Source organism: Peromyscus eremicus, chromosome 14 (assembly GCF_949786415.1).
Source record: "Peromyscus eremicus chromosome 14, PerEre_H2_v1, whole genome shotgun sequence".
NCBI classification, from domain to species: Eukaryota; Metazoa; Chordata; class Mammalia; order Rodentia; family Cricetidae; genus Peromyscus; species Peromyscus eremicus.
The window spans coordinates 68,927,710-69,056,709 of record NC_081430.1 but is presented as its reverse complement, the minus strand read 5'-3'; the positions used below and the strand labels follow the sequence as shown (position 1 = coordinate 69,056,709).

At 45.2% G+C, this 129,000-nt stretch overlaps 1 protein-coding gene across 4 annotated transcripts; it reads right to left on the bottom strand.

Annotated features, from left to right (window-relative positions):
* Nucleotides 1-21,256: 21,256 nt before the first annotated feature.
* On the bottom strand, nucleotides 21,257-89,563 carry Frmd6 (FERM domain containing 6). Of its 4 annotated transcripts, none has more exons than XM_059280028.1 (14): nucleotides 89,453-89,563; nucleotides 55,750-56,013; nucleotides 48,612-48,702; nucleotides 43,470-43,573; nucleotides 42,426-42,502; nucleotides 39,007-39,193; nucleotides 35,624-35,779; nucleotides 32,326-32,391; nucleotides 31,457-31,525; nucleotides 28,886-29,060; nucleotides 25,858-26,193; nucleotides 24,960-25,091; nucleotides 24,311-24,402; nucleotides 21,257-21,879 (listed from the first exon to the last, which is right to left on the bottom strand). In XM_059280028.1, the coding sequence occupies exons 2-14, from the start codon at nucleotides 55,846-55,848 to the stop codon at nucleotides 21,595-21,597; spliced, it is 1,869 nt and encodes a 622-aa protein (XP_059136011.1). In that variant the 5' UTR covers nucleotides 55,849-56,013; nucleotides 89,453-89,563; the 3' UTR covers nucleotides 21,257-21,594. The 4 variants fall into 4 exon arrangements, with proteins under 4 accessions (XP_059136011.1, XP_059136010.1, XP_059136009.1 ...); XM_059280027.1 differs by lacking the exon at nucleotides 89,453-89,563 and adding an exon at nucleotides 74,946-75,135; XM_059280026.1 differs by lacking the exon at nucleotides 89,453-89,563 and adding an exon at nucleotides 56,860-56,941.
* Nucleotides 89,564-129,000: the final 39,437 nt, after the last annotated feature.

Genomic DNA, 129,000 nt, shown 5'->3' with positions numbered 1-129,000 from the left:
AATTCAAATGAAGTTATGATTAAGATAAAGCCTAGTCTACCAACTACTAACTAATGTTGGTATGCTAGGTTGGGTGTTATCTCTATGACTGTAGGAAAAGGAATGTCCTGATAATCCCCAGAATATCTTTCATAACCTGCTGTACATGCCTATGCCTCTGAATTGAGCAGGGACAAGGTCTTTTCTGTTAAGTCTGCACAATGCTCAACTTTGGAAATTGTACTGCTAGTAAACATATTTACCTGCATCTCTGATCAGTGATCCTCCTGAAGGTAAATTTTTGGAAGTAATTGCATGAAATAGGAATTTGTGATGGGGAAGAGAATTTCAAGATGAGTGGAGAACCCTGGTGTGATGGCACATGCCTTTAATCCCAGCACTCAGGAGGCAGAGGCAGGCAGACCTGGGCATAAGTCCCTTGACTCTTTGGAAAGCCTCTTCTTACTTTGAGCAAACTACATGCTCCAGATGCTTTTAGTGATGTGCCGGGGTTTGTTATGATTTCTGCAGAATCGTGAGAACTAATAGTTGCTGGAGAGATGGAGAGATGGCTCAGAGGTTAAGAGCACCGACTGCTCTTCCAGAGGTCCTGAGTTCAATTCCCAGCACCCACATGGTGGCTCACAACCATCTGTAATGAGGTCTGGCACCCTCTTCTGTGTACATAATAAATAAATAAATCTTAAAAAAAAAAAAAAAAAAGAGTTGCTGGAGCTGCTCTCATGAGTTGGGCCACATATTGTCTTCATTGTTCCTCTGCTGGTCTAGCCTGGACCACACATTCAGTCTTCCTTGTTTCTCCCTGCTGGTCTGGCCTGGACCACACATTCAATCTTCCTAGTTTCTCCTTTATTGGTCTGGCCTGGACCACACATTCAGTCTTCCTTGTTTCTCCTTTATTGGTCTGGCCTGGACCACACATTCAATCTTCCTAGTTTCTCCTTTATTGGTCTGGCCTGGACCACACATTCAGTCTTCCTTGTTTCTCCTCTGCTGGTCTGGCCTTCTTTCCTCCCAGGTCTAGCAACTGTTCCAACTATGTGGTGAAGTCATTTCTAAGAGAGCTGGGACAGCTAGGCCAGCACATACATTCTAGTGATCACAGGCTACCGGGATGACATGGACATTAATTTTTGGAGTGGTTCCCAGCATGAGGCTGCCCATCGTCACTGCAGCCAGCAACTGGGGCCACAAGCTATTCCAAGTCCTCAGCTATCAAGTGGAGGCGGGCCAGAGCCAGGGGCAGTCTGGTCCTCACACTCACATCAGGGAGGGCAATCACATGATGAAGCTGAAAACAAACGCTGAAAATGTGACTGTTCACCCTACCTGCCCAAACTGGTCAGGAAGAGCCATCCCATCACCCCTCTGCAGGCTTCCTGCCACTAGGTCTTATGTCCTTCCAGGACATTACATGCAGATTCCCTGTGATACAAAAGTGCCACTTTCCGGAGTGTGTAAATTGGAATCTGTTGTTTACATGAACTTACCAAGTTAATTCTGCTGGTAAAATAAATTCTAATTAAAGGCCTGTTTGGAAATAAAGGAGAGTGATTGCACCCAGCTACATTCACTATCGTGAATGATCTCATTTTTATTTTATTTTATTTATTGTGTGGAAGGCAAGGCATTCAGTTAACTCCCCCAACAGGTTCATTTCCTAGAAAACTAATAAAGTCAAGCTAAGTGTATGTAGCTGTAAGCATTGCTGCTTAGAGCCACTCAGTGTCTCTAGCTCTGTCTAGAGTCCCCTTTCTCTTGGGATTTATCAGGAGCAGACATTCTTTGGATCCCTAAAGGTTGTAGACTTGTCTTAGAGAACGACTCAGTTCAAAGTTATAGCATGCCATCCGTCTCCCTCAGATGAGGACATTTGCCAGAAGAACAGGGTTGCTTTTCCTCAATTTTTTTTTTTTTTTAAATTTAACAAAAGTGATAGACTTGATCTGTGAGAGTCAAATTGAGAATTTTCCCGTTGGTCTGCAGAACCTAGTCTTATCAGGCTTGGGAATGGGAAATTCACCTCTGCTGAAGGCAGTGATGGTGATAATTTTAAAAAAAATTTCTTTTAACGATTTTATTTTATGGACATTGGCGTTTTGCCTGCATGTGTGTCTGTGTGAGGGTGCCAGACCCCCTGGAACTAGAGCTACAGATAGGTGTGAGCTGCCATGTGGGTGCTGGGAATTGAACCCAGGTCCTCTAGGGAGAACAGCCAGTACTCTTAACCGCTAAGTCATCTCTCCAGCCCCTGGTGGTAATAATTTTAAAAGTGAGTTGGACCATGTTGCACTCACGTCAGACTTCTAATGGGAAGAAGCTGAGGTTTGGGGCTCTGAGGCCTTGCATACTAGTGTGCCATTTAGTCAAGTTAGAGCAACAGGAACTAAATTTAAAATGTCCTGCCTTGGGGCTGGAGAGATGGCTCAGTGCTTAAGAGTGTTTGCTGAACAAACGTAAGGACCTGAGTTGGGGTCCCTGCACCCAGTTTTCAAAAACAGTTGGTTTGGCTGTGCATCCACCTGTAATCAGTGCTGGGGCTATGGGTGTGTGTGGGATGCAGAGACCTGAGGATGGGTGTGATTTGCTGGCCACCAGCCTAGCTCCAGGTTCAGTGAGAAACCCTGTCTCAAAGAAATAAGGTAAAGAATGACAGAGCAGGGCACTGTTAACCTGATAACCTGTTTTGGTGCTCTCGAGAGCGCGCGCGCGCGCGCGCGCACACACACACACACACACACACACACACACACACACAGTGAGAGAGAGAGAGAGAGAGGGAATAAATTGCGAAATGCAAGTTTGAAGAAGAATAAGAATGAAAGAGGTACCTGATGTCAAGACTTCTTAGGGTTTCTTTTGCTGTGAAGAGACACTATGACCACAGCAACTCTTAAAAAGGAAAACATTTAATTGGAGCTGGCTTTCAGTTAAGTCATAGTGGGAAGCCTGGCGACATGCCGGCAGACATGGTGCTGGAGAAGGAGCTGAGAGTTCTACATCTTGATCCGAAGGCAGCAAGAAGAGATTGAGACACACTGGGCCTGGCTTGAGTTTCTGAGACCTCAAAGCCCACCCCCAGTGACACACTTCTTCCTCCAACAAGGCCAAATCTAGTCCTACAAGACCACACGTCCCAATAGGACCATTCCCTGTGACCAAGCATTCAAATGCGAGTCCACGGGGCCATTCCTATTCAAACCACCCCAGCTTACAAAGCTGTAGTAAGGAGACGGTAACAACATAATGATAAACACTCGGAACCGTGGAACAGCAGATGACAGAGACATCAATGCATACACCTGGGCAGCAAAGGTGCAGGAGAAATCCCATGGAGAAAGGGTGGTTTAAATAAATAGCACTGGAAAAATTAGATGTTCATTTGCAAATAAAGAAACAAGGACTGTATTTCATAAAAAATAATGAGAATGAATTGTAGGCCTAAAAACAAAATCCAAACCACAAAACCTCAAGAACGCAGAGAAAATCGTCTGTGGCTTTGGGCTAGGTGAAGGTCTCTTAGAGATGATACTATAAATAGTATTTAATTAAAATGTAAAAGACCCATCCAAAGGCACTAAGGAAATGAAAATGCATTGGAAAGAGTGACAAGAAGCATTTGGAAAGCCCCGTATGTGATAAAGCATCCAATATGAAAAAAAGGATTCTTAAAAACAGAAGAAAAAAAAAAAGCCCTCATAAAAGTCAGTGTGTTAACTTTCTGCAGCTATAGTGAAAGAGCTGGGCTCTTTAACTTAACACAGAGAAAAGATTTCTTCAGATCAGTTCAGCAAGTTCTGGGCCATGACTGACTGGCCCTCTTGCTTGGGCCTGTGGGAAGCAGAGCATCATAGTGGTGTTATGGCAAAACAGAGCCCTTATCTCCTAGTCAGAAATCGAAAAGAGAAAGGGAGTAGGGTCCCATGAATCCTTCAAAAGTACCCTGCTAAGGGTCTAAGGTCCTCGTAACAGACCTCAACACACCACCATCCGATATAGCGCCACCTGGGGACCACATCTTGTTTAGCACATGGATTTCTGCAGAACTTTTGAGATCCCAGCAGTCAACTAAGGAAACGCTCGAGTCTTAAAATGAGAGTGACATTTGAGTAGACCTCATTAAAGAAAATCCGAGTAGACATCACTAAAGAAATTACATGGAGGCCGGAGAGATGGCTCAATGGTCAAGAGTCCTGACTGCTCTTCCTCAGCACCTATACAGAGGATCACAGCCTCTGTAACTCAAGTCCCAGGAGACCTGACACCCTCTTCTGACCTCCAGGGTACCGCACACACATGGTGCACAGGTACACATGTGGACAAAACACCCATATACACAAAATAATTATATATATATTTATTTATTTTATGTTTGAGTGCTCTATCTGCATGTATGCCTTTATGCCAGAAAAGGGCATCAGATCCCACTATAGATGGTTGTGAGCCACTTTGTGGCTGCTGGGAATTGAACTCAGGACCTCTGGAAGAGCAGTCCGTGCTGCCGTCTCTCCAGTCCCCAGTAATTTTTTTTAAAAGACATGAGAGGGGCTGGAAAGATGGCTCAGCGGTTAAGGGCACTGACTGCTTTCCCAAATGACCAGGGTTCAAATCCCAGCTCCCACGTGGCAGCTAACAACTGTCTGTAACTCCAAGATCTGACACCCTCACACAGATTTACATGCAGGCAAAACAATGCACATAAAATAAAAGTAAATACATTTGAAAAAGAAAAAAAGAGCAAGCTTTTACCACAAAGAAGCAACGCTTAGATCCATCACAGAGACTTTTACATCAATGTTCTCAGAAGTGTCATTCATAAAAGCTCCCAAATAAAAATGCAGCTATCCTTTGGCATCCTCAAGGGATTGGCTCCAGGGCTCCAAGATCTCCTGCAGACACCAAAATCTGTAGATGCTCAAGTCCCCTGTTCAAAGCAGCCTAGAACTACCATACAATCATACAGTCAATGTGCATCCAGCTGTGTGATTTAAAGCATCACTCAACCTAACACAATGGGAATGCTGGGTAGATAGCGGTTCAGCCGTGTTGCCAATGGAGTAGCACAGGGAAATACCTGCACATGCTCAATGTATACACATTGAATTTGAGATTACGGCGGGTGGAGGGCTCACTGAAACCCAAATGTCCATCAACAAGAAATGGTGGTGTACGCACAGAAAGAAATGTTCCTTGATAATGAAGAGGACGGTACTCACACACATGGCAATGTGAATATCCAAATAATTAGAACGAAGGAAGCCAGTCAGAACTGAGAATCTGCTGTATGCTTCTATTCGCCTAACTGTATAAAATGGAAGCGGTGCTGGAAGCAGATCAGTGGGTGGCTGGGAGGAGCTGTATGGAGATCTCAAAGGAGCCTTAGGAAATGGACAGGATGACAGATGTGTTCATCATCTTGGTTGTGGTGATGGTTTCGGACAGAGGTTTATACAATCAAACCCACTCAGTTTTGTACTTGAAATATGTGCAGTCTGTCGCATGTCAAGGATGCTTCCATGACGTCGCTTAAGGGAAAGGCTTGTGTTAGAGGTGTATCTATGTGACCAGAAGCAATGTTCTTGAGCTCTTCACGTGGGAGCTCCTTTGGGGGTCAAAAGAGGGCAAGAAAACACATACCTCACTAGGTGCTGTAAGCTCTGAGCACGGCGCTGTCTGCATCCATGGTGAACACAGCATCTTGTCTCTTCTGTAACAGATTTACTTTTCCTCTTATTTCCTCAGCAAAATGCTTGTGTTCTCTCTCCGTGTGTTCAACCTTCAGAAACAAAAGGATATGTTTTGTTTTTGTTTTTGTTTTTGAAGCCAAAAACTCATATGGAAACAAGGGAGAGCTCATAGAATGCGCAGGCGGCCCCGTGAATAATGCCTGCTCATTGCTGAGCACTCCTGTGGCCTGCCTCGCCGCCCACCAAGGGATGCAAACATTTAAACCATGCAGCTTACGTGTGGATCCCCAACCCCCGTATTCACCATGATAAAAACTATAAAAAGAAAATAAGTTTTGAAACATAAAGACCACATACTTTAGAGTCAGGCCGAGGGTCAGGTCCTGGCTCATCACTTGCTACCTTGGGCAGCCTCCTTTAATTTTGCCAGGTGTGATGGCTAATCTTGGTTGTCGACTTGACGACACCTGTGATCAACTAAAGCCCAAGATGCTAGGTACTCTTGTGAGGGATGCTCTTAGTCAGATTATTTGATGCAGGAAGATCTACCTTAAGTCTAGGCCACACCTTCTGGTGGCATCCTAGATAGAAAGACATGGAAGGAGGAGGCTTTTTTTTTTTTTTTTAAAGAATTTATTTATTTTTATTTTATTTATTTGTTTTGCCTGCACATATGTCTGTGTGAGGGTATCAGATCTTGGAGTTACAGACAGTTGTGAGCTGCCATGTGGGTGCTGGGAATTGAACCCGGGTCCTCCAGAAGAGCAGTCGGTGCTCTTAACCGCTGAGCCATCTCTGCAGCCCCGAGGCTTTGGTTTTTGCCTGCTGACCTTCATTCTTGCTGGCGAGTGTCTATCCTGCTGCTGTGGCTGGTATTAAACCCAGCTTCACCAGGATTCCAGTGCAGACTGAAGAACCGCAACTCTTCAGGAATCTTCCAGACTCCAGCCTCAGATGAGGACTGCTGAAACATCCAGCCTCATAATCTAAACAACTACTGGATTCTCGGCCTTTCTGACGCGAGACAGCCATTGTTGGACCACCTGGACCACATCCTCTAAGCCAGTCTAGTGGATCCCATTTTATTTTATTTATTTTTCTATCTATGTATCTATTTATTTATTTATTTATGTTTTCCGAGACAGGGTTTCTCTGTATAGCTTTGCGCCTTTCCTGGAACTCACTTTGTAGTCCAGGCTGGCCTTGAACTCACAGAGATCCGCCTGGCTCTGCCTCCCGAGTGCTGGGACTAAAGGCGTGCACCACCACTGCTTGGCTCCCATTTTAATAATTACATAATATACAGAGAAGATGCAGGGGATATACTTAGCAAAGGCTTTCTTAGCCTATGGCCATACTTGCACTTACCCCTGGACCCAGATGGAGACCCCTGTCTGTCACCCTCTGATATTAGCCTACCTGTGTACCATGTGGCAGAGGGGCAGTTAAATACCAGGTGTCTTGGCTTCCAGTCTGGTGTTCCTGCCACGGGGCAAGGGTGTTATTTTTATTAGACTACTTCAAATCGGAATCCATATCTACTGATAAAACCATACTAGTTAAGAGACCAAGTAAAACTCCTTTGGACCCACCTCAGTGCTGTTAACATTAATGACCGTTTTAGCCCCCAGTGAGACACTGGTGCACTTTGTGCTGGACCAGATTTCTTCCAGATCTCTGTGCTGGGTAGCCCTGGGGCTGGACTGGAGGTTGTTAATAGCCATTGAAGTGGAGGCTATCAACCACAAGATGGCGCTCGGTTCTCGTCTTTCAGAAGTGCAAAGTTGGCCAAACTGGAAGCTAAAACACCATTTTTCAACTCAGATGAAACTCAGTACTTATTTCTCAAAAATTGCCCCCTCCCTTCTGAAATAGTAAGGATATGCCAGAGAACACCAAGAAAGCTCTGCTTGGGATGAGACCTGAAGGGTGGAGGGAGATGGAGTGTGCAGGCCTTGTAGAGTGTCTTGAAAGAGGCACAGCCTGCCTGTCTACCTTGAGGTCTTTGTTCCCACACAGGCAAATCTCCTAACTCCAACAGGGGCCACAGGGAGACTCTCTTCCCTGGATCAGGCAACAGCCGAGCCCTCATGAGGCTTTAAAATTCTCAAATTCCTTGCCAGAAGTGATGGCTCACATCTGTAATTCTAGAACATTGAGGATCACTGTGGTTTTGAGGTCACTACGGGTTATGCAGTAAGACTCTGTCTCAACAAAACAAAACAACAACAAACCTCTTCCTTGTCTATCATAAAGATTAGAATATATTCCTTATTCCTTCCTCTGTATCAAAAGCATATGTTTACATTTTTCTCCGTGTTCTTTGCTTTAGCATGTGCATACACATACACCACCTATCACCTGTGGCCTTGTCAGTCCTGGGGATAGGAGTGGACTTTAATCTACATCCTTTCTCAGACACATCTAGGCCTACGCAGAAGTGACTCTGCCAGGCCTCAGAGCCAAGGCATGAGCAGACCCAAAAGAAGCTGCCTGCCATCAGATTAAGGCTCCGGAAAACCCTTCCCACATCCTATGCTTGGAAGCCGCTTATCTGCCAATCAAGGAGGTGAGGGAGATGTTCTATAAGCCAGTCCCTTGCCTTGCTCACTGTTCTGAAACAGGCTGGAACCAGAAATCTGTATGCCATGCCATCTCTGCCTGTGGTTTTGTTCATCATTCCTGAACAGCTAGTGCTGTGTGCTCACCCACCCAGGGCTGTCTCCAAGCTGAGCCTTTGACCGGGGACATGCCAAAGAAGGAAACCACAGAATGTGAGGTTACTGGAACATCTGAACATGCACAATTGCATTTGGTCACAATAACGCCCTGGCTGGGGTGAAAGAGAAGTCTCACTGTCCTGTGCAGAGTGAATATAAGGGGAGCTGGTCCGCCCTCCCCGGGTGCATGTAGTGTTGTGCTCCTTCTGGTCTCTTCTGAGAGCTGGTTTCTTTATTTCATCCTATTTGTTGTGCTTTCGTCTTCTCCAGTGCTGAGCAAAAGCATCTTGCATTGTGATGCAGCTAAGCTGTCTGTTCAGGATAATCCTTGCTTGTTGTCCTTAGGCGATAAAACATAATCCACAACACCCTGGTACACCAGCAGCTTTAGCGGATGGAGTTGGAGGAACATTAACATCAAGTAGGCAAAATCCATCCTAAGATTAGCCCCACTCCGTAAAAAACAAAATGTAACTTAGGATGAATACAAGGTTTCTTCTATAATTGAATGGTACTGTATTCACTTACCCAAATCCATCATATACCTGCTGTTCTACATACCTGATCCAGAAGCTGGATGGGGTATGTGTGTACTTGGTACAGCCGGTTTCCAAGAGGGCTCAGAAGGATGGATGGGTGTGTCACTGCTCTGGGCTGCACCTCTGGGAGGTAGGATTAGTACTTCCATTAGCAAACCTTCTCAGAGCCTACGCTGTGACTTGCGAAGAGACCATCAAAGAATAGCAAATAAATGGGTTAGTCGGGATCGGAGTTTAGGACAGGTGCTATTGAAAACCTCTACAGGGTAGGGCCACAATAGAAGCTAACATTAGAACTGGTGGGCAGGAGAGAACGGTCAGAGCAGAGTCACGAGCTAAGACCAGGAGAGATGGATCAGAGGAAGTGTCCCAAGGGGAGACTTTTTTGTCATCTACCCTACTCACCTGGCTCCCTGACATGTGGCTCTGGAACTTCCACTTGTTGCTAAGCTCAGTATTAATTGGGTCCCTTCCTATGCCAGGCCTACCACTAACTATGTCTTTAGGATGTCACTGCAAATGGGGTGATGGTGGTGGTGGAGGTGGGGTGTGTGTGTGTGTGTGGGGGGGTTTGTTCCTGTATCTGTGTGTACAACTTGCTGCATTTTTAAATAAAGAAGACTCTGTTAATCTCCACCATCTAATAAATGCACCACTTCACCTTCCCTGGTGATTTCCATGCCTCCTTTTTCACACCATCGCTCTCTGGAGATGACTGGGATGAAAGATAGCAACTACCTAAGAGGAGAACCCCGCCCCTGGGCGTCTGGGCGTCCCGCCACACCAATTGCACCAGTTCATCACAGGTGGAGGCTGTTGGGCGGATTTCAACCTTCATCCCAGACCCTGTGCGCAGAAAGTTCCCTTTGTGTCTGAACTTAGGGACAGAGGGAGAGAAGAGAGAACTCAGGTAGAGAGGGCTGCCTGGAGCCGTAGCCAGGTTGGGTGCATCTGGCAGGCTTCCGAGAGGGGTCAAAGGACGGCTGGGCGTATCACGGTCCTCGGCAACACTCCTGGAGGTTCTGATGGGCATTTACAAAAGCTCCCAAGCAGCCTCAGGGTCTCCTTTGTTGACGAGCCCTTGAAGTAGGGTGGACTGGCCCACAAACTTGTGGTGAGCATCCCTTCCCTCAACTCCAGGCACCCCCACCCTCTGTGTCCCCAGCTCCTCCCTCTGAATACAGGGTCTCAGGTTCCACTTTTTGTCCTTAGCCCCCCCAGAGGCTTGAAGCTGAAACTGGAGGCAAAGCGAGCCCCAGTGCCAGGTGGAACAGTCAACTTGGGTCCTTTCAACAGGGGCGTCGGGTTACCAGACACCCATCTGCTGGAAGAAACTGGAGCCAGATGGTTCTCAGGGGCATCAGTGCCACGCTTCCTTGCCTGCCCAGAAAAGGGGAGCCGCCTCACCTTCTGGCACCTTCCTACCAACAACTCCCATGTGGCCCCCCCAAAGGCCTTCTCATTAATATCCCAACACCTCGCAGAAGAGCCCGAGTTCACTGTCAGGAAGAGTCGACCTCCGGAGGAGCGGCAGCCGCTACACACCCACTTCTTATCTTTTCTACATAAACACAGCAACACTTCCCAGACAGAAGCCATGTCACCACCTCATAGCTGCCATCGCCTCTTTGTGGCTTTCGCTAAGAGCAGTTCAGTGCTTAGTGACTGAAATAATTGTGATCTCCCTGAAAGGAAAAACTTAGCCGGCCAGCGGTGGCGCACGCCTTTAATCTTAGCCCTTGGGAGGCAGAGGCGGGTGGATCTTGATTTTAAGGCTAGCCTGGTCTACAGAGTGAGTTCCAGGACAGCCAGGGCTACTTAAAGAAACCCTGTTTCAATCAATCAATCAATCAATCAATCAATCAATCAATCAGGAAAAATAAAAAATTGTATCGGAGTGGTACATTAGTATAGTTTAAAGGTCAAAGACTCTACTAGGCAGCATCTCCACACACCAATGCTTTCAACTCACAAGGCAGTTTCAGAAGAAAAGGATTTAATCCATATTTTTAAAATAACATTTTTATAATATCTGCCTTCTGCTTTTTCATGCTTCTTCATTCATTCCCTTTGGCCTGTTAGCAGCTTTCTAACAGGAAAGGTGAGACTCTCCCACTGCCCTATGCACAGGTTCTCCCCACAGGCACAGCTCCCTCCTCCAGGACTAACACTCTGCTTCTGTTAGTAGTGTTGGCTTTGGGAGCAGGCAGTGTTCTCTGTGAGCCCCGCAGTCTGGGACAGTGTCCTAAGTTACTGCTCCTTTGTTTGCTGGTCTGAGTTTGTATCACCCACAGAACTACAAACCTCCCGTATCATTCTTTAAGAACCAAACACACTGAGACTTTCCAGGGTTTTTGGAAATTGCCTGGTGAACTTGTAATGTCTTCATGACTTGTTTTCTGAGTGTTCCTTCCTGATTTTTTTTGTTTTTTATTTTCTAGTTTGGACAAGCCTATCTTCATTCAGAGTCATTTCTTGTAAGCCTTCTCTCTCCATATTGCTGGTGTGCACCAGCTGGCTTTCCAGCTGCAGGTCCTGGATGTCTGTTGGCACCCTCTTATTTTATTTTTTCTTTTCCTCGTGCCCTCTTTGCCTTCTGCTACTGCTTTCTGGGGGACTCCCTTTCTCTCCCAGCTCTTCACTCGGAACATCCATTTAACTCTGTTCTGTGGAACTCTCTCACTTCACTGTGTGGCAGCTCTCTCCACTATTCTGCATGCAACACACTCTACCTCTGACAATATTCTCTAAAAGCTATTCACTCCCTGATTTTCTACTTTTAATTTTTAAAACTTACATTTATTTAACGAAGGTGTGTGTGTGTGTGTGTGTGTGTGTGTGTGTGTACATGTGAAGGGCAGAGAACAACATGTGAGAGTCAGTTTCTCCTTCTATTATGCAGGTTCTGGGGTTTAGACTTGGGTCACCAGGCTTGGCAGTAAGCACCTTTGCCTGCTAAATTACCCCTCCAGCCTAGGATCTGTTGTTCTAAAACACTAATTTCCTGAGAAGAACGTGCAGTTTAGAAGAACCCAGCAGCGGTTTTCTTTTCAGGTCTTTACCTCGCCTCTTCAGAGTTACTCATGACCATTTGTCATGCGTTAACATGCAAACACACCCATAACCACGTGACTTTTCCCATACCGTGCTGGTACACAGGATTTGTTTTCACTCACTAAAAGGTGTTGGGGAGGCAGGAGAGCTGTTCATATCACAGCAGCCAGGATGCACACGAAGAAGGCATGTCTTCACTTGTGCCTTCAGCCCAGGGGATGGTGCACCCCACATCAGGTCCAGTTCTTTGCCCACTAGTTAATCTTCTCTGAAATGTCCTCACAGATACACCTTACTAATCTAGGCAATTTTTCAATTTATTCAGGCTGACAATCAAGATTGTCCATCATAGACAGCCTGGGAGCCAAAACCAGCCTGCTACCTATATAGTTTTGTTTTGTTTTGGTGTGTGTGTGTGTGTGTGTGTGTGTGTGTGTGTGTGTGTGTGTCTTTATTTGGAACAGACCCATGATCCTTTGCTTCTGTGTTGTCTAGGGCTGTGCTGACGCTGGAATTGCAGGGGTATGAAGTTCTAACATACTTCACATGATTGACAAAACCTAAAACGTTAATTTCTTGGCCTTTTATAGAAAACAATTTCTAGTTCTTTTGATAGTATATTTTCCTGGTCTTTGTGTTATTATGGCCAGACACCTTCTTTCCATACATGCTTATAAACTTCATAATACATTGCTTTTGTTTTTGTTTCAAATAGCCAATTATTTTGAAACGTGTAGCAGGAATCTTAAAATGTCTTATTAATAAGATCAAACCTGAAGCCAGGTATTAGGGTGAATGCTGGAAGGTCAGAGAAGCAGAACAAACCACAGCCACCTCACCTTGCCAATTCCTCAGCTGATCCTGTTTCCTCAGGCTGGAAGCTTCTGTGTCCTCATCCACAATGAATCTCAGCTGAACTGTTTGTTGCTCAAAAGCCTAAAAGCTTAACCAGCCTAGTTCCTGGTTTTCACGCCTTATATACCTTTCTGCTTTCTGCCATCACTTCCTGGGATTAAAGGCGTGAGTCACCATGCCTGGCTGTTTCCAGTGTGGCCTTGAACTCACAGAGATCCAGAGGGATTTCTGCCTCTGGAATGCTAGGATTAAAGGCGTGAGTGCCACCATTTTCTGGCCTCTGTATCTAGTGGCTGTTCTGTCCTCTGACCCCAGGTAAGTTTATTAGGGTGTACAATATTTTGGGGAACACAATACCACCACAGTAAAGGGTTTCAAACAGTCAAATTATTAAATGTCTAAACTGTTTAAAAAATAACATTACTATTTGTAGGTTTCTTCATTCTTTGTACAGATCCAGTTTTTCACGAATAAAACTTTATCATATATGCCTATAACCTTATTACATTTTTTTTCCCTTAAAGATTTTCACAAACACTTCTTATACAGGTCTACTGGTGTTGAATTCTTTTAGCATTTAACGCCATGAAAATACTTTCCGTTCGTCTTCACTTTTGAAAGAGATTTTTGCTGGGTATAAAATTCTAAGTTGTCACGCCTCCCTCTCGATACTTAGAAAGGCTTGGTTTAGAATGGTTAGGCAAGACCACACAGCAGCCTTCAGTCCTGAGTTCCCTCTCAGTGTTACTACTCGTCTCCCTGAGCTTTGTCATCCCAGCTGGCAGGGATGCAGACTGCTCCTGGCCCTGTCTAAGCACCAAGGTTGTGTTCATTCTCCTTTCTGTGCATTCTTTTTCAGTCCTAAGTGTGTTCCTTGTCAGTGTGCACTACGGTTTCAGTTCTGTCTTCCCCCTCAGTACTCAGCCCTGTTAGCTCTGGCTGCTTCAGTCTACCCATCTCCTCACCTTTCCTTTCTCCTTCAAGCGGACACTGGGCTTCACTGGGTGCCCTCCATCCTGTTGTGGCCTGGAAGCTCTCGGCAGTGATCTGGGTAATGAAAATGCCTGTTTCCCATCTCTGTGACTTTTTACTGTACTGCCAATTGTCAAATATCTAAAACATAGTTTACACACACACACACACACACACACACACACACACACACACACACACACAATTATTTAAGGTTAGATGGGAAAGCCAGTCTGCATTACTCCATCATGGCTGAAATGATTTATTTTAGTTGGAACTGATGGAAATAACACACATTATTGCAGCTTTACATTTTAGGAACACAGTGTATCAACTCCTTTCGGCCTTCTATTAAATCCTCCCCGTGCATTTACCTTACCCATTGTGTTCATGTCTTTCCTTACTGCTGTGATGAAATGTGACACGGACAGCTTAGGAGAGGTTTATTTGGGCTCACAACTCTGGGGGATACAATCCATCCTGACCCAAATGACAGTGGGACCAGGTGCTGCCTGTAGCAGCTGAGGACCGCTTGTTTACTTTTGACAGATGAGGAAGTCTTAAGACATGCATTTGGAGTCAATGGACGGACAAGTGTGAGTGCTGAAAAGTTCCCTGGGTCTGCAGGATGGTGACACCTGCATTCAAGGTATGTCTTTCCCTTCAGCTAACCATCTCCAGAAAAGTCCTCAGAGGCACATCACAAGGTGTGGCTCACTAATGCCCAGGGTTTTTAATTCATCCAATTAAGCTAAAAAGTAATCATCACACCCATTCATATTGATGTTACATTTGAAAGCTTTCACGTAAGTTTAATTTTTCTGGAGAGCTTCCCCTACCCTGAGACAATTCAGGGATAGAATCTTAAGGCTCTGGGCAGCTCCTAACCCTCCCTTTCACCTCTGTGGATCAGACAGTAGTATTTTCTAGACCATTCTTCCGCGATGCCAGAAGATCTCCAAGTGCTGCCCTGGACTTGGGGTGGGTTCTGGAAACAGTGAACATTCTTCAACTCCAAGATGGACAGGGTTTGAAGAGCTTCGTCCAGCCTGGCTTACCTGATGCCCTTTCTACATGTGTTATGGTTGGGTATGGAGGAACTGTGAGAAGTAAAACTTGAGATGTCACTCTTGCCCTGCAGGGTCTGCTGTCATCTTGGCATCTGCTCATGGGGTCGCTCCACCTGCCCTCTTTGACAGATGGTTACTAATGCACAAGGTACAAAACAAAACAAAACAGAAAATCTCTAATAACATCCCTGGAAGAAACAGGCAGTTGCAGGCTAGTAAGGGAAGTGGGGAATGCGTGTTCTAAATGTCAGACAATCAATTTAGAAGCAAACTTGGAACACAGTTCCGTTCCCCGTTGAGAGCTGGCTGTTCCAACAAAATCAACCTCTTGCAGTAATGACAGCAGAGCATGGAGGAGACCTGGGCTGATTACAGTCGACATCAGATGGGTAAACACCCACCCTATGTAATGAGTTATTAATTATAGCTCTGCCAAGTGTAGAGCATTCGATTTATCTCATGAGAGTATTTTAACTTTGTCACCTACAATGGCTCAGGGCATTTGAGCCGGACTTTTCAGAAGTCACGCTCCTCTGTTGACTCTACATGCTTGTCTTAAGAATCAAAGGACTAGGTGGAGTAGCTTACTTTCATTAGCCACTGCTTGGGGATCAACCTACATAAAGCATCTGAGAAATGATGGAGCAAATAAAACAGCAACAGGGCATTTGAGAACATCTGGCAGCACTCCCTGGTCCCCACCCTTACACTCAGTTAACAGCATGTGACCCCCCCCCCCCCCCCCCCCCCCCCGTGAGGGTGGATGTACTCAGATGTCCTGACACAGCGAGCCCATTGCCTCATCTGAACTTCAGTCCCTCTAGCAGTTGTATTAACAAAGGAATGTTATTCTCACAAAATGCAATCTACGTGGATGCTCTGGAGACTTAGCCCATCCCAAGCAAGACTCATGGTAGTTTAGGGACAGTAGCCTGGCTGGTCCATTATTGCTCAGGTTCAGCTCTCCCACAACAAGCTCCACTCTTGTGTTTATTAGTTTTACCTGCAGAATCACCCTGGATGAAGTGGCCAGATGCCCCAGGCCAGCCCTGGGTCATGGCTGGTTTATGCTCTACAGGTCTTTGCAATGAGCGGCTGAAGCTGAGGAGTGGGGAAAGGGTAGCCACTGGGACTATTTTCAACAAGTGAAGTATTCACGCAGCATACACATCACTAACAATACAGAGTAGTAGATAACTGTCATCTCCCCAGGACCTTTGCCAAGTGCACAGTCGCCTGCTGTCTCCTGTATTTAGTGGGAGAGAAGACGAGTATCTAACAGCCCTTTGATTCCGCTACCTCATTGCCACATCCTGTTCAGACTCTCACCATCCTTTCTAGTCTTGCTTCCCATCCCTAACCATTTGCAAGTACCACCCCACTGTTTACTTCAAACCAATACACATTTTCTCCCTTCTACACTACCCTTCAGTGACTCCTTCCACCGAGAAAACAAAACAAAACCCCAGTGTCTCCTCTCTGCACTCAAGACCTTTCATGGCTAGGTAGAAGAGTAATTACTCAAGCCAACAAGTCTCCGGAGGTCCGTCCTTACAGGGACCCAGAGGACCACTGCTGTGTGACTTTTAAGCCTTTATTTGGCTAGCCCCACCCTCCCAGAAAGTCCCTATTCAAGCATAGTCCTTCCCAAAAAAGCCTCTCCTCTCCCACTCCTCATGCCCAAGCCTTCACTGCCTTTGTGCCAAGACAATACCCATGTAAGCCTGGTATAAGCCTGACATATTGGGTACTAAAAAAACAATCAATTGGCAAATATCACTTTTACTCCCAGAATGTTTCTTCTCTGTGTCTGTTTTCTCTAAGGTCATTGGTTAGTTTGGCATGTACAATAGGAAAGGTTTTGTATAGAGTTGGGTTTAAAACTGGTTCATGGGGCTGGACAGACGGCTCAGCAGTTCAGAGCGTTTGCTGCTCTTGATTGGAGTTCAGCACCTGGTACCCATGTGGCAATACTGCCTATCTGTAACACCAGCTCCAGGGGACTGACATCTTCCTCTGGCCTTTGCTGGCTTTAGGCATGCACATGGTACTCATACATATATGTAGACAAAATTACTCAAACATTCAAATTAAAAAAACATTTGAAATGCCACTGTACCGTTCACTAGCTTTAGGATCTTGGGCAAGATTGATTGTTTCCTCAGTGGTGAAATGAGGGTGACTAATTGCTAGAATGGTTTGAGGAGCAGACAAGATGGATATAGCACTGGATAAATAACAAGTGGCCTGATTTTTTCCCCCTCCACTTCAATTTATGTAGGAAGTTTTCCTGTCCTGACCGCCTGCTTCCAAATCACTGACAGAGCCTTAATATCAATTATAAATGCTCGGCCAATAGCTCAGGCTTGTTGCTAACTAGCTCTTACAACTTAACCCCTTTCTATAAATCTATGTGTGGCACCAAGGCTCGTAGCTTTTTACCTCTATTCCATTTTGTGAGTCCAGCTCTGCTGGTGACCCTGACTCTGCCCTTCCTCATCCCATATTTTGAGTTTGATTTTCCCGCCTAACTTTAAAGTCAGCTTGTTTATTAAACCAATCATAGTGACATATATTCACACAATGTACAGAAGGATTATTCCACAGAAAACTTACTTCAGTTTCCTGGGTTCTCTGCAACATTCATGAATAACACCCCCCCTAGAATCTTCTGGTTTTAACTAGGCCTGATGATACAGGCCTATAACTCATCCAATAGGCTAAGACAGGAGGATCATGAGTTTAAGGCCAGCCTTAGCAACTTAGTGAGATCCTGCCCAGAAAAAAATAAAAATAAAAAGACTAGGGAGGCGGTTCAGTGGACAAAGCACCTGCTTTGCAAACCCGAGGACTGGAGTTTGGATTCCCAGAAGCCACATAAATGCTGGGCAGGTATGGCGGTCACCTGTAACCCCAGCACTTGGGAGGCACAGGCAGGGACTAGGCTGTCTGGCTAGCTCGCTTGACCAACTGAGGTTAGTGAATTCCACTTTCAGCAAGAGGCCTGCCTCAATAAAGTGGAGAGAGATGAAGGAAGACAGTCAACATTAACTCTGGGCCTACACATGTAATTGTGCACACACACAGACACATCACATGTAAGCAAAAAGAACCTGGTATGTAGATGAGTGCTTGCTAGCATGCTTGGGGCCCTAACTCCAAACCTCAGTGTTACACACACATACACACTTCCCCCACCCACCCCACCTCTTGTTTGGGATTCTAGGCTTCTCAATGGCTCTATTCCGTAAGAGTTAAATGCCTGTTTGAAGTTCTGAAAACTTGTGTCTCACCCTACTCACCAGGGCATCTTATTCCCTTATTTAATTTCTCAGACAGTCCTTTGAATTATTACTGTCACTTTGTAGCCAAGAAAACCGGAGCAGAGGGGTATGGTCTTGTCTTTGATGGTGAGCTAGGCTTTGCAGAGATCATCTCTAGATGCAACTCTTGGCTTCTTCCCTTTATGCCTCGGGGCCTTTACCATTCAGCCTTGTGAATGCAACCACTTAAAAACAACTGATAATTTTAAACATTTATGTTAAAGTTGTTGCTTTAATTAAAAAAAAATTTTTAAAGTAGCCCTTTTAGAGCCAGGGAGACGGCTTAGTGGATAAAGGTACTTCCTGCTGAGTTCCCAGAACCCACAGGATGGAAGAATCAATCCCTGAGAGTTGTCATCTGACCATTGTGCCCACATGTGACCACAATATATAATATATAAACTAGTCCTTTTAGCCTCTGATGAAACAGCAGTGTGTGGCTTTGCCACAGCTATCTGAAAAAGCCCTTGACACCTTGGTTCCTCCTAGCTGGCAAGAATCACCGCCTCACGGACATGAGGATTACCATGAGCAGTCCTAATCTGGGTGACACAGGCCTGGCACACGACAGAATCTGGCGACATCTCTGACCATCATCAGTACAAGGTTGCCTTAAACATCCTCTATTACGGGACAGGAGAACACAAAGAAAATACACAGGCACTTCTTCCCAGTTCTTGCTTAACTGAGAAGTCTAATAAGAAAAGACACCTGAAAGGCCAAAAGTTAACTTTATTGACTGCTGATCTTACCATGAAACACCTATAAGAAATAATTACAAAATAATGCAAGTTTTTTTTTGTTTTGTTTTAAACATACTTTCAATATCAACCCATCATGACGATCCTTTCACAGAAAGGATTATTTACAGCTTACTTAGATATAAAGCTCACTGTTGCGAACACAAACGCAGATGATGTGGGAAGGTGACATACACCAAACTGGTGTATTACCAGCAACGGACATGTTAACAAATGCAGCATAGTAACAGCTGTACACTTTTCTTTTCCTTTATTCTTAAAAACAATTTCCCCAATACAAAAATGTCAATTATTCAAAGTGGATTTTCACAAACATATCTGTGTACGATTCTACCATGGATCAGAAAGTGAAAAATGTGCCCTAGCACGTTTCATCTTTGAAAAAAATCCGTAAGGCTATTCCCAAATCCAACCAAAGGAGAGTGAATGAAAAGCAACTCCACAGGCAAAACCCTGGAGACTGGATTCTGGAGCAGAGAGGGGAAAGGTATAGAGCACGACCTGCTCAATGAAGCGACCTCTTTATCTTTGTATCTCCAAGCGACACTGAGGGCTGTGGGAACACACAGCATGGCAATCTGGGCTCTTGAGGGTACAAACTCCACCAGGGTCTGGCCCCTAAGGGTCTATAAAAAAAATGGTGAGATTATGTAATGATTCGTAAGCAAAAGAAGTCATGAGGTCATCCCTTCAACGTTCATCCTTCCGCAAGGAGACTGAGATACATTCTGGTATCAGAAACTTTGGTTCTTCTAAAAGCATTAGGCAAAAGCAAAACAATGTCATGATCACAGAACTTTTTTTTCTTCTCTTGAAAGGGTCAGGTGAGAGTTGGTGGGTAAGATTCTGTTGAAGCTGTGTCTGCACGGGAGGGCAGCTGGGGGGGGCAGGACTGTGCCCCCCCCAGTTCTGTAACACTGACTCCCATCCACAGGGAACACTGCTCATGTTCTGCCGTACCCTAAATCTATTTCTTCGTTACTTGAAAACATAATTTTGTACAAAAATATGAGTTTCTTTAGAAAATAATACAGTTTTTTTTTAATAAAACCTGGCAGATAGCAAAAATGGAGTATCAAAATATGGTAAACAAATGCTGTAAAATACTAACTAAATCATTAAAAACATCCCCTAGAAAGACATTGTGCTATGAGGTCCTCTCCTGAAGTGGGAGCAACATTTTCACTGCATATCAAGTTGATAAACTCATTCTCCTGGCTTGGTTTCATTACACATTGTAACAGCAGCAGGGCAGTAACTTGTCTTAAAAATGGCCCATCCACAATCACTATTATCCTCTGTATACTTTTATTTCAAAATTAATAAAAAGACACTCTTGGATCAGTGGGCTCTAATCCTACTGTGCATTATTTCTACCTGGTAAGCTTTACAAGAAAGGACAATTTCACCTGGGCCCCACCCCCAAGAGACTGATTTAAATTGGCCTGGGGTAGGACCCAGGCTCGTTTTAAAAGCTCCCCAGTCTTAGTATGCAATCGGGGTTGAGGATCTCGGCCAAAGGCACACAAGGAAAGTCGCTCTGAACTCTACATTTATCAGCTGATTGTCTGGCTATTCTTTCAACAACGTGTCCTCAACATTAAACAAGGAATTTGATGTGTGTAAGACATACAGGGAAGTCCAGATGAAGGGTCATTAAGCTTTAAACACATATACACACATAGTCCCATGTATCTATATATGTATAACATATACATACAGTTAGGGTATCTTTTTAGAGCAGAAACTAGCAGTACCATCTGTTTGCCAGCATTAAAAAACAACCAAGAAAACACCAGCAAACAAACTTTTTCTAAGACATTTCCATTGTTTTGAACATATACCAGCTTTGTAAACTCCACAAAACGCACCATGTCATGAACACCAGTGAATGCCAGAGCTTCCTGGAAGAACAGAACAGCGGCTGTGGCATTCATGGTCCGGGTGTGGAGGAGTCCCGGTGCACGTCTCCTGGACTCCGAGTAGCGCTTCCGTTACGTACTCATCTTTGGCTAGAACCACAGGCTCCCATCACTGCAGCAGTGTTCATTCTTGGCCAACCTCTGTGAGGCAGCAATGGCTATGTACTGAGAATGGCTCTCCATGAAAGAAGAGAGAGCGAGCTTCCCTCCGTCCTCCCTCCATGCGTAAGCGCTCCATGCGGGAGTGGCGGGGGGGAAACAAAACAAAACAAAACAAAACAAAACAAAACAAAAAACCAAAAAAAAAAAAAAACAAAAAACACCCTCACAAGCAAACAGATAAGCCGGACATCTTTCACGTGATAAACATGATTTGAACTAGAAAACAAGAGATGAACACACACACCACAACCTTAACAGTCTGGAAGCTGGGTAAGCTCTAAAGCATACTTCCTTCCAAAGGGTCAATAAACATCGGGCACTTGTCTCCCTTTTACAGTCTGGGTATCTTCTACCTCTGCATAATACTTAAAGTGCATCGTCCCAAGGCTTTTGTTTCCATCACGGATATTATAAAGAAAGAGCTAAGTTTGGGGGTGAAAAAATATGGCACAAATAGTATGTAAAGAACCCCGGACTCCACAGCCCCCAGCAGACAGCAGCTGCCCGCAGGGCCGCCTACGGGTGGGACTTACACTACGAACTCTGGGACCTCGTCGTGAGTGAGGTCCAGAGAGAAGTACTTGCTGGTTCTTTTGACTGGAAAAGCATCTTGAATGTTGACGCACTGCTGAGCCAAGCAGCTGTTGCAGTAGAGGCCATCCTCGTCCAGTTCATGGCCACACCCAAAGGTATAGCTCTGAGCAGTGTCCTGACACAGGCCTGCGATGCGCAGGAAGTCTTTCTGGTACAGTCTGATGTCGTCAAGGCTCAGGCTATGTCGGTCGGTGGAAGTCTTTGGTTTTCGACATATAGTCTGCAAGATAAGGGAAGGGGGAGAAAATGAAATAATTCGGACGACCTGGGAAAGTAATGTCTTTGGCCGGCCGAGAGGGTTGCTGCAAAAATCATAAAATGCTAAGTAGTCCTTACGTGTTAGAAAGTGCTTTCCAACCCGTGGCTTCTGGGGGAAGTACCTTTCACTGAGTATTTCAGTGTGCCTGTTCTGCCTAAACACTCAGCTGGTACATGCCATGTAGTGTTCCTCCCCAGTACGTAGAGCCAACACAAAGACAGGCGGGCAACTACTCCTAGCATGTGAGAAATCCAGCAATTACTGCCAAAGGAGGCTATAAAGATAAAAACGCTGCTTTTCTTTCTTTCTTTTTTCCATCAGGATAGGGCAGTTCAACTTGCTAACACCTTTCCTGCTTGGGCCCTATTAATATTTTAATAAGAAATGGAAAAGTAATTATCACTCAAGAAACACATCTTGAAGAAGCAAGTTTTAAAGAGTCCAGAATATAAAGTGCTCTTGCTGCCGAAGGCTGGGAGGAAACTGGGGCTGCAGAGATGGCTTAGCCTTTAAGAGCACTGGCTGCTCTCCCAGAAAACCTGGGTTCGGTTCCCAGGGCCCACAGCAGTGGCTCACGACCACTTGTAAACTCCGGTCCCTGGGGATCTAACACTCTCTTATGGCCTCCACAGGTAACTGCATGCCTGTGCACATACATGCACACATTCATGCACACAATTAAAAAATAATTTTTGAAATGCAGAGTGAAAAGCAGCAGTCCTGGCCACTCAGAGAGGTTCTGTCCTTCCAAGTGCTACCAGTAGGTGGCAGGCTTTTTGAATTCATTATCCCAAGTGGTCCTGGTGGAAAATCGAGACATTGAAGATAAACAACACAAATGGGAGATGCTTACTGGGTAAGAGAAACTCCATAGTCTAAGTGTGCTGTCTGGCACCACAACAACACCTTGTTGGAAAAAGACACCACTTTACTAGACACAAACCTTCCAGGAGCACGTGTTGCTAAAAAGTGGAATGGCCCCTTAAACTTCCCAGGTCTCAAAAGGACCTCAGACACGGAATTATTTGGCTATTACCACAAACTCTCAAGGCACACAAATGTCCCAGAGCTGTAGGTTTGGCATTTGCTGCTCAGCAGTGATACCTGTGGTGTCCAGGGACATCTGTGTACAGTGTTCGCAGCATGTACGGGGTGACAGAGCTTGGGCTCCAACTTTCCTCGCTATACATACCGTTTAATATTGGAAATTTTAGAAAAATGTTTAATAAATGTCATTTTCATAGTATGGCTTCTTTTACAGAAGTACCAAAAATGGGTACCCCCCCCCAAAAAAAAAAACCCCAACAACGTGAGGGTAAAAAGTCCAAAGTGAGCCACAATGCCAGAGAAAGAAAGAAAAGAAGGGGAAAAGGAGTGTATATGTATATAGTAAGTCTATATACATGTTTAAAGAGTTGCACCAGTGGCCACAGCCGGCAGATAGTGTAACTCGCATACTTTGGAAATTCAGTGAAACTGCCCTGCCATTTACCACACTCAACAACGATCTTCCCACCTGCTGAGGTGGCCAGTCAACCCTGACACACACACAAACACACACACACCCTCTTAGGTGCACACAGTTGACCAGAAGCCTGATGACCAGAGGCTCCCACTACAACAGAGTACACAATTATCCAAGTAAACCCCAAATATAAGTGGAACTAGCAAGCGCGATGAAAATATTCAAAAAACAGTGAGGCTGTATGTAACTGGTCGTTTCCTTCTGGTTGTTCTTTGCTCATCTGTATGAAGTGCAGTCCCGTGTAAGCATGTGCGGTGGTCTGAATAGGAATGGCCCCCACAGACTCGTGCATTTGAATGCTTGGCCCATAGGAAGTGGCACCATTAGGAGGTGTGGCTTTGTTGGAGGAAGTGTGTCACCGTGGAGGTGGGGTCTGAGGTCTTATATGCTCAGGCTATGCCCAGTGTGGTCCACAGCTCACTTCCTGCTGCTTGCAGACCAAGGTGAACTCTCAGCTCCCTCTCCAGCACCATGTCTGCCTGCACACCACCATGCTTCCTGCCATGATGATAATGGACTAAACCTCTGGACTGTAAGCCAGCCCCAGTTAAATGTTTTATAGGAGTTGCCGTGGGGGGCTGGAGAGATGGCTCAGAGGTTAAGAACACTGGCTGTTCTTCCAGAGGTCCTGAGTTCAATTCCCAGCACCCATATGGTGGCTCACAACCATCTGTAATGAGATCTGGCTCCCTCTTCTGGCCTGCAGGGATACATGCAAACAGAATACTGTATACATAATAAAAAAATAAATCTTAAAAAAAAAAAAAGAGTTGCCGTGGTCATGGTGTCTCTTCGCAGCACTAGAAACCCTAACTAGACAGGGTCTGTAACTCCAGTTGCTAATACAAAGGTTTCAGTGCCCCGTACCTGCGGAAGGGAGTCGGTGCTCTGGCCACGCAGCTTGACAACCGTTTCTGAAGAGCTGGAGGTGGAAGAACTGATTTCTTTCACAATTAGCCCTGAGGTAAAACAGAAAAAAACAATGGGCCTCCTCCACATTTTCTGACAAGGCCAACTGTGATCATTACTGAGGACTTTCATGGAGACTCCTCTGGCTCACAGCTGGTGGCACCCACTCTTTGGTCGGAAGTAGAGGGCAGGGAGTAAGGGTCGGCTAGGTGGGGAGGTCCAGGAGTAAGCTGTTTATAACATTAGAGGGAGGCCTTAGGTGTAAAGAGGCCTCTTTACCTTGTCTCCATGTCTCCCTTATCCTCTCCACACACCGTAGTGTGGAGCACCAACATAATCTCCTAGCTTTGGCTCTATGTGGACATCAGGTGTGACAGGTGTGAGGGTGTTGGCCTCTGAAATCAGATGGGCTGGGGCTGGAACCTGCCCACATAATTAACTGGCTGTGTATCCCGGCCAGTTCTTACACAGAAGGCACTTGGCCCTGTGATCAAGTGACCTGAAGTGGCTTTTCTCCCTGGTTGACCAGGCGTCCCCACCACCCTCCTATTCTCAGAGGCACATGCTTGTGGGCTTCTGGAGGAAACAGTTTGCCGCGAGAGCTCACCGGAGTGCCCGTTCAGCTTCCGTGACAGGAGCATGTCCTCTGTGATGTAGATACACACGTCGGGGCTGACTTCCAGCGACTCTTCTGTCATTGGCTCCAGGTCTCTGGGGTCATCGACCAACATCTCTATTTCTGACACAGAAGTAGGGAAGAAGACATTTAATGACCCCAAGGAAGAAGAAGCCACACTACACTGTGAAGGCAGCCAGGTAAATATGCACATTTGAGAATAAACGCAATTCTGCAGTAGGAAAGTCTAGGGACATTCTCAGGATGATGTGTTCCTTTTGAAGGATCGCTGTTACTGCCTAAACTCTGGTGCCATGATTTGCTGTCAATTACTCCACTTTTCAGGGAAGAGGAGAAGCCGCCATGACCTGGGGCTAACCCACGCTGATGGGTCGGTCATTAGCACCCATCAATAGTTTTGTTTTATTTTTTCCCATCAAACTCCCGATGCTACAGATCTCATGTGAAATAGAAACACACTCAAAAGAAGCAGCCAAATGCTAAATCCGGCTGACACAGGCTGGGATCTGAGGTTTTCTCTCAACAGAGAGTCATTTCTTAGCGGCCAGGTTCTGTGTTTCTTTTATACTCCCTATAGTCCTGGTGACCCAGGGGACACTCAAGGAAACACTGTGGGAGTTCATGGTATGTACTGGACGCATTCTTTTTTTTTGAAGGAGGAAGAACACAAGACCCAAGGGCCACAGGACTTCTGTCCCCTCTACGTCATACAATCTGCCAACCCCGAGGCTGCAAAGGTCCTTGACAGACACAGGCAACTCAATCAGGTCACTGGGGAGGTTCAAGACTTCTCTATCACCATTATTAGCCACTAACCAGATACCAATTCTACAGGACCAACATGGAAAAGCTGCCCGACAGACGTTACCATCATCCTGCGAGTCCTCTTCCAGGCGCTCTTTGCCACCGCTCTCCACCCCCGAGGTGTGCGAGCTGCCATGGCTGGTCATGGAGCTGCAGGTCTTCAGCTTGCGGTGCATGGCGCTGCCTGAACAGCTGTCTTCGGGGCCTGGGTCCCGGGGCTTAGTGTCGGCTTCGATGCCCGAGGTGTGCGAGCTGCTGTGGCTGGCAGTGGAGTGACGGGACAGGCGCTTATGCTTCACGCTGCCCGCGCTGCTCCCGCTGGCGCGAGAGCGCTTTTCCAGCTGGTCCATGTCAAGGTCCAGGTTGTCGCTGATGTAGGATTCCCGGTACTGCTTCTTCTCTGTGGGGGAGAACATAGGTCAGCGGCATACTCAACCAAGGCAGAAGAGCAGGAGAGGGTCAGGCTGAGATCAACAGCGGTCTCTCTCAATCTAGCGACTGAGGGATTCTGGGAACTGGAGCTTGATGTAGGAACACTACACAAGGAATACACATGGGTGTAGCAATCCCTTGGGAGGACTTTATTTATTTATTTATTTTGTTTTTTCAAGACAGGGTTTCTCTGTGTGGTTTTGTGCCTTTCCTGGATCTCGCTCAGTAGACCAGGCTGGCCTCGAACTCACAGAGATCCGCCTGGCTCTGCCTCCCGAGTGCTGGGATTAAAGGCGTGTGCCACCACTGCCTGGCCATTGGGAGGACTTTAAAATGGCCAGTTATGAAGCTCCAAACACCAGAGAAGTGGGCTCTGCGGAGTGTCATGGCAGGCCACTTACTTCCTGTGTGCATACTGCTACCATTCCCCAGTGAAACAAGTTCAGTGACTGAGAACACCTGACACCTGGTAGAGCAGTGTGATGTTGCCACGACAGCCACTGTGGGATTTTGCAAAGCTGGCAGATAACAGCATGTTACATATCAAAATCTGGTCCTCCACAAGTGATCCTAGAAACATTCAACGAATAGTTACTAAATATGCTAACTGCTGTTCATTTTGTGTGTCCATTTGCTCAATGCGATCTCCTGTTACCTTCAGTGATCAACAAGACAGAGATACTCAGACCATTTCCTTCAAAGATTCTAAAACCTAGCTTCTCAAGTAATTCAAGACTGGCTTTCTCTCCAGCTCGGCCAAAAAGTGAGGCGTTATCTACCATGGTCATCACTAATGGTTTGGTGCCACACCCAGGCGGTCTCTGATTGGACAGACTGGTGGTGTTGGTTGATGCGGTCAAAGACAGACACTGGGAAGTCAGACTTTAGGAAGTTCTCTTAGCAAACACTAAGTTAAACATACATGGAGTTACAGAGCCACCTCTGAACTAAGGGCTGGTGCTCACAGCAGAATTCTTCTGTTTCAGGTGAGAAAAATGTAAAAGAAACAGTCTAGCTTCCTTGTCTTAATACTGATGAGAGAGAAACACAGCAGAGCAATGTGAAGGACAGAGTACATTTGGGGAACATTAAATTGATAGAATTTTGGACCAGCAGACTAATTGGGATCTCAGGGGGCCTGTTAATGGACATGCTTGCCTTGCTTCTTGGCTAAGTGGAAACACTTGCAGCCCTTCTGTCTGCACAAAGCCCTGACCTGCACCCCCACCCGCTCTCCGGAGGAAATGGGTGGCAGGAGAAAGAAAGGAGGCCTGGGGATGCAGCTCATGGCCCCTTGCCTCCTCCTCATCACGAGAGTCCACAGCCAGATCATCAGAAACCAAGACTTCTTTCTACAGAGTAAGCCTGGAGAACAGAAGTTTTTGGACTATATTTTGAAATATAATCTGGAACCCAAGAATCTGTTCTAGTAACTGTAGGAGATGCTTTTTTTGTTTGTTTGTGTTTTCAAGACAGGGTTTCTCTGTGTAGCAGCTCTGGCTGTCCTGGAACTCACTCTGTAGACTAGGCTGGCCTCTGCCTCCCAAGTGCTGGGATCAAAGGTGTGGACCACCACTACCTTGCTTGATGATGCTTTTAATGACACAAGGCAAACTTTCCTCCTCTCAACCCCATGGAAGTATTCTCGAGAGCATTTCTATAAAAATGGTGAAACAGCAGCATCTTCAAAAGGTATGAAGAAATGAAATTGGAGAATACCCCTTCTTTTATGCTTAACTAAATGCCAAAAAGGGGCTTTTCTGGTTAAAATGATGGAGCCCTTACATGTGGATTAGCGAATCTGCATCAGAGCTAGCTCACTGAAACTCGGTGTGAGGATTTCTTCGGGTCTGAAGGACCTCCAGGTAGGAAAAACAGACAAACAAACAAAAGGGCATCTTTTTTGTAAGAATAATACCCCCATCATTTATTTAAACTCAACCAAATAAAAGATGCAAAATACACCTTTATCACTTCTCCACCCCCTATCATGCTCTGAATGCCCCCTCTCAGACTCAGGTTGAAATTCCGATTGCTGTGACACTGACGACAATCAGGATGAGAAGAGGGTATTTACTAAGCAGAGGAGCCCAGGGCCCATAACTGACAACAAAGACAGAAGCTGTAAACTGAGGTCTGCCACCAGAGGCCCCGACACTGCCTCCTTCCTCACACAGCTCGCCCTCTCCTCGGGAACAGTGCTAGGATCTCAAACACACTGTTCGGGTCCACTGCATCTCCACAAAGCCACCACAGGGCTGTGAGCAAAGTCCGTGGGCAGAAAAGGCCTTCTCCATTTTTACTATTATGGTGTCATCCTGAGGGTCTCCCTGCTGTCAATCAGAGGAGCTGTGACTTATCTTCACTGTCACGTGGGCCTAAGGAAAGCATCACGCTGGCCTGGGGCACTCAGCACTCTGATGCAGAAGGGTTCCACCCTAGTCTTTTGCAAGCTTTTCAAGCGAGAGGCCAAACAGACGAGGCTGGGGCGCTGTCTCAGTCAGAGGGCCTCCTGGACTGAGACATGAACAGAACTGAGCTCAGAATTTCCAGTCTCTGTCTCTAAAGATCCCATTCTGAAGGTGTTTAAAAATTCCTGTTCCTGGCAGGGAGAGGAAGAGGCCAGCGGGGGACCCACAACATCCCCCGACCCGTCCCACCTTCGTTCTCCTCCACCTTCCGGAGGTGGCGCAGGACAGGCTGCAGGTTCATGTACAGGCGGTGGCTGTTGCTCAAGAGCTGCAGGAGATGCCGGGAGCGTGTGGGACACCCTGTGTAATAGACCAGCTTCCTGGCGGAGGGAAGGCCATCTGGCAGAATCTCAAACTTCTTGCCCTGGGGAGGGAAAGTGCAAATTGAATCATGGCAGAAAAAAAAAAAAATCTCCAAACTGCCAAAGTCCCCCTCATTTTTAAACTAAGATTCTCTGAGGGACAAATCATTGTTTTCCTTCCCCCTTCGGAGCTGTCGAAGGACAGAGAGTACCAAACTCAGGGAGGGCTGCGTTCATGTTCTTTGGCCCAGCACAAGAGACCCCTTCAGATGCGACCCCAACACTTTAATGTAGCAAATGAAGCAGGTGGAGCTGGAGCAAAGCATCGGGGGACTGTGTGGTAGAATATTATTTTAAGGTGTATTACTTTTGTTCATGTTGCATTTGTTTAACTCTATGAAGTTGTGTTACTGTGCCTGCCTAAAACACCTGATGGTCTAATAAAGAGCTGAACGGCCAATAGCAAGGCAGGAGAAAGGATAGGCGGGGCTGGCAGGTAGAGAGAATAAATAGAAGGAGAAATCTGGGAGAAGAAGGAGTAAGAGAACAAGGAGAGGAGAATATCAGGGTCCAGGCACCCAGCTATACAGCCAGCCATGGAGTAAGAGCGAAAGTAAGGTTACCAAAGTAAGAAAAGGTAAAAGCTCAGAGGCAAAAGGCAGATGGGATAATTTAAGGAAAGCTGCTAGAAACAAGCCAAGCTAAGGCCGGGCATTCATAATTAAGAATAAGCCTCCGTGTGTGATTTATGTGGGAGCTGGGTGGCAGGCCACCAAAGAGACAAAGAGTAAGAAAACAACCACCAACAGGACTCTAACTCACACAGAGATTGTGTTGTTTTTAAACCACTGGCTCTTGAATGACCCCAGTGCTGGGACAGCAATAACTGACACCCAGCGAGCACCACACATGCAACAATTCATGAAACCCTCACAAGATATCTGTAGTGAAGAGCACAGGCTACTCCCATCTCAGAAGGAAGCCAAGGCAGAGAGAAACTGAGTGTCTCTTGCTCAAGATCCCAACGGTAGGCAGGGCTAGGAAACTTTTGAAATGGATTCCTGGTGTCCATGCTGAATCAAAAACGTCTTGGGGAAGGGTGGTGTGGTGAGAGTTTCAGGAAGTCTACAGTTCCCTAAAGGGTCTTCATTTCATCAATGCATTTTATCACTACTGATTCTGGCCATGAAGGAGGCAAATGGGGTTATGATTTTCAAACAGTTCTGGAAAAGGGCCAGACCACGAGAGCACCAGGGGAGTGGGCAGAGCAAGCTCCACTTAACGTGAGTGAGGCCAGGGCAGACAGTGCTCAAGGAATTAAGGCAATGCAGAGTCAGACTGGCAGGGCTGCAAGGCTCCAAAGGCAAGATGGCCCTCTATCGTCTAGGCCTTCTGGTCTACCCAACTTTAGCTACAGCTTTTCTGGTCGACTTTTCTCAATTGCTTCAGAACTCAGTAGAATTATGGATTGTAGTGACCTCCACAGAGACACACACAATAGTAACTGTAATCCTTGGAAGGCTGCCGCACAGTGAACATGGCTGGCAGAGTAGAGACATGTCGAAGAGTCAAGAATTTGTTCTCACAGAACTTATATCATCTCAGAGCTTTCCCCATTGCTTATGGCGGACTACCGAAAACGAGGAGCAGAACTGTGAAATCGTCTGGCATTAATGGAAACACCTTTGTAAATTTCACTTTGCATTCTTCACTGGAACTAGGTAACTTCCTAGGCCAACAGTCAGCCTACGTGCTGAGTCACTTACTCCGTATGCCAACAACGCCTCTGCTGTGGATTTTTAAACGTAATCCTATTTGGTGGGTTCACCTTGTGTTTTTCCCTTCACTTTCCCCTGCAATCCAAGTTACTTACAGCAGTGGCAGACACTGGACACACATTCAGTTCTGTGATTTTAATTTGCTTCTGACCTAAATAACTCTGGCTATGAGAATACTTAAGAAAGCAAATTGTTGTCAGCTTTTTTACTTTTTAAAAAACTTTTAAACATTTTTTTTTTCAGAGCTGAGTTTCGAACCCAGGGCCTTGTGCTTGCTAGGCAAGCACTCTACCACTGAGCTAAATCCCCAACCCTCAAACACTTTTTTTTTTTCTTTTGTGTATGTTGTGAGGGGTACGAGCCATTGTGTGTGTCGGGGCGGAGGAGAACAACAACCTGTACGATCTGGTCCCCTCCATCCACCTTGTGGGTCCCAGGGATTCAACTCAGGTTGTTAAACTTCGCTACAGCCCTCTGTGCTGAGGCACTTCGCCCAGCCCTAGCTTTGATTTAACAAGAAAACAAACAACCATCCTTGACCCCACTAAAAAACCCCCCAAGATTCCTTTTGCTCTTAGTCACAATATTTTTCAAAACAACCCCCCCAAATTCTCAAAAACAACCTGTAAGGCTTCTTTTGCTCCTCCTCACCCCTCTTTTCTTAGTTACTTTACACTTACCACAAACACCAGCTTCCCAACATTTGTCCAGGGGAAATCAAACAGCAATTGTTTCTCTTCTTCTAGATTCTGTAGGAAGAATTTCGGCACAGAAGGAGTTAAGAGGAAATACAACATATATCCTAAAACTGTCTTCTAACTTCATAGTAAACTATGATTCAGTAATTAAAAATCTGAAAGGGTCCTCAACCCTCTCTGGAGGAGGGCCGACGGTAATTAAGATGATCAACAAAACCCCGCAGCTCCCGTGGCCGGCATCCGCCGGCTCTCCAAAGGTAACTTTCCCTTTGGTCTAACCCTGCATTTAAACAGGAAGTCTAAAAGACTCACAGACACTCGGCAACCAAGGGACTGAGAGTTCCATAGTTGGATATTCTGCCTGGATCAAAGATAAGACATCTTTCTATCTTCTTCGAAGGGAGCTACTTCCTCCCAGTCCCGATGTAAGCCTAAAGGGCAACACTGTTCCACCTGTGGAAGGGAGACAGTCCCCACCTACTTATAGGACATCGTGTGTCAGAAAACTGTAAAGGACACGAAGCACTGGGTAGGAGCTTTCTATGGTGGGAGAGAGGAACACTGATAATCCATGAGATCCAAGGAGCCAAATTTGGGTAGTGAGGCTCGGGAGTGCCTGACTGGACTGATCTTCCGCCCTGCACTTTCTGTTAAGGGGGACTGACCACTGTCAAGGCAGGAGGGGCCTCTCCATCCATGGCTGACATCACCCACCTCTGTGCCGACGGACAGGAAACGAGGCTGAGCCCACGGCAGGGTCACACAGGCAGGGTCACACAGGCATTCTCTGTAGTAAGACCTGCTCAACACCATTTGATACCCCCCCCCCCCCGTCCCCCCCATTTACAAACCTGGAAAATCTGTATTCCCCGCATGGTCAGTCCCAGGGTCAGCGAAGCTTCAACTTCCCTTTTATCCTGAAGGAATACAATTCTATGAAAAACCATTTTTCCTTGTATAATAGACCACTGAGCCATTAAGAAACAAAAAAAACACATTTCAGAATTAGGTTTTTTCTTTTTGTTTTCTTAATTTAAAATAACTGCTCAAATCTTTCCACATCCTTGGTTTCCTGCAAGGCTTCAGAATATCGTGAGCATTTATTAAACCAATTACTCTCTTTATTTCTGACTCCTTAGGTTTCCAGGCTTTAGTGTTCAGCACTGTATACACAACTTCCACTGCTGAGACTATTCTAAATGCTCATGGCACTAAGAACTCCAGCAGCAGCAAGGCATTTCTTACTGCCTTCCCACCCATTGACCATTTCCCCTTCTCTTTGTGCTTACGTACTGTGTGGATGTTGGCCTGTGAATCAAATGGTCTAGTTATAGTCTAAGACACATTGACAGGTTGGCAGACTTCAAATCAGGGAACTCTCCTGCCTCCCTACCTATCCCTGATGCCAAAAGGAGAGACGAGTGACCAAATATTTAAGGCTCTCCTGAAGAAGCTTTATGTTGTTAATTTGCAAATACTTGCTGACAGGATACACATTCCACTTATGTGTGTACGTATCTAAACTGTAAAACAAGCCATTTTAACTATAAGGAAAAGAATGCTACAATTAAAAATGTGCTCAGATTGGGCAAATCTTTAAGGACTTATGTGTAATGAGTAGGCACGACACTTTGAAATTTACTATTAAACATTTTCTTTACAAGATATCTCAAAACAATAAGTGAGTATTATCGAATCTTTATTACGTTTAAAAGCAGCGGTTTTAGATTTCTTTCATGTGCATGGGTATTTTGCCTGGGTGTATGTATGTGTACCCCATGTACACCCAGGGCTGGCAGAGCTGAAAGAGACTGCTGGATGCCCCGGAACTGAAGATAGGGATGGTTGTAACCACTACGTGGGTGGTCGGCACCTAACCCAGGTCCTCTGAAAGAGCAACGAGTGCTCCAAACCACTGAGCCATCTCTCCAGCCCCCTAGGTCTTCACTAAGTTTAAGGCCAGTTTTTTCAGAACACAGGGAGAAGTATTAGAAAACACGCTCTTTCCTGGAATAGAGAAGAAGCTGGCCTGTTACTAGCTTGGGTGATTTCTTTCCAGCTAATCCGTTTTCATGTCAATAAAGGCACACGCGGTGTCAGGTTCACACGCCTGCCCCATCAGCACACCAGCTCAGGTCAGTTTCTCCCCAGGCTCTGCCACGCTTTCTGAATAAGGCTGGGTCCAAAACAGCACTGCTGTGCATGCGGAGTGTATGGAGAAAACAGGCACACAGAGGCACACACTCTCCTTCAGAGAGTTCTCTGGTCTGCCTTTTCCCTTTTTATAAGCCGCCCCTACTGAAGCGGACTGAATGGATGCCATGTGAATTCCCCAAACAGGAGGTGACCATCAGGTAGCGGTATCTCCTCCACTCACTTCAGTGACAGCTCTCTATTAAATGTCCTTTTTAAAACAGACAAGGCATTTTCTATGTAACACAGAACCATATCAACTTTAGTGAAAGACTAAGTCCTTCTCAGGCTTCTTTAAACTGGCCAGCTTCCCCAGCAAATAAGACAAAAAACAGCGGTCACCTTCTGAACACTTGCTAATGTCATAGGTGTCCTGCTATTTCAGGCCTGTTACTGCATGGACCCCTCCGGCCTTCACAGGACACGGCGTCATTCTTAGTCAACAGATAGCCCGTGACCAGTGCAGCTGCCCAGGATCCCCAGGGCCTCTAACAGATCTCATTCCAAGGCCACAGTCTGTCCAAAATACCATTTATATTTCTAATGCACTTCAAAGTATGAACGGATTGTCTCAAATGCCACTTCGTGGAATTTTCTCACGTGAAGTGAGGTGTCACACAGATATCTTAGGAAAAAGAAGTCAACCCTTTAGGAATTTAGACAGATCTTGGGGAACTCCATATGCCCTCCTAGGATGGTGAGGTATTAACTGTGAGAGCCAGAGCAAGGCAGGGAGAGTATTCTGAGTTCTGCAGTATGTTGAGTTTTGCGATCGGCTGGGAAGACTACCCAGCAATATGACTACACACACACACACACACACACACACACACACACACACACACACACACACACACACAGGTACAGTTATACTAATCCCATCACAAAGGGTGTGGTAGGGACAGTAAACACATCAACGGAATAGCTCACTGAACACCCTGCTGGACACGTGACAGGCACCGTTTCAAGCGTGGTTCACTCATCAATTCCTTTACACTGCAGTCCTCCAAGGTAGGTAAGTTCTAGCACCCTTTAAGCTATGGGACAGCTGAAGCACAGAGATGTCAAATGCTGACCTAGGGTCACACAGTAAAGAGCCGAACTGGGTCAATCTCATAGTGAAGGCCGACGGATCACATTTTAATAACTTCATTCCACTGGGTTTGTAAAAACACCTTGAGTGCTCAGGAGAACCCAATTCTGGTCAAGCAATAGCACTTGTAAGGACAGGGAAGATGGGGGGGGGGCGTGGAGCAGGAAAGAGAAGGCAAGAAGATGCTGAAGGACAGCGTGAGTGTGTGCGGAGTACCCCCTCCCCAGTGCTCTGTGAATGTGTGGCTCATTTCAGGCCAGAAAAATGGGGCTAGGGATACACAGGCTGCAGGAGAGAATTAAGGGGCGCCTGCGTGTGAGCAGTGCTGGACTTACACACACACACACACACACACACACACACACCCCGTCATCGAGAAGCATGGGCTGGATTCACGTTCTGTCACTTGGTTTTGTGACCCTGATGAATTATTTAACGTCCTCGAGTTTCCTTCCTGGCCTATAAAATGAGCGCTTCCTACAGAGTGGTGGGGATCTGAAGAATAAACCAGGAATACAGCGCTGTCTGCACTGGGTCCTGTGGGGACATTCCTGTAACTCAGGGAGCACATGGAGGGCGAGCGAGGGTGGAGTGAGGGAGGAATACTAAAAGCATACCCACCAAACGGGTGGGTGGCAAGGGCTACTCTCCAAAGCCGAAAAAGAACTACAGCGTAAGTACGAAGAGCCAAAGCCACGACCTGTAGCCATTTGTTACCGACGGTTACCAACGGTTAAGGGATCCTCCATCCTACTTCAGGCCAGGTCACGATGGCCTCCAGGCCTGAGCCCTGGAAACCAAGGGGAGCTGAAATCTCGCTCGGGAAGGAGCAGAGCCAGGGGCTGGGCCGAGGACCTTCCTACCTTGTACAGTCTGTAGTAATGGATGGCCACGTCATCCAGTCGGACGGCCTCTTTGATGTACTTCAGATGCGCCTCGGAGGCCGTCAGTGCAAACTGGTCTTTGTGCATGTTTGGAATGTGCTTCAGGATGTACTCCTTCCCCCTCTTGGAAACAACCTGTTGGAACACCACCCCCAGAGGACAAGAGGGTGAGATGCTAAAATAGGCCACATAAACTGGCTCGTTTCCATCAGAAATTCTAATTTTATTCTACTTTCAACTCTCTCGTTGTGCTACTGGGTGGAACGGGCTAACATTATAAGCTACAAGTCCATTTGGTAGAAGAAAAATCCCAATGGGAAAAACAGACTCTCTTGGTTTTAAAAATCACCGAAGTGGGGGAAAACCCTACACAAACTGGTGTAACTTCACACGGTTCATGGACTGTACTCCCCAAATGACGGGCACCATAAAAAAACACGTGTGTCGGAACACGGCAGCCTCTGGCTCCCACTGGCTCCTCAGTCACACACATAGAACACGAGACCATAAACGTTCGTCTGGGGAAGGTAAAGGATCAGGCAGGATTCTTTGGAACACTTGGTTTTCACACCAGAGGCCAGGCACTCTACTTGAAAATGTACAAGGACACGGCTTCAACGCAGCGTTCACTGTGACTTGTTGAGGCTTACACTCAGATGGTGTCCACCCGAGCTTTCAGGTGACAAAGACACACAGTCCCCAGCAGCTGCAGGCTAAGAGGTGCTGAGAATGCCCTCTCTGGTTTCACAAGGAGTTGAAACCATGAAAAGATGGCGGCACCTTGAGCAAAGGGAAGGGTCTCAAGTAGAGTGAAAACACCGTGAGTCTTCAGCTGGGACATGGCTTCTCAGACACGGCATTTGTTTCTTACTTTGGATATTTCAGAAAGAATTTATGAAATCCCAGCACTCGGGAGGCAGAGGCGGGTGGATCTGAGGCCAGCCTGGTCTACAGAGAGTCGCAGGACAGCCAGAACTACACAGAGAAACCATCTCCGAACAAAACAAAGAAAATTATGCATGGGAAATGACAGGGCCATTATCAAGTTTCGCTGGAGTTACAGCCTCTGCTCTGTCTGTATGGAGATCATCTCCGTCAGCACACCAAGCTTGTCTTTACCAGGCCCCGAACACATGGAGACACTATGTGTAAGGACCTTCAAGTGGATGATCTGGATGACTTCGAGGACAGGAGAACTGGTACCCTGGCCACTGAGGCTATGACATCCTAGGGAAGCTCTGACTGAAATGACCACGCTTGAGTGTCTGATGACAGCCAGAGAATGCAAAGCCTGCTACCAAGAGGCAGCCATATATCAACAGCAAGAGGTGCCCTATCTCACACTTTCCCTTTGATAACCAAACACGGAATGTCAATCAAAACCAGAAATGGCTACAGCCATCCCTGTCCCTTAAATTATATGAAGATATACTACAGTAGTCGGGACAAGCAGTACAGGTTATCTGGGAACAGATGGCTAGTACTTATGTACAAGGACCTTCTGTCCAGAGCAGGGACACCAGGCACAGTGCTGGATACCCCAGCAGGAACACCCAGCCAACCCCGGGAGCTCGTCTCCAGAGGATCAGGAGGCAGCCAGCTGAACCACGGAGAGAGGCCCCACGTGCTAAAGGGACTATGAGAGAGGCCCCCGCTGGGTGTGGTGCTGCACGTGCACGCCTTTAACGCCAGCACTCAGGAGAGTTTCAGTGAGTGCCAAGCCAGCCTGGTCTACACGGAGAGTTTCGGGAAAGCCAGGCTACATAGTGAAAGTCTGTCTCAAAACACAACAACCAGCTAACCAAGCAAGCAAGCAAGCAAGCAAACAAAGAGGGCCAGAAGTGAGAAAGCACAGTAGCTATGCAGACACATCGGTAAGTCAGTAGGCTGGTGTTGCCAGAAGACAAAAGTTGAAGGTGTAGGGCAAGCAGCTGAGAAAAGCTGGAGGGAGCGGGAACCAGATCCTGGCGTTTCATACTTGGGGGGAACCCGGACTTCACAGCACAGGCAACCGCTGAGTTGCTGCAGGGTTTGTCTGAGACAGAGGCTCAGTCCTCTCAGCTGCAGGCTGGGGAACATTGAAGCAAGGCCGGCGCCACAACAGTGTGCTGAGATCCGGGACTCAAACGGAGGGACCGACCGCGGAGCGGAGGGGATGCAGGGGACACGGAAGGAAACCAAGTCACATGATTCGGGACTAAGCAGGGTGACAGGTAATGGAGTGGCCATGCCAGAGGACGCTGCTGTGGCTGGGTGGGACATGGAGGGGGCAGAGTACCAAGCAGAGTCCATGGGACACCAGCCAGGTTCTGGGCAATTGGGCTGATGGCCATGTCCAGCACTCTGATACCAGGAATACGGAGGTGGGGCTACTTCTGTGGAGGTGGGGGGAAGAGGAGTGTGATGTGGGGTGCTGAGTCTGTGGGACTTACGATTGCACAGCTATCTCACTGTACCGTGTAAACGTATTTAGGGGTCACCTGCGTATTGTGAAGGTGGTCACGAAAGGCAGTGACTGGGATGAAATCTCCCTGAGGTAAACGGCTAAGGGCCAAGTGCGGTAGAAAAACTCAGAAAACGAGAGAGAAGTGTCTACTAAACAGGCAAGGTAAAGGCCAGGATGCGCGTGGCTGAGGGGACGCAGGCAGACGGAGGTGGGCTGAGGAACGCACACGGGAAGGAAGAAGCTGGAGAAGTCAAACACACTTGGCCTATCTTAGGCTTCTTCAAGCTCCCCTGGGATGGGAAGCACGCCAGGCGGCCGGGCTTTGTGGACGCAGGTGACCCACTGTTCTGTGAAGACCGACCTACTGCAGGGGAGAGTCTGAGCCCGAGCTAGCGAGCGGAGGACCCAGAAGGGAGGGCCAGAGTGGCCTGCAGGGAGAATGGCAACCTGACAGGGCAGGGAGCCTGCTGACCTACATCTATCTTCTCACCGACGGAGGGGGGGGGGGGGCTCCTCACCTGGCAGGGAAGGACACAGAGGTCAGAGCCAAAGCGGGGTTCAGATTTGTTTTCTCAGCCCATGAAAACCGTGAATGACCTCATCTCTTGAGAAGTGATCATTTTTTCCTCAAAGGGGTAAAAAAATGCATTTCACCAGGGGGATCATGAGTGTCACTGCCATGCACACCCCAGCAGGGGGCTGGGGACACTTGAGTTCCCCTGTATCTAGGATGGCCAGTGAGCCGCCTCAGCTGTGAGTAGACTAGCAGAGACACACAGTGTGACAAGCTCCTGTCCATTCTTAGACCTGTTCGTGGGCATCGTGAGTGGTTTCACTGTCCCCAGGACATGCAGGTTCATCTCTTGAAGAAGCTCGTGCCTGAATGGGCAGGATGGAGGATGCAGACAGTACCTACCCATGCAGGGAAGTAAGCCTCTGGCTCAAAGTACTTTCCGCGGTGCTTATTCCTTTTGAAGTTCCCGAGATCAGCCTGTAGCGCAAACGCCGCCAGCATGAAGTAGGCCTCCTCTCTGAGCGCACACTGTGAGTGCAGGACTTGCTTCCTCAGGTGCCAGTAATAATAATACCTCGCGACTCGGTCACTGGGAAAACACAGGCAGACAGCGGCCGTGTTAGGGCGGAACGGTACACATACACGTGTGGTGGTATTTTACTTGTACTGAATGTGATTTTAATTGTATGTTAATAAAGTTGCCCGGGGGTCAGAGCTATTAGAGCCATAGCAAGAGCGTGGCGGTGGTGGCACACGCCTTTATCCCAGCACTTGGTAGACAGAGCTAGGTAGATCTCTGTGTGTAAAAAGATACAGCCAGCATTGGAGACACACGCCTTTAATCTCAATACCAACCATAGAAGACCTGGAAGTCTTTACAGACAGGCAGTGACGATGCATGGGTTTACAACCAATGAGAAGGCAGAACCGAAAGTCTTTATAAAGACAAACACACAGGAAGTAGCTCCCTTTAGAAGAGCTCTCTTGGCTGAAGCAGGAAGGGTGAGGCTCTTAGTTCTGACCTCTTGGCTTTCTTCTCTGAATCGGCTCTGTGTTTCTTATTTAATAAGATGATTGGTTACATCTACATACATGTCAACAGAACCCCCATCTCCCTCTCCATCTGCTGGCAGAGGCCTTGGCCTCGGCTCCCTGTGCCCACTTCACCAAGGCGTAAGGCCCAAGCTGGGACTAGATCACCACCTCAGGAGGCTGCAGGGGGGGCGGGGGTCCGGAAGGCTCAGATGCCAAACGCATACCCTAAGGCTCACAGCCTTTGACGTATTCAAAGAAAGGGAGGTCTGAGGAATTGCACTCCAATGAGGCAAGTATGTCACAGAACACAGAACGGACATGCTAGAAGCTGGGCACTAGCAGTCTGTTTAATTTCCTTTTTCCTCTGCACGTCACTGCTGTGCATACCACTCAATGGGAACATGCCCATTTGAAGGTACTGTTCCTCTCTGCAGGGCATCACAACGCCCTGAAGCACTTTAAGATGCTCGTAGACCACCACACACGAGTGGTTTGTTGTTTTCCTGCTGCTCTGAGGACAAATGAACCAAGGCTTTCCTTCAACCTGCCTTGTTTTGCAGGAAGAGGGTGCTGTTTCATGTTTTCCCAGGCACGTGACACGACAGCCACGACGCTCCCCACAACAGGAAATACTAACAGTGCACACTCTGAAATCCACTCCAGGCAGAAACAGACTCGCTCTCCACTGAGGAGATGAACAGGAAGTGCTGGCGGCAGGGGTGGGCGGGTCACAGGACATCTAGTCAGCTCGGAAGGAATGTCCACGGGCAAATAGGGTCGTTTTAAACGAAGGAAAACCATCGCAGACATGCACACGTTCGGCGAGGTCACTGGCCTCACTACTTCAGACCGTTTACCGTCACAGCTCATCAGGAGATCACCGAAACATGATGGTCTGTCTATTTTAACCAAGACCAAGGCTAAGAAGGAAGAGCTCAAAAATAAAGTACCTATGGGATTCCTTTCCCGTGGACAGGGCACTTTTCAGTGTTGCCCTTTAGCATACGGACTACACGCTGTTGGGTGGTTTAATGGCGAGGTGGTGAAAAACCAGCCTGACTCCATCTTACAGTAAGGTCAAACTAGGTTTGTTCCTGTTTGTGAGTAAACTTCTACTTCTCAGAGATTGGGTGGGCTCTGCCCCACCTGTAACCTTTACTGCAAATGGCTCTGCGTTGTCTGTTCCGGGAACGGCAATCGCGTTTCTGTTTCAAAACGTTGTTTATAACCATCTTGCAACCCTACCTTTGTTTCAAAAGGTTACATGACCACCTATGAGTACTTTGTTATGACTACCTTGTTATGACTGCCTGTTGTTATGACTACCTTGTTATGACTGCCTGTTGTTATGACTACCTTGTTATGCCCACCTGCAACCCTGTCTTTGTTTCAGGAGGTCGTTAGGACTAACTTGGTATGCTTATGTTCTGCTCCTGTAACCCTGCCTGTTTTGCCTGCCAAATCCACCATTTGGAAACCCCTACCCCTGAGTTATAAGCCTTGTCTTCCTCACATCCAATGCTGACCTCTCAAACCCTGACTTAGGGGGAGACAGTCCATGTACATGAATAAAAAAGCTTGCTTTAATTAATTTGGCCATGATGATTTGGGCTGGTCGTCTTTCCCCTCCCATCTTTGGGGTTAACAGTGTGTGGGGGGGTGCACAGGAGTAGAGTGTTAACATTCATTAACCCTATGGGGTTTATTAGTGGCCAAGTACTCTATTTTTCTTTCTTACAGGGCATTCCATCCTACCAGGAAAAGCGGGTGAGCACTTCACACAAACTAAAGCTAACTACTGAAGTGTTTAGCCTCTAGAAACAGTCTCCGGGTATCAGTGCTTCTTACTCTTACTGTGCATCTGGTAATAGTAGAAACTATCAAGTCCTAATTTTTCACATCACGTTGGCCTAGCATCTTTTTACCTTTCATATCAAGTTTCTCAAAGTTTCAAAGTAAAGGGAAACAGGTTCATATTTCTTACAGTTTCTGTCAGCCAAAAATGTGATCTCTTCCCGCTCTCTAGGAAGAGATTCAAAACCAGTTCGTTCTGATTCACACCACGGTGCTCATCACACTTCCATCTTCATGAAGAAGAAACCTGTTCCCTGCCCCTCAGAGTGTACCCTCGATTCCCATAGGAAGCTCCCTGAGGCTTGCTCTCAGTTCTGAGACTACTGAGAGTACAAACAAGACCTCAAGTGAAGGTCAAGCTGACATAAAGTGGGTGGCTTCAGAGTTTGTGGCCCCATCCTGACTGGAAAAGAATATAATTGCCGGGTGGTGGTGGCACATGCCTTTGATCCCAGCACTTGGGAGGCAGAGGCAGGCAGATCAGTTCAAGATCAGCCTGGTCTACAGGGTGAGTTCCAGGACAGCCAGGGCTACACAACAAAATCCTGTATCGAAAAAAACAAAACACAACAAACGAAAAGAATATAATCATACCTAAGGAATCTCTTTTTACAACAGTGACAGTTCCTTCTTGGTGACTGTGGGTGAAAATGTGAGCCAGTGACATTAACATTTTCACCTTTAGTCTACGATTTATTTAGCCAACAAATACTTATTCATGAACAAATATGCCTCTGTGTTTTAGGCACTAAGAATACATGAATGTGCAAAAACAGGCAAGCAAGCCAAGCAAACAACAACAGAACCGCTGCTGGTGCAGAGTTTACACTCCAATAGGCTGAAGAACGCAGTGAACACTATAGTGTACTGGTGTATGTCAGAAAAAAGTGCTATGGAGGAGAGCAAGGCTTAGGCTCGTGGGTTCTTCCTACCTGATCAGTCTGCCATTCTCCACATAGTACTGCACCCGGAAGTGGATGATCATGGGAGGCCCGAACTGGTCGATGCCCTAAGACAGAGACACGTGCAGTGAGCTGTGTTTAGTTATCTCCAACACAGGCTCCATAGCCAATCACACTGCCATCACCTGCAAAGCACAGAGAGGCTGGACCTGCTTGTAACGTGGGGCTTGTAGTAGGCACAGGTGTCCCATGTGGACACCAGGTCCACATCGAACCAGAAAGTTACAAAGCAAAGCAGGGCACCCTCCCTCTCTGGATTCCCATTCGCCGTGATGCCAATGGGAACATAAGGGAAGATAAAAATAAACACCATGGAAATTTCTAGCTGAGCTCCGGCTTCTGGCCCAGCTCTGTCTCCTGTGGTGACCATTTGCTCCCTACTACAAATGCTCTCTTGTTTCCTCAACATTCCACACACCACAGTCTACTACACTGCCTGTTGACTTAAAACGCTGGACTGCTTCGCTCTGTGGTCAGCTTTGAAGTCGACTTCCAGTGTAGCCCCAGAATCCTGCGCTGCCACAGGAGAAGCTGGGATTAGAGGTGTGATTTCATTCCTGACTCACCAGGGCGATGGGGGAAACCACCCCCCCATCCCCCCCCCTCCCCAATGCCTGCTCCCCGCCACAAACGGAACTGGTGTTTACTACACACAGACGCCAGCGTGTAATAAAACAACAAAGGCTTGAATGTCAGACTGTAAAAAGCAAATTTAAATCGATAAAAACAAATCCTACAAGCTTTGACAACGCTGTCACAGGAGAAAAGCAAATACTTCCTCATGCCTTTCACTTCGGAGCATTACCCCCATATTACTGAAACACTGTTACTTATTGGTTTACGTTGTCAGCCATTCACACCCCAGCACAACACATTTCAGCACTTATAATTCATTTCCTTTTGTCATTCTCCACTGGAGAAATTATTGCTTATGACTTTTTTTTTCTAACGTGACAGCTAAAATAAACATTTTTAAAGAATAAAAAAGAATTTTGTGCATAAATGTAATCTCACCCAAGTGACTTCGTATTGTCGTACCTTGCTGGCCTCTTTTTTCCATTCTTTTGGACAATACTTATAAAGCTTTTGTGACAACTCCATATATACGTGTTCATTATCTGCACATTAAAAAAAAAGACAAGATGCTAAAGAGAAAAGATCTGTTTCAAAGAAAAAAAATTCAAATCTACAATTCAAAAAATACAGCCTCATGATCTGTGAATGCATTGTGAGTCAGGAAAACTCAAGAAATGAAAAAAATCCAAGGTGTATTAGTTAGACTTTAATGAGGTTATGAATTCTCTTGCTTCTGCAACACAGAACCTGAGATTCTAAAATATACAATGCTTGGAAGAACTGTGCCTTCTAACTCCCACACGTGCTCGGCTTCCGGGACCTTCACACCATCTAGCACTCACTCCCGTGAACATGCATCTTAGAAAATATAACATGTTGGTTTAGTGTACAGAAGACTCTTCTCACAGACACAAAACACTGATAACTGCAGCAGCAGCAGCAGCAGCAGAAGCAGCACCCCCCCCCCCAATCCTCTGCGAGACACTGAACATGGATGGATTTCCAAGTGTGGACGTGACACCTGCTTTGTGGAGAGCTGGCTTTAAAAACATCCCTTCTGTGTTCCCATGCCAGAGCACAGCTTGCCAGAATGACAAATGGTTACTGGCTCTGCCTTTGGGATCTATCCTATCACAGAAAATATGTCCCCTGGAACTTACGGGAAAGGAGTGGAGCATAAGAAAACAAGCTGGCCCAAACATAAACGTTTCCATTTTTCCTCAAGAGATTGTTTCCCCAAGATCTATCTCGTAAGAGAAGCCCGTAGCATTCCTATCTTGTACAGTTTTAATTACCCCCCAGCCCCCAGCTATTACTCTCCTCCATCACTAAAGTCAACCTCTCTGGGTGTTCCATAACAACTTCCACAATGAAGGGACATGGACTCCTCCCAGCAAGACTTGAGCTGACTGCACAGTGAAGTCCCAGATGAACACTGGGTTTGACTGGAAGATGCCATTGGTAAGAATTGCTACTTCGGGCCGGGCGGTGGTGGCGCACGCCTTTAATCCCAGCACTCGGGAGGCAGAGCCAGGCGGATCTATGTGAGTTCGAGGCCAGCCTGGGCTACCAAGTGAGTTCCAGGGAGGCGCAAAGCTACACAGAGAAACCCTGTCTCGAAAAACCAAAAAAAAAAAAAAAAAAAAAAAAAAAAAAAAGAATTGCTACTCCGGCTATAAACAGGTTCTTCAGTCCTCTTAACATGAAAGAAGGGATAAGACACCCCAAAGAGGAAAGACAGGGAGGTGCCACTTAATCAACTAGCAGGCCGTGAACGTCGTCTCCTGGCCTCTCATTTTTACTGACTGAACATGACTGATGGGTGTGTGGTTGGAGCTCCTGTCAGAAGCAGCAAAATGAGACCCAAGTGAGACCGCTCAGAGTAACACATGCACATTCTCATTTTACTTTCTATTGAAAATAATTTTGTCATACAATGTATTCAGACCATGGTTTCCTCTCTCCCATTTCCTTCCATTTCCTCCCCACCTCCCCTCCCATCCAACTCCATGCCTTCTCTCTCTTTAGAGAGCAAGCCTGCAAATAAAACAACCCAAAATAGTAAAAAGAAGAAACAAAAACACAGATACAAATAAAACCCATAAAAACACAAAATCAGAAACCATAATATACAGGCAAAAGACCAGTTAGGATTAAAAAAAAAAAATGCCCAAGGCAGTATGAGACAAAATGTCTTCAAAAATACCATTGGGTTTGTTTTGTGTCAGCCATTTACTGCTGGGCATGGGGTTTGTATTCTCAGTGAGATTCCACAGGAGAAAACGAATTTTTCCTTTGTGAGAGGTTGTTAATTAGAGATAGCTTCTGGGTTAGGGATGGGAACTATTTCCCCCCTCTCGGGGCTGGGACTCCACCTGGCTTAGACCTGTGCAGGCCCTGTGGATGCTGCCACAGTGTCTGTGAGTCCACAAGCACAGGCGTATTTTAAAATTACCTTTATGTGCTCTCACTCGACAGTGTGACCAGAGCTGTCTAGCTTAAGAACTCTGGGGATCTGAACACGTGGAAACTGGTAGGCCCAATGAGAGCAGATCTGTGTCCCCTTCTGTACCGTTCTGGAATCTGTGCCTCTGTAACACCCTTTGTAACACACCCCTAAATGCCTGAGCAAATAAGCCAGGTCTCTCACTGTTGAAAATAATGGGAAGAAGAGGGTAGAACAAATCTCATGGAACTAGATTATAACTAGAAGTGTTAATATGAGCTCATGAGTATCAAGGAACGTACGTGGAGGAACTTTTGCCAAAAGCTAACATCATCATAAAGTCATAAGTAACTATTGTATGTCTCATGACACTGTATACTGAGAAGGGCTTATTATCATCTATCCGATATCCCCACCCAAGTCATGCATAACCTGAATTAATCATGAGGAAACATAAACCAAATCCAAATGAAAAGACATTACACAAAGTAACTTGACTCTTCTCGTTAAAAAAAAAAAAAAAAAAAAAAAGCAAAGATCACAGGGCGGGGGGCGGAGTAACAGAATGGCTGAAGAACAGACCTGAGCCAGGCTACCTCGGACTATGATGGGTATTGCCGGGCTCCTTGGCAGAGCTAAAAACTACTTCCTGATAGTGAAGTTCCCACCATAGTTATGTAAGAGATATTGCTTGTCTCTAAGAAATTTCCCTCAAGTTTGGAAAGACCGGAAACAGGCCGGTAGATCACAGATGGAAAGAAGATATGCGCTCTGACATTAACAACTGAGGAAATCCTTATTGTCTTCTTTTTTTTTGGTGGGGAGTTCGAGACATGTTTCTCTGTGTGGCTTTGGAGCCTGTCCTGAAACTCACTTTGTAGACCAGGCTGGCCTTGAACTCACAGAGCCTGCCTCGGCCTCTTGAGTGCTGGGATTAAAGGCGCGCGCCACCCCCACCCAGCCTTATTGTCTTCTTACACTGCTAGAAGTTCGAAATTATTTCAAAACAAAAGCTGAAGAATTGGGGTGACACCGAGGTTCCTGGTGTTTAGGTGGTTTCTGAGAAGAGTGTTAAAATGGCAGTGTTGGAAGTGCTCGAGAATTACATCCTTTCCATCTACTCAACTGACAAGGACAATTTCTAAAATGGAGTGGCTTCGGGGCGGTGAGGCCATTCTGCACACTCTGATGGTGGATACATGCCATACATCTGTCCAAAGCCGTGGGATACAATCACCAGGCGTGAACCCAAGTGCAGGTGATGGACTCTGGGGGATAAAGGATCCGTGTAGGCTCACTGATTACCACGCATGCTCCACCCATGTTGGGGCTGACACTGGGGAAGCTGTGCCTGCATGTTCATGGCTTTCTGGAACTCTCTATACTTCCTGCTCAACTGTGCTGGGAATCCAAAACCACCCAACCAAACAAAGCCCGTGAGACCAATTCTCAAGCACACATTCATCCTGCAAAGCTGGTGTGGACAGCAGTGTCTATCTGATGTGAGACAACTTGACAGTGACAGAAGTCTAGTGGCATGTCTGAGAGTTCCCTGCTAGCCAGCGGTAGAACTGGAATCAGAACCAGGTCACCTGACTGCTGTTCCAACGTTCCTTCACCACACTGTCCACTCTCTTTTACAGAGCATCTCAAAACTGCAGGAAGCTAGGAACTGGTTTTCTTGGATTGACTTGTTGAACCACAGAGATCAACAGTCTGGCTGCAGGTGCAAAAGGAAGAATGAGCTTCGAGGAGGACCGCAGCAAGAGCCACTTGGAGTCTGTAAGGCACCTTACAGCTTCTAGACCAGCGGTTCTCAACTCATGGGCTGCGACCCCTTTGGGGGTCCAAAGACCCTTTCACAGGGGTCACCTACGACTTTTGGATATTTACATTACAATTCATAGCAGTAGCAAAATTACAGGTAGGAAGTAGCAACCAATCATTTTCTGGTTGAGGGTCACCACACCATGAGGAGCTGTATTAAAGGGTCACAGCGTCAGGAAGGTTGAGAACCACTGTTTAGACAGAGGTCTGCACAAATGCAATGATGGATCCTTCCTGTTATCACTGCGTTGACTACTGCAGAAACAGAGCAGGGAGCAGACGGCTGGTTTGCAGGCCTCTCATTCTCCATCCCGTGTTTCCAGACAACTGAACACGGCTCCCACTTTGGAGGACAGGGAGCTGGCTTTATCTGTTGACCATAATACATTTTCTAACTTGGCAGATGCGAATATTCATAGCACAGATTCTCAAGCTATCATAATCCTTTAGCTTTAAACTGATTCAAGTAAAAGATTATCCACACAAACATAGAAAGTATAATTAAATACAAGTAAATCTCCTTGAAAAAGGTGAGCAGAGATGCTAAAAGACTCTGGGGTTTAGAAAACTAAGGCAGAGAAATTTCCAGCTACAAATTGACATAAGACAGCTTTTATTAAATGGATGCAGGTAGTCCCAGGAGTCTAGTGCTAAGTAAGGGACATGAGAAGGCAACCCGTCTATGAAATCCTTCCTTGCAAATTTCTCATATAATGGAGGAAGAAAAAGACTGCATTTCAAAGTCACACAGCCTGACTAGAAAAAAGAAGAGCACGAGGAAAAACAGAAAATGAAATTTAATGAATCCATCACTGTTACACTGCGAACCACAAGAGAACTAAACAGAAGAAAGGCAGCTTTACTGTGCTCAAATTTTCTGTAATGTCACAAGCCATTATCACTTATAGTATTATAGATTGAATGCTAAATGACAAAAACATCTGCTTAACTCCCAGCTACAGCTGTTCTCTGTGTATAAGAAAACAAAACAAAAATCAAACTTGGTTCATTAAATAAATAAATTAAATAAAACAAAAATGGGGAACAGATGCATAAATATCTAGATTCCTAAAAAGGAATCAATATTAATAAATTAATAAGAAATTAATAATATAATAAAAATCCTAAATCATGTAAAAAATACATCATGCTGATATTGGAAAATAAATAAATACTAGACTAAGAATGATGATTAGCTGATGGGTATGTAAACAATTAGTTTACATAGCATGATGGCTCTAGGCTTTAAAATGTCATTTTCTCAGGGACAGTTGACTAAACATACCAGAGAACAGACTGAGACTTACTTTGTATAACACTGAGACCAAAGAGGTGACATTCCTTTAACCTGAGCAGGTCACACACCTGGACCAGCAACTGGTGACACAGAATTTTAACCTGCAGGAGGGAAAAAAGGACGCTTAAGACAATTCAATTCAGCTTACACAGTGTACCACAGTCAGCCACTTTAAAACTCTGTAACTATGCACCTTCTCAGGACGTTTGAACATCAGCAAAACCACCGCTGGGTTATGAACACAACCTGTGGCTGTGTTTCAATGGTTATCACAATATAATCATGATTTGCAGCATGCTAATAGAGTACCAATCCAACCTTGCACAAGACTCATGAATCTTACGACACATGGTCAGGTTCTCAGATCCTGCATGAAAAATGGGCTCCTCAGAAGGTCCCCTAGAAGAGCTTACTCCACTGAAGATATTTATTTGGCAAGTATGTTCTTTCTTTGAACACTTTTTCTTACTTTAATGATATATTTTTACACAGTATTCAATGTTTTGGTGTAGTGTATGCCCTATAGAACAGATTAACCAATGCATTGCCTCACATACATATTATTTCTGTGTGTGGTAAGAACACTTAAAATCTACTCTCAGCCCACGATAAGTTCAGGTATCAGCATGTGACTAGTTACGGTTGCCATTCATAGGTTTCCTGAATTTACTCATCCTACGGCTGAAACTTTGGATCCTTTGGCCAACATCTCCCTGCTATCTTCTTCAGGCCCCAGGAACTATGGTAACTACCTTGTACTCTGCTTCTCTGAGGTAGCCTTTTTTTGGGTTCCACACAAATGAGATCACGCAGCCGGTGCCTAGCCTATGTCGTTTAGTAGAACGCTCTCCAGATTGACCCATGTTGTTGTAAATGACACGCTCTCCCTCCTGGTGTGGCTTATGACTCCAGCCTGTGTGGACACACCACACCTTGTCTTCAGTCACCAGTGGGCACAGCTGACTGCTGTGAACAAGGCTGCGGGGAGCGGGAGAGTACAGGGGCACATCCACCACAGGGATTTCACTGCCTCGAGTACAGGGGCACATCCACCACAGGGATTTCACTGCCTCGAGTACAGGGGCACATCCACCACAGGGATTTCACTGCCTCGAGTACAGGGGCACATCCACCACAGGGATTTCACTGCCTCGAGTACAGGGGCACATCCACCACAGGGATTTCACTGCCTCGAGTACAGGGGCACATCCACCACAGGGATTTCACGGCCTCGGGCTACCCAGGAGTGGACCTCTGAGATCGCATACTAATGCTGTATTTATTAAAATTTTATGTGCACCGCTGTTTTGACTGCATGTATATGTGTGTGAGGGTGTTGGATCCCCTGGAACTAGAGTTACAGACAGGTGTGAGCTGCCATGTGGGTGCTGGGAACTGAACTCAGGTCCTCCGGAAGAGCAGCCAGTGCTCTTACTACATTTAATGTTCGGAGGAACCACATGCTGTTTGCCACAAGGGCCCACACTGCTTTACATTCTGATCACAGATGACAAGTGTTGCTCTTCTCCACGTCCTCAGGACTCTTGTCAACCTCGTTCGGTGACAGCATTTTAACGGCTGTAAGGCGGCACTCGCTGTTCTTTCGATTTACGTTTTCTTGATGCTTCCTGAGGCTGAGCACCTGAGTGGACACCCGTCCGCCATTTGTGTACCTTCCCATGAGACATGTCTCCTTAGGGTCTTTGTTCAAGGAACGTTTTCTTCTTAAAGGTCTAGGCAAAATATTCACTTACTGCACAATGACAGACTGCCCAGATTTTATTTATTTTAATCAGTCACTGTTATTACTTATTTTTCCCTTTGAGTCTCAATATAATTCAATAACCACACTAACATTCTGGAGATGAGCTATTATTGGGAAGACATCGCTTGTTCCTTTGCGTCTGTGCCCATGCATCTGTATTTGTGGAGTGTGCACCTAGGGGAGGGGACGACCCTGGGTCAGTCCTCACCTTCCACCTTGGTTGAGGGGTCTCTTTGGTGCTGGTTCTTTGCACGCGCCTCCCCACCTCCAGTCTCCCTGCAGACACACTGTAACAGACGCTTGTGCTGCTGTGTCAGGCTTTTACCTGTGTTCTGGGGACTCGAACTTAGGTCCCCAAGTTTGCTCAGCAAGCACTCTTACCCTCTGAGCCAAATACTCAGCCCCCAGATACAGTTTTGAGGCTTTCTCAATTATGAATGAGATGCCAGGTGGGAGGAGAGTGGGCCTGCAGAATCCCCTGTGAGAGCGTCCAGCTCCATCTCTTCAGTTCATAGAAGGAAAACAGAACTGCTCAGGCACACAAGCAAGCAGTAACAAAGGCAGACCCTCCAAACTTACACGTATTAACAGTTACATACAGTCAAAACACGTGCAACACAACCTTTGTGAATTTTATCTGCATACAGTCAATGATGGCACCAACGGTAATTTTAGTGATTATAATTTGCATAACTGAGTTAATGATTTTATCATATTTTAATACAGCACTAAAATGAAGAAAAGGAAAACATGCAAAATCCCACTGGAGAGAGCAGAAGACACTCAAGGCCAGAGGGACCTGTTCAGTTCTTCCAAGCACCAGGAATTAAGAAAGCTGTGGGGGCTATTAGTTACTTCTTGATGCTATGATAAAATACGTGACAGGAAGCAGTTAAGGAGCTCATTCCGACCTATAGTACAAGGATATATATATATATATATATATATATATATATATATATATATATATATATATAATTTACAGTCTATTGTTGTGGGAAGGCAGGGTACGGGGTAGCAGGGCAGTGGGGGTGGGGGGTGCAGGAGCTTCAGGCAGGGTCCCGTGGCATCCACAGTAGGCAGAGAAATGAATGCTGCTGCTCACTTTGTCAGTTGTATTCAGTCTGGGATCCTAGTCCATGGGGTGGTCACCCACATTTAGGATGTGTCTTCCTGTGTCAACGAACCTAATCCAGACAATCCCTCACGGGGACGTTGCCAAGTTGCTTGGGTGATTCTAGACCCTGTCCCAGTGATGCACTGTCACAGGCTGCGTCAGTTTACATTCAGGACCCAATTCCCAGGGAGCTCCTGAGCACCTGTGCTGTGGTCCGCCAGAGACGTCCCCTCAGTGACCCCCATGGACACTCTAGCTTATCAGTGTGCCATCCAGTAACACTGTAACCATTAATTTTATGTGTACGGGTGTTCGGCCTGAATGTATGTCTGTGCATCACATGCGTGCAGTGCCCTCAGAGGCCAGAGAAGAGCATCGGGTGCCCTGGATGAGCGCTCAGGTGGGTGCTGAGAACTGAATGCGGGTCCTCCGGGAGAGCAGCCAGCTCTCCAGTCCTGCCATCCAGTAATTTCATAACCATGTACCCATGCGAGCTCACCTCACCGCTGGAAGACCCACCCCAGTCCCCTTGTGCTGGTTTGATCCCACAGCTTGGGGTACTTGATTTGTGTCCCGGAGAAGTTCTATTTATTTCCAGCATTCTCTGTAAACACTGGGTTTGTATTTCATGTCATGCCTATACTGTTGCAAAGAGGCTTAAACAGACTCAGAGCCAAGAGGAGAAAGGCTCACATGTACAGACAACTCTTACACTAGCTAAGCTCCACAAACCTGAGACTTACTTAAACTGTTACACTGCTCTGGGGCACTTTTAACCCTTGGCTGGACTGTGTTTAAACTCTGGTTGGCCTGGCTGGATATGGAGCAGTCAGGATGAAATGGAACAAGCAGCTGGATTCCAAACTACAAACTAAACGTTTGTAAAATAAAAATCTGTGGTGACTCTTGACTAAATAAGGCCGGGCCTCTCTTCCAGGCAGCCCATCTAATTATTACTGTTCCGCTACTTAAATCAAGTATCTGGAACCTTCTGCTAAAGCTCTTTAACAATCATCAAGTAAGTATAGTGTTCTTGTTTAAAAACTGTAATTAAATAAGGATGTGGCTTCAAAGTTACCTGCTGTGAAAACAAGCAGCGGCGTTGGGTATTTGCAGAGCCGAGTCTTCAAAGCCACATGGCTGATTGTGAAATTTCTGAATTCCTCTCATCTTCAGGGGCAATGGGAACTTTACAAAGTACTGCGTTCCCAACGGCGGCGTGGGCTTTATCTAAAAATACCCTCTGTGTGGAACTCTGAAGTGGAAGGGGGTTTGATCCTTGCTGTGCCAATGGCTTGTTACTGTGCAAGGATGTTTGAAATATTCTCTGGAGGGAAAGAATTGTTCGCTTTGCCACAGGAAGGGAGGTGCAAGCTCCTGGCTCTGCGATTTCTGCCACTCAAGGACTTTCTGCCTCTTACAGTCACCATAATTTTATTTTTAAGTTTCCATATTTTATATCTGATGATTAAGATTAATTGAAAATAGCCCCTATTAATAGAATTCATGGAGATTCAAAATGACTAAAACATTAAATTGATTCCATACGCAGAAAATCAATATGAAGTCAGTCACCTATACCTGTCAGGGGAAAAACTCCCTAAAAAAAAAGTGTATATGAACCACACTCCCCACTGCTGGCTGGCTAGGTGTGTGTGTGTGTGTGTGTGTGTGTGTGTGTGTGTGTGTGTGTGACCGGGAGGCCACTGACAAACATTTTTTGTTACAATTAATTTGTTACCCCAACTCTGCAAACATCAAAATCACCATTCTCAATTGTAGGGGAAAAGGGTTCTGGGCAGCTCTGGATTCTTTTTCTAGCAGTGGACCAGCCTCCAGGCTACTTAACCCCTTCCTTCCTGAGGTCCCAGGGCTTGCTGGAGAGGAGCCCCGGCATGGCAGAGGACCTATGTTCCCTGGGGTAAGAAGTCTTCTGGGGCAGCATGGCGCCCAGACGCTCCGTTCTGCTTTCAGTGGCAGAGGCCCCTAATGAAATGGAACAAACAGCTCAAAGAACTAGCCAAGTGAAGCTCTCCTCCACAATGACTGACTGACTGAGCAACTCCCAGATCAGACACCACAAAGGGCTTTTTACACACGGAGTGTCTTTAAACCCGTGCCGTGTTCCCACACGAGGCATAGAATAGCCCCCTCTTCATCTGGGGAAAACAAACCAAATAATGAACAGCAGACTGAAGAAGCATGCCCAAAGCTGCAAAGAAAGTAACGGAGTACACATTTCAGACCAGGCCCCCTGACGGCAGCAGCCTCAATCACCAACACACGCCCCGAAGACCAGTAAGTGACGGGGCTCTCCAGAGTGGGGCTGGGCCACAGGCTTTCCTGTCTGACTCAGGAGTTCATCCATCTCTGGTCCCTGCTGAGGATTTTGCTAAATCAAAATTCCGGTGTCCTGCCCTAGACCTACACCAGCATCTCCATGGGTGAAGCCCAAAGAGCTGGGCTTTCGTTCACCAAGCCCCTCCCCGAATAATTCTAGTAGACTTTAAAGCCACTGATCTACACAGCAGCATATATGTGGGAAAACTAACCCACAGCACCACATTAAGGCAATTTTTGCTCAATTCTATCAGACTGCAATTAGGTGAAAGAAAAAGTATGAAGGCTGACAGCAGGAAGAGCATTTTAAAAATGCTAGGTATGATACCATAAAAACATGCCATGAACCTGCCTGGAGTCTTTTAGTCTGCTCTCCAAAATTATTTCCCTCAGTTGAGACTCCAGTACCAATGAATTCCTTTAGAAATGGTAGCCACCTCCTAGCATTTCTCACGATGACAGATCTGTTATGAGTTTCCCCATCCTGTCCAGGTCACACACTCAGCAACATGCATACACACTTTCCTGGGTAAAATGACAGTAAAGGGCAGAAGAGTTTCCTCAGTGCTTAAGCTCTATGTCCCGGATTGCGTGCACTCAAAACATGTAAAGAACATGTGTGTTATATACCACCAAGGGTACTCACTGGGGTGGTCTATGATTCACATATCTACTCTGATTAATGTGTGTGTTTATAGGTCTACCCCCCAAAAAGTGTCTGTCAGAGGAGATGGAAACCAGTATCTTCAGCTGGGCAATGGCTATGTGGACATATATACTAACAGTATATATATATATATATAACTGGGCTGCACACTTACAGACTTCTATGCTCTGCAATGTGTAAACTACAATTTACCTGTCAGAAGGAAAAGCTGCAAACAGGATCCCAGCCCTCAACGTCCTGGTTAATGAAATAGCTGATTCTTAAGAGCCAGAGGTTAACAGCTTAGCTTATCCACAGCCCTTCAGCTCACTCTGGACACTGCTTAGGCTGACTGATTAAACCAGTCAACATGTGTACGAGAAACTGAGCCACGGCTACCATTTTACTTACATGGGTGACAACTTCGAGCATTTAAAATGGACACAAATGGACAGACTTAAACAGAAATTTTATTCAGGGAGCCAAGCAGTTTTAGAGGCAGAAACCAAGGCTCAAAAAAGGTTCAGATTAGCCGGGCGGTGGTGGTGCATGCCTTTAATCCCAGCACTCGGGAGGCAGAGCCAGGCAGATCTCTGTGAGTTCGAGGCCAGCCTGGGCTACCAAGTGAGTCCCAGGAAAGGCGCAAAGCTACACAGAGAAACCCTGTCTCGGAAAAAAAAAAACAAAAAAGGTTCAGATTTGTTTTTCTTACTCCATCTAGAGTCTCCGAGTCCCATCTTGTTACACTACTTTTTAGCTGAGAGACAGGCTTCCTTACAGTACAAAATAGCAAAATGAATCCTTTCTAATGCAGAAACTAAGGGCAGAAGAATTCAAAAAAGTAACTGAGTCTCATGGTGGGATCTGAGGGGTACTGTTGCTGAGCACCGTGAATTAGAAACCTTCCCTAGACCTGAGTGGAAATGTGGATGGTATTCCAAACGATCCCAAATGTACACAAGGCTGAACACACACAGAAAGATAAGAAAACAGAGACATCCAATAAACTAATTCAACTGAAGAGTTATTCAATAAAGTTGAAAAACAGAAACTTTTTTTTAGTGTAGTACCCATACTCCTAATTTTAGGTCAAGTCAGCCACTGCCGAAGGTGGCTGAGGAGAAGCCATAACGCTGTTCACAGCTGTGTGGGCGCCTCCGTGCAATAAGCCTGCCACATCTCTCTGGTTCATTCTCTAATGGTTTCACCCTGAACTGCCTAACGTGGTGTGGTCTGGCAGGGGGACCACAACTGAAATACTCCTAGAGGGGACGACTCACGTTTATGATGATGTTCAGGGACTCATCATTGGGAAGGAAAATACACACACTTCGACGGTCCTGCATGACTCTGTTGTTATGGAAGGTCAGTTTGTTCATTGTGTGTTGTGGGCTCTTCAGGGGGCAGGCTCGGGCACCGGGTGCTCAGCAGTTGCTCCCAGCACTCCAAAGCCAACTTGTCCTCATTCTCCTGTGGCCAACAGGAGAAGCATCGTGGTGGGCCACTATGTCGGTTTCATAGCTGTAGAGAGTCCACGGGGAGACCTGTGGAGAAAGGGGAAAGTCTGGTCAGAGCAGCGGCAGGCCAGGGGTACACCACTACTCATTAGGCACAGGGAAGGTGCGTTTCAAGTGAAGACTGCTGTTCTCGGGACACGAGAAGGCGCAGATTCTGCCCCTGAACAACCACCTTCGCATTCCATTCTCAGACACGAGTTAACAGACATGGTGAGAGCCTGGGCATTCACAGACGACCAAGAACCACAGGCTCAAGGCGATGGATCCTGACTGAGGAGCTCCCGGCCTCTCAAGGGAGACGACAGGGTTCTGGAATGAACTACAAGAACGGCATCAACAAAAGCCTTGCTTCCGGGACTACGGAACACAGATGAGTGTTCTATCACATTCCTGACCAATCACTCGTGACCTTCATCATTTCACTGGCTGGCTTTACAAAGGAAGCCCTGGCTGCTGGACCACCCACGGGAGCCACAGTAGCCACTGGAATGGATTTCTCCACAGCATTCCCCACGGTTATTAAGTCTTCCTTAGTTTTTATGTCCTGCTTCCTCCTAGTTCTCTAACTAGCTGATGAAAATTAAATTCATTAGTTCACTGATCACATAACAATACAGCAAGAAGAATGCTGTATGACCAAACCATGTACATACATAAAAGAACTACAGGTCTTAGAAACAGCTCATATTTTGTCAGTTAACTAGACATTAAGTTGTCCATCCCTGCCCAGAGTTTTGAAGCGTGTAACTTTGCAAGTACTGAAACTTTTATCTCTGGACTTCAGTAATTCCGCCCTTCCTTTCTGGTTTCTGCCTCCTGGTGTTGGTGAGACCCCCGTCGAATCATTTTAAAGCACTGGTGAGTTTTTCCTACTCTTGAGGAGTGCTTCGTAGGTTGCTGCTGGCAGGACATCCTTCAACTGCAGTGTTAAGACTAGCTGCCTCTCATGTCATCGGTATTTACATTATGCCCTGGCAGCTCTATTTGCAGTCTGGGAATACGAAACTGAATTCCAAGACAGAATCTTGACCCATCTGCTCCTTATAGCTCATTTGAGAAAGACTATATTCATAGCTGGTAACAGGAGTAAATATGATCTAGTGATTTTTTTTTAAAACATAAATAAAATACAATCTTCAAGAGAATTATTCGAAACTAAAATTAGGTGGCTAATCTCGTATGTGGTATTTCCTTCTTAGGAAGGGGACTATCCATTGCTCAGACATTCTGTCTTCCTTAAAGGAAAAGGGTGATTGCCTCCCCTTGGTTTCCAGCACACCTCTGGAGGCCACGGCCTCTTACAGTGGATGCTCAGTCCCTGCGTTCCAGGAGCCAATCCCCAAAGGCAGTCGCTTATCTAGAAAGTGTTCTTTTCTATCGACGGTGCCCAAGTACCAGCTCGAAGGATGATGTTGGCTGCATGTGACTCACACCTGGGCGTGGAGACAAACGCAGTGTCCAGGCCACAGTGACACTTTCACTCACGACAACATCCTGCTGTGGGGCACATGTGGAGACCACCACTTCATTAAGGGAAGGAACCTAGCATAGGGCTGGATTCCACCCAATTCTCGGGGCATGCTGGGAGAACACCCTAGGAACTGACCCACACCAGACAATGACCCCTCATTGCTACTGCTGGAAATGTTCTCAGCATTTTCAAAGGTATACATCCCTAAAGCAAGCCAGGTACATGCTGGGAGTCTCATCACTAAAGCATGAGAATTTCAAGTTCAAGGCCATCCTGGGCTACTGTACATTCCCATGCAGTTCTATAGACAGCAAGTCCCCATCTCACAGAGCCAAAGATAAGCCAGGTGTGGTGGTGCACACTGGCAATCCTGGCCTGCAGAGGCCGGAGATGACGGCTGTGCACACTGGGGCCATCCAGCCGGGGCTACACAGGGAGACTGTCGTAAAAACACCGAAACTACGAAAACTCCTAAAATGGGTCAACTGTGGGGGCTGAGAGCCTCCCACTCGACCCTCTCAAAACTTCAGAAAGTATTAAAGGCTCTGAGAAGTGAGAACACTGCACACACTCACTGCGCACAGAACACTCCTCTCCCCAAAGACTGCTGTTAAGGTCCCGGAGAACAACATCCTTAGGCATACCATATAAACGGAGAGAGGCAGTTCTGAACAGACTCTCCATCATACTACTAAATTCCACGGCCAGTTTCCCTTATCTATTGGAATATTCCTTTAGGCATCTCTTCACTACACAAATTAGAAGCTGTGATTAAATATATCTTACTTAAATCAAACCCTTAAGTGACATGAATCCCACTATAATTCCTCATATTTAAATCTGCACTTCATATTGAGATAGTCCTATGCGTTTCCATTTTTAATTAAATCAATTAAAGCAGGATGTTTCTACTGACCTACTTTTTGGAATTTAAAAGTTAAACTGGGGGGAGAGGTGTTCCGAGGTTTAGGATGGATCCAGCCTCATTAAAATTTATTATTTGGGTACAATTCTTATTTTATGGTTCGGATACAGCACGAGAGTCTGGACAGGGCTGAAGTGATGGCTCAGAGGTTAAGAGCACAGGCTGCTCTTTCAGAGGTTCTGAGTTCAATTCCCAGCAACCACATGGTGGCTCACAACCATCTATAATGAGATCTAATACCCTCTTCTGGTGTGCAGGCATAAATGCAGACAGAACACTGTATATATAATAAATAAATAAATCTTAAAACAAAACAAAACAAAACAAAAAAACCCAACAAAAGTCTGGACAAAGACGATGGCGGCCAATTTATTGATAGTCATAGTTAGAAGTGTCACGGCCTCACTTAACACAGGGTGACAAACCCAAACCCCCTGAACAGAGACGGGATGAAATTAAGCCTTCACTATACCAAGACAGCACTGAAGCATATTTAAAAATTCCATGAAAAAGGTAAACACAAATCAAACCAAAACCCATCTCTAACATAATACCAGTATGAAATTTAATCTTAAACTGGACTGTCCTGGGAAACAGTCTAGACAGAATTCATACCAATTTGGATTGCAGAAATCAGGTAGAAAGCACCAGCTACTTGTTCTGTGGTCTATGCTGAGCCCCAACTCAGTCCCAGGACATTGCCACCCCGAGCAATGCCCTTTTGTCACAGTTTACGGACAACCCAGAGACTGTGTTGACAGTGATCACATCCCAGCCCTTTTCCCAAAGAGACTTACAAAAAAGGTACACTCCACAATCTCCAGCCTTAAAATTTTACCCACATAATGTAGTTTCAGCTTGGATGGAGACAAAAAGGATTCTCTTTCTGGATCTACCTCCTTAGAATGTAAGAAGATGATGATCCTTGTCTTAAAGGCAAACATGATTAGGAAAGACCCCAGCAGCAGCCAGTGTGGTCACTTTATTATCCAATGAAAACAAAGGACGCTATTTTGGAAAGTGGACTATGGGAACCCTACTTACCTTCAACTTAACTGGTTCCCATTCGTAAGGCTAAGGTCACACACAGACTATGTGCTCTCTGCTCGATGAGCAGCAGAACAGCAGGGGCAGCCGGTCCCCTCTGACATGGTCAGGGACACTGTCAAGAAGCCTGAACACTGTTCCGATTCCCAAGAGCACATACATGGGTGGCAACGGCATGCCAGCTCAAGGAAGGTGCAGTTGAGTGGCAGCTCCAAGTACAGAAATACAGCCTATACGTAAGCTATACAATGTGATTAAAAAGTCATTCTAAAGCAGTGGTCCTCAACCCATGAGCTGCGATCCATCTGGGGGCTGAATGACCCTTTCACAGGGGTTGTATATCAGATAGTTACATTATGATTCAGAACAGTAGCAAAATTAGTTATGAAGTAGCAAGGACATAATTCTACAGTTGGGCATCAGTAGAACATGAGGAACTACATTAAAGGGTCACAGCATTAGGAGTGTAATCACATGTCTTTCATAAAACAATGCTATCACATGTCTTTCATAAAACAAGTTCCACACTGTTTTGCTCATGTATTTCATTAATACAAAGTACGTGTGAGAAGCACCCACTAAGTGACAGAGAGGCAGTGAGCACATACTGTAGGCCAGAGTGGGTGATGGTACCTATGCTGGCCATGATGTGTGGACGTGTGTTAAATCAGGCAATGGGACCCCTTGCTGACGGGCTGATATTTGAGCAAACACCTGGATAAAGAGCAGGATGTCATATCCTACTCCGACCCACCTGCCCACCCACCTGTCTCAGGGAAGAACTCCCAGACAGAGGAAGGTAAATGCCAAGGCTCGCTTGATGCCCGGCACAGTTGAAATAACAGTACCGGTGATGGCTAACGTTGGCTACACACTTGCTGGGTGCTGGGCACTGCTGCTAAGCACCTGTGGAACAGGAAGACAAGAGCCACCTCTTTGTCATGTTCCCAGTAAGTAACAGGTCATCCTTTTCCCCGGAACTATGGTGGGCTGCGTGAACAAGCCACGCTAGGATGCTTTGCACCACTGAAAAATGAAAACCAACTTTTGCAGACATCTGTTTCTTTTTCTTCTTTTTGGTTTTTCTAGTCAGGGTTCTGGGGGCTGGAGAGACCTCAGTGGCTAAGAGCATGGGGCTGCTCTACCAGAGGATCTGGGTTCAGTTCCCAGCACCCACATGGCAACTCACATCTATCTGTAATTCCAGTTCCAAGGGATCTGATACCCTCACACAGGCATACATATAGACAAAACACCAATGCATATAAATAAAAATAAGTTATATTAAAAAAAAAAGACAGGATTTTGTTGTGCTGTCCTGGAACTTGCTCTGTAGACCAGCTTGGCCTCTAATTCACAGAAATCTGCCTGTCTCTGCCTCCCAAGCGCTGGGATTAAAGGCGTGCACCACCACTGCCTGGCCTGATAACTGTTTCTTGTATCAAAACATCACCTCTACATGAATACTTAGCTCAGTCACTTCCAATTCTGCCTTTTCTTGTCTTGTCTTTGCAGGTGTGAGAGTGGGGCCACTATATATCCCCAAAGGCCAGACTCATGGAATACCATTCATCCACTGCTGGCTGTCTGCATACAGCAAACATCCCCGACCAGTGAGGCTCCCACAGAAGACTGCTCAGCCTTGGCACTTGTCATGACCTGAATGTGCAATGGATCCTACAGGTGGCACCCTTTGGGGACATTGTGGAACTTTCGCAATGTCAGGCACAGCTGGACGGGGGTGGGAGCACCTAGGAAAGGCCTGTGGCGGCTAACCCATCCCCAGCTGATTCCATTTCTCTCTGCTGCACCACCACAGAGGACACTGCCGTGGACCCGACGCCACAGAGCCTTGCTACGCACTTCATCCCTGCGGGATGGCCTGCGCCTTCTAGATCTGTGAACGGGAATAAAGTGTCCCTCCTTCAAGGTGCTCCCAGCAGGCACTCCATCACAAGGAGGAAATCAACTAACCCAATACTACTGTTATTTGGGGGGGGGGGAGGGCAAACAGTCTCTGTAATGGGGTTCATCCTGAATCACATGTGTTTAGCTACATCTTGCCTCTGCCCATTAACTGCCAGAAATCCCTCTCTATTAGCTGTGACAACCCAAAATTTTAATGAACATTACCAAAATTTACCCTGGGGCAAAATTATCCATGGTCAAGAACCAATGTTCTATAAGTTTCCATATAGAATTATTATGGGCTGCTTTTTTTTTAACCACCCAGCTATTTTTTTAAAGTAATAAGCTTTTACTAAATACATGTTAATATCTATTTTTAACTGTGTGCATGTGTGCATATGTGTGTGTAAGCAGGGTCCTCTAAGACCAGAAGAGGGAGTTGAATCCCCTGGAGCGGGAGCTATAGGCAGCTGTGGACCACCTGACATATGTGTTGGGAATTAAACACAGGTCTTCTGAAGGAGTTCTTAACCCCTGGGCCATCTCTCCAGGTCCAAATGTGTATTTTTAAAAGTAAATTAATTTAAAACTAAGTATTTTAAATTAAGTTTAAATTTAAAATTAAATTAAAAATCAGGAGAAAAAAATCTGGCCTGAACTCCTAAAAGTCAATTTCTTGAATGAACATGGCCTCCAGCTGTAGAGTAGCTTTGAAATTCAGCTATGTGGCTGTGCATTATCAGGCTGCTCATACAGATACGCCCATCACTGTGCACGTACTCCAAGGAGCTCTCTACTTTGAAGACCAACCTGGAAATATGACATTTGACTTGTGATCTGCCTGGATATTTTATCTTACAAAAGATTTTAAGAAAGGGTCATTTGCTTCTAAGAGATACTAGAGAACAATAAAACTTACTTTTGTCTGTCATTTAGCTAGAGGAGTAAGTGGGATAATTTCTGTTTATGGCCAGTTTTCATGTGTATGAGTGCTTACCTGCGCACGCACGCACCACATGCATGCCTAGTGCTCATGGAGTCCAGAACAAGTCCCCTGGAATTGGAATTACAGAGGTTCGTAAGCTACCATGGAGGTGTTATGAACCGAACCTGGGTCTTCTAAAAGAGCAGTAAGTGCTCTTAACTTCGGGACCATCTCTCCAGCCTATGGCTAGTTTTGTGGTGACTATTGCAGTGAGAAGAGAGTGCCTGGAGGCTATTAACCACCTGCAGCCAAACGCTCTGGAAGAATATCCGTTTCCTGCTTGCTCATCTGTACTTTCCAACCTTGCTCCAGTAGAGAAATAAGCACTGGGGGAAGGGTGAGGCTACATCTCCACAGAGCTGGCCCCCAGGAGTTTTACAGCATGCACAGAACAGAGCAGGGCAGACCCGACCTCATCAATCAGGCAAACCTAGGTCTTAATCCAGATTCCACAGAATACCAGCTGTGTGACCACGTGCACATTTCCTAATCCGAGGCCAAGTCTTCATTTGTAAAATCCATAATATTGGCCTCCTAAAATACTGGATAGATTAAATGGCATAAGGAATATAAAATATTCAGTGTCAAGGTTTTTTTGGATAGGAAAGGATGTTTGCTAGCAGCTATGAATTTCCAGGTAGGGAAAAGCAATAACTACGACTGAGCCATGTAATAAAAGTCATCCCACAGAGAGTTCTTCATTTCACATATTCATAGCCAGCTAAATTACAGGAAGTTTATCCCGGGAAAGGGGACGTGTATTGCTGGTTGTACACGGTATAGTGACATTGTATTAGGCCATTACCCCTTTGAAATTGTGGAAAAAGAGCAAGGCATTGTGGGCGTGTGTATTCATATGTGTGCTGGCTAACCAAAGGATGCACAGAGGTAGATTAGTTTTTGACTTGAGAAGAATATTTGAAGGACCAAATGTGTCATACCGTGATACAATAAATGTTACAATCTCCTACATTATGGTTGGCATGGCCAGTGAATACAACCTATATGGCTCCATCTATGACAGGGATAAAGATGTTTACATCACTCAACAATTCCACGTCTGGAGCAATACTTTGACCAAAGCATAATACACTTCTGAATGAAAGCATCCAGCAAAGTATAACCATGGAAGTGAGGATGGAAGAAATGAGAAGTCTACCCACAGCAAGGTGCTTGTAAACTGTAGTGCAACGGAACGCTGTCAGTAAGAGCCATTTGCTACACATCCCTTCAAATCATAAACACCCACAACCATCCACAGCCACTGCAACTACTGGAGTAATATAGGGACCCAAACCAGCAAATAAGCCAACGCCAGCCGGCACCTGCGTACCCTAGTACTTGGTAACATATTGCTGGTTGCATATTCTGTATTTGAGATTCTTGGAACCAGAGTGTTTCTGTATTTGAAATTCTTGGGACCAGAGTGTTTCAGATTCTAGAGGTTTTACATTTTTGGACACCTGCACAGACTTACCAGCAAATGTTCCTAATGTGAAACTCTGACTTTAAAACCTCTGGAGTATATGTTGACAGCTGCTCATAAAGCTTCCCACCCCCGCATTCTGGTTTATGACTTCGTGTTAGAGATGACATGTGAGAGCCCGTGTGTACCCCTGCTAAATTCTGCCCATCAGAGCTGAAAATCTGTGAGGAGTCCAAATTAACACAGTAGAAAGAACAGAAATGCTATGACATCCCAGTTAAATGCTAAGTGATGCTATACAATGAGACGGCACACTCATCAGGATGACGTCCTCCAGCTAGTCGCCTGCTCTAGCTACCCTGATGTTTTTGCACCCAACTGTTGCTATTTCGACTTCTGCTCCCAAGCTCTGCCCTCTACCATTGTTATTTTCTGTAACGTTCACACTCACTTGAGTGAGAAGGTTAAGCAAAGGGCAAGACTGCTGTGGTACTTGGGGAAGTAACGTGACTTTTCTCACCCTAGAGACTAACAGCACAGTCCTTGGAAGCATGACTTGGATACCTGTTCTCTAGAGTGAGGAGGAACAAGCATCATACTATTAATCAGCGATTGGAAGGGCTTTGTTCCTGGAGTCCATAAAGGGAGCCAGGGTGACCTCCCGCTCTTCTAAAACCCTGATGGAAATGTCATATTCACCCTGGTCATACTCCAGAGAAAATGAAGTATCATTCAGTTAATCAGCACTCTTACCATCGGAATACTTATTGGGAGAACACAGTTTCACACGCCACGGCGATAAAATGAGAACAAACGACCTAATTTGTTTTGGTAGATAATCTTTCCAAACACAAAGACTGAGGGGAGGGGGTAAATAACAAAGTGATCTTCAAAGCTTGAAAGATCTGACTGCCATATATAAACACTGAAAAATAATCTCAGAAAGGAAAAATAATACTCCTCTCCTGCCGTTCACCCCTTCGATGAGCTGCTCCCCGATTATCTGATGTTCTCACCCAGATTCCGGAGTTCTTGGACTGTATTACTCCTTAACCACACCCTCCCATGCGACTGTGTTAATAAACACCCCCCTGATCACGGCTAACACACCCACTCATATTCTGTAATGGCTCAGCACTTCTCTGGAACACGTGACTGTCAAGGGACTGTGATCCCTGTCACTCACATTTTGGGTCACGGCAACTCATTTCACGGGTTTTCTCTTGCTTCTGACCATGCTGTTCCGTCTGCCCAGGATAGCCCCCCTCGCATCCTGTCCCATCTGTCAACTTCTTCAAGAGAACAAACACCGTCCTTCCTGCTCCTTAGAAAATGCAGGTGCTGGTCTAGAAAGCCTGTCTTCTCATCCCCGGGTGGTGAGCAGCTGCCGCTTCCGCTCGGGTCGGGGAAGACGATTTGTCTCCAGGACAGGTCTGTATTAGCCTGGAGTAGCTCTATGTCTGTCCTGGGAACCCAGTGAGACTTACTTGCCAAAGAAGCAAAGAAATTCCTTAGTAAATCACAGAGTGAGGTCCTGTCTCAAACACCAACCAATAAACAAGCAAGCACACAAATGAATCCTTTCTTTCCTCAGTGGTATGAAGTACTGACCACAGCTTTTTGAACATCTTCTACAAGGGTTATAGACAAAATGGGCACATCTTTTCTTTTCCTCTAAACATAATGGGCAAACAGTGAGAATACCATTCCCCAACACTATCAAGAGAAGAGGTTTTTTTGTTTTGTTTTGTTTTGTTTTTTAAGTCTCCACAACTTCTGGTAACATCAACTTGGATTCGCTAAATTGCAAGTGCCAAAAATCCCCAACTGAAACCTGAACGGTGGAGCCAACTGCTGGATTCTTTGTTCCCTATTTCCCAACTCACCAGCTACTCACCAGCTGTACGACTGTGGGTAAGTGCTATCACCTTTCGGAACAGCCCATGTGCTGTAGGGTACTGTAAGGCACACGGCAAGTTCGATGCAAATCTTACTATTGTTAAGAAACGTGACTCATTAAATAATTTAAGGAGATTTAGAAAGTTGATGTCTTATGTGGGTTTGATGGAGGAGCACACAATATCATCTAGGACCTAGTTTCTTCCTGATATCCCGAAATCAGTCCCATCTGAACCGGCATCTCTTAGAGGGGCTACATCAGCCAGCATGTGTGGTAGGTGGCAAACAAGAATACTTAACTAATGTCATGGGTCACAACGCCCCATCAAAAGGCAGGGACAAGTCCGCCTCTAGATCTGGAGGTAGAATCAACTTCCCTGCAAGCAAATGGCCTTTTAAAACCAAAATTGAGTACCGTGGGGAAGCTGAGATGGTGAGGTAGATAGGCCATCGGCAGGGAGGGCAGAAGGAATGCTGAAATTCATGAATTTTAAACCACAGAAACGTTATTTCCACAGCCATCTGCATTCAAAAGTCATACCAGGTTTAGCAACGAGGCACAAAAATTCCTTTCAACCAAGATGACCTTCCAGCCTGACACTGCCAACAGAAAGGCTGCTCTCAGGGAAAATATTGGACCAGACGCGTCTGCTTCTAATTTCTACAATGACATCTTTGATTCCTTCATTCACGGGACTTGCACTCAATTCCATCTGCCACAGGAATTACGGTTTTGTAGATGATGATTTTTGTTGTGAAATTCTCATTATTTAAGATATATATGTGTGTGTGTGTGTGTGTGTGTGTGTGTGTGTGTGTGTGTGTATATGAGAATATATATGGAATTTTAACATTAACCTTTTGGATGTTTCTCCTGAAATACTTTTGTCCAAAGAGAACATAATTGTAACTCCTTTAGGAAAGACTGAATGAAACATTTGAGAAGTTGCTAACTTTCTTGGAATACTGCATATTTTCCATATCATTATGTATTTCCTCATAACAATACACATACTAGTTGGAAACAGAGACATCCACTACTAGTTGGAAACAGAGACATCCACTACCAAGAGTAACATACTCAGCATAAAAACCACTCATAGGGAAAATGAATGAACTACAGCTACAGATGAACAAATATAAATTTCAAAAATGATGAACCAAAAAAATCAAGTTAATAGAAAGCTATATGAGTCTATCTCTAGGATTAGCAAGTTCAAAAATAGGCAAAATTAACAAATGATTCATTTAGGAAGACAGAACGCACATGGCCGAATGACCAAGGGAAGCAAAGGAATGAGTCATCTCAAAACTGTATGAAAATTACATATAAACACTTTATTCTATGTGTGACTTTCCACTTATAGAAAATAAAACCAATCCATGGGTATTGATGAGAAAAATAACCACATTATTAGCAATCGAGTTTTTAAAAAGATATACAAGGGCGGGAATATATGTGATTCTGCTATGACTGCCTGCCACACTTCACAAGGCGACCCACTGAGGACTGCATGCAGTTTATCGCATTCTAAGTTACTATCAAATATTTCACCTAGCACATAATGGTTATCATGGCTTTGAAACTGAAAAACAGCCTCAAGGGCACTTACGCTAATGAACACTTAGACAATTTTGTGACAACATGTGTGCTCACGTCTTGAGTTTCCAAGTATACTAAATGGAAACATTGTAATAAAGTGCCATCAGTGAAATCTTCACCACTGCCTCTTAGAGACTAGTTGAACTTGGGAACTAGACAGGTAAGGTAACTGGCACTTGACCAAATGACCCTGTTGGTGTGGGTTGGGCTTCTCCTTACAAGATTTTCCTTCCCTAGTTTAAAACAGTAGTGGACATGAGGTAATTTAAATTTCTTCAGAAGGCACAATAGCTACATATTGAATAGAAAGTTAAGAAACATCTGGAAGTATTTAACTACCTCAAACATACTCAAGTGCTAATACAATGTCTTTTCTACCTTGACTGTCAAAGAATTATACCGGGAAACTTACGAAGCTAGAGAAAGACTCTGAGGTGCCAGAAATTCAATATCAAATATATTATGAGACTGAGGTTTACTGTTAACAGACAAACCCAAACATGTGGCAGTTCCACAAGATACCATCATGTACATGCACACATACACACGTGGCCTGTACACATGTAGTCTGGGGACAGACACCCTTTTCAGTAAAAGATCAAAAGCATAATCTACAGGCTTCAAAGGAAAATTTTCTAACAAAGCTTTATATTGCTATGAAGTCTTGTTTTACACCCCCTTGGGGATTCTGCTTTGAATACATGAGTTGGAGACAAAAATGTTATATACAGACAGAACTGTGATTTATGGCTTAAAGAGCACTTAAGAAAAACGATAGAAGTGTTTGCTCTGTGCATGACCTGTTTTTCACAGCTTCACAAAATAGTCACTCACACACAGGGATTCTCTATCAGACACACTGAAAATACGTCTGCCCCAGCCCGGCTTTGGTCAACAGTCCCTACAGTGTCATTAAATCCATGAGCTGGTCTGCTCTGAGGAAATCGAGGTGGTTTGTGTCCCTCTTAGAGTGGCTGATGGGAGATGGTGGGAAGCCACAGCTACGGCCCTTATGTTGTCCCTGGGGACTCTTCAGCCTGGAGCTGTCTCTTTTACCCGATAGCCAGTATTTAATTCCTTCAGCTTTCTCACTTCTGGAAGGTAACTGCCATAAAAATGTCCAGTCCACCAGCTGGAATGTCATTTTTGAAGGGTGCTTACCTGTGGGGTAATGTTCTGCTTCCCCCTACGCCAATTCACAAGGCTTATTTCTCCAACTCCTTTCACTGGGGTTTTGAATCAAGATAAAAAATCAAGGGCAACTCCATGATTATCCATCTCTTCTAAGGCGGATGGAAAGAAAGCCACGGCCTGAACCTCTGTGCCCTATGGTATGTGAGGCTGCCAAAGTACAGAAGTGAGTCACGAACAGCCTAGTCAAGTTCCCTCGGCCTGACCCACCTGCTCACTGAATTCTAGTTGTGGGGTGTACATCTCCCTCTACACTGCACATTCCTTCTTACAGTAATCACCCACGGACACTGTGAGAGACTTAGTCTGGCTTTTAAAGGGTGTGGAGGAAGGAAATCAGAATCACACCTTACCCTACACTAACATGGTTAATCTTCCATGAAAAAAATGGGACCATCCCTCAATCTTGAAGGTTACAGTTTAAAAAAGTCCCAAGCCAAACAAAACCAGAAACTACCCCACCTCTGCTCAGTACTTTTTTCATAAGACTGTGATCACACCGGAAAGACAACTATTCCTGAGATGAGCCAGGGACTTTCAGCCCAGGCAAACTGGATGTGCGGCTTATCTGTGACCAGCTGTCACTCACAGCAGGGCCAATGCCTCACACCGGTGGCACAGTGCCACCCCATGAACTCCCTCAATCCTAACCAGGACAAGCCCATCTACGGCTGGTGCTCTCAACCATTTCATCTGTGCATTTAAAAGTACTCATTTTGCTAGAATAGTGGCAAGTGCTGGCTTTAATCTCAGTACTTGGGAGGCAAAGGCAGGCAGATCTTTGAGTTTGAAGCCAACCTGGTCTACACAATGAGTTCCAGGACAGCCAGATCTACATAGTGAAACCCTGCCTCAAAATAAAATAAAAATAAAAATGTACTCTTGATCCAGGGAGATGGCTTATGCACAAACCTGACGACCCCTGAGTTCAAATCCGGTGCAAGGACGGAAGCCACTCCTGAAACCCACCCTGACTCTGACCACCATACAAGCACACCCCAAAATAATTAAAATACACACCCCAAATAATTAAAAATACTTGAGTGTCTAGACTGGGGATATGGCTCACAGGCAGAACTCCTAGCTAGGGTTATGTTGAGTCCTGGGTTCAAACTCCAGCACCTAGGTATGAGGAATGGGTTAAGAAAGCATGTCACCCCAATGTTGAGCTTCCTACTATGGAGAGCTGGGTGGGGATTCTTTCTCATGTACAAGATCTGCAAAATGTTATCTGCTGTCGATACAGGTCACAATAATCAGATGATCCTAAAACTTCCTGTGACAAGTCTTTCTTTCAAAAGCCATCTTCCAATTAGAGTTTGGAAATGATTCCTCTGAGGGTAAAGGATGGCAGTTTCCCAAGCTGCCACGCATAGTAGCCAGAGGGTACCTGCGCTCCAGGTTATCAACATTAGTGATAAGACCTTCATTTCAGTCTTACCTTGGCAACACTCTGGATGAGCCATTAACAAATTTCCTTAGCAGATGAGTGCTCGCTGGAACCATGCTTCAAAATCAGCACAAGCACAGAAATTATGCATGAAACACCCCGGAGTGTTTTGCTCTCCATATTTTCACAAGTATTTCTTCTAGTTTGAGGAGCTTTAAAGATTTAAAAACAAGTCAAAACCACCATATCTAGGAATTTCTAGTTCTTGCTGATTTCCATCTCACTGAGACGTGGCGAATGAGATGAGAGCTGGAGTGGGAGAGGCGGCTGGGACCTGGGCAGCACAGAACACTGAAGAGGATGTCGAGGTGCAAAGTGAGGGCCAAAGATCTACAGGGTGGGGGGAACATGCTGGAAATCACCGGCCAAGTACTGATTGGTGCCTGTGTGGAAAAAAAGTCCCACAAAGCCAAACACAGAATCCTCAGAGAGCAATGGGCCAATAATCCCCAGAGCTCAGTCACAGGGTCTGGGAATGGTTCTCGGTCCCATCAGCCAGGGAGAACACCTCCCTAGCATGCATGGTAACAGATGGCTTACTCTGAAGGCCCTCCCCATTGCAAGTCTCTGAAACAGCTATAGTGTGAAAGCAACTCTCCAAATACCTTATAAGCTTCAACTCTTCCAAGGACCAAATGGGAACTAGCATGCTAGAATAGAGTCCAAACTTAAAACCCAGCAACTGGTACAGATGTATGAACAATTTTTAAGTTGACAGACCCATCAATCTAGATGAAATGTTCAGATGTTTCAAAAGACACCATCTACCAAAGCTCATTGGAGAAATAGGCTACCTGAATACACCACTATCTGTCACACAGATCAAATTTCTAGGAAAATTGACAAAGAAAATGCCAAGTGCAGATGCTGTCCCTCCAACTACTATCATGTTTAAAGAAAAAAAAAAAAGCCAATTCTATACAAATTTTCTAGGAAATTAAGGAGAATTATTTCCCAATTATTTTTATGAGGCCAGCATTTTCAAAACCTAATCATTACAAGAAAAACAAACAAAATGACCAACATCTCTCATGGACATGCTTAACAAAACTTGATGTATTGAATCCTGCAAAATATAAAGGACAAAGATGAAGCTGGACATGGTGATGTACATCTTTAATCCCAATTAATTTGGAGACAGAGGCAGGTAGATCTCTGAGTTTGAGGCTAGCCTGGTCAACAGAGCAAGTTCCAGGACAGTTGGGCTAGTCAGAGAAACCCTATCTCCAAAAACCAAAACCAAAACCAAACAAAAAACTCCAACCAGGAGGAAACACAGTAAGTTTAAGTCTATAGCATAGATAATAGTATTATGCCAATGTCAAGTTCCTGGTTTTGAATATATATATAGTTATGAGATTTTTTTCCAAGTAGAGGGGTTATCAAAGGATACAATGAACTACTATATTTGGACTTTCTTGTGGCTCTCAAATCATTTCAAAATAAAGTTTTAAAACCTTGCAGTGTGCTTTTTCTCTACAAAAATAAACAAGCAGATATAAAATTGGCTAAAATAATTTTGAAGACAACAAAATAAGTCTTACGATCTCATTCATGGAATTCTTAGGAAAGCTAGAGCAAGCAAGGCAGTGTAATACGTGCCTAAGGACAGGAGCCTAAGGACAGGGGCCTAAGGACAGGGGCCTAAGGACAGGGGCCTAAGGACAGGGGCCTAAGGACAGGAGCCTAAGGACAGGAGCCTAAGGACAGATGCAGGTCAACGGAACCAAACAAAAGCAGAACTCTCAACAGGATAGACTAGAGTTCAGGAAGAAAGCCTTATAAAGTCATCCAGCTTTTGACAAAAGCCATCAAATGATTCAATGAGGAATACATTTTTATCAAGGTATTGAAACTATTAGGCCTAACTACATGGGGAAAAATTACCATAAGGCCTTACACAAAAAAATCTTCCACAGAACTCTGCCCCTTGAAAGTCACCTTAGAGATGAAGAAATCTTCAAACTGGAAAAAAAGTAAACATCTGCTTCAAGACAAGCCCAGAAAACATAAATAACACAAATAGGTCTTATAACTAAACAAAACTGACAACTTTTTAAAAAATATGACCAATAAATCTGAATGGTCATTTCAGCAAAGACTAATTGGGAAGGACAAATAAGCACTTGAAATGACGCTCAACATCATTAGTCATTAGGAAACACAAATAAAAGCCACAGTAAGTTACCTACATTCTCATAAACCTGACAATAGCAAGACTCGGCAAGAATCTGAAACAAGACCAACTCTTGGTCACTGCTCATGGGACCTTGAGATGGCACAAGGCACTTTAGAAAAACAACTAGGCAGTTTCTCTATTAAGGTTACATATTTAGATACCACGCAACTAAGACAGGAAATAAACATGGGTATTCATAGTAACTTTATCTCGGCTCTAAAGCGGAACAATCCAAGATGTTTCTTCATCAGTAGGGCAATGAATGAGCCAACTGACAAATGAATGCTACCCAGGAAGGCAAAAGGAGCTGCTGGTTTGGGCAACCAACGTGAATTCAAAGCATTAAGAACTTTTTCTCTTCCCCCACGCCCCCTTTGGTTTTTCAAGACACGGTTTCTCTGTGTTGCCCCGACTGTCCTGGAATTTGCTCTGTAGACCAGGCTAGCCTCAAATTCAGAGATCCTCGTGCTTCTGCTTCCCGAGTGCTGGGATTAAAGGTGTGCACCACCACCGCCTGGCTTTGTCTTTAAAAAAGATCACTCATGAACACGTTCACCAAAATTCCTAACAAAAGTTTATATTCCCCAAACACACATACTAAATGACAGAAGAAACCATGTACAAAAGGAAGATGAAAGAAGGCATGGGGTGTAACTAAAAAGGGGCCACAGGAAACATTTGGTCCCCACAGAAATAGTCTATATTTTAGTTCTTTTGTTGGTTATGTGAGTAAATACATTTGCCAAAACTCAATTATCTACTTATAATTTGTGAACTTTATTTCTCATGCATGTTATTTGTCATAGGGAGGTAAAGTGTTTAAAAATGAGTCTATATATCCACTAGTGCTTATATGTTAAGTAGCAGTTGTTACCTCAAACCTCCTGTTATATGTGAAATGAATACAATGTAAGATCGGCTCAACTGGTAAAGCCGAGGCTTTATCTTAAACCCTGAGCTTAAACTCAATCTTAAAACTGAAATGTAGGAAGTCATGGCAATTTGGTAAAATAAAAAGAAGAAAGAATTCCGAACAGCAAAAGATAAATTCTTGTCAAACAAAAACAGGAAGGCAGCTGTATGTAGCATTCCCCTCACCATACTGTGTTAAGTGTACTTTCAAAGACAAAGGTCTTTCTGGTCGACCTGTGCTAGGCTCTTGCTTTGCTCATCTCTGGCACACAAACCAGTGTTGAGACAAGTCATCCATGTTTTCATTTTCAAAGTGACCTGTGAGCAAATGTCCTACTATAGAAGGTATGTGGTAGAAACGCCTTCACAAAACGCTAGTTAAACTATCTCATGAGCTCCAGAGCCTTCTGCATATCCCAGTTTTTAAACTATGAAGTTGTGAAGAGTAGATGAAGTCCCTGAACTTAATGTCTAATCTTTAAATACATAACGTGTACTCATTTCAAAACGCTTTTCATTTTAGATTCCTTTTTAGCCAGTTCAATAAAGTAACAAGATAACAGCTGCATTCAACAAAGGATCCACAGTGTAAAATTTTACACACATCTTTGCTTTTTGTGGTTAAAGGTCAATGATTTGGAATTTTGTGTCAAGTTGAAAAATGTTTGAAAAGATAGACTTTAGCCTGAAATAAAACTTCTGTCAAAATAAACATGAACTAAAGAAAATAAGTTGCTAGTATCTGGCAGAAACTAAAATTGGCTTTTTAAGGTATCAAGAGTACTTAGCAGATTGAGGCAGGATTGTGGCAAGTTAGAGGCTAGCCTCATCTAAGTAGAGTGGTGGTTTCAGGCTAGCCCAGGCTATGTGGTAAGAATCTCTCTCAATAAATAAATAAATATATAAATTTTAAAGGGGTTAAAAAAAAGAGGGGGAACAAAAAAATGTTGTGCTACATATTTCAAAACTGTAGAAGTCTTCAGACTCAGTTCTCAGATTCCTTAGTGTCACCCATGCTGGGGTGGGTGGGCTTTGGTGATGCATTTGAGTCATTTCTGCTCTTGTAAGTAACCCCTCACTCATATTCCTGTAAGTAACCCCATAAAACTCACTGGCTTACCAAGCTGGACTTTGGCGGTATCATTACTTTGGTCTGTCATGGGCTCTGAATCTGGGGTGAACAGAGTATGTATGTGTAGCATCTCCCCAGAACATTTTGTCGCACAATATTCCCAAACTTGGGCATTTCAAAAGATAGATCTCACATTGAGAAATCACAGATAATTTATATTGTTATCCTCTATCCGTAGTCATAAAAACTCAGTCTCTACTTAGGGCCTTTTGAATATTTAAGGAGCGAAATTTTATTTTTTTCAATGCAAATATTAAGAGCTGAATATGTATCACTGTTACAGGACGACAGATTTCACTCATATGCCAGACTTTGGACAGAATACACTCCCTCTAGTTGTTTTTGAACTTCTGGGTCAGCAGGTCACAAGTGATCTGCTAAAGGTGTAAGCCCAAATGCCAGCTGAATGACCTCACACTGCTCAGAAGGAATACAGCGGCGATATTGCCGGACACAGATCAAGAAGCAGCAGTGCTCTCAGTGGCAGGGAAGGGGTGCTCTAGGTGGCAGGGAAGGGGTGCTCTAGGTGGCAGGGAAGGGGTGCTCCAGGTGGCAGGGAAGGAGTGCTCCGGGGGGCAGGAAAGGAGTGCTGGGGGGGGGGGCAGGGAAGGAGTGCTCTGGGTGGCAGGGAAGGGGTGCTCCGGGTGGCAGGGAAGGGGTGCTCCGGGTGGCAGGGAAGGGGTGCTCTGGGGGGGTGCAGGGAAGGGGTGCTCCGGGGGGCAGGGAAGGGGTGCTCTGGGGGGTGCAGGGAAGGGGTGCTCCGGGGGGCAGGGAAGGAGTCGAGACGGGGAGAGCAGGAGCCTGTCTGCTGTCAAGCCGCCTGCTGCCTACCTGTTAAGCCACAACAGACCTCCCAACAGTAGAGCATCCCTGTACGATAGAGACACACGAGTCACACGAGTCACCATCCAAGGTCTCACCAGGACTCGAGTGCCCCAAAAGGCAGTTTGGCTGACCCCAAGGCAGCTCCATCCCCCAAAGCCCTCTAACTAAATTTCACATCCTTTCCAATCTCTTAGGCAATTTAAAATACTACTTCAAAGTCTATTCAACAGAAAACAGATTCTAGAACAAGATGTCTTAGTTTAGATCTCTGTCTCTACCATTCTAGTTCCCATGCTCCTGACAAGGTACTTCTCGGGAAGCTGGCCCACTTACAGGACAGCCAGGCTGTTAGTAAGAGGGATTTTATGCTCTATCTTGGGTCACTTCCATTAGCTTTCTGGACTAGGTTTGACTCTGTGACTTCATGAAAATTTCTCTTTTAATGTTTCTCTGGGCACCTGTAAAAGCAAATAATTTAGTGAGTTACAAATCAACCAAATGTCCGTTTCCAGCTATTTAAAATGACTGTAGGCTCGAAAATAAACTCTGGAGATTAGAAAGGCTGTATTTTAAATGGACTTAATTAGAATTTACCGCAAATTCTAGACACTGGACATTTCTGGAAAAAACTGTTCCTTAATTTGATTAAAAACAAAACAAAACAAAACAAAAAACCAGAAAATCTCAGGTTTACTTGAAGTAACACTCCCTAAAATCTGTCCATTTTAAAAAATCTTCTATAAGTGACTTGAATTCCTTAACAAATATTTCAAACTAGCACCCTGAAACTGACTTTACTATGAAAAAAATGAACTTTAACACTGCATTTGGATAATTGGTTAAGCAAAGAATTCTCTTTTCTCTGGAGAAACCAGGAGCCATTTGTGGTAGTGGTGATGGGATCCACACAAACACAGAGACTGGTGTGCACCTTCTGTACGCCGCACACCACTGGCTTTACAGCTGAGTCCTTTACCACGATACTCCTTACTTCCCAAAGAAATCAGATGGGAAGAGAGTGGTATTTTTCAGTTATGAGCTTGGAACCATTAAATAAAAGGTGCTCCCACTTCTCATGGGGGAGGGTGTTCATTTACTTTTATTGTTTTTCCTTCTGAGAGCAATGAGAAAAGACCTTACTGTTAATATCTTTGAAGTAGTTAATAGTTTCATAAAATAACAATAAAATCAAAAATAAAAATAAAATATTTTCCAAATTAGCTATGTCTTCCATTTTAAGTCTAATGTTCCCTTTGTCTTTATTTGCTTTTGAGAGCAGATTCAACCACCAAACAATTTCTAGGGTCCTAAAGTATTATTTTCTTTAGCATCATTGCAATGACCAGAGCCTTGGAAAACTCTCTGTCCTTTTCTGAGCAGTCTCATCCCATACCCCCTCATTTTTAGTTACATCTTCATTAATTTTTCCCCCAAAGCTGTATTTTTATATTCCGGCGATTATTTTAAAATCTTCTGTGAGAGAACAGAAGGAAAGGCGAAGGAATTCAGAGCCTGGTCACTATGATATCCCCTACTTTTGTCCCCTCCCAGACACTAAAGCTCCCTATTAAGATCTTGTTGTAGACTTTTTTTTGGGGGGGTAGTTTGAGATAGGGTTTCTCTGTGTAGCCCTGGCTGTCCTGGAACTTGCTCCATAGACAAGGCTGGCCTCAAACTAAACAGGGATCCTCCGCCTGCCTCTGCCTCCGGAGCATTAAAGGCACGTGCACCACCACCGCTCGGTTTGTTTATATACTTATTGCAGTAATTTTCATTATGTATTCTAGTATTTAAAAATCTACCTTTCACGACCAGTCATGGTGTTGCACCCCTGTAGTCCCAGTACTCACAGAGGCAGATGCAGGCAGATGATGTGTGAGTTCAAAGTTAGCCTGGCCTACACAGTGAGTTCCAGGCCAGTCAAGGGATACACAGTGAGACTCTGTCTTTAAAAACAAAAACAAACTTGGGAGGCAGAGGCAGGAGGATCTCTGTTTGAGGCCAGCCTGATCTACAGAGCCGAGTTCCAAGACAGCCAGGCCTACACAGAGAAACCCTGTCTCGAAAAGTAATCTGACTTCTAGTTAGAATATAAGATTTTTTAGGAGTGGATACCATAATGTACACATTATTTGTCAAATGAATGAAAAGATTTGGACTTTTGAAAGTGCTCATTGTTAAGGTGAAGCATACATCTCCCCCAAAACTGGTAAGCAATAACAACTGATTAATCTGGAAATGCTATGCAATACAACAGAGCATCGAAGGGTAACCAAAGTATTAGTGAATGAATACTCGAGCAGATTACGCCAAGGATATGACAAAGGCTGGGAATAATACACCTAAAAGTACAATTTGAGGGAGATTTTACGTAAGACTGCTATTTTCCAGTTCTATACCACCACTGTAATTATAGAGTACTATGTACTAGAAACTAACCCAAAATAACTAATCCAGTAAATCTAAAATAAACTTTCTCGGTGCTAGTAAATTATATGGGCTTTGCTTTCAAGAAACGAATGAACTGGGCTGAGCTGGGTAACACATGCAAAGCTGACTGTACCAGGTGCCAGGTTTCAGCCGTGAGGGGCAACAGCACATAGCCTAGCTTCTGGAAAGAGATCCCAGAAGAGGAAGTGTGGTGTTGATGTGTCATACAGGCTCATGGGACAGGCCATTTAACTAGACCGAAGACGCTGTGAAATGACACTGGGAAAAACTAACCAGCTACAGCACACACCCTGCAAACGCACAGCCTACTGGATGAGGCAGGCTCCAACTCCAGGGACGTGGACACGGCTCTCTGACGGGCTCTGTGGGGCTGCAGAGTACACGCCCACACAAAGAAGGTCGCCATCAGGGGTTCTGACTTCTCAAGGGAAAGTCTAAAATACAATTTTTAAAATGTCAAATTTCCCAAGTTTTACATGTTGACAAATAAACGTGTTAAAAGCTAAATTACGTCTGCTGCCAATCTTGCTGGTGGGCCTTGGGCACACAACTTTGGTTTGGCATGAAAAATGCCCATGCTAAGAAATCTGGATAGCATCCTACAGTCCCTGACAGAAGAGACTTAACCATGGAAAATACCGCACTGCAGAAACACTTCACACTGGCCTGGTGTGTGTTTCTACAACACGTCCATTATAACCATTTAACCAACTGTAGAGTGAGTTGCAAGCTTCAGCTGAAAAAACATGCAAAAAGATAATAAAAAGAAGTGTTGACAGAGCAGTGCTTGAGAATGTTGACATTAGATGCCTAAACCACAGTCCACTGTAAACAGGTTATAATCAGTGGTGCTCCACTATTCAAAAACCGTGTGCCATAACCCACTGCCAATGAAGTCTTTGCCCTTTCCAGCATTTCTGCACAATCAGGGACTTTCTAAAGAATCTTTTATTAACAACAATAGTCAGGTACGTGTAACAAAGTCTTAATTCTCCCAATCACTTATAAGCTTTTACCGCTCTAAGACAATCCTTGTGCATTCAAAGCTTAAGTGTTCAGGTTTTAATACGCTTAGAAAAAGAGAATTAGTATCAGAGAATTGTTTCTTCATTCTGATAACAGTATTACATAAAATTAGCATTATAATCCAAAGGTAATTCCAGGAAGGGAAAATTCTTGGTGCCCAGTTATAATATAAAACACGGAATTACAACAATTGCTTAATCACAAGCTGAGATATAATGGTCATGATGAAAACCATTAACAAAGGATAGAGCAAACACTAAAGAGAATTTTATTCCACTCTGTGAATGAGGACTTCCAGAGTAGTCCCTATGCATAGTCTGGACACCCCAAACCTACGGCTATTTCAGAAAACACCACCTCAAAGCACACATCTCTTTTCCTATAAAAGAATGCATATACTGAATTCAAGAACAGGCCATTGGACGGATAAAATAAAGACTCACGCAAAGTGCTTTCAGGATACAGTATTTAGCCAAAGACATTCAACTGGCAACTTCAAAACTGCATCAGAATAGTTTTCTTACTTCCAAATAAGTAGACTACATACAATCTGAACACCAGAGTCTTAGCAACAATAACGGGGGAGGGGGGACTTAAAGGTACCCAACTCCTGTCAGAGCTCACTGAAGCCCTCGTGGCTCCCAACAATCCCGTTTCTGAACTACTGTCCCATATTAAAATATACACACAACCAATATTAAATGTCTATAAGTGTCAGAACTACACACAGTTATCTTTCATGAACTTTTCATTCTCCTGTGATCCTCTCCAACTGGGTTTTCGTCCCTACCCTGCTATCGCCACAGCTTTTGCCTTGGTCTAGAGTGATTTCAGGAGTCCAAAGAATGACTCTCCAACCTTACCCCGCTTGACCTCTGAGCAACATGTGACTACACCACTCTCTCCTCTTGGAGACATTTATTTGACTTCAGGGACATGCCCTGAAATCCTTCTGGTAGCTCACTCTAAATTCAAGTCTGTTGATAAAGCATCCCGGAATTAAGCTTGCCCATCACCACAGTCAGAAAAACAATTCTGCCCATGGTGTGGACAACGGTGTCAGTAACAATATCAAATACTCAAGGAAGGGCCCACTCCGTTGGAAATGTGTAAGTTCCTTGGCGTAAGATCCTCCCTTGGACTGTGGGTTTCTTCTCTATCAACTATGAAAACTTATCTGCTCCCATGGCTTTGTTCAGTGGCCTCTCTCTCTCTCTCTGCACAAGTTATCTCACGCACATTCTGTTGGCACCTTCCAAACTCTGGACCCTTTCCCTGGACCCCAGATTCCACAGCCAACCTCGCTCCTCCTCAGCTTCTCCACTTGGAAGTCAGTCAAAACAGCTTCTGGGAACCCTGCCCATCTCAGTCACCATCACTGGGACAATGAAGCAAAACGCTTTGGTGTTGCCCTGATAGCCTGGTCTTCGGGCTGAGATGATCAGAAGATGCTGTTTCTTACGGACTTCTTCCCACCTCCTCTCCGGCACCTGTCAGGCGGGATTACTGACAACGGCTGCTAACTGACATCTCCGTTTCCACCGTTGACCACTCCTGCATTTTCCCCAGCCAGTAATTCCATCAAGACACATGTCAGAGCACTGTGCCCCCCCCCAAAACCCTCACGGCTCCCCACTTCACTCAGTAAAAACCGAAGTTCTTCTAATGGCCCAGGCTGGCCCTACCTGACGAGTCACCAAAGTGCTCTGATTTCCGTCATTCTTCTTGCTCACTAGCCTCAGACACATTCCACCTGAGCCTTCACCAGCCCTCGGCTGGAATGTTCTTTCCAGAACGTCTGCACGGCTCCTTCAGGTTACCCTCTCAATGTGGCCTATCTAAATTGCACTGCAGAAATCTGACTTTTTTTTTTTTTTTTAACTGTGATGTAAAGTTGATATACAGTAAGCTAAACCACGTTTCAAGCTTTGACTTTTGATACTTCCCGGGCTGGCCACACGCAGAACAACTTTCTCTCCTGAGGCTGGAGCAGTGCAGTGGATCTCGAGACACAGCTCACACTCCCCAGCCCTGTGCAGCTAAGTGCTGCTGTTCAGTAAGTGAGGTACATTGAAGCACACTTTCAACTCCCAGCATCCTCAGCTTACCATGAACGTATCCGACACAAGCCCAAGAGCAGTCTGTACCTCAAGCTCCCTGGACTAGCATTTCTTCTGACTTCCTTTGGTTTCATACTTATGACCTTCTAAACACATAAAATGTATTTTCTTCTTGGTCGTCTCTTATTCGACTACAAGAACCATGGAGACTATATTCACTTACATGCCTCTGGGGCCGACAACAGAACCTGGCCCATGCCAGCTGTATATTATGTTAAATGAACAATGGAACTGAAACACAGAGTCATTTCAATGTCTTAGTTTTCTTCTAATACTTGAGGCTTTTTCCAGAAGCCCAGGAAAGTTCCTGAAGATGGAGCGCAGCCTGGCTTCCTACCTAGCATAGGCTCAGCACCCAAAGCTGGGGCTAGATCTGGTGCACTTGGCCATCACCACTTGTGACCTAATAACTGAGGCTCAACTTAACACCCACCTACAAACATCTAATCCCTTTCCCCGTACACGTATTTCACTGGCCAGGCAGACATGAGATCCTTCGGCAGGAACTACTTAGCACAGCTCTGAACACTCCATAAAGACACGGAACCTATTTTCTGCTGGGCCTAGTGTACACTTTTAAAGTGTTCGGTTTACTCCAGTCTGGGATTTCCAGAGTGCAGAGGAGGCAGGAACAGGTCATGTGAGGTAGCATCCCCTCTTCCAGGAACAGATCAGAGTTATACAGCACGACTCATCCCGGCCTAGAGCTGAGCTAGTAATTATGCTGTTTAGATGTAAATGTATCTTCCCAATGTGCTGAAGCTAAGTTCCTTTTTGTTTAAATGCTCCCTCTGAAACTTTCGGACTATTAATTTCCTCTGAATGAATGGTTTTAAATCTTAAAACTCTGGGCCCAATAACAGAAAGTCATTAAGGGTTTGACTCACAGTATATAAACTGGGCCGATGGGGAGGGGCTGAGGGATAAACAACTGCCTCGTACCAGTTAACAGGGGCTTTCTTTGAAAGAGCTCATGGGAAATTCTGCAGGGTCTATGAGCAGAAAGCAGGGTCCTCTGCCACTCTTAAGTTTGAAAGTACTTTACCCAATATATTAATGACATAGAGGAATATTTTTAATATGCAGATTTACTGTTTGGTATCTGTAAAAAGAAAAATAAAAAAAAAAAATTAGAAGAGAACTTGGGAAAACTTCCTCCCATGAATGATCAATCAGTAGGAAAGACCAGCTGTTCTTCCTGTAGCAACAAACTGCCCAATATTTGAACAGCAATCGGTTTTGTTGCCTGCTTTTCCTGAGAGGAAAATCCAATGAACTAGTTGTCAACAAAGGCGACCTCTGAGAAGTCCATTAATCTTCCTATACATAGTTTCCTCTTCAGCGACAATGGCTGGAACCACCTGACTGCTTGCTGTATGTCAGACACCAGGCCAGCTGTTCTGCATGTCCCATTCCATCTTGTTCGTGATCACAGGAACTCTATGGGGGCAATTCATACCATCACCCATCCGTTTACAGGAGGGAAGGACATGCAAAGCCCAAGTCATTGCTCCAGGTACCCAAGGAGAACAACAGAGTCTGAGTACCACGGAGTGACTTCAAAGCTACCTGGTGGAATCTGAGTCAGCATGCTAGAGACACTGCTCATGATGACTGCCACGGTGTGGTATTCGCCTAAGTGCCTATCAGCAGATGAATGGATGGAGAAAAATTTGATGTGTGTGTGTGTGTGTGTGTTTTATCCAATCATAAAGTGTATCATTTGCAGGAAAATAGAAGGAATTTGGACATCATCGAATTAAGTGAAATAAACCAAACTCACACATTTTCTCTAACATGTGGTTTCTAGATCTCATACACATATGAAATCATGCCTATGTGAGTGTATGTGTGCGTGACATGAAAACAGAGGCAAGGATAGCTAGATAAAGGAAGGACGTGAAGGGGGAGGGGTAAATACAGCCAAACCACACGGTACACTTGAATGGGAACATCTTATGAAACCTATCTCTGTGTACAATGAATATATGCCAACTTAAAAAAGACAAACGGAAGTCCGCATCTTACCACCTCGCGTCCCCGCTTCTCCTCTAGACAGCCCTCAAATTATAACAGTCATACCTTTTGTCATTTCACCAAGCCACATGTCAGGGTTGAGACCTTTGGTCAGCATCTCTGAACATTTTTCCAAGATTATACATGACAAATTTTTTCTGTTGAAGGTTGTGCCTCATTCCAACAGGGCTGATGATGACATACTCTTTACTTAAAATGTCTGTAATTCTACCATCCACTACCACCTTTTTAATGAGCCTGAACTGAAATGGTAAGCCTTGTCTGGAACCAGGAAAATGTCCTCTATTCTTCAGGGAGACATGAGAGAGAGAAAGCATCTGCATCCTTTGCAGGCTCTTAGTGTTATCCACTGGGTCTCTCAGTGAGATCACAATCCCAGGCTTCTTCGTAAGTGCTTCCTGGGACAGACCACAGCACTCAGTGTCAGAGTGTCACTGCTGTTCTTGGTGAAGACTGGCTGTCTGTGAGGATGCTTACTTGCTGGGGGGAGGGACTGGAGGCGGGGGACTGCAGAGAGGGAGAAAGCAGAAATAGAAGGATCCAAACGGTGACCCTTCTTTAGAGACAGGATCTTCTGAAGTTAGAGTCCATCTTAGACCACTTGGGACCAGTAAGACAACAAATCAACAGGGTCTGAGATACCCACTCAGCTGCTTGCAGCCCAATACACCACTGGCCAGCCTAGACAGGAGGAAGAGGAGCTGGGGAAGGGGGAAAGAGAAATCCCAACAGTTCAGTGTGGAGGGTACAGGGGTGGGGGTGGGGGAGCAATGGACACAGCCAGATGGACAGAGATCCCACCTTACTACAGATCCATTCCAACAGGTTGGAGGGTGTGTGTGTGTGTGTGTGTGTGTGTGTGTGTGTGTGTGTGTGTGTGTGTGTGTGTGTGTACACCAGATGGAAAGAGATCCCGCCTTACTACAGATCCATTCCAGCAGGTTGGCTATTTGAGCAGATTTCTCACCGTGGGGGTGAATCAGAAAATGACATCCACCCTCTAAAACCTGAGCCTCCAGGCAGACCAGCATGAGAAGCACTGGGTTCCAGCCCTGTGTTCTCCCCTGCAGGGCAAAACCTGCACTGCTCTGGACAGCAGCCCCATCTGTCTTGGCTGCTGGATGGACTCCACTGGGTCCCGAGACGCTCCCACTGTGGCATGGTCATTAGGTGAGACGTGGTGTGAGTCATTCTACCTCTAAAAGTGATGGGTTAGCCAATATGTCACCTAAGGCCCCTTTCGCTACTTCAAGGCTTAGCTGAAGTCGGGCACTGTTTAGCTGTGTCTTCAAACTGTGTCCCATAAATCGAGTTCCCTGCTGTATCTTCAGTGTTTTTGTTGATACCGCTTTGTTAAAAATCATTTCATATCCTATTTCTGAAGTTATTTTTGTTGCTTTTAATCTTAAGATTATACTCTCAATTCTGAAGTACTCATTTTTTTTTTTTTTGAGGTATCAAAACAGTCAACTGTTTGTTAACAGAATGGAAAAACTGGATGTATTAATTAGTGGAAATAAAAGAAAAAGTATCACCACTATCTACATCAATTTCTATGTATTATGTGACGTTGTTGGGCTAACCACCCAAGCCCCCAAAAGGAAAATAGGCAAGAAAACCAAACAACTTACATTGGATTGCATTTAGATGAAATCTAAGAACAGATTAAACTAGCCTATTGCATAAGAAGTCAGAATAATGGTCCTCCTTAGACCAGATTGCTTTGTGCTAGACGATTCTGAGTTGTGCATTCCTGTGGTTCTATATATAATAAGTGAGCAACAGATTCAAAGAGATAAAGCAACAAGGACTAAAAGGTGTGAAAGAAAGCCAGCCAGCCACTCAAACGGTACAGCACATGCTGTTTCCTGTGGGGAGAATATTAATTACATTTCACTCAGTGTGACCAGAGAGCCAGCTCCTGAGTTAACTTCACTAGGGGAAGACTCTCTCTCTCACACGAGACTGTGGCTGTATGCTAATATAAAACACCGTTTTATATAAAGCATAGAAACGTTGGAAAACATCTGAAGGTACTCCAGGGTAATCCACTCAGGATACTGTGTATCTAAGTTGATGCTTTTCATCAGAATCTCGTCCTATGAGCACACTGATACAATCTCCCGGGTAGTCTGCATCTCTTCCTAGTTTCTTACTGTTTGAACTCTGCCTCCATGGCCATACAGGTGGGAAAAGAAAAGCGAGAAAATGCCAAGCTAGAGACAATGACAGGGAAGCCCCAGGTAAACACTGCCTTCTCCTTAGGACGTCACTTGGCTCATCTGTGAATGTTTCAACACATTTTTTTCTCTTCCTGGAGCAACACGGCCAGCTGTTAGATCAGTTATTCTCTCCCCGCTTCTCAGCGTTCTGTAATCTCTTTGATCAATATGATATATTGCAGGATGGCGCCACTTGATGCATATAAAGAGTGACCATATACAAACCTGCACTAGAAGTAATTACACCAGTAAATCATGAAAGACAATGAGATGTACAGAGTGCCTGCCTCTACCCCAAACTTTCTAACAATGTCGGCCATTACCGCTAAGAAGCCTTTGGTCCCACAGTTTTTAATTAAGCATGCATTAATAGCTTTCCCAAATGGTAGAGACCAATTAAATATCTGTATAATCATTAGCATTCACACACAAAAATTTTCCATTCTTTAAGACCGGAAGTGACTGGGTAGGGGTGAGCAATAATGGTATTTGGTTCCTACGCATTACTTAACAGCAAACTAGTGAATCAACGTGAAGGGAGGCAAGGTTTCCAGGGCAACAATCAATCAGCAGCCAGTCTCATCCCAGGCTGTATACAGACCCTAGGCATGGCAATTCCAAATCTGTCCTTTGTGCAGCTAAGAGAGACATTACTCTTTTCATTTCTTCTTTCAAATCGGAAGTTCTCCCTACTTCAATGCTGATTTTCACGACTTATCCTTCTAAGTTTTAATTCTCCATGCAACCCAGTGCTCAGTACTCTGCTGTCTCGTTCCTCTCAAATTATCCCTTTAACTTGTTTCTGCTTATTTACATAGGTCGGCAAGGCCTCTTCCCTGGACACTGCGACTTTAAAAGGCCTCTCAACTATCTCATCCCCATGGAAGTTTAGCCACTAAGGCTGGTACTGCCACTCTTCCCACTTAGCTTCGGAGAACTCATAAAACTCCTTTACAGAGCTGCACAGTGGTGGCACATGCCCTAAATCCCAGCACTCAGGAGGCAGAGGCAGGCAGATCTCTGAGTTTGACGAGATCAGCCTGGTCTACAGAGGGAGTTCCAGGATAGCCAGGGCTACACAGAGAAACCCTGTCTAGAAAAAAAAAAAAACTCAAAATAAAACCAAAACTCCAAACAAAACCCACGCATAAAAAACAAAAACAAAACTCCATCAAAGACATCTCCTATTTTGCACACAACCAGAACACAGCAAAGTTACAAAATGGGTAATTACACATACAAAATAGTCATGGAAAAGCCCAGTGTGGTAGAGCACGCCTTTAATTCCAGCATCCCAACACTGGGAGGCAGAGATGGGTGGATCTGTGTGAGTTTGAGGCCAGCCTGGGCTACACAGGACAGCCAGGGCTACCTAGTATGGCCCTGTCAAAACAAAACAAAAACAACAACAAAAAAACCTGTCTCAGGTTTTATTTAAAAACAAAAACAAAAAACTAAAAACAAAGACCCCATAATCATACAAAGACTCCTAAAACCCAAGGTTGGAAATGTGCATCAGAGTCCTTTTAACACAGGTGTAAGTTAGGAGTCTGGGCAGGTGGTGGTGGAGCACGCCTTTTATCCCAGCACTCGGGAGGCAGAGGCAGGCGGATCTCTGTGAGTTCGAGGACAGCCAGAGTTGTTAAACAGAGAAACTCTGCCTGGAAAAACAAACAGATCAATCTTCTTTTCTAAACTACTTGTTCAGACTAAGAAGGGGACAGAGGGTTGAGGCTAGTCAAACAAGAAGCAAACACACATGAAACCACAAACTCTTACAGCTGGATTCCATTGAAGACTGTAAACACCTGAAACATTTTTTTTTTTCCTGTTAAAGAAAAGCTGGACTTGGATAACTAATGAGAAACTTTTGAAGGCTAGTCATCTAAATGCTCTCTACCTCCTGTTTTGACACTAAGGAACAGAATGCATGTACTGCGTTGGGGCACTGGGAGGCTGCTATGCGCATAACAAGCTCTCTCTCTGCAGACGTAGTGCAGAGAGCTTTCTATTTGAGAAGATTTAAAATAACATTAAAGTGACTCTGGAGAAAGCCCATGAAATTCGGTCCTCAATTCAGAAACGGGCCTATGGGGTAATTTGTGGATGCCATCTGGGAGCCAGGCAGTCTCATCAACAAAAGGGAAACTTGTTGAGATCATCCGAATCTAAAATTCACATACATTTTTACATCTGGACTGAATTAATCTTTTCTTGGTACCGGCTTTCATGTAATAAAATAATTGTTTGCAGGTTTCATTAGAAAAAAAAAAAACAAAACCCACAGCTTTAGAAATCAAAATGTGTAACATCCAAGCTGAAAACTACAAAGAATTCCTTTATCAGAGAGTTTGCTGTGAGACAGGAGTCATTTACACACAACTCTTAAACCTGACAGCTCAGTCAAAAACAATTCTATTTGAAACTTGCATTCCAAGCAACTGCCACAAAAGACTACACAGCCCATTATGTCATAAGTTCTGAAAGCCAAAACCTCTATAAGCATAGTTAAATGTGGAATGGCCTACAACAGCCCCCAATTCAGCCAGCCCAGCTGAATGACAGATTTTAAAAAAAAACCTATAGCACACTGGCATGTTGCCTTTAAAAGCAAGGCCTCATGCCTGCCCAGGTTGCTTTCAGGCATTTTCCTGTAAAGCCAGGGGCGTCTTAAATCTACACGCTCAAACTGTGTACCTGAAGCTGGTGTCTTAACCCTGTTAGCCCCAAAAAGGAGGGGATGAAGACGACAAAAGATTTTCCTGTGTCAAAACGTTTTGAGCCCTGCCGGAACTGCCCATTACTGTGGTCCATCAGCGGCTAATCACAGGTATTCTGCAAGCAACTCAAAACTGTTGGGGGAATGAATTCTTATGTCAGTCCACTTTCTGGAGAAGATATCCTGCAGATAACTTGATATGGGATATGCCCCGGGGAACCTCCATCTAATAATCTTACCAAAGGTCTACTTTACTAAGAAATACGAAGTCAGTATGTTTACAAACATATCCACTCCCCCCCCAAAAAAAAAACACCCCACATTTCAATGTCAACTGCCTTCAATTGTGGAGTATTCTCATTTTTAAGGTAAAACTGTAATGTCTCAAAACCACACCCAAGGAAAATGATTAGGTGCTAAAAGTTTTACTACAAAGGACCGGGAGCAAAAGGCATCTGTTTTCCTGGCCCTTTCTGCTCTCTTCCCCTCCCCCACTCTCCATCCTGCAAGCCATTTGTAGGTCTTGCTTGTTAAAACTTTCTACAGCAGTCTCAATACTCTAGATTCGGGACAAGGAAAACCAAAAAACCCTTCTTGTCCCTTTAACAATGCTGGGCCTAAATTTATGCACTGTTCTTAAGAAGAAAACCCAAAAGTCACAAGCCCTTTAAATGACAGATGTACTACGGAAAAATTTCCCCACAGAGTTTTGATGCTGTGAAATATCAACTCCCTGAAACCACAGAAAGGAAATGACTTACATTCTTGGAAAATGAAGCCACTAGCAGCTTTCTCCAAAAGCATTCTCTAATCCCCAAACTACACCCTGTGGCAACAGGGGGTATATTTCGTGCAAAAACTAAATGTAAGTAGATGCTTAGAAAACCAGTAAACAAACATCACCAGGTCCCAAAAAAGGGGGGAATCGTGCGTGGAAAATACGGCAAGGTACACTTTCCCTCCACACTTTGAAGTGCCCAGAACCCTTGCGCAAGTTTTCTCTCCCCGCTGTGGGCACTACACAGCTCCCGAGGGCAATGCTAGCAAAACAGACCGGCTGCTTAAATAAATAAATAAACAACACCAAAAAAGGGTGTAAAGGGGGCCAATGAGGTAATATTTCTTCCGACACTAGTCACACAGCTGCATGGTCTGAAAATGGTGCCAGCTTTTATTTCAACTTTAAATGTGCTTGTTTTGACAGCTTTCCATCTACCCCTGCCTTTAAGAAAGCGCCCCACCATTAGGCTAAGCCCTCCTGCAACTCCCAAGTGTTGTTTTAATCCTGTAGACCTCACATGGGTGGCCCCCAGCTGTCCACATCCCCGCCTTCCCCGAGAGGAGGCTAGTGGTCTTCTCTGCCTGGCCATGTTAAGTTCCTCCAGAAACCCAAATTCTGCAGGCCGCACCCCCGACTTGTGTATCCATCCCTGAGGCCCCCTTCAGGGGCTTCCCACACTAGGCAATTGTGGGGACACCGGACGGCCGCGCTGGGGTGCCTTCCCGAAGCCGGCTGCCCGGCCTGCGCGCACAACAGGCAATAGGGCACCGCGCTCGGGGGTGGGGAACACCCGGCTCACGACCGGTCCCAGCTAGTCAGACGGGGCGCTACAAGCAGGCGCCCCACGAACCGGGGTCCCGGAGACTGGGGGCGCCGGGAACGCAGCTCCCGGCGCCCCCAGCTCCGCGCCTCCCTCGCGGCCGCGGCTGCCCCGGGGCCCCGGCCTGGGCGAGCTCCGACTCGCGCGGAGAGGCGACCTGCCCGCCCGGTGCCCGACGCCCAGAGAGAGCCAGCCCCGTGAGAAAGAAAGACAGACGCCGAGAGCGGCACTGCCGGGAATCACACTTTAGTCCAGCAGGGGGCACAGCGGCGGCCGGGGTGCACCGTCCCAGAAAGGGGGCCCGCAGGCCCGCGTCCTCTCCCGCTCCCGCGCATACCTCCGAAGTCGCCAGCGCCAGGCGTCCGACTCGGAACCGGCGTCTGCTCCAGCGGCGCCGAGCCTTCTCGCTGCTCCCAACCCCTCTGCCGCCGCCAGACCAACGCGCCAGCCGCCCCGCCTCCCGCCCCCGCCTTCCGCTCCGCCCCCTCGAGCCCACGCCCACGCCCCGCCTAAGACACGCCCCTCCTACCCCCGAGGCCACGCCCCTTCCCGAGCTGGAAGCGGAGGCCGAGCGGCGGAAGAAGCCGAGAGCTGGTGGATCGCGGCCGCACGTGGAGCGCTGCCCTCCCTGCCCCGCCCCGCCCCGCCTGGCCTCGGACCTAACCAAAAATCCCGAGGAGGGATGAGACGACCTGGGGGCGAGGGATTGCGGGGGAGATCCGTCCCTCCTCTGAGCCCCGGATAACCGAGCCAGGCTCTAATGGAATATAGAGAGTGGACTCCGGCTTTGCATTCCTTTCCCCCGGGCGACGGAAGCCAGGGCACGAGGGTAAATGTCAGCTCCCCCCTCCGTCTGAATGGTCCGCTTCTCCGCTCCGCCCCCGCACCCCCAGCCCCCTTGACGCACCCTCGTGGGCCTAGACGGGTTACCTGTGGGAGGCTGTTTGACCTGAGCTCCCGTTTGATAATTCGGAACAAACAGGGGCGGCCACTCCGAGGGGAGGCGGTCCCCAGTGGAGGAGGCTTCGTGACTCCTCGGTCCCCTCCTGTCCCGCTCCCACCTCGCCCTCACAGCTTTATCCTGCATGCAGGATGTGGGCGCGGCCCAAGCCCATCCGCCCCCGCTCAGCCTGTCTCTCCAGGTTGACACAGCCTCTCTGCCTGTGGCCCTCCAAAATGATGTTTGCCCTAGGTGAAGGTGGCCCGCCCGGCGGCGAGTGAGGCAGCAGGCGGCAAGAAAGGATTTCATTAGCCCTCAAGACCTCAGCAGTGCTCCCTTTAGTAGTCAGGGGGAGAAGTCAAGTCCACTTCTCTGTTCTGCACCGGTCTGTCCCTGCAGCGGTGCCCGGCAAGGTTTAGGGAGAGCGACCCCAACTGGCCACGAGGCTTGCCACCCACAGAACTACACGCTGGATTCTGTGTTCTGTGAGCGTTGCTCTCAAATGAGGGGGCGGTCTGTGTGTCTGGCTTTGCCAGGTAGCCGAGAAGCAACACTTGATACCGGTAGAAGCCAGCTCTGAAATAGTCCTCTTCTTTCGATCCATACGTAACTATATAAAGCTATCTGTTATTGATTGAATAGACGTGCCTTATCTGTGTGACTTGTTTGCATACAAAGATGGTCAATTTGGGGTTCCTTACAGATGCTTGAAACAGCTTCTGTCCTAGTTAGGGTTTCTATTTCTGTGATTAAACACCATGACCAAAAGCAAAAGATTTATTTCAGCTTACAACTCTCAGGCCACACTCCATCACGGAAGGGCGTCAGGGCAGGAACTCGGTGCAGGAACCTAGTGTCAGGAGCTGATGCAAAGGCCATGGATGAATGTTGCTTATTGGTTTGGTTCAGCTAGCTACCTTATAGTATCCAGGACCACCAACCCAGGGGTGGCACCCCATCCCCGATACATACACACATGTGAGCAGGGCCCTCTGATATCAATCATCAATTGAGAAAATGCACCAAAGGCCAATGTGGTGGGAGTGGGGGGAGCATTTTCTCAATTGAGGTTCTGTCTTCCCAAATGATTCTAGCTTATGCCAAGTTGACATAAAAACTAAACAGCACCCCCCCCCCCCCAAGCATTTCCTGTTTGGAGAACATGAGTATTAAGGATTGTGATGGTTACCTTTTCTTAGGCAGTTCCCAGGAAAATCACAATTAGATCTTAAAGTGATGGCTCGTTTATGGAAAACAGAACAAAAAGTGTTTCAATAAAAGCCTTTTACTTACTGTATATACTAATATAAAATAATAGTTAACGTTCACAGTGGTGAATCATGATGTCTAGTATTGCGTTTAAAGTCGATAATGGGGCCAGCGAGGTGGCTAATCAGTTGAAGGCACTGGTGGCCATGCCTGACTATAGGACCCACCTGTTGGTAGGAGAAAACCAACTCCTAAAAGTTGTCTCTGACTTCCCCACAAGCATGTGAACAAAAGACTTTTTTCCTCTCACTTTTTATACTTACTCAGGATGGGTACATACTGGATATTAGTTGGTAATAATTTAATTGGAGTTTAATGAGATAAACCAGCATTTACTGTATATGATAAATGAGAAACATATTACTGTTTTGGAAAAGGGTTCCTAAATCTGATTTGTTTTCAGGTTTCATGTATCAAAGTCTAGCAGAGAAAAAAAAAAAGAAAACAACATATTGTTAGATTGTGAAACATAACAGCAATTATTAAAACAATTAAGAAATCCAAAGAGCAAAATATTTTAAATAGCTTTAAAAAATGTTTAAGAATGGACTTATTGTCCAGGATTAGATTGTGGTAAAATTTACAATGTGAATTTTTTTCTGAACTGTAATGGCCATATTATCAGTGAACCCTACAGTAATCCCACTCTTACATGATACATTTTGTAAACTACTTCAAACTTTGTAAATAAGTTTTATAAACCCCTGCAACATAAAATGCCCAAAGAGTTGACTTGGAAGCAACACAACCCACTAAAGATAAAAAGGGGATTGAGAAAGGATGCATTTCTTATCACATGATATTGTTTTAATGTGCTCATTAGGATGAGGAATGCAGTTCTGTGTGTAGTCTGGTTTCTCCTTTGATGCTGGGATCTAGTTTATTTTCACTGGTACAATGAGATGTTTCTCTAACGTGGAATACTTTACCAGTGACACATTCTGAGCATCTTAAATTATTACTTTTTCCAAAGCATTGAAATATCAGCATGATACAATTTTAGGTTTGTTTTTCTTTGGATCTATTCCACGGGTGTATTAAATATTCCCAACACTGGGGCATAAGGTTAGCCGTGGAATTCAAAGATTAAAAACTCACTCCTGAATCTTAGAGCAGATTGGGAGAACAGGCAGAAATTTAAACAGTTGTGACATCCTCAGTGCTGTGGTAGAGTTACTCTGGAGGAATAGGGCAAAGGCCTGGAGACTTCAGGGAGAACCCTGAGACCTGAGAGGAGAAGGAGGAACAGACGTTTGCCTGGGAACCAGTTTAAGGCAGTCCTTCTCAAGCCTGTCAACATATTGGGATCATGTGAACTTTGAAAAACTAGCAATGACTGTGCACTAGGTCTGGACTACAACCTTGGCTTTGGAACATTTTTAATACCCCCACAATAAGTGAAGAAATACTTGGGGTCAGGAGCTACAGGATCTTAGGTAGGGTAACAGAATGAGGAAGACTCCAGAAGCATGCCATGCTTTTAAAGCATGATAATCATATCGCTTACCCTTGAAAATCAAGAGGCTTATATATTGGTGTTTGCCGCTTGTTTGTTTGACAAGATCTTGCTGTGTATTCCTGACTGGCCTCAACTTGTAGTAATTCTCCTCCTTTCTCTGACTACTGAGAGAGAATCAAGGAATCAAGAGCAGGAACACCACCCTGGGTCTTTTACGATCCATCCTGTGGACACCAATGTCAAACACTATGGATTTTATGCTGGAGGAATCTGTCCCCATTCCTGCTGTGTATTTTCTGTACTCAGCCCTTTGCTCCCCTCCAGCACCTATGGAATGCGAAGCCTCACTCATAAGACAGCAGGCCTAGCTTCACAAGGACTCAGCTGTGCTCCAGTCAGCAGTGGCACCCCTTCAGCTAGCCCTGCTGCTGCCACTGAGTCTTGCAACAACCAGAACTCAGAGCCAGCCTCCATCCTGGGTCACACCTTTGTAAGAAAGAAGGGCTGGGCGGGGCCCTCCTGGCCTTATCTGTGGAGCCTTTCTTCTCACTCTGTAGTTGAATATTCTAGTTTTCCAGGACTGAGATTGGGATGTTTGTGGGGAAACAAACCGTATAGACTGTGTGTCCTCTATCCTGTACATGCTGTATAAAAATCAGTCTTTGTCCCTCAATAATCAAGGTATCCTATTGCTAAAGATTTCCTCAAATATTAATGAGCAAAGCCAAGCATGGTGTTGCATCCCTGTAATTCCAGCACGTTGAGGGACTGAGGCAGGAGGACAACTGAGTCTACTCAGTCTACATAACAAGATCCTGCCTTATACCAAATTTGATGAGCAAGTGAGAATTTAATGAAATTGTTTTTCAGTTTTGTGCTGCTGAACTGGATAAAGGTAAGTCTTTTGAAGTCGATTGCTCAATAGCATTAATCCTTTTAATTAATCACTGAATGGTGCACACTACAGATTATATTCTGGTTACTCTGTGATCATGTGATTGGTGTGTGTGTGTGTGTTGCAGCTTTCTGGACTCTAGTATGACAAGAAAGTAAGTCCTTATCACGAGCTCAAGGGAAAATCAAAGCTCAAAATCGAAATGGCATATGGGTTTTACTGAACACAGATAAGTCACTTTTACAGCATAAAGTGAAAAGGTCCCAAATCACATGAATTGGGACCACCTGTATTTAAATTTCTGGGTAGGTGCCCCTAGGAGAATAATTAGATAGATTTAAATACCTGAATTCCATTTTCTTGACCCGATCACTGAAATCTCCTTCAGAGTTTTTATTTTGCAGAACGCAGTGAGGAAGCAGCTGAGGTCAGTAAAAAGGGTATTTTACATGTTAGGGTAGGAGAGCCAGCAGGGCAGGGCCATGCTCTAAAGTGTCTGCCGTAACGTGTCTTTATCAGCTATAAAGACATTGAAAAACCTTAGATAAGACTCAAGTAATCTCATTCAGAATGTATTTTAGTTTGCTTTAAAAACGCATCTCAGGCCGGGCGGTGGTGGCGCACGCCTTTAATCCCAGCACTCGGGAGGCAGAGCCAGGCGGATCTCTGTGAGTTCGAGGCCAGCCTGGGCTACCAAGTGAGTTCCAGGAAAGGCGCAAAGCTACACAGAGAAACCCTGTCTCGAAAAAAAAAAAAAAAAAAAAAAAAAAAAAAAAAAAAAAAAACGCATCTCAATAATTACCAACACGGAAAGTGAGCTTAATCTGCATGACCTTCAGCCAGTATGATAAATAGTCTTTGATTTGGGGAAAGTTTTCTTTAAAAGCCAGTATGTCAAAGTACTGACTTTTCTTTTAGACCAGAACAAAAATTTCAGCATTAAAATAAACTATGAATCCCTTAAAACCTAAAGTTTTTCTTCACTATCTGGAACTGATCTTAACTGTTCACATATTACTCTGGTGTCTAGAAAGCACATGTACAAGCATGCTTACTATAGCAGATGCAATCTGGAAAATGCTCACACAGTTAATTTTTATCACAATTTAATTCTAAACAATAAAATAATCTTAAACATTTTTTAAGAGTTATTTGTAGTATTTTGTTTTTTCGGTTTTCTATACACATGTATTCATTCCTTACTTCAAAATGTGAAAAGCTCAAGGCAGCTGGGATGGCCTCCCTGCACTCAGGAGGCAGAGGAAGAAGGATTACCACAAGCTGAGGCCAGTCAGGAATGCATAGCAAGACTTTGTCAAAACAAACAATCAAGTAGCAAAGTTTGGTTTTATATAGCCAAGTACAGGATATAAGAGACAGTCTGTATGGCTGGTTGTATACAGCACATACAGGATGTAGGAGACAGTCTGTATGGTTGGTGGTATACAGCATGGATAGGATATAGGAGACAGTCTGTATGGTTGGTTTTTTTTATACAGCATGTACAGAATGAATATAGGACACACAATCTATACGGTTTGTTTCCCCACAAACATCCCAATCTCAGTCCTGGAAAACTAGAATATTCAACTACAGAGTGAGAAGCAAGGCTCCATAGATAAGGCCATGAGGGCCCCGCCCAGCCCTTCTTTCTTGCAAAGGTGTGACCCAGGATGGAGGCTGGCTCTGAGTTCTGGTTGTTGCAAGACTCAGTGGCAGCAGCAGGGCTAGCTGAAGGGGTGCACTGCTGACTGGAGCACAGCTGAGTCCTTGTGAAGCTAGGCCTGCTGTCTTATGAGTGAGGCTTCGCACTCCATAGGTGCTGGAGGGGAGCAAAGGGCTGAGTACAGAAAATCCACAGCAGGAGTGGGGACAATTCCTCCAGCATGAAATCCATAGTGTTTGACATTGGTGTCCACAGGATGGATCTTAAAAGACCCAGAGTGGTGTTCCCGCTCTTGATTCCTTGATTGCTCTCTGGAAAGCTGAAAGAAAACACACCCTACTTCTAGGTAACAGCCCCACCTAAAGTTAGATTAGATGAAGGAAGGAAGCGCGTGGCTGGCCAGTACACTGATTCCACAGCCTTATTTGTTCTTCAGGCAAGTCCTATCTTCTGTCTGCTATCTGAGATAGTAATCCTAGGAGGAGTCGCTTTGAGACACAGTGATAACACAGATATCTTGGGCCACTGAGGTTTTATTCACTGTTTTATGACATAGTATCACTTTGTGCTTGCAACCGCTGTGAGAACAGTAGGAAAGGGGAACACTGATCTTCCAGAACTTGTGTGTGCTGCTTGGCTAATGCTAGCTTTCTAGAGAACACCTGCAATAGTGCGGTTTGTTGAGAGGCCTTCACAAAAGCGCCCTCCCCCATCCATGAGTAGGTCGTAAGCATAACAAACCCGCTATTAAACTTGGCTTTCAGTGCTTAAAAGAGATTGGTGAATAAGTACAAGTGAGATATCGGGGCTCGGGGAGTCATTTCACTGAAGTCAAAGGACTGCTGGTGTGGCCCGGCACCTGGGGTATAAAACATGGCCCTGCTGGGTAAAAGGAAAGTAATTTGGGACATCTTCATTAATTCCCTAACTTCTTTTATCTGTAAGTTAGAAAAAAAATCAATACTCACCCTTCCTCAGTTTGGGTATGAAGTTAAATGCCAGATAAAGTCTTCTACAAGCAAAGTAATGCTTATACTTTTGTTTTTTAAATGGTGGCCTGACAAAGCACTGTGGAGTGATTGCCTCTGTTCTTGAGGGAAGAACTCTGGCAATAATACCGCAGATCTTGAATTAGAAATCATGGGCGGGGAAATTATTCTCAAAAACCTCAGATCAAGGTGTTGACTTTTGATAGGTACAAAGATAGGATAATATTGGGCAATACTAGTTTCAACTAACTGACTTTGAAGGTAAGATGGGGGACGCATTTGTGAGACACACTCTTTTAAAAAGTGACTATGTATTTGTGATTTGTGTGTAATTAGAGCCGAACATTCCACTTGGTTTCTTGTTTTGTCTTTTTTGAGGTATCAGACGTCTCATGTAGCTGGGGTTAGCCTGTGCTTTGTGCCTCCCTCTCCCAAGTGTTGTGATCACAGGTGGCACCATGGCCAGCTTCCCTGTGGCTTCTTGAGCTGGAAAAACAGAAGGCGATTCTTCTCTTCTGCCATTAATCTATATTGGATAGTAATTTTGTCCTTGTCTGAAAGGATAATGGGCACATGTATATAGCCTATGATAATTTCATATAACATAGATTTATTAGAAATCAACATAAGGTATTCATGATCATGTACATTCATCTTTTTCGTAACACTTCTTCCTCTGAAATTATTTATGAATGTGTTTGTCTCTTGGAGTTTAAGCTTTGCATGAGCACACAGCTTATCTCTAACTGCTGTGGCCCTAGTCTCTAGAACATGCCTGGCATATATTTACTGAATGAATGACTCTCATAATTTATGTGGAGGGAGGAAGAATGTGTGTGCGCCATGCATTTGTGTTCGTGTGTTGAGGGTGGGGTGGAGAGCAGAGTGGCATTCCCAGATGAGAATGTGGAAGGAAAAACAGCATTTGAGATGCTTTGGGGGCAGAATATCCCAGAGGTTGATGAGAAAAAGGAATTTTGATTGGCATGAATAGGATGCCTTAAGCCAACCATAATGTTTAGTTTTTCAAGTATAGATATGGGGATAATAATTAAAATCCTGTACCAATTGATGTTGTTCCTTATTATAGACTGTGTTTCTACCCTAACCCATCCTTCTGCTTTGCCTAATCATCTTACAGCCTTTCTACATCCTAAGATGCTTGCTGAAGCCACTTTACTACAGGTACTTACAAACTGCTGAATTCTTTACCAACAAAGCATGCCAGTGGGATGGCCTTGGAGACAGAATGGCTTGAGTTCAGCCAGGGTGGGGTGGGGGTTGGGGTGGGGGTTAGGGTGGGGGTTGGGGTGGAGGTGGGGAGTGGGGGGGCTTGCTTCCCCTGGCACAACACCCCCTCCTCCAGGTGAAGTTAGCGGCTGTGGCTCCACCTCCTAGCCCTTGCTGGAAATCACTGGGTCCGCCCCATCCCTCCTTCTCTCTCTCTCTCCCCAGACCAGACAGCTCCCTAGCCTACCCCGCCTGCCCCTACCCCAGGAGTCTCTGTTCAGTTTCTGGTTTTTTGGCTTCATTTCTTTTCAGTTTAATCCCTGGGATGGTCTTGAGTCCTGGGCCTCTCGACCTTCTCATCCAGCTTTCCTAACAAAATGAAGGTCAACTCAGCCATTGCTTCCCTTGCATTTTACTTTAAAGTTGGCGAGGAAGCCCAAGACAATAGTCCCATCAGTGTTCCCACAGATGCTTGGTCAACTTTGTATTCCTCTCTGCTTGGCTCCCTTTCCTCGCACAAGGACTACTTAGAAGTTTCTAGATAGCATTTGTTCTCTCTCCCCTCCCCTCCTCCTCCTCTTCTTCCTCTTCTCCCTCCCCTTCTGTTTCCTCCCTCCCTCCATACTAAACACCTGCTGCTCAGGGGAGTCAGGTTGATAGCTCTCTTCACATCCTTCTTCCTGCCACTCTCAACCCAGCCTTCCTCTTTGCTTGTCAGTCGTAGACAAGGTTTATAAATGTAACCTTGCTGAATCCTCACAGTAGTTCTCTGAAGGAACTACCATCATTATCCTCATTTATTGATGCCCAGAGTTTTACAGAAAACTGGTAGGAAATCTGAACGGAACCTCACATTCTTTGTCCCTCTGTCCCTTCTTTGTCCCTCCGTCCCATTTGTGGCCTCCACGGCAGAGCTGGTCAGGCAATTTCTCAGGTGTGGTCATTTTCTCCACCTCAAGACTCATCTGTGTTTTCCCTTAGGCCATTCTCTCCTGATGCTTCTCAGTCTCCCTACCGAAGCTCTTCCAGCTCCCTCTCCATCATGTACTGTTGCCTCATTAGCAGATCTTTGTTGGGGACTGTCATGTCAGGTATTAAGGACTCAAGTACATCAAAACCCAGCATACAAAAAAGCACCCCTTGTCAATCAACTTAGAACTTTTCATTTGAGCAATTTGTCTGGAGCATCCACTATGTCCCGATGCCCCAGATCCCTCCTTAGTCTGCAAAGCTGCGGCCATTAATCCGACAAAGCATGGGGCACGCACGTGCTTGATAGGTGGACCAGATAATTCTAGGTCTAGTGAGCCACGCTTGAAGGTGTCATCTTCCTTTATGCCTTTTAATAAAAAGCTGCAAATGTCAGTGTTCAAATCCCTGTAGCTCCTGCTCTCCTCATCTCAGACCCAAGAACATTCTGAGAAGCAACCCTTTGCCATTATGGAGGGATTTGTTGCCTGAAATGTGGGGCACAAATCAAGTTTATATTTTGCCACTTCTGGTGGTCCTTATGCAGAGGGTAATTTTGTCCCCAGAGAACATTGGCCATGTCTAGAGAGGTGCTCTTAGCCCTCAGGGAGGAGAGGAGAAGGGCAGTGGTCAGGCTAGCAGGTAGAGGCTAGAGACTCGGATAAACACTCTATACAGTGCAGAGGACCTCACCTGCAATGAAGAATTTTCACTGCCGGTTGATAATCACTGATCTAGAAGGTAAATGTCAGCAGAATAGTGCGCCTACGTTCTAGGGTGGGGTGGGATCCATCTGGGGATCCTGAGTGAAGGAAGCTTGGAACAGAGCCACTGAAGGTGAAGCCCACATTTTTGGGACCCACAAAGTGGCTTGGTAGAGATGTATTTAATAGATCAAACAGTCTGTGTGTTAAACAAGCAGCCCCCACTAAATACATGAACATCAACTTTTGTTTTTATTCGTTTCTAGGGATTGAATGCAGGACCTTGTATACGGCAAGTAAGCAAGCACTCTACCACTGAGCTGTATCCCCAATCATTGAAAACTAACCTCTGAAATGACTGAGAGCTGTCTAAAGTTGACTATGTAAATTATACTGATCACTTTGTTATTGACTAATACTCTCCCTTAGCTCTAAATTCCCACTGTGACTCATATCTCTATCATGTGTGATAAAGACTATAAATGTTATATACTTAAGTATGTTGAAGATCCCATGAAAGCAAAACCCAAGAATAGCTATAAAAAGGGGAACAAATGGTCTTGTAAAAATATTGTCTGATTCCCACTTAGATGTATGAGCTGATTTCTTCTTGACAGTGGTCCCCGAATCTGGCAGTGGATCTGAGCCACGTGAGAACTGGCGACAAGGCTGCGAATCTTGACTTAAAATAGCAGCGACCGACCGACCGACTCCAGTGATTGTGACAGCCACGCGTGACCACGTGGGTAGTCGGCTTGTGGAGGCTGATGCCGAAGCAAGTTTGACATGAAGTCAAGATTTTGCAGTGTTTGATCTGAAGCTTGAAAACGCTGCAGGCACCGCAGCTTTCCCACCCACCCCCTTCCAGGGAATAAAGCCTGCAGGAGAAGGGGAATGTGTTAAGACGCGATTAGTAATCTTTTTACCGCAATAAGGGCATTGACGTCATTGCAGCCAAGTCAGGTTGAGAAAGGGTTGTCTATTTTTACTTTCCTGTCATGTGAATAGAATAATCAAAATTGATTATTAATTTGGGCGGTAAGAAGCTGTTCAACTAAAGATAATGAAGCGGAAACTACCAGTGTCTCGGTGAATAGCGTAATTGCATTGGGTCCCTAGAAACTGCCACATCAATCTAATTATGTATAAACGAACAGAGCCTTAATTAGCATTTTGATAAATATGCTGAAGCTGAGAATATAGACCGAGCAGGATACATGAGCATCCCACTGTTTCCCACTCCAGGAAGTTTTCTGGTTTGACGTAGGCCGTTGGCCATGTTTATCTTCTACACCTGTGTACCTGTGTAAATGTATGTGTTTCGTTCCTATTGTTCTTCCCATTATGGACTTTGGAAGGAGACAGTTCATAGATAAATAGACACAAGGGGGCATGGCTAGAAAGTGGTTTGTTGAATGAATGACAAGGGTAAGGGTTTCTAGGAATGTGTTGTGTTTATAAGTAACAGCTGATTGTTTATGGTCATTCACTGTGTCTTAAAGCCTGTGCCAAGTTTAAGTGTATGGTCTTCTTTAGTCATAACAGCAATAATATGAGATAGGCACCATCATATATTTTGTTTTACAAATAAGGAAACAAGACATTAGCAAATTACCCAAAATTGAATAACTCATTAGTAATTGAATGCCTTAGTAATTTGAGAAGAGAACAATTCTGGCTGTACAAAGGAAACACCTGTTTTTAATTGAGATCATAGGTGACACTGAGTGTCCACCTTCTTGGCAGAGTGTAGGGATTTCAGACAGCAATCCATGTATCAGAATACAGGGGAAACTACCCAAGGTGTGTGCCCACTCACCGATTTAAACCCACGTATGTATATGGAACAGGAAGGGCTGGGGAGAGACTCTCAGCCCATTTCCAATGGGTGGACCTCTTTAATAATAATTACAAAGAGCCACTGGAGGCCATTTGGCAAGAAGGAGTCACTAGGCAGAGCTTGACGACACCGCTTCCTCTGTGACAGCTCAGGCTTGCCTGGGTCTTGAAGGGAAGGGATTAAAGAAAGGACCAGACTGGAGCTCTCAAGTTGCCACACCCCTGGGCGTTCTATTTGGAACTCAGCTTTTGTGCTCTCAAACCTCCAGTTACTACATGTAAGACACACACACACACACACACACACACACACACACACACACACGGCAAGAGAGTTTGAACGTTCAAGTTACAGATGGAAAACTGTCAGTCCCTCAGTCAGCGCCGTCAGTCCCTCTGGTTCTGTGTAGCATTGCTGGAGCTGTGTGGTAAAATCCCACTTGTGACAAGAGCCTCTGATGCCAGCTGTGACTCCCAGAGAAGTGGCCCAGCAATGAGAGTCTCCAGCAAGAATGTGAGCAATGCAGAACCACCCTCTTCTGGAGGCTCACAGGCCAGGCCGAGCGAAGGCGAGCATCCGTTCTACCCCTGGCCTTGACTGCCAGGCCATCCCGGCCCCTGCAGTCATTAAGCCTGGAGTGAACTTGACAAATTTTCTACTTTTTACAGACAACCCTGCTGCTCTTAGCATCTTGGAGGATTCACAAATATCCTCAAATCTCAAGAAGAAGAAGAAGAAGAGAGACAAGTATTGATATCTTCTGAGAGATTTGAGTGGGGAGGGTTGAGTAGGGAGGGCTGTGAAGAAAACTTGGCCAGATGTACGGATTACGATCGTGAACACGAGAAGACATCAGCATCTGAATGTAGTCTTTAGTTTTACTACTTGCTGTAACTTCAGATGAAATCCCTCTAGTGTTGTGACTGGTCCTGCTGATTGATGGGGGGTGGGGTTCTTGTTCTGAACTTTTATTTCCCTAGGATACACTGCCCTGGAAGTCTGGGATAGCCAACAGTTGTGATTTTTTTCTGCCCTCTGCTGCTGATGGCATGCCATTTGCTTTAGCTCAGACACTATTTCCGGGCAGTGTTATCACTCTTGTTACGCTTCAAAAATACGTTTATATTTATAGCAAAGCTATGTTCCTAAAATAAAGGAATGACATATGACATATTTGACATCATTTACATGTTAAGCCAGAGCACATCAATTAATTAGTCGAGTCAGGCTTTAAAGGATTTTGATGTAATAGCTTCTACCTAAAATGTTTATTCTTGACCTTAAATTGGAAGCGTAGTCATACAAGAAGAATTTCTGGACAATTATCTCAATGAATAAGTGAAATTTTATTTTTAAATGTGAAACGTATCTACTCTTATGGTATTTATGAATGTGGGAAAGTGGTTCCATATGAATCTGGACTTTTCTTCCCTACAGTTGTCTCCATCTTACTGTTGTTTCTCAGCTCTCTTGGGAATGAACTCTCGGCCGCTTCCTTCCCAGAGTGCCTGGGGGACACAGAACTCCAGCACACGTGTAAATGATGTTTCAGGTATCACTTCCCACATTTTAACCTTGAGGGCCTCAAACCGGACCTTACCATACCAAATCACACTTTATAGTTTTAAACCACAGATATATCTCTTGTAGCTTGCCAAAACATGAAGATATCGGCCGATAGAAGGGCATTCTGAGCCAACCTCAGCACAGATCGGTATTTCACGCAGTAACTTCTCTGATGGAAATATAATGGGCCACGGTACAAAGCCAGACAGAACAGGTACCGAGGTAAGCAGATGAGTTGATGCAAGCCAAAGATTGGTTCACCGCGGAAGGCTCTGGTCTTCCAGAGAGGGGTGGGGAGAGCTGTCAGTCAGTGACCCACCGTTGCCCTCCACACTTCCCACAAAAGGCACACAAACTGGACAACATGAAAAGCTTAATCAGCCTAAAAGGAGTGGGTTTGGGTTTGGTGTTTTTGTTTTTTGTTTTGTTTTGAGACAGGGTCTCAAGTAGCCCATGCTGGCTTCAAGCTCTGTTACCTAGTGGTAGTAGAGGAGGAGATTGACTTTTGCTTCTCCTGTGTCTACCTAGAAAGTGTTGGGATTACAGGTGCGTCCCACCACCCTCAGCCCAAAGTAACAGAACTCATGGTAGTTTAGCAGAAAAAATACTGTTTTTCTAGATAAAAGGACTATGGAAAGGGTCACTTATGGGGCTTTATCAGTTGATCACTGTGTATCAGGTACTAAAGTATTTTCCTTTACTTCTTAAGTCTCCTAACAAACTCATCAGAGAGTACTCTCTAATTTAATAATAATAATGTTAAAGAGGTAAAGTTACCTATGGCATAGAGAAATCCTCTACCTAAAACTAAAGCCAAATTCAAACCCAAAGGGTCAGTGGAAGAAATTATAGTCTCTATAGCTAAAATATGCTGCCCCACAGCAAAAAGAAAAAAAAAAATTAAAGAAACTAAAAACATTTGAATTTTTTCCCCGAATATACTTTACACAAAACCTCACCAGGCAAGTGAGGATTTTGTGTGCCAGTGGCTAGGTTTCCGTCATTTTTAATGTCATTGGGTCCAAGAGCAGGACGTAGGCAGACTTCCTGCGAGACGGTGCTGGTGAAGGAGCTAAGCTTACCACTAAGCACAGGCTAGTCCTCGGCTAAGCACAGGCTAGTCCTCGCTCGAAGGACAGCGGGAAACTGACTGCAGACCTGAAGGAAGCTTGCCGATCTAAGCTAACATCTTCATTTTGTACATGGAAAGCAATGAGGTGACTTGACTGGGTTAGGGACAACCAGTGTGCCAGGGCCTGTCCCCAGTTTTCCTCACTGCGTTCTTTCAGCTACACTAAATTACAAGTTACCTCCAGATTCAGGAGAGACGGTTTTCCACTTTTTTTTTTTCTCTAGGGTTTTTCATTTTGTTTTGATAAAAGCTAATAAATTAATCTTTAAATTTTTCCTTTGTTTTTAAGAAAAGGGAAAAAAAACGGTAAATGAAACGTGTCCGGATTTCTCAAGAGCATTTGAATTTCATGAGTTGTGCATTTCCTACAAAAGGGGCCAAGCCCAGCAATTTAATTTTCTTAGGCTAACAGCTTTGATTAAAGCCTTCACCTTGACAAATAATTGGTTTGGGGACTAGGGGAGTAGAGATAATTTGAAGATATGATAAACAGTCACTCATTTATTCAAGCAGATCCTCGTTGCCTGCCCAACATGGCTGAGACACCATGCATGTTAGGTACGGGTCAGACAAACGTCATTACAGCACAGTCCTGTCCCTTGAGGGGAGAGTTTCCCCCAGTCTTCCCTCTGAGCAAAGGAGCTCCGTATTTACTCTTGCTTCACCTAAGTTAGACCGGTGTCTCCCAAGGTGCAAAAGGAAGGCTCTGTGTGGTATTCCATAGGACTTTAGGTGGTAAGAGATGAACATTTTAGAGAAATAGTTACGTATTATTCCACTGGATGAAAATGTACTTGTGTATTCAGTGTGGTTCTGTACTCATTTCAACGCAGAAAAGCCCACGTACATTTATTAAATAATACTAAGCGTAGGCTGCGGCGCTAACTCTTTTAACCCACTTTGCTCAGGTCATGCAAGCTGTTATGCTTAGGCATGCTCTCTTTGTTTTGTTTTTGTTTTTGTTGTGCTTTCTTCTTGTAGCAGTGGGGGCTGAACCAGGGCCCCATGCCACCTCGTCACTAAGTCTTCTGCTCTGACGTTTCATAAATATGGCGATACAGATTTTTAAGAACACAGAAGATTGAACTCATAGCACGGACTGCGTTTGCTGGATTTCTCTGTCCACCCTCTACATTCATTTAAAGATATATAAAAATAAAACGGGCTGGGAGGGGCGGAATTCCCCCAAAATTTAAGAAGGTGTGTCAGAATGCTGCAACCTTCTGTGCTTCTGAAGGTTGATAGTCGTTCTGTGTGTGGAATGTGTAACCACTCAACTATTAATTCTAAGTTCAGTTCCCTCTCAGGAGCATGTTTTTAGGTACATGTGTGAAAATTGATTAGCGTTATTTTGCATACCATTTGATTTAACATGCTTTACTTGTAAAAACACACCATTGCTTTTTATTATCATTCTATGGCTACCTTCTAATTAAGGCAAATAATTACCTACTTTCTCGTTTTTTAATTCAAAGATGTGCAGCTGTGTTTGTATTACAAACAGCAAACATATCGGAACTAATCAGTAGTAACAAGCCATGTTAAATTTCCCTGTTCAGTGAGGCGGTTGATCGGAGAGCTAGCATTGGTGACCTCACTCTGTGCATCTGGATAACCGATAGGCTTTTTGTTATGTCCTGGCTAGCTCACACACTGACATCACTGCTTTGTGGGCTCCTAATGTGGGCCCAGACTGTGATGGCTGGATATATATGAAACCTGTAACAGTCTGGAGGCGACCTATATATACCTCAGCGTGCCCAACCAGAAAACCCTGGAAGTGTGGAGAAAGAGAGGGAGAGGAGGAAAAGACAGAGAGAAGAAGATAATAACAGACTCCCTCCCAGCCCAAGCTCCAGTGAATTTGATTTCTTAGATTTGGGGCTAATAAATCAGCATTTGAACTTTATCATGGGGTCTGGGGAGATGGTTCACTGGCCAAGAATGTGTACACTTTGGTACTCAACAAAGACATTCACTCAGTGTTCCTCAAACTTATAACGGAGTTGGGGCCGTCTAGCCCATACAGATCATCTCTTGAAACACAGTTAGGGAACAGGTTGATCTATGCCACATCACTGCCTTTATTAACTCCACAGTTGGTTCAGGAGAACGTGAAGTTTCTGTCCAGTCCTTCCTCTTACCCTTAGGCCCCAGGTGTTAACTAGTAGTTTTATATTCATTCGATGCTAAGTGTTATCAAGTGCCTGAGATGAGCCAAGTAGCAGGATCCCGCTGGAGTTGGGATTTAAATAAAAAGCCCTAACATGGAAAGACTTAATTGCTAACATACAAGTAATCCTCCGTTACTGAAATTGGTGTAGGCTGTAATAACTAGAAAAAGTCACTTCCTAATATATGATTCATAGTCTCGTCTTCCGTCCCTTGTCTCACAATCCCAAACTGAGCATGAACTGCTCCTGACTTGATTCTGCAAGGAACAGAGGAGCCAATGGAACTAGACAGCCTTCTCCGAGAGGGCCCCATAGCTCCTTCTGTGCAAAACATCCCTTCTGCACCCTCCTCTGGAGCCACCATGCAGAGATGCCAGGTGGTCGTGGGTGGCAGTGACATCAGTAAAAATTCCTCTTACCCGAGGGAAGCAGAACTATTACTCAAAAAAATGTACCAGTTTAATTCTGGAGCCTCCCTGTTTCTCACCTTGGGTGGTAAAAATGACTCTGTGGATTTTCTCTGTGCTAACTAGACAAGGACTCGGAATGAACAATCTTTTCTTAGCCGGGAGAAAAACGAAAATGTCTTTTCAGCACTCAGGAATCCCACTCTTCCACGTTCCTCCTGGAGCTGCCAGCTGGACCCTCGGGCCCCAGGGCTTGAACTCTGCATTGTGCATTGCACCAGAGTGTGCAGGTGAGAAGCCCTGCGCCACGAGATAATTGCTGCACACAGGGGGGGATCATGATTGGCAGTTGAAAAGCTTGGAGTCGGAGTTCCCGTTAGCTGACATTTATGTGTGCTTTCCATTAAAATCCTGCCTTGTTTCTTTGTCCTTGGCATAGTGAAATTCAGCTTGGAACTAAGTGGTGGAGGCTTGGCTCTTAGCTTCACCTGCTGTGTGACCCTTTGTGATTTACCTAACCTCTCTGGGCCTGTGTTTCTTCACTTGTAGGATGATGATTATAAAACCAACTTAAGGATGATGAGTTTTGTGATGTAAAATATGGAAATGTTCATCTCAGACCTGGCACGTGGGCAATTAATGAACAGTGAGCCCCTTTGTCCCCCCCCCCCCCCCCGCATGTCAAACTTTGATCCAATCCCATCATTTTGAGAAGAAAATCAAGAACAAACGATTTCTTCGATTCTGCTTGTTTTCTTTGAAATAACAACACAGGCTACGAGAGGCTGATCCTGGAAGGCCCTACCTCAGTTTGTGGGAACAAAGCAGGTCTTCGATAGAGAAGCAACTGCCCAGTTGGCTGGGGGAAGGAGACTTGCCGCCAGTACCTCATTCCAGCATCTGCCACAAGCTCTAGGTCTCTTCTCCCCCTTTATTCTGAGTATCTGACTAAACACACCTTTTCTACCTGTGTGGCTCCAAGCTGATGAATGGCTGTGTGTCCCTGTGTGGTGCTTATGACCCCACCGTGCGATTGTCATTGAAAAGCAGACACCAGGACATGCGAAGCTATGAAACAACTGGGCCCCTCAGACAAGGCTAGTGGGAATGGGAGATTCTCTTTACTCCACAATGCAACTCGGCAGTTTCTTAACAAGTTAAATTTATGATATCACCCAGCCATTCAGTTCTTGGGAATGAAGAGAAATGAAAACATATCCATTCTAAGACCTGTACAAGTATTTTTTTTTCCAAGACAGTGTTTCTCTGTGTAGCCTTGGCTATCCTAGAACTTAGTCTGTAGATCAGGCTGGCCTCAAACTCACAGAGATCTACCTGCCTCTGCCTTCCAAGTGCTGGGATTAACGGCGTGCGCCACCACAGCCCTCATGTATGAGTATTCTTAGCAGTATTAACAATGTCAATTGGAAATGCCTTGATTCAGGGAAAGCGAAATCTATTCAGAATAAAAGGAACGATGGCTGACATGTCATGGATGATCTTTAAAGCCATCGTACTCAGTGAAGGAAGGGAGATACAAAAGACAGACTGTATGATCCCATTAAATGGGAAACCAATGGAAACAAAGTATGTAGAGGCTTCCTGTGGCTTGGGATAAGAGACAGGACTGACTGGGAAACTGTCATGGGACTTATCTGGGGAATGTTGGAAGTATTCCCAAACTGGATTGTGGTGATGATTATACAACTCTTAAAAAGTTCCTAGAACATTTCCATATTTAAAATTTATGACCTTACAACTACACTTCAAGTTGTTTGGAATGTCATACTACTATATAATTCATAACATTCTCTTATCAAACGTAGCAGTCACGGTAGTGCGAAATCTCGTGATCTTGTATTCCTGGAAACTGACGGTCTCGGTCTTGCCGTCATTCTATAGCCATACGGGTAACGGCGCCAGAGGTGCAGCTTTTAAACTGGGCGAAGCACAGATCAGTGGGCAAAGCAGAGAAACAAGCTGATTTGGCCACAAAGCCAAAAAGAGAGAGGACTCAGGGAAGCTGGGAGCAGGAGGCCAGAAGCCACTTCTGGTCTTTAACATCAGCCATGCAGATGGCAGGGCAGGTGCCACAGGGTCTGCACCCGGCACCCAACACGCACATCTGCCACTTCCTGTCTTGGCTCTACAGCCTCTGTCTATCCTCTCCTACTTTCGATTTGGCTTGATTTATAATGATCTCCAATGGTCCATTCTTTTTCCTCTGCTGCTCCTCAGCTACCTGTGCCCGAGAGTGTCTCCTCTGGAGAGACCTTTCTGACAAGGCTTGGTCCCTGTGTGCCACATTTGAAGCTTGTGAAATGTCTTTCTGGGTCTTACAGACATATACCTAAGCTGGGAGCTGGGACTATTCATTTGTGATTGATGTTACAGCAGGAAATAAGTGTGGTTGAGGATCTCAAAGAACAGCAAATGTATTCTAGCTCAGAACTGGATTGTTTAATACTGTCTTCTTTCAACTTCATCCAGTCTCAGTTTTTTGTTTTTCTGAGGCAGGGTCTCACTGTGTCGCCCCTGGTTGCCCTGGAACTCGCAGAAGAGACCTTCCTGCCTCTGCCTCCCGAATGCCAGGATTAAAGGTGTGTGCCACCAGTCTCGGTCCATTCTCAGTCCTTCCAAGTCTGACTGAGCTCCAGACCATGCAGACAGATGCTCCCAGCACTGATAGGTGCAGGGTTTTGTTTGTTTGTTTATTTGCTCTGCTGCGGACTGAAGCCAGAGCCTTGTCCATGTGTGGCAAGAGCTCTGCTGCTGAGCTACATTCCCGGCCCACATGGGTGCAGTTCCAAAGACAGGTAAAGAAGAGTCAGAGACTGTGTGAGTCATCTAAGTCTTAGCCCATTTGGCATACAAATGAAGCCTACTTAAAACCTACTTAAAGTTGAAAAGGTCCCGCAAGCCTACCTGGCAGCTAAATAATTGGGATTTTGAACTATGTGAATCTTTTACTATAAGAAGCTTAAAGTACTTGGGAAACTATGGTTGATAATTATCAAGTAGTCATGATGGCCCCAGCACCTTGCTTAATCTTCACAATGCCCCTGTACAGTAGGTGCAACAATTATTCCCATTTTACAGATGAGAGAAATGAGACCCATAGAGGTTCTCTGCTCAAGGAGATAGCTGACAGCATAACCAGGATTCAAGCCCAGGCCTTCCTGACCCTAAAGCCATTGCCCATTGTCACCGATAACTGTCTTACGAAATAGTCACCCTCGTTGTAGACGGGAGGCCATGAGAGGACAAAGAAATGTGACCCTTAGAGATGAGTAGGCAGCAAGGTGCCTCTTTGTAGACCTCTGTTCTTGCGCACATCCTCCTCCCAGCCCCCACCCCATCTTAGCACTACACTAACTCCTCATCAGTTCCTCAGACTGTCTTAACCAGTGCACTTACCCAAGGCCCAGCTAGAGGTTCTCAAGTCAGCCAGAACACTTCGGGCTCTCCCTTTGCTGGAGATCACTGGGGCAACTGAAAAGAAAAAGACCGTTTGTATTCGGGGCACCAGGTAATTAGAACCAGTAAAGAACCAGCTTTGTTTGGCTTCCATGTAGTTCAAAGGTTTTGGCATTTGCCTCACTGCAGAAAGACAAAGGATTGGAGATGAAGACCATTATCCCACAGCGCATCTCTGCATAGATTTTTAAGTAACCCAAACTGGTCATTTGACTCAAGCTAAATGCTTACACAGCAGATTCCTTTAAGATCTCCCTTTGATGTGTCTTAGAGGTCTTTGTCTTAATTTGACATCAGACTGGAGTAGCTTGGGGGAGAACGATAAGGACTGACAGTGAGTGAATGATCAGCAGGACAAGATCTCTGGAAACTTTTCCTCATGAAGATATGACCTGTGCTGCATTCACCCTAGTCCTGATCCTAATGATGAAGAGAAAAAGTCACACAGGCAAGGCTGCCACGAACTGCAGGCTTTCCTGTGTTCCCTCCCCTGATTCTTTCCTCCCATGTTCAAATAATGTTACTCAATAATTTTTATTTCCCTGAATAAGAAATACCTCAAGACCACATTAATTTATTTGGCAAACTCGTGCACAAGAGGATAATTATCTTCCAGAACTTGGTGCATAAACAACTGCCAATTGGTCTAGAACCTCTTTATAGAAGGCACAGTACCTGCTGCTTATTTGAGAAACCTCATGCCTCTACCATGGCAACAACAAAGAAAATGGGGGCCATGGAGGTTAAAAAGCCCTGTTGGATGCAGAATGCCTGTTCTTTCTTCACACTGTGCTATCTCTCTCCTCATCAGACCTTGGAGTACCACCAAGGATTGGACACACAAATATTTATCTTGCATATTTAATGCCAAGTGAAAACCTAGGACAGGACAATTCCAAAGAATAAGACATGGGCCTTGTTCTTTGGGGTTTCATAACTCAGTCGAGGTGAAAGGAGAGGAGAATAGTATTAAATTCTGTAAAGACTGATTCTGAAAGCAAGTGCTAGAGAATCAGAGGAGGACCCAGTTAACACGAGTGGAGTGGGGGTGGCTTCCCTAGGTAATGGGACTCCGTAGAGAACCTAAAGAAGGCAAGATCTGGGTAAGCTAAAAAGGGAAGGAAGAATATTTTACAAAGACTTGGAATGAGGGATGGACATTGTAGATAACCTCCTGGCTGGAGTGATGAGGTTTCTGCTGAGGTGCTAAAAGATTTGAAGGCTGTAGCTATATATATATATATATATATATATATATATATATATATATATATATATATATATATGTATATTCAATGAAACTATATGTATACTTATTTAATGATAGCTCTATGCAACACTGAATGAATTCAGTTCCAAAGTTTAGGCAAGAGTTGTACAGGCACTGTTTTCTACCCTGTCTAGAATATGCCAGTTTTCAAGCCATCATGTTAAAAAAAGAAGAAAGAAAGAAAGAAAGAAAGAAAAGGGGAATTCCAAATGGGCCATGGGACAAATATAAGCTTAGAAATATTAGAAATCCTAGGTCCTGTTTTCAGTTTTTGTTTCACTGATTCTCTAAAAATACAAACAATAGAAATTCTTCAACCTCTCCTGAGCTCATTTGTAACGAAGAAGGATATAGCACCCTCTCATTTCTGCCCCTAACACACGGGTTCTAACTACCAATCTTGCTGGTGAAGTTTCCCTCCAGCCTCGCATTATGCCTGAGACAGAGCAGGCAGTCAATGATGGTGCTGTCAAATCACGGTAATGTTGGCTCTTCCAGCAATCAGGAGAGCTGATGTTAACTGTCTTTCTGGGTTTCAAGCTGTACAATGTAACTTTTATTATCATCGTAATTTTTCTCTTCTACCTGGATCATTTAAGAGCTTCCTAATGTGTTTAATTACACAGTTTTAAATTTGTACAAGATTGGGCTGAATCACCATTTAAGATTGGTATTAAATAGGCAAGTTGGCATCCCAGACAAAATTTCCAACCTCCCTTAGCTCCAATTTGGATTTTAAAAATTCATTTTACTAACTCGTGGAGCGTAGAAGATTTGATGCTGATGCTAGCTATCTCAGCCTTGAAGTTTATAAGGGCAAAAGTTTATAGGGGCGTGAAAAACATCCCTGTGGACTCCTGGGGCAGCATTCCCAGGCTCTGATCCATTGGCTAAATAAAGCCTAGGACAGTTCATGTCATGAAAGACATAGAGACAGAGCACACACACACACACACACACACACACACACACACACTAATAGAATGATACACTCACATGTACTTATACACACATACTCTATAATAGAATGATACACTCATGTGTACACACACACACACACACACACACACACACACACACACACTATAACAGAATGACACTTCCCCTACTGGCCATCTCACTATTAGGAAGGCAACATATTAAAAACTAGGAATGAAGAGGGGACAGCTGCGAAATTGACAAGTCCAATTTTACCATTTATATGTTCTTCAGAGTCTCTAAGACACCCGATTTTTTTTCTCTACTCCAGTGTTTGACTAGTACACAAGGTGTTCCCAGGAAGAAATGAAAAACTAAGTCGATGGGAAAATTTCTGACTTTTCAGCAAACCACAGATCCTGTCTCCACCCTATGTGTGCTGTGCATTGCTATCTTGCTTCCGTTCGTGTTTCTTTTCTTTCTTTTTTTTTTTTCCTTTGGTTTTCCGAGAAAGGTTTTTCTCTGTGTAGCTTTGCGCCTTTCCTGGAACTCACTTGGTAGCCCAGGCTGGCCTCGAACTCACAGAGATCCGCCTGGCTCTGCCTCCCAAGTGCTGGAATTAAAGGCGTGCGCCACCACCGCCCGGCTCCGTTCATGTTTCTTCATCCGGCGTTACATGTAGTCTCTATGCTTAGATTGCTCAAAGTGTGATCTAAGAGACCGGGGAGTCGGTCAGTCTGGCTCCTCAGCACAGCACACGGCAGCTGTGCTGTGACTGGGGACCAAGTGCTCGTGGTGACCGGAAGTCAAAATGGGCAGAAGGTACCGTGGTACCTGGGGAAGGAGAAGGATGATGCAGAGTCACCCAAACTGAAAAGACATGACGAGGCTTTGTCAGCAGGGGAAACAGAGGACGTGCATTTGAGCGGGCAAAAGTCGTTGACAGAGCCGGGAGGGGGCTGAGTGATTTATGGGATGCCAGCATTCAGAGTGACCAATCAGGGGTCTAGTTTTCATATTCCACTATCTCTGGGTGTTTGGGCATGTAGAATTCCAGGGTCCTTGTTAAGGCCATTTCATGGGTTGACTATGAGGAAGCATGAGGGCCGACTGGTCCACAGAGACAAAGGTTCTGCAGAATGAAAATCTCATTTCATTTCCTAAAACATGAGCAGAACTTCCACCAGGATCATTTGTGTTTTCTTTAATACAATCTAGTCCCTCCCTGCCTTCCATATGCCAAAGCATTGCTTTCGCTTGTCTATTGAAGCCGGTCACTTCAGGTCTTCCTCTGGCTTAGTGGCACCCTATAGCCTAGCACTGGGAATTCAAGGCTAGCCTGGGCTATGTTATGTGGGCTCCTTCCTTCTTTGTGGTCTATTGGTCACCAGGCCACGAGGGCAAAGGGAGCAGAAGTGGGAATCAGGGCCTTGTCCAACCTGTGGTACAATGAAAATAGCCTTCTGGGAGACCACTTCAGTGTTACAGCTCAGCTTTCTTCCAGCATGAGGGGAGATATAAAGGCTGGAGACAATGGCTGGGCATCATCTAATTTGCATGAAACACCATACTCCTACCATAAGGCTCTGTATGTGGCATCAGGGTCCTATCGCGAAGCTCCTAGTATGATGTCTGATTACCATATGGGCAGCAGGGGGAAGCTCTTGCAGGGAACTGTGTTAAGGGCCACACTAGAAATAAGCTAGGCATCTGGGCCTAGAGACATTCTCCAAAAAAGGTCAGGTAGAGAACAGGAAGCTTCCAACATGGGAAGGGAGTCCTCTACGGTGCGCCAAGCTCCCAGAGAGCTGCCAGGCCATGGTAGACTATAACCTCTGACCAGCAGTACCTTGCAACAGTATTATTGCAAGACTTTGTTTAAATAAACACATACATATTTTGATCTCACCCTTTTTTTTGAGGAGCAGGTATTATTTATTCTCACTGTATAGTCAAGATCTTAATGTTAACTAACAAAGCCACAAGATGAATTTGCGCTAAGAAAGAACTAGATTGAAGGGCTCTCGAAGATTGGTTTGGACTGAATTTGGGGGGTTCTGCAAACAAGAACCCGACCAAAATTGAGTGTGCTGTGTGTGTGAGTCTGACTAGGGAGTGATGCCAAGTGATGCTGCAGGGCAGGAAGTATCACAAGCGTCGGCTACAGGAGAGGACAGACCAATGGGCCATTTTCCTCCCACAGCCAAGGACAACTGCTGTGTTTGTGTCTTCATCTGTGACCCTCAGCTGGAGCTGAGAGATTTGCTTGCATTTCTAGAGCTTTCATGAGTGACCATCTCCTTCTACTTCCACCATTATAAATAAGGTACCGTGAGAAGTTGCCTAACTTGCCCCCTCTTGGGATGACGCTGATCGCTCTTCTCTCTCCAGACCATCCCACCTAAGCAGGTGTCCTGGCACAGGTGTGGAACCTGAAGCTTATGCCATTTGGATGGTAAGTAGGAGGGATGTGTGTGGAGGGTTGACTTTTTTTTTTTTTTTTTTTAAGATTTGTTTTAAGCCGGGTGGTGGTGTCGCACGCCTTTAATCCCAGCACTCGGGAGGCAGAGCCAGGCGGATCTCTGTGAGTTCGAGGCCAGCCTGGGCTACCAAGTGAGTTCCAGGAAAAGGCGCAAAGCTACACAGAGAAACCCTGTCTCGAAAAACAAAAAACAACAACAAAAAAAAAGATTTGTTTTAATTTGTGTCTGTGTGTGTGTCCATGTGTGAATATATACTATGTATGTGTGGGTTCCATGGAGGCCAGAAGAGAGCATCAGACAGAGCTTCAAGGGACTGTGAGCCATCTGACATGGGAGCTGGGAGCTAAACTTGGCTCCTCTGGAAGAGCAGCAAGTGCTCTTAACCACTGAACCATCCCTCCAGCCACAAACTGATTTCTAGGAAGAAGAGTAAAAACACGCATGCAAAGTGAACCACCAAATGAATAATTACTTAGGACAATGAATGAAATCTGAAAGGTTTATCGAAGGTAAGTGCCTGGAAATGCTTCTACAGCAATGCTTCCCAACTGCAATCTTTCTGTCTGCTCCCTACTCCAGTTACAGCCAGCACAGCACTCACAGAATCTCTCACAATTGAATGACCCGAGCCATACAGTCCGCTGACCTCACGGATCACCCGGATGTGCTCCCACGGGCAAAGGTTACAGGAGAAGTTCTGCTAAGTGTTGGCTGGCAGACAAACTGTACTGCTTAGTTGTGGCCAACGATTCCTGTTGTGTTCTAAAAAAACAGCCCTGGTTTGCATGATGCTTGGTGTGGTCACGCTCCTTGCACTGGTCTCCTCTGTGACCACATGAGCTTGACCCAAATGGGAAGGCTTTTCGGTTCTAACTTTAGCACCTCTAGGGTGCTGGCGCTCTGCCCTGGCTGTGTCTGGCAGAATCTGTTTCCCAGCCTTAAAGTGGGGGTAATCATATTGACCTACTTACAGTGGGTTGCAAGGAGGATTCTGTTACACGGTTTTTCTATAGTCTAAAAAAGTTACTGTTTCCAGATTACATACATTGAAACCAATGGTTTGAAACCAGTCATTGCCCATGGCTTCCTTCCTTTAGAGATCACAGACACAGTGAGGAGTAGCAGCTAACCCGGTAGAGTTAGCCCGGTGTGTCCTCATGAGGCTCTGCCCATCTTTCTGAACAGCCTGCAGGGTGGAGCAACCAGACATTCAGGTCCCTTCAGAAGCTCCTCTGGACGAAACAGGTCATCTGGATGTGCTGTGGCCCTACAGAAGTTGATCCCAGAGGTCACTTGGCCTTGGTGGGTGGCACAGGGGTAGCTCAGAACCAAGAAGGGGTGACCTTGGCTGTTAGTCTCAAGCTCTTAAACCCTGGAGCCCCATGCAAAGTTGGACCAGTGAGGATGCCAGGGCAGTTCTCTAGTGGAGGCTACACATCCAACTCCACACTTAGAGCCTTTGAGTCACCCCACTGAGCACAACTAACCAGGCTGCCGAAGTCACATGTGGTTTCAAGGAACTTCAAAAAGTTAAGGCTTAAGAGGCAGTTTCCTATGAGTGCTGATTTGGATCCATAAACAGTGGCGTGGTTAAATGCCACTCTGTGTTTAAAGTAAATTATACTGCAGCCCTGGAACGTGGTGATATGAAAGCCCCATGGCAGCAAATCGAGTCGATTCCATCAGCAAACTGGTAAGTCAGCTGGCTTGGGTGCTGCGTTCTTCCTCAAGTTCCTACTTCCAACTTGGAGGCCATCTCCAGAAGCATCAGAACTTGAAGATGCATGTGAATGCACTGCTGAGCTCTAGAATCTTCCTATGCCAGCATCCTGTGTCTGCAGCACGGCTTGAGGACCTGGGTCTATAGGAATCTATAGGACTCTTCATTCATGGGGCCCCGAATGACAGCTCAGGTCTGTTGTGGCAGCAGACTTATGAGTCTGGACAGATTATTCTATCTTGGCAGATCCTGAAGGGACAGGGCTGTAACTATTCAGCAAGGGGGGGAGGGGATATTCAACAGGAAAAGGCTCATGGAGAGGGAAGGTTCCCATGAAGAGCATCCCTAGGATGGTTGTGGGCTCAGGTTGTAGGAGTCCGTGTGTGACTGGGATAGCTTAACTTCTTTGTGAACAGAAAGTTATAGGAGAATCAGACCTTTCTTATTTGGGACACGCTTGGGAATCATACTTCCTCAGAGAAAGAGACACAGTCATCACCGCAGCCCCCACACATGTGGAACCTTTTTTTTTGAGGTCTGGGGAGAATCGTTTCCCCATACCCTCACAGAGCTCTCTTGGTCAGCCACTGCTGGCGTATGCACCCCTGCTAATTAGCGGCCCTTGATGGATTTATTTCATCCAGTTGTAACTTTTAGAGACGTTCCCAGGCCAATTTAAAAGTGGAGTGCACAAACCAAACTGAGTGGAAACCAGGTTTGGATGACCTCCACAGAGAGGTCAGGCTCGTTCCCATGGGGTTTGAACTCCTCGTTCCCAGAGAGCACTGAAGTTGTAGAGAGATACTTCGGGAAGAAATCTCACGTAGTCCATTTCATTCAGTTGCTTCATTTTGCAAATGAGGGGCCCCGGGGTTCATAAAGGTGAAGAGCTTATCAGGCAGAGCTGGGCACGCTGAAAGTGAGAAGAACGTGGAAGGCAGTAACGACTGCAGGGGAAACGTGTTTGCCATTGGGACTGTGTGGATAGTCACCATGAGGAACGGCCTTGGCTAGTAGCCTCAAGTTCATCTTTCTTTTCACTTTCCAACTTTTAAAAAAATGGAGTAATATTAACCACCACCCTGCCCCAAGAAAACACATGACCTCCAGCTTTTGAGCTACTTCAGATATTCCAGAAAATATACAAAGTAGCTAACATAGTTTTGGTGGGGGCAGCTGCTAGGAAGCACCAAGCTTCCCAAACATCTGGGTGGATCTGTGTCTTAGGTTCTAACCATGCCCTGTCCACTTGCTATAAACTGTGGTGCTCTGAGACCGGGCTGGTCTCTGAGTCCACTCTCTATCCAGCACTTTTGAAGCGGTAGGGGGTGGTTCTGTGAGGTCACGGTGGCAGAGAACTTGCTTTATGGGGCACTGAGAAGAAATCTTTCATGTCATATTTACAATGTTTCCAAATGACATTCTTTCCTTTTTTATACTGGCCGCAGATTTGTTAGAGGGAAAGAAATCCAGCATGTTCTTCTCCTCTCCTGTCCCTTCCTCCCGTCTCCTCTCCCCTCCTCCTTTTCCTCTACACCTCAAATTCCAGCTCAGTTACTCAGAGAATATCCATCTACAATAAATGCTTCTGTAAGGGACACAGTTAGTCACATGTTTAACTCTGGCCTCCTATGATTTATTAAAAATAAGTGTTTCTTCATATTGCTCAATTTCCCCACAGGTTTAAATTCCTGTTTTAATATATATACAGGAAGACTCTTTGCTTTTAATCAAATCAAGAACAGTTAGTGTGAAACTCATGCCATGAGAAATATCTGTTGTGGACAGAACAGCAGGTTCAAATGGAGCCAAACTAACAGCCAAGGCAATTCGAAACCACTGCATGATCCATGGAGATTTTGTCTCATTATTTGAAATTTCTTATGCACAGGGACTCCAAGAATCATCTGGACTTCCTCAATATTATAAATACAGATGCATATACACATATAGGTATGCACATACATATACATCGCACAACACATATAACTGTCAATTTGTTGTAAAACACATCTGTAATTGTGCTATAACATTTTACTGAACGTAACGGAATAAAATTGCTTCGGTTTGATTACATGATTCTGAAAGTAGATCCCACGGCATCATCCTCTTCCCCTACTGAGTCTGTTCCTCCTGTAGACCTCATTATTGCAGTCAGTGGTAGCATCATCTACCTATCACCTCAGACTAGATAGCTGGGTGCCGTTATCTGTTGGTTTTTTGCAGTGCTAAGGTCAGAATCTACACCCTTACATGTGCTAGACAAGTGTCTACCTCTGAGTTGTGACCCCCAAGCCCTAGGAGGCCTTCTTAACACCCTTCAATATTCATCTTCTTATTCAACCCGACGTGGAGACCTACCAATTTCAGTTCCAAAATGTGTTTTGACTCTGCCTAGTTTTCTGTCCACCTCCATTCTTCCTAAGCCGCCATCGAGTCGGTGGCCCACTCCCCCACAGCCTCCCAATAGACTTCCACACTTGCCTCTCTGCAATCTGTGTCACTCACAATGACCAGAGCAGGTGTTTGAAGAAGGAGGCATGAGCAAAAGGGCCGCTGCTTCTAGATTCCTGAATGCAGGTCTAAATCTCTTTCCTCTTCTCCATGGGCTCCCTAAACCCCAGCTGCCTTGGTCTTCTCTAACATCTAAAACATTTCCTTTGCTTCCTTTTCAGCCTGCATCATACCTAACTTTGTACAATACAGGTTTCTTTCCATCCTCAGGTCTTAACAAAGTAAATTTCCAGAGAAATCTTGCACCCACACTTGTTTAATGATGTAACGTCACCCAGAGAATGTAATTATTACTCTCAAACACAACACTTGGCCCTGTCTTAAAAACTCTTACGGATGTAGGCTGGAGAAATGGTACAGCAGTTAAGAATCCTAGTTGCTTTGCAAAGGACCTAGGTTCAATTCCCATGGCAGCTCACAACTATATATAACTCCAGTTCCAGGGCATCCAACTCCCTCTTCTGACCTCTGTGGAGGCATTGCACACATGTGGTACACATACACATATGTAGGTAAAACACTCATATACATAAAATAAAAATAAATAAATCTTAAGACAACAACAGCAAAAACCTCTTGCAATGGCCAGGCATGGTGACACAGTCCTTTGATCCCAGCACTTGGGAGGCAGAGGCAGGTAGATCTCTGTGAATTCGATCCCAGTCTGTTCTACATAGTGAATTCTGGGACAGCCAGGACTACACAGAGAAGCCCTGTCTCAAAAACGTCTTGTAAATGTGAATATTATATTTTAATGTATTATATCACACTAATATATTTTATTGTTGTCTTTATATTATATATAATTTTATGCATGGTCTCCAGATACTGTATATGTTTCAACTCAATCAATGTAGGCTTATAATAAATGTCCAACCAATTTGCGTGAAAAAAATAGATCATTAATGTCATGCATTGGAAACTTGCATGTGTTAGTCTAACAAGCATGACTGTCCTGATACCACTAAACTCACTTACAAATTCACCAGGTGATTTTTGCTCTTTACTAGATAATAAGATGAATCTTAACAAGTATAAGAAGTGAGAAAAGGTGATTTAAGTTTCTCCAATTTGGCACACAGGAATAACAATAACAATGGCTACTGTTGCTCTCTTATTTTTGCTAATATATTTTGGCTGACACAGGAATTGTAATAATTACAGCAGTTCAACATTAAGAATATAATATATGATGATCATATCAGCATTGCCTACTTTGCAGAGTTGCTGGAAGGTAGGCAATGGTATATTTACCCATGTTGGTGTTTGCTTGCTTATTTGGTTTTGAGACATAGTCCTGGCTGTCCTGGAACTCACTCTGTAGACCAGGCTGGCCTCGAAGTCACAGAGATCCACCTGCCTCTGTCTCCCAAGTGCTGGGGTTAAAGGTGTAACTCTAGCCTGGCGGTGGTGGCACATGCCTTTAATCCCAGCACTTGGGAGGCAGAACCAGGCAGATCTCTGTGAGTTTGAGGCCAGCCTTGTCTACAGAGCGAGATCCAGGACAGGCACCAAAACTACACAGAGAAACCCTGTTTTGAAAAACAAAACAAAACAAAACAAAACAAAACAAAACAAAACAAAAAAAAAAGAAAAGAAAGAAAGAAAGAAAAAGGTGTAACTCCACCACTCCAGGCTGTTTTTTTCTGTTTTTTACAGATAGGAAAGACAGAGGTATAGAGAAGCTAAAATAACTAACCAAGGGCTCAGGCACACATGCAGTAGTAGGTCTATTGAAATACAGTTCACAGTATAATGCGTATTCAGGTTGGTTATCTCACTGGAGTGTAGCTGTGACACACTGAGCATTGCATAGCTAGATTTCCCATATTGAGCAACAGTCCGGGTTATAGAATAACTTCCTGCCAGTCTTTACCAGTGTTCCCTTTTCCTCTCGACAGTTCCCACCTCTGCTCTTCCTGCTCCCTCCCCCTCCCCTTCTCTTCCCTTCCCTCCCTCTGTCTGCTGTCCAGTCATGAGATCTCTGATGGAGCCACTTTTCTATCAGGCTATCATAGAGAAGGTCCGTGTTCCCACATTCCAAAGGTAGGTCAGAATGTGTGTGGAGAGCGGGGACTCCTGCCAGAACAGTGACTCACTGTGTACAATGCAACCAGTTCAATAGGAGGTCACCGCTTTAGTTAAGAGCAGGGTGCCTGTCCCCAGGAACGCAGGAGGGCTACCACAGAGCCCTCCTAAGGTTTGAGTGTGGCTTCTGTGACACTTGAGAAAGTCATACCCATCATAAACAGGTCCTGATGTTTTATTTCATGACCCAAAAGGAGGTGAGGAGACTGTGCAGTTCTTGATGTTGCAACATCATACATATTTATAACAGGCACACACAGCCGCCTCTAGGTTGTTCAGCAGCTAATAATACAGGTAGTGGAGTAGCTGGTTCCTTTGCGTCTCCTTGTGGCTTGTTTACTTGCTTGTCTTTCTGACCCAGAGTCCTGTTTACTAGAATGTCTACTAGCACAAATATGGGATTGTGGTGGGATTGGCCTGGGGAGCTTCCGGTCTTGTTATTTCCGAGCCTGGCCTAGACTGAGTGGAAGTGACTTGAGCCATTTTCATGCCTCTGTGCCCTTGAGCACATGTTCATTTCTACCACTACCTTAATAACCACCAAAGCCCACTTTGGGACTAGCCTCCCTGCTGGTATAATATTGCTACTGTGGGGGAAAAAATAGCCCTTGCAGATTGGGGCTCTTACAAAGTCTTTGCGGTTGACTCAGTTTTCATTGCCTATGCTCAACTCCCTTTCTCATTACCCACCTCCCTGAGCGGTGCTACCCAACCTTTGCTGCACTCCCAACCCCTTAAATTTAGATCAGTAGTTCTCATTTGTAACATCTTCATCAATTCACCCCAAGCCCTTTAAAAAGTCCTTTCCTAGGTTGTTATCCAAGATAAACTAAATTAAATCCACTGGCATCAGCTCTAAGCACCATTTTTGTTTGTTTGTTTGAAGGACTTTTATTTGTGTGTGGAGGTCAGGGGACAGCTCGTGGGAGTCAGTTCTCTCCTTTGAATGTGGATCCTGGAGATAAAACTCAGGTCATCAGGCTTGGTGGCCTTTGACGAGTCATCTCACTAGCTCAAGCACTGATTTTTTTTTTTGTTTTTGAAGATCCCAAGATAATTTCAGTTTATAGCTGAAGACTAAACTATCACTTTCAGCAAAAAAACAACACTTTGAAATTCACCAGAAGATGTATGGCCATAAAACATAGCCACCTCACCACCGAATCCTCTCAAGCTATTCTATGTCCAACCTTACCCTGCTTCCCTTTTTTCCAGTTTTAGAAATGCAGGCATCCCTTGCTCTGTGGCGAACAAGTTCTGGCCCTGCTCTGTTTACTCTTAGCTTCTGGGTACTGAATCTCTTCTACGGAGCCGAGTCTTTCCCTCCAGATTGTAAGTAAGCTAAAGTCTCATCCATCTCTAGAAGGATGATCCTAGACTGTACCATGTCTGCCCGTGTTTCCAGTCTCACTCCTGTATACTCCTCACTTGGCTTTTTATCTACTGGTTGTCTTCTCTCTGGAATCCTAGACTTTCATAATTCGGCTAAGCCTTACCAATCTCTCAGAACTTGGCTCGATTGTCATAGTCATCATGCAATGTCTCTCAATTTGCTGACTACATCAAGCCTCTACCCCAGCACTCGGCTGGGTTCTCTATTTATTTTTCCTTCTTCCTCAAATGTATGATGCTCCTGAGGACAGGAACCATGCTGTCTTCATCCTTGTTGACATCAGTACCCGGCTCACTGCGGGTGTTCAGTCCATGCTTATTGAGCAGAATTGCCAAAAACAAAACAAAACAACACAAAAACAATTCTCCATCTGAGTGGAATGATGTGGTCAATGAGTTTTATGTCTTCAGGCTCTTACCCTCCAATTCGCACAAACAACTGCTGCAGAAGTTGTGTGTGAAACACTTTTTGGTATTTCATACCATGTCACAAGATAATGGCATGTTTGCTTTTTTTTTAAGACAACTTACATACAAATCTAACATAAAATTCCTCTCATCAGTATTTCTGTCTTCTCCAAGGGCATTGCCCCCACAATGACCAGCAAGAGTCAGAAGAGAGAAGAATCAACCAAATGACTTACACTTTAGAGTATTAGTAATTAAAATGTAATTCCAGCACTCACTCGGGAGGCAGAGGCAGGTGGATCTCTGTGAGTTCAAGGCCAGCCTAGTCTACAGAGTGAGTTCCAGGACAGCCTGGGCTACATAGTAAAAGCCTGTCTTGAAAAACTGAAAAGAGAAAAAGAGGAAAGAGAAAGAGAGAGAGAGAGAGAGAGAGAGAGAGAGAGAGAGAGAGAGAGAGAGAGAGGGAGGGAGGGAGGGAGGGAGGGAGGGAGGGAGGAAGGAAGGAAGGAAGGAAGGAAGGAAGGAAGGAAGGAAGGGAAATTAAAATTCTTGTCCAGGCACACTGCTTCATTTTAAAATTCGGTACCACTTCCCTGTGCTGATCTGTCTCCACCAAGCAGCGAGAGAGCAGCCTGGGCCACAATAGTGAGCAGCCCTGTCCTGACAATTTCCTGATTCCTTTCTTTTCCTTTTAAACATTTCTTAAAACACACGTTTCTGTCCTCAGCCATCCTCCAAATACTTGCTCTCGAAGGAGGAGAGAGATCCCTTTGTCTTCTAATCAGTTGACTGAATGGACCTAAGAAACTCCTCAGCCCTGTCCCCTTCTTCCTGCCAAAATTTTATGAAACTCAAGACTGCGTGCATTCATAAGCATCAGCAAACACCTGTGAGCAATTAACCACACGCCCTTGATTTAGAAGCCTTGGAAATATGCTGATGGCCCTTAGACCGTTGTCGTAGGTCTATAATTATGTAAAGACCACAACAGAACCATCCCAACAGGCCGATTACAGGAAGGGCCATTCTTTCATATACGATGTGACGCTGCCTCTAAAAATAATTCTGTCCAAGACTCCAAGAGAAGTACTCTTTAGAGGGGACAATCTTTAAAGGACCCATATGCAAGGGTTTGGGGGAGAGAATAGGGCCTTACAGAATGTCTCTGAAATATGTATATAAACAGTGCACGGGTAAAGGAAGCCACCAAACTCAATGAAAAGAAATTGCTGAATTAATAATCCTATTTAAAGTTATCCACCCAGAAAATGTTGCATGTAATTCTTGGCTTCTGTCCAGCCTGGAAACAATCTCCACAGGGTTAACAAACTAATTCTGCAAGCAGCAATGTCTCCCAGAAAATGCCCAAATTCATCTTTTAGTAGACGGTCCACTGCTGGGTTGCAAAACAAAAAGATTTGTCTAATCCTCTATGTGCAAGAATGAGTTTTTATCGTTACACAGGGTACATTATTTCACATTTGACGTGAGCAAGATATTAAAAGGGAAGCCTCACAGCATCGAAGAAGATTCTATTTCTAGAATCAGACTCTGAGAACCGGGTCCTAGAAGCCAGAGTTCTTAACCAAGTGCAGATGTGCCTGCCTAGTGAGTTCTGAGAAGTTCCATGATGTCCAGACACTTTCCTTAGTCTCTGTAGTTTTTCTGGGCAGGAGAGTGGTGGTCTATGGCTGCATCCAATACAGTGTCACTGTTCAGTAGTGTGGCTACCGCACACTTCGTAGGCTGTCGCCTCAATCGAGGAGAGTGCAAGACTGAAATTCACACTTGATCGTGAAGATTTGTAGTGACAAGAAGAATGTTGACTAGCTCTATAATAATTCTATTGATTAAAGATGAAATTATATATATATATACATACATATATATGTATACATATACTTTTTTTTGGTTTTTTGAGACAGAGTTTCTCTGTGTAACAGCCTTAGCTGTCCTGGAACTCGCTCTGTAGACCAGGTTAGCCTCAAACTCACAGAGATCTGCCTACTTCTGCCTCCCAAGTGCTCGGATTAAAGGCATGTACCACCACCACTTGGCCACAAAATTATATTTATATATGTTGGACTAGAATTATTATTAAAATGGATTTTACCTTTCTTTTTTACTTTGAAGATATATGGCAATTAGAAAAACTGAAGTTGTACAAATAGTTCATATTATATCCATAGGAGATTCCTGATCTACCACTTTTATTAGAATTGCAGAGGACACTTTTTCTTTGAGAAAAGAGGGTCTTGTGAAGATGTACAGGCTCACACCCCAGCCTGTAGATGATGTGTTAGTGGGTCTCTGATGCAGCCCAGTACCAGGGCACTGTGACAGCAGCAGGCTAGGCTGACATTGCTGATGATTGACAGGAACAGGATGATCTACCCATCAGTCAGCTGACCACTTGCCCACAGGTTCTGTGCTCGCCCATTTTCTAGATTCAGGAGTACATGTATCCATGGATCTGCTGAGTCCACCTTTCTGATTTCCCCACCCGAGGATTGAATAATTCAGCAGCTCTCACCCTATTCCTGCTCCCCTTGCATTTTCTATCTGGGTCACAGCCATCTCTGGCTTCCTCCTCTCTGAATTGCATGCCCACACCCAACATGCAAACAGTCATTAAGACCTATCCATCTCTTAGTACACCCTTTTGGATTTCATTGTCGCCACTGCTTGGATTATTGCTACAATCTCCCAACTCTCTTCCTTCACATCATCTCCCTCGCTGCGGTTAAAGTTAATTTAAAACAATCACAAATTTAGTATATCGCTCCCTGGTTCAAAGACGAAGCCATAAGCCCTTCATAGGAGCCAGACTGTTTCTTCATAAGCTGCCTCTGGCCTGGTTCTGTATCTACTTGTCTCCCCCACACGGCTCTAGCCACCCTCACCCAGTCGTCCTCGTGCCTCTGAGCCTATGAACCTGCAGGCTCTCCAGTGGACTGCCTTTCCCTCCCGTCTCCTTCAAATTCACTTTCTCCCCAGTACCACCCACAACGGTCAGTTCGGGACTTTTCTTCACTCTTCTTCATTTTCCCCACTGTGGCACATATGCCACTGTATTGATTTTAGTTGTGACTTTTCCTGCTTGTTGCCTAGTAGATGGCTAAGAACTGGGAGGCATTGTTTGACAGCTACAGAAATTCCAGATAGACAACGCTCCTACAGATCTCCCCAAAATACAGCTCTCTCACTCTACAAGTTTGTTTGGAGGAAGCTTGGGGAGTCTTCTACGCGCTCAATCTCCTCAGGAGCACACAGTGGAGGTGGAGCCAGCCCTTAGTGCCCGCTGTCTCACCTCATGCTCAGACTGACCTTTGAAGTGAGCGTTGCTCTTTATGCACATCTTGCAGAAGCGGAAAACCAGGTCCCTGGGATTTAAGCAAGGTGTCCAAAGTCATGCAGCTGGTGGCTGGGCAAGATACAAATGAGAACGCAGGTCTTTTTGTACTCGGCGGAGCCAGCTTTCCCTTCTTTCCCTTACTTAGACCCAGAAGCACTCTCTAAGCTACTTAGCATAAATAAGGACACTACATTCATAGAGAGAGAGAGAGAGAGAGAGCATTTTGGAGGAAAGAACCGCATTACGGCAATGAGGCTGGCTTTAGCCTCAGCTCTGTGGGTTATTAGCTATCTAATGAGAGCACTTGTCTCATTTGCATGATCTGCTAAGTGGAGAGATTTTCACGAGCTCTATAGATTGCTAATAGGAAATAAGGGTGAATTTAAACATAAAATTGGATACATGAAAGCATTGAATTTGCTGTTTTGTTTGTTTGTTTTTTTGTTGTCATTTTTTTGAGACAGGGTTTCTCTGTGTAGCTTTGGAGCCTGTCCTGGAACTCACTCTGTAGACCAGGCTGGCCTTGAACTCATAGAGATCCACCTGCCTCTGCCTCCCAAGTGCTGGGATCAAAGGCGTGTGCCACCACCACTGCCCAGCTAAATTTACTGTTTTTTTTTTTTTGTTTTGTTTTTTTTTTTTTACTTGCAGATTTTTAGGCATTTCTTTTGGCAATATTTTGTGTGTCACAGAAGTGAATGGCTATAACTATGGAACGTTTGACAACCATAAAAATGAAGAGAATACCACTATCACGATCACTAATGGTAGGACAGGTGGTGGTGGCAGCACACACCTTTAATTCCAGCTCTCAGGAGGCAGAGGCAGACAGATCTCTGAGTTCAAGGCCAGCCTGGTCTACAGAGAGAGTTCCAGGACAGCCAGGGCTACACAGAGAAACTCTGTCTTGAAAAACCGAAAGAAAAAAACCAACCAGGATGGGGAAGGCGGGGGAGAACGGGGGAGATCACCGGTAATGGGGCCGGAGAGATGGTTCAGCAGTTAAGAACATGCACTGCCACCTGGGGCTATGTTGGTGCCTGAGGGTCATGGTGTCGCCAGGGCCATACAGATTGAGGTGGCCTGTGCTACCACCCAGGGCCATGATGACACCCAGGTATGAGTTGCTGCCAAGAGCCATATCTGTGTTGATATCCGTGGCCCATGTTGCTACCAAAGACCACAAGGATGCCTGGGTTCTGTACCGCCATCTGTGACCATGTTAAGGTCTAAGGGATGTGCCACTACCAGGGCCGTGCTGATCTGAGTGGCCTGCGCTGCCACCACCCTGGGCCATGGTGTTGTCTGGGCCTGAGCTGCTGCAGAGGGCCATGTGTGGGTCCGTGGCTCTACTGCAGACAGGGTCTGCGTCAATGTCCACGGCTCCTATTACCACCAAAAGCTGTGCAGATCCCCAGGGTCTGGGCCGACACCTGAGGCCATGTTGGTGCCCAAGGGTCATGCTGCCACCAGGACATACAGATAGGGGTGGCCTGCGCTGCTACCCTGGGTCATGGTGATATCGGGGCCCAAGCTGCTGTTGATGGCTCTGTCTGGGTCCGCGGTCCTGCTGCAGCTGTGGTCAGTGTTGATGTCTGTTGCCTGTGTTGCCACAGGAGCCCATGAGAACCATGTGTTGAATTATGAGTTGAACCATGTGTGTTGAGTAGAGGACTAGGAGGGCCTTGCTGAGATGGCCCCGCCCTTCACTGGCCTGGACTGCTGGCCCCACCCCTCAAAGGAGAGCTCCCCCAACTTGGGAAAGCTGGCCCCACCCCTCATGGGGGTGGTCCCAGTGGCCCACACTGGCCAACTCAGCTACTATCCAGACTCACATCCAGGGCTTTGAGTTGGCATTCCCAACATCTACCCTATCTATGACCTGTTGGAGCACATGAACGGACAAGTCCTGTGGGAACCATAGCCGCAGGATCTCCATGACTGGAGCAACAGCAGGCTAACTGAGAAGAGTTACAGAGAGGGTCCAGTATTGACTGTGTAGCAGAAGCTAAAGGCCTTGAACTTGACCAACAAGACATTACACAATGAACATGTGCAAGTAAAGCTGTTTGGACCAAAGGGTCTACTGCATGGGACACAGCAGCTCCCAAGGCCACCGAGATGAATGAAAAGACATGGAGAGGCAGGAAAGATGGAGGAGTAACATGGGTTTTTTTTTTGTTTGCTTTTTATTTGTTTGTTTTTAAATTAATATTCTTATTTGTATTTTTAATTTTAATTTTATTTCTTTTTAAGTTTTCCTTTGGGGGATAGTACAAGGGTGAATGGCAGATACAGAGGGACTGAGAAATGAGTTGGACTGGGGTGCATGATGTGAAATTCCCAAAGAATCAATAAAAAGTTATGTTTTAAAAAAGGAACGTGGGGCTGGAGAGATGGCTCAGCGGTTAAGAGCACTGGCTGCTCTTCCAGAGGACCTGAGTTCGATTCCCAGCACCCACATGGTGGCTCACAACCATCTCTAGTAGAGTCTGATGCCCTCTTCCACCATAAAGGTGCACGTGCAGATAGAACACTCATATACATTAAATATATAAACAAACAAACAAACAAACAAATAAAAGAACCTGTTTCCTGAGGACCAGAGTTCAGTCTCTAGAAGCCACATTGGGTGGCTCACAACCACCTGTAACTCTAGTTCTGGAGATCCAACACCCTCTTCTTGCTTCCTCCTCCACACCCACACGCATGAGTGTACACACATACACACACACACACACACACACACACACACACACACACAAATAAATCTCTTTTAAAAAGATTATTATTGGTGTCATTCTTATCCTCCCCCCGCTTCATGCACTTTGTTGGACAACACCTGTGGTCGTATAAAATTTTATCTGCCACCTTCTAGTTTGGTTCAGCTCAGTTTTTGCTTTGAGGCCGGGACTCACTCCTGTAGACCAGGCTTGCCTCACACTCACATTCCTCCTTCTTCATCCTCCCAAGTTTGGGATTATAGGTATGTGCCCCCATGACAACTCTTTTTATGATTT

What these genes read in the sequence shown, in the direction of transcription:
- Frmd6 (XM_059280028.1), bottom strand. Translation starts at nt 55,848, where the DNA reads ATGAACAAACTGACCTTCCATAACAACAGAGTCATGCAGGACCGTCGA. An exon ending in TGGTCTCAGTGTTATACAAA is followed by an intron (nt 43,574 to 48,611) that starts GTAAGTCTCAGT and finishes TTTAATGTGCAG; the next exon opens with ATAATGAACACGTATATATG. An exon ending in GCACCGACTCCCTTCCGCAG is followed by an intron (nt 21,880 to 24,310) that starts GTACGGGGCACT and finishes CTTATCTTGCAG; the next exon opens with ACTATATGTCGAAAACCAAA.